General features: G+C 41.9%; 6 protein-coding genes and 1 long non-coding RNA gene across 8 annotated transcripts in view; 3 read left to right on the forward strand and 4 right to left on the reverse strand.

Moving 5' to 3' along the window:
* Positions 1–581: 581 nt before the first annotated feature.
* LOC148368611 (interleukin-27 subunit beta-like) lies at positions 582–22,865 on the reverse strand. The gene is made up of 7 exons (XM_088330593.1): positions 19,756–22,865; positions 19,419–19,686; positions 13,450–13,564; positions 9,678–9,747; positions 7,076–7,196; positions 4,862–5,025; positions 582–2,592 (listed from the first exon to the last, which is right to left on the reverse strand). Exons 2-7 carry the CDS (start codon positions 19,498–19,500, stop codon positions 2,434–2,436), a joined length of 711 nt encoding a protein of 236 aa, XP_088186719.1. The 5' UTR covers positions 19,501–19,686; positions 19,756–22,865; the 3' UTR covers positions 582–2,433.
* Positions 22,866–23,004: 139 nt separating this feature from the next.
* Positions 23,005–57,226, reverse strand: LOC148368612 (interleukin-1 receptor-associated kinase 1-like). The gene is made up of 14 exons (XM_088330592.1): positions 56,741–57,226; positions 53,213–53,380; positions 53,028–53,141; positions 49,678–49,760; positions 49,427–49,606; positions 48,295–48,359; positions 41,402–41,510; positions 41,212–41,333; positions 37,303–37,516; positions 32,641–32,709; positions 32,474–32,561; positions 32,309–32,403; positions 29,316–29,934; positions 23,005–26,427 (listed from the first exon to the last, which is right to left on the reverse strand). The coding sequence occupies exons 1-14, from the start codon at positions 56,850–56,852 to the stop codon at positions 26,348–26,350; spliced, it is 2,118 nt and encodes a 705-aa protein (XP_088186718.1). The 5' UTR covers positions 56,853–57,226; the 3' UTR covers positions 23,005–26,347.
* A 1,836-nt stretch (positions 57,227–59,062) lies between these two features.
* Positions 59,063–78,442, forward strand: mecp2 (methyl CpG binding protein 2; the record flags this gene model as incomplete). The annotated part of the gene is made up of 7 exons (XM_088329714.1): positions 59,063–59,083; positions 59,276–59,406; positions 67,516–67,657; positions 72,839–73,035; positions 73,113–73,303; positions 73,385–73,521; positions 73,627–78,442. Coding segments are annotated over 7 exons (2,562 nt in total), but the record flags the coding sequence as incomplete, so codon positions are not given.
* Positions 78,443–94,468: 16,026 nt separating this feature from the next.
* On the reverse strand, positions 94,469–103,034 carry dtx3 (deltex E3 ubiquitin ligase 3). 2 transcript variants are annotated; one of them, XM_088330595.1, is made up of 6 exons: positions 102,802–103,034; positions 102,568–102,728; positions 102,386–102,460; positions 101,389–102,179; positions 96,793–97,010; positions 94,469–94,980 (listed from the first exon to the last, which is right to left on the reverse strand). In XM_088330595.1, the coding sequence occupies exons 3-6, from the start codon at positions 102,396–102,398 to the stop codon at positions 94,905–94,907; spliced, it is 1,098 nt and encodes a 365-aa protein (XP_088186721.1). In that variant the 5' UTR covers positions 102,399–102,460; positions 102,568–102,728; positions 102,802–103,034; the 3' UTR covers positions 94,469–94,904. The 2 variants fall into 2 exon arrangements, with proteins under 2 accessions (XP_088186721.1, XP_088186720.1); XM_088330594.1 differs by having other exon boundaries at positions 102,386–102,728; positions 102,802–103,033.
* Positions 103,035–116,461: 13,427 nt separating this feature from the next.
* LOC148368615 (lens fiber major intrinsic protein-like) lies at positions 116,462–126,609 on the forward strand. Its single transcript, XM_088330596.1, has 4 exons — positions 116,462–117,087; positions 122,138–122,302; positions 122,385–122,465; positions 125,852–126,609. The coding sequence occupies exons 1-4, from the start codon at positions 116,728–116,730 to the stop codon at positions 126,032–126,034; spliced, it is 789 nt and encodes a 262-aa protein (XP_088186722.1). The 5' UTR covers positions 116,462–116,727; the 3' UTR covers positions 126,035–126,609.
* Positions 120,871–122,097, forward strand: LOC148368616 (uncharacterized). Its single transcript, XR_015849944.1, has 2 exons — positions 120,871–120,932; positions 121,015–122,097. It is a non-coding gene; the product is annotated as an uncharacterized LOC148368616 (long non-coding RNA).
* Positions 126,610–134,298: 7,689 nt separating the features above from the next.
* The window catches only part of stat6 (signal transducer and activator of transcription 6, interleukin-4 induced), a 57,618-nt gene continuing 47,737 nt past the window's right edge, over positions 134,299–144,179 (reverse strand). Inside the window, exons 19-21 of the mRNA XM_088330597.1 lie at positions 141,670–141,753; positions 139,964–140,074; positions 134,299–134,733 (exon numbers count right to left, since the gene is read on the reverse strand). Coding sequence (XP_088186723.1) covers positions 134,682–134,733; positions 139,964–140,074; positions 141,670–141,753 — 247 coding nt within the window. The 3' untranslated portion in view covers positions 134,299–134,681. The remainder of the gene's footprint in view (positions 134,734–139,963; positions 140,075–141,669; positions 141,754–144,179) is intronic.

A 144,179-nucleotide genomic window follows, 5' to 3' on the forward strand; every position in this document is an offset into this window, starting at 1 on the left:
TATTTAGCTCTCTCTTCCATTTTCCCTTCTCTCTCTTGTCTCTTTCTCTCTCTTGCTTTCCCGTTCTCTTCTTCTCCCATTCTCTCTTTCTCTCCTTCTTTTTTTCTCTCCTTCTTTCTTTTTATTTCTCTTTGGATATCTTTATTTCTCTCTCTTTCTCTCATCATTTGTCTTTATCTCTTGTTTCTCACATTTCACGTTCACTCTCTCTCTTTTTTCTCTCTTTCTCTCTTTCTTTGTCCCACCCTCTTTTTCTCTCCTCAGCTTTGTCTAATTTCTTTCTCTCTTTCTTTCTCTCTAATCTACTAGTCCGGCCCCCGAGAGAATGTTTGTTCTTTTCTGTGGCCCTCGAGGTAAATTGAGTTCGACACCCCTGATCTACATCCATACCATCATCACCTTTTTCCAGTTCCATCTTGGTTTGTGAGTTTTCTTTGTTTTCTAGTTCAGGCAGTTTTATTGTTCTTTTTGACCGTTTGTTTTTTTGTTGAGGAATTTGTGATTAAATACCATCATTTTGGAGCACCTTGCAATGCTTCCTGCGTTTGGGTCCACCACAAATCGCAACCAAAACATTCTTATGTTCTCAAATATCTTTATTATTTATGTGCCATCAATCGAAAGGATTTAAGCTTTAAGCACTGCATCGAATTTGTTGCAGGAAACAAAGGGCAAATAAATAGATAGATAGATAGATACTTTATTAATCCCTGTAGGGAAATTCACACCTCCAGCAGTATCCTTTTGTTGTTTATTAACAGGATAGCCTCGGGGTGCTGTGTTGTAGTTTAGCAACAGCGGAGTGGTTGACATCACACGCTAGGCCAAAAGTTCGACGTCCCTGCGGCAGATGGAAATCTTTGTGCCCAGGGTTACACCACCTCGTGTTCAAGTAGATAGCGAGTCCGCCTCCTCTCCGCTTCCCGCAGGCTTTTGTGTCTCTGTCCTAACAGCGCTGAAGCCGGGTAGCTCCACGTTAGCGTCCGGGATGCTAGACGTGAGCCACGTTTCCGTAAAACACAGCAAACTGCACTCCCTGTACACTTTGATGTTTTTTTCACCAGCACAGCCAGTTTGTCGGTCTTATTTGGTAGAGAGTTCACATTTACCATGTTTACGGACGGTACCAAAGACTTATAACGCCGCTAGCCACTTAGCCTTCACGTTAGCTCCGGCTCTGCATCCACGATAGGGCCCCCTCATCACGCCAGAACGAGAATTCTTCAGGGCAAGGAGTTGATTCCTCGAATAAACGCATTTTTGTGCGTTAAAACCCATAACCATAGGATAGAAAGTAATCCAAAGTGTAGTTGTCAAATGGGACGAAAAACACTGAGGATAGAAGCACACTTAAAACGATAAATCACAAAAAGAGCGAAATAACACGGAGCTGCTGGAAATGATGGTATGTGTAGCAGTATAGTAAATAGCAGCACTCATGGCCTTATATTATAAATACAAGTGCTTTAAATTATGATCATGGCCCCACTAAGAACCAATTACCGTAAATTCCGGACTATAAGCCGCTACTTTTTTCCCAAACGTTCAGCCCTGCGGCTTATTCAGTGAAGCGGCCAATTTAATTCAAATTGTCTGGATGACAAAGGTTCTTTCCGTTAATGAGGGAGACGCCTTTGATAGCGACAGTTACAAGGATGAAGATGAGGACGATTTACAGTGAATTTCACAATTACGGTATGTTCTTTTTTTACAGACACGTTTGATGCGTTGCGAGCGTGTTGCTAGTAGCGTTTTGCTACCCTTCACAGGCACGGTTTGGGATGAAAGCTATATTATTAATATTAAACCTTTGAAAACTCTCTCGGTGTACCGTTTTTCTTTGTAAATATGTGTAACCATGTATAATATGTATTTGCAACTGTATATTTTTGTCATGTATTTGTTTTAGAGACTTATTCTGATATGTTTTCGACGGCGAATCAAAAAGAAGGGGCGGAGCAAACGCAGGCTGACGGGAAGTGGGGTAAAGCTGAGTTAAATCTGTTTGTTGTCGCGGCGGACAATAGTGGATATATATTTTTCCCACCCTTAACTTTGGAAATATACATTTTTTTCCCTTGGATTACTTTCAACGGGACCCGGACTCTACAGGTCTGCATCAAATCTTAAGTACCGATATAATTTTCCGTTATGTTGCCGATTGTTGTGTTGGGATTGTGTACTACATTTTGAGTCACAATCGCGGGACCCAAAGTCAGGCTTGGGTTAAATTTGTGATGGAATTATATGATTTAATGCGGGCACATGCGGCTTATATACAGGTGCGGCTCGTGTGAGTACAAAAGCGGTAATCCCCCTAAAATGTAGTGGGTGCGGCTTATAATCAGGTGCGCTCTATGGTCCGGATTTTACGGTAAACGTGTATCTGAAAGAGCTATTTTTGAAAATAAATAGAGTGAGACAAAATATGACTTATAACATTTTGTTTCTGGGTAAAGTGACAGTGACAGGTTGACTCCAGGGACTCCACTGGCCCAGACCCAGGACGTCCATAGCGCAGACCTGGAACACATACTTCAGTCCCGGGCGTAGACCCTTCAGCTCCATGCTGGTTCTTTCTAATGGACCAAGCTGCAGGAAGCACAAGATCCAAATCAGCAAGGTTCATCAACAAACAGCTCAGTTTTCTGGTCGCATTAGTTTGTTGCGGTGCTTCACGTATGTTTTGTATATTCAACTTGCCGATGGGGCAGCACGGCGGCGCAGTGGTTAGCGCGTGTGCAGGCACAGTTCTAAGGTCTTGGGAACGTCCTGTGTGGGTTCAAATCCAGCTACCGGAATTACTGTGCGGAGTTTGTATGTTCTCCCCGTTTCCTCCCACATTCCAAAGACATGCATTTCAGGTGGATTGCCCGGTCCAAATTGTCCCTAGGTGTGAATGAGCGAGCGTGTTGTCTGTCCCTGTGTGCCCTGCGATTGGCTGGCAACCAGTTCAGGGTGTCCCCTGCCCACTGCCCGATGATTGCTGGGATGGGCTCCAGCACCCCCGCGACCCTACTGAGGATAACCGGTGAGAATGAGAACTTGCCGATGCCATCTTTTGGCTGAAATCATCATTGCAGCCTCTGTCAAGCTTCCTTTGTTGCGCGTGCAAGTAAGTGAAATTATTAGACACACTCCAATAAACTCTTGTTTTTTCATCTTTTTTGGGGTTTGGGTTGGCATTTGGACTGTATTTGAAGGGATGGGCACCACCAGGCTGCATTTGCCCAAGACACACCACAGAAAACGGTGCTACTACGACCTGTGCGGTTGAGGGATCCAACAAACCAACCACTAATTGGTTGAGAAATGTTCATTTATTTGACATAATACGAGCCTCACCATAATAGTCTGCCATCTTGCTGCTACAGGTACACGAAGAAAAAAAACAGGAGAGTTGCAAAAAGCCTGGTAAAAAATTGAGAATCAAAATATAATAGCCCTGCGATTGGCTGGCAACCAGTTCAGGGTGTCCTCTGCCCACTGCCCAGAGATGGCTGGGATGGGCTCCATCCCCCCCGCGACCCTAATGAGGATAAGCGGTATGGCTAATGAGATGAGATGAGAATATAATAAAAGTACCGTTTGGTCACTTTGAGTATCTGTAGTTTGTGTTCTTCCTTGTGGTTTTTGGTTGCACTACAGCGCCATCTAGTGTTCAAATCGAATATATTCTCCACTGTTTGGTTATGCTAAACATGTGTAGACAAACTCTACCGGTGTTTTTTTGCGGTGTTAAGTGACGGGTGTCAATTTGCATTTGCAGGGTATTATTACCATCTTGTGTTGTGAGGTCGAATAGACCCTCAATCATTTACTTGGCATTATTTAGCCTATGCAAAGGCCCACGACCCACTGAAAACTGGTCCAGGACCCAATTTTGGGTCCCAGCCCAACAGTTGACAAACACTGGTTTAGATGATAAAAGGTGATGGTCCTACACTAATGCTCGTGTTTAAAATGTAAGCATGGACTTGGAACACAATGGAAGTTGGACAACGCCAAGTCTACCCTTTGTGACGGATTCTGTTACTTAAAGGACAGAATTCTAGGAGCAGCCTTGGCGGGAATGGGTCTGGTTTGGGGGCCTCAGAACTGCGACTCTGCCTTTTTGCAGATGATGTGGTACTGCTGTCCTCCTCAATCCCTGATCTTCAACTCTATGAATGAACTCGATGAAGATCAGAACCTCCAAGTCTGAGACCTTGGTTCTCAGCTGGAAAGGGGTGGCAATGTCTTTCCGGGTCAGGGATGACATCCTGTCCCAAGTGGAGGAATTCAATTGATCTCTGAGTCTTGCTCAAGGGCGGGGGAAAGATGGAATTGGAGATTGGCAGATAGATCGGCGCAGTGTCTGCCGTCAGGTGACCCTGTTCCGATCCGTTGGGGTGAGGAAGGAACCAGGCCAAAAGGCACAGCTCTCGTCTTACCAGTCGATCTACCATCCTACCCTATGGTCATGAACTGTGGGTCATGATGGAAAGAACAAGATCCCAGATACAAGTGACTGAAATGAGTTTCCTCCGCAGGCTCTCCCTTAGAGATTGGGTGAGAAGCTCAATCATCCAGGAGGGACTCCGTTTTTAGAGCCACTGAGAAACCAGTTGAGGTGGCTCAGCTGTCTGATAAGGATGCCTCCTGGAACCCTCCCTCAGGAGGTGCCACGGTCATGTCTCACAGGTAGAATGCACTGGAGCGACCCAGGACATGTCTCTAAGTTGTCCTGGGAATGCCTCAGGATACTGTCGGATAAGGTGGCTGGGGTTTGAGGTGTCTGGACATTCTTGCCGATGCTACTGCCCCCACAACCTGACCCCGGATAAGCGGAAGATAATGGACGGATAGACTTGGGACATACATTGACGGACTTGGTTCGGCCTCTCTGGTTCCACTTGTATGTGATCTTGTACTTGAGGGGGGCCATACGAAGGTGGCTCCATGTCTGGGGGGCTGACCACTCCATCAATATAGTCCTGTTATGGCGTGGTGACACAGTGACTTCCTCAGGTTGGTCAGGTTTCACTGTAAAACACAGTTATGGAATATCAGTGTTGGTGGGACCTATATTAAGTATTATAAGGTACCGTATTTTCCGCACTACAAGGCGCACCTAAAAGCCTTTATTTTTTCAAAAGCTGACCATGCGCCTTATAATACAGTGCGCCTTATATATGGATCAATATTAAGTTTTCCAACTAACTTGCAGCCGCCGACTAGATTTTCCCCCGAACGCCAAGTAGTACGCGGTGTATGCTGGGATTTATTTACCGGCGTTTCATTGGCTAACCAATGTGTCAATCATCATTTGAATCAATCACTATTGGCTAAAGTTATTCAGAGGTCAAGGGGCGGATCCTTTTTATCATTTACAGGCTGGCATTGGCTTAAACGGTAAAACAAAGCCTGCAATTGGCCGAAAAAGATGAATGCGTATAGCACGTGGCTGATGGCACACAGAAAGCATTTTTTTACTATTCTGTATTCGTAAATATTTTATTCTCCTGGATTTACTGCACTCACAGATATAAGAGGACATTGGCTGAACATTATTATGAACACAACGACTTCGGTGAGCTACTCCGGGTTTTATATTGTCCCTGTATCTTGTTTCAGACTGAACTCGATGTTTCTGTGATAAGCGGTGCAGATAATGGATGGAATGGAGTGTCTATTTTTAAATTCAACTCAATTCCAAGTGTTTATTGTCACATGCACGGTAAAGTTGCGAGCGAAAAAGAAAATAGAAACTAAGGAATGGTTGGCATTTCTTGAATCCCAAGACTTTAACTTTCCGAAGGCTGGAACGATGCATTTGAGTGACATCGAAGGACACCACATCTGCACGTGTTCTCGACACGTATTTGCGTCTTTGCAAGCTTTGGGAATGTTAAGGGGGTAATAAATTGGACTGAACCATCTGACTGTTTTGTCGACGTTCCCATTGTAGCGCCTTATAATCTGGTGCGTCTTATGTATGTCAAAAATAGGACCAAAAACGATTTTTTCGGGGTGCGCCCTATAACCCGGTGCGCCTTATAGCGCGGAAAATACGGTACTAGCATCTACAGTGCCATGATAAAGTATTTGCCCCTTTCTGATTTCTGTGTCTGTGGCATATTTATCACTCACATAGGTTTCAGATTATCAAATCAATTTAAAGATCACACAGAGACAATCCAAGGATACACAAAATGCAGTTTTGAAATATTGAGTTTATTTATTAAGGTATTAAAAAGATCAAAACCTATCTGGCCCCATGCAAAAAAGTAATTGCCCCCTAAACCTAATAGCTACTTGGACCACCTTTGCATCTCTCTCTCTCTCTCTCTCTCTCTGCTCCAACTTCCTCTTTTCCTTTTCTCTTTCTCTCTACCTCCCCTTATCTTTCTCTTCTCTTTTCTTTCCTTCTCTCTTTTTCTATTTCTCTTTGGATTTCTTCCTTCCTCTCCCTTTCTTTCCCCCTCTCTCATGACTTCTCTTTTTATCTCTTTTGTTTCTCTCTCCCTCTTTCTCTCTATCGCTCTCTCTCTCTCTGTCTGTGTGTCTCTTCCTTTGTTGTTCTTTGTCTCTTTCTCTCTCCGTGTCTCTTCCTTTGTTGTTCTTTGTCTCTTTCTCTCTCTGTGTCTTTTTAACTTCGTTTGCTCTAACTTCCTTTTTTCCTTTTCTCTTTCTCTTTTCCTACCCTTTGCCCTTTCTTTTCTCTTTTCTCTCCTTCTGTCTTTCTATTTCTCTTGGGATTTCTTTCTTCCTCTCCCGTCATTTCCCCCTCTCTCATGACTTCTCTTTTTATCTCTTTTGTTTCTCACGCTCTCTCCCTCTCTCTCTCTTTCTCTTTCTTTGTCCCGCCCTCTCTCCTTTTCCCTCCCTCTTTCTCTTATTTCTTTATCTCTCTTTTTCTTTCTCTTGAATCTACTAGTCCGGCCCCCGACCGAATGTGTGTTCTATCGTGTGGCCCCCGAGTTCAAATGAGTTTGACACCCCTGATCTAAGCTGTTGATCTCGAATGCATTATAACCTTGTATATGAGGATCAGTGAATTCCAAAGAATAAATTTTGCAGAGCTAGCACTTACCGATGTCCTCCAGCATGAAGCTGCTGAGACGAGAGCTGCTGATTCCAGTTGGAGACAATGCGGTCACGTTAATGATGTAATCAGTCAGTAGCTTCAGGTCAGTCATCTGGCATTGCCAAAGCTGGAAATAAGGGGGGGAGTACAGTATTTCAACAGTCAGACTATTCCTTTATGCAGCTTCAATTTCACATACCGTAAATTCCGGACTATAGAGCGCACCTGATTATAAGCCGCACCCACCACATTTCGGGAGGAAAACCGATTTTGTACATACACAAGCCGCACCTATATATTAGCCGCATGCGCCCACATTGAATAAACGCAATTCAAACACAAAATTAACCCATACCCGATAAAGTCCATAAAACACAGCCGGCAAATTAAACGGAAAATGATACCGGTACTTAAGATTTAATGCAGACCTGCAGAGTCCAGGTGCTAGTTGAAAGTAATCCAAGGAAAAAAGTGTATATTTACAAAGGTAAGGGTGGGAAAAATATATATCCACTATTGTCGGCCGCGTCCACAAACACGTTTCACCTTTACTCCACTTCCCGTCAGCCCGCCTTTGCCCCGCCCCTTCTTTCTCATTTGCTCGTACAAAACATATCAGAATAAGTTTCTAAAATGAATACATTACAAAAATATACAGTTGCAAATACATATTATACATGGTTACACATATTTACAAAGATGGTTCACCGAGAGAGTTTTCAAAGCTTTAATAATAATATTATAACTTTCATCCCAAACCGTGCCTGTGAAGGGTAGCAAAACGCTACTAGCAACACGCTCGCAACACAGTAATTGGGTCTGTTAAAAAAACATACCGTACATGTAGAAATCACGGTAAACCATCCTCATCTTCCTCCTTTTAACCGACGTCATCAAAGTCGTCTTCCTTCAGTATGGGAAGGAGACTTTGTCACATAGACGTCGTCCCACGCTTCCTTATTCAAAAATACGCTAGCATCACGCTCGCAAAGTAAAGATTGCGTGCGGTAGCTCTGTTTCCTTCTATATCGGACTGCTCGATTGCGTTCAACTTGAAGGTTGCGTCATGTGCCTTTCTTTTTTGCAATTTGCATGATGAGGATATGTCTACGCTAATTTAATTTGTGCACAAGCTAAGAAGTTGCAGTCTTCCTCGGTGCATATATTCCACCGGTCTAAATCTTACCATTTGTACTCAAGCACCGCTGGCGGCTGTTAGAAACATTACATAAATTGGCCGCATCACTGAATAAGCCGCAGGGTTGAACGTTTGGGAAAAAAATAGCGGCTTATAGTCCGGAATTTACGGTAAATGGGAAATTGGTTTACATCATTGCGTCTAGAGTTGTGTTAAAACTGATGATTATTTTCATATTTGATGAGTCGGTCAATTAAATGATGATCCAGAAAATCCTACTCTGTTTTAAATATTACAGTTTTAGACGGATAGAAAAATAGTGCACAAAACAAAAGAATGTTCTATGATATAAAAGTAGAGCAAAAATCCAAGTGTTTGTCAAATAGCTTAACGAAAAAAAACATTCAAATGTATTCCATATACCTGCAAATAAGTAAGATACTCCATACTACATATACAAAAGAAAAAAGAAAGATAAGATTTAATTTCGCCGGTCAGGAGCCTTCGCTCTGAAAATGCTATGGTCTACTAGTGATCCCAAGAGCCAAGAAGAAATCCACAGGTGAGAGGTTTCTTCATTTTCTTCATGTTGATGTTTGAGTTTTTCCTAGCCCTCATGTAGGTTTTAGATCAGGGGATGGTGTCATAATAGTGGTTGCAATAGTCTGTGCAGCCCTTTGAGACTCCTTGTGATAAAGGGCTTTACAAATAAACATTTCTTGACTTGAGGTTTTTGAGTTTTTCCTTGCCCTCATTTGGTTTTAGATCAGGGGATGGTGTAATAATAGTCTGTAGTTTGTAATAGTCTGTAGTTTGTGCAGCCCCTTGAGACTCCTTGTGATTAAGGGCGTCACAAATAAACATGACTTGACTTGACTTGAGGTTTTTGAGTTTTCCCTTGCCCTCGTGTAGGTTTTAGATCAGGGGATGGTGTCATAATAGTCTGTAGTTTGTAATAGTCTGTGGTCTGTGCAGCCCCTTGAGACTCCTTGTGATTAAGGGCGTCACAAATAAACATGACTTGACTTGACTTGAGGTTTTTGAGTTTTCCCTTGCCCTCATGTAGGTTCTAGATCAGGGGATGGTGTAATAATAGTCTTAAAAAATAGTCTGTGTAATAACCTGTGAAGCCCTTTGAGACTCTTTGTGATTAAGGGCTATACACATAAAAATGACTTGACTTGACTTTCTCAACTTAGATTTTGTAACTGAAGACAGGCTTGTCAAGTGTCAAGAGTCCGCCCTGGCGGGGGCGGGGTCAACCCAAACCAGCTCTCTTCCACTCAAGTCCTCACAAATGGTAAAATGTCCCCTCTAAGAGCCAGCTCATAGAGCCGTTTCATTTGCGAATGACGCTTCACTAATTTAAACTAAGTCTGAAGGCCTAGGTGTGAAATGCACGGTACCCCACTGCCCGTTCCAGATAACCTTCCTCCTCTCTTCCCCAAAAATGAAATAAAAGGTTGTTACCCTTTCAGAAATCGAGGTGGCGGAAGCGTTGAGGTGGCAGGGCTTGCTGATTTCCGGGTGGCGTCTCTCACTGAAAGGTACAGATAAGAAAGGATTCACACATGAAAACTTACTAAATGCTTAGAGTAAGGGTCGGAAACCCGAAATGTCGAAAGAGCCATACTGGACTAAGAAAAACAAAAATTAATTTGTTTGGAGCTGCAGAAAAATTAAGGCTTTATATAAGCCTTACAATGAATGCAGCAACTGCTTTATGTATTTATAAAACAGTGGTAGTCAAATAGTGGGGCAAAACCCTTGCACTTGCACCTCCATTACACTAGGGTGCAGTGGCGCGCTCATTAGCAATGTTTTCTTTACATTTAACGTCCACGCTGTCCAGATAGCATAGAGTGGGCAGACCCTCAAGTGACACCATAAAAAAATAATTAAACCAGATGAGGAGACTGACTTCCTGGGGAGTGGGGGACGGGGGATTTCTTCTTTCAAGGGGGGGCGTGATAGAAAATAATTGAGAAGCACTGCGGTAATAGCTATATTAGCCTACTAGCTAATCGACTAATTCTGTGGAGAATGAAGCACCGCATGACTACTCTATTGTAGAATACCTCCCCAAATTTAACTTCATTACAATATTAAATCAATTACATTATTTCATTGCTTTGATCAAAAAAAAGAAATGCAATGAAGAAATCCATTTTTTTTGTTTCGAGGATTTGTGTCGAGTAGGCTTAAACGTATTTGCTCAAAAGTGTGTATTTCTAATCTGTTGGCCCTTTTTGGCATCTCTTAGTTTTCCTGTCTTTGTTTAAAAGTGTACTGTTCCAGGGGGAATGGTAAATTCTCTTTGTCTCAGTACTTTTTCACCCTTGTGACTTCAATAAAACACAGTGCAGAAGGAGGGGGGGGGGGGTCGGAAAGAGTTGGGTTAGCGAGCTGAAAGCAGGTAAAATCCTTGCTCTTCTGATCTTCTTTCTTTCTCCAGCTACAGTTGTTAAGAAAACTCAAAAAGTCTCATGCCTGGTGTACTTTCTAGAGTTAGCCCATTTTTAGCTCTCCCACATGTAAATGGTCGTTTTTAGACCGAACAATTTGAAAAAACAAAAAAAAGGAATGCGCATCATGTCCCGATTGGAATTAGAATTGTTTGAATTATATAGGGTTCCTCCAATTAAGTAAAATGTTTTCCTTGCTTCAAAGAATTTCATCACCTTGTGAACTACTCAACCATTCGCTTGAGAGGAGAAGCTGCTGCATTGTCATATTTTTCTCCGGTCTGTTTGATGTTTCTTGTTTTACGGTGGCGTCCTCAGGCTATGTTAAACTCTTCTCCCCCATCGACCCTGTGACTCAATTGTTTGTAATAAAATAGGGGAGCTGTTGCCATTCTAGTCGGATGTGAATTAGTCTTTGACTGTGAAGCAGCTCCTCATGAGAAAATATTGACGTCACTTGTCTCTTCGTGTGTTTTTTTCAGAGATGTAAGGTACTAAACCTAAGAGATACCGAAGCAAAGCACCCATCCTAGGGCTTGAGCAACAAAACATCAATAATATCCCCAAGTGTCATTCAAAATTTTCCCTTGACAAAAATCAGAAATCACTTTGTTACTAGCGTCTAGCATCCCGGACGCTAACGTGGAGCTACCCGGCTTCAGCGCGGTTAGGACAGACAGAGACACAGAAGCCTGCGGGAAGCGGAGAGGAGGCGGACTCGCTTTCTACGTGAACACGAGGTGGTGTAACCCTGGGCACAAAGATTCCCATCTGCTGCAGGGACGTCGAACTTTTGGCCTAGCATGTGACGTCATCCACTCCGCTATTGCTAAAAATGTGTTTATTCGAGGAATCAACTCCTTGCCCTGAAGAATTCTCGAACCGGCGTGATAAGGGGGCCGTATTGTGGCTGCAGAGCCGGAGCTAAGGCTAAGCGGCTAGCGGCGTTATAAGGCTTCGGTATCGTCCGTAATCATGGTAAATGTGAATTCTCTACCAAATAAGACCGACGAACTGGCTGTTCTGGTGAAAAACATCAAAGCGTACAGGGAGTGCAGTTTGCTGTGTTTTACGGAAACGTGGCTCACGTCTAGCATCCCGGACGCTAACGTGGAGCTACTCGGCTGTAGCACTGTTCGGGCAGACAGAGACACAAAAGCCTGCGGGAAGCGGAGAGGAGGCGGACTCGCTATCTACGTGAACACGAGGTGGTGTAACCCTGGGCACAAAGATTTCCATCTGCTGCAGGGACGTCGAACTTTTGGCCTAGCGTGCGACGTCATTCACTCTGCTGTTGCTAAACTACAACACAGCACCCTGAGGCCATCCTGGTAATCTGTTAATGAACAACAAAAGGATACTGCCGGAAGTGTGAATTTCCCTTCGGGGATGAATAAAGTATCTATCTATCTATCTATCTACAAATTCCCATGACAGGATCAGGTTCTTACTTGTTTAGTGTGACGTAACGAGAGGTGGAGTTATATTGTAACGCTGCCCCTTTAAAAGGGGCGGAGCTTGCGAGTTGAAAGGGAAAAGCAAGCAGAGGAGAGACGCGCCGAAGTTGTTGAAACGTAATACGTATCTTACACGTTTTTATTGCGCTGGAAATTGTTCTTACAGAAACCATTTCGAAAGAAAATTATATTTCCCCTCGACGATCTTTTTCAATGAGCAAAAGATTTATGGAAAAGCGCCAGGGAGCCACTGGGCGGCGCTAAAGAGCCGCAGTTTGTCTATCTCTTGTTCTTTCTTTTTTAATCCCCCTAATTTCTCTCTTTATCTTTGTTTTTTTTTCTTTTGCACTCACTAATTTTTCCACTCATTCTCTTTCTTATCTCTGTTTCGCTGTCACTCTAATTTTTTTTCTTTTTCCTTTCTCTTTTCTCTCTTTTTTCTATTTCTTTCCCTCTCTCTCTTTGACTGTTTCTCTCTGTCTCTCTTTTCTCTCTCTCTTTTTCTGTCTATCTCTTGTTCTTTTTTTGCTCTACATATTTCCTCTTTGTGTTTTTCATATTCTCTTTCTTTATTGCTCTCCCTTTGTTTCTCTGTCACTTTCTCCTCTTTTCTCTGTTTTCTTTCCCTCTCTCTTTGACTGTTCCTCCTTTTTCTTTCTCTCTCCTCCCTTTTTCTGTCTATCTATCTTATTCTTCTTTTCTACTCTCTTTTTTAGTCTGTTTTTCTGTTTGTTTATTTCTCTAACTCCTCTCACTATTTTTTCCCCTTATTCTCTTTATTTATCCCTCTGTTTTTTCTTTTTCCTTTCTCTTTTCTCTCTTTTTTCTATATCTTTCCCTCTCTCTCTTTGACTGTTTATCTCTGTCTCTCTTTTCTCCCTCTTTTTTTCTGTCTATCTCTTGTTCTTTTTTTGCTCTCCATATTTCCTTTTTGTGTTTTTCATATTCTCTTTCTTTACTGCTCTCTCTTTGTTTCTCTGTCACTTTCTCCTCTTTTCTCTGTTTTCTTTCCCTCTCTCTTTAAATGTTCCTCCTTTTTCTTTCTCTCTCCTCCCGTTTTCTGTCTTTCTCTGTTTTTTTCTTTGTTTTTTTCTCTTACTCCTCTCACTATTTTTTCCCTTATTCCCTTTCTTTATCCCCGTTTTTTCTCTGTGACTCTTGCTTTTTTCCTCTTTCCTTCTCCTCTTTTCTCTCTTTTCTTTAACAAAGAGAGAGCAACAGTCAAAGAAGAAGGGTCTTTGACTGATTCTCTCTTTTTTTTCGGCTTAGATACTACCCCGGCACCTCGGAAGGGGACGCTGCCGCGGCTTGAGAATTTACCTGTAGGAAGCGATGTAGCTCAGAGGTTCGGAGTTTGCAGGTTCCACCCAGGAACAGAAGGTGACGTTGGGATAACTGGCACACCGGCAACCGACGCTTGGAATAACGGGCGAATCTGAGGGAGGAATATTAAATCGTCAACTCAAGTTCATGACAAAACGAGTTCAAGACGGGACTGTATCGTCTAAAGTCATTTTTACTCGGGGGCCAAAAAAATACAAATAACATTCTCTTGGGGGCTGGACTAGTCGATTAGAGAGAAAGAGAGAAGGAGAAAACAAGAGAGAGAGAGAGAGAGAGAGCGAGAGAGAGAGAGAGAGAGGAGGGTGGAAAGCGAGAGAGAGGGGAAAGCAAGAAAGCAAAAAGCGAGAGAGAGAGAGAGAGAGAGAGGGAGAGAGAGGAGGGGGGAAAGCGAAAGCGAGAGAGAGGGGAAAGCAAGAAAGCAAAAAGCGAGAGAGAGAGAGAGAGAGAGAGAGGGAGAGAGAGGAGGGGGGAAAGCGAAAGCGAGAGAGAGGGGAAAGCAAGAAAGCAAAAAGCGAGAGAGAGAGAGAGAGAGAGGGAGAGAGAGGAGGGGGGAAAGCGAGAGAGAGGGGAAAGCAAGAAAGCAAAAAGCGAGAGAGAGAGAGTAGAGAAAGAAATAAGCAAGAGAGAGAGAACGAAAAACAAGAGCGAAAGAAAGTGAGAAAGAGTAAATAGGGTGAGAGCGCGAAAAGCAAAAAAGAGCGAAAAGCGGGGGAAAAGAGAGAGGGAGAGAAAAGCGAGTGAAGGAGAGACTGAGAGAGCGAGTGAAAGAGAGAGAGAGAGAGAGAGAGAAAGCAAGAAGCAAGCGAGAGAGAGAGGAAGCAAAAAGCGAGAGACAGAGAGAGGGGGTGGGGGAGGGGAAGCGAGAGCGAGAGAGAGGGGAAAGCAAGAAAGCAAAAAGAGAGAGAGAGAGAGAGTAGAGAAAGAAATAAGCAAGAGAGAGACAGCGAAAAGCGAGAGCAAAAGAAAGTGAAAACCGAAAGTGAGAAAGAGTAAATAGGGTGAGAGAGCGAAAAGCAAAACAGAGCGAAATGCGGGAGAAATAAAGAGAGAGGGAGAGAAAAGCGAGTGAAAGAGAGGGGGGGGGAGAGAGAGAGAGAGAGAGAGAGAGAGAGAGAGAGAGAGAGAGAGAGAAAGCAGAAAGCAAGCGGGAGAGAGAGAAAGCAAAAAGCGAGAGGTACAGAGAGAGAGGGGTGGGGGAGGGAAACCGAGAGAGAGGGGAAAGCAAGAAAGCAAAAAGCGAGAGAGAGAGAGAGGAAGAGAGAGCAGAGAAAGAATTAAGCAAGAGAGAGAGAGCGAAAAGCGAGAGCGAAAGAAAGTGAAAACCGAAAGTGAGAAAGAGTAAATAGGGTGAGAGAGCGAAAAGCAAAAAAGAACGAAAAGCGGGAGAAAAAAAGAGAGAGGGAGAGAAAAGCGAGTGAAGGACAGACTGAGAGAGCGAGTGAAAGAGAGAGGGAGAGAGAGTGAAAGCAGAAAGCAAGCGAGAGAGAGAGAGAAAGCAAAAAGCGAGAGAGACAGAGAGAGAGGGGTGGGGGAGGGAAACCGAGAGCGAGAGAGAGGGGAAAGCAAGAAAGCAAAAAGCGAGAGAGAGAGAGAGAGAGAGAGAGAGAGAGAGAGAGAGAGAGAGAGAGTAGAGAAAGAAATAAGCAAGAGAGAGAGAGCGAGAGAACTTGGTTCTGTGGGGGGAATTTTTTTAGCATGAAACAGTTAGCATTTAGCTGTTAGAATCACTTTTTAGCATGTATCAATTAGCGTAAAACTCATCAACATGAGGCAATTAGCATAATTTGTAGTTATGAAGTCTTTACAATATTGCCTTTACCAAAATGTTTTAGCATGAAGTTAGCATTTAGCCGTTAGCATCACTTTTTAACATGTACCCCTTAGCATAACTCATCAACATGAACCCATTAGCATAATTTGTAAATACGACGTCGTAACAATATTGCCATTACCAAAATTTTTTAGCATGAAAAAGTTAGCATTTAGCCGTTAGCATCACTTTTTAGCATGTACCCATCAGCATAACTCATCAACATGAGGCCATTAGCATAATTTGTAAATATGAAGTCGTTAAAATATAGCCATTACCAATTTTTTTTAGCATGAAACAGTTAGCATTTAGCTGTTAGCATCACTTTTTAGCATGTACCCATTAGCATAACTCATCAACATGAGCCCATTAGCATAATTTGTAGTTATGAAGTCTTTACAATATTGCCTTTACCAAAATGTTTTAGCATGAAGTTAGCCTTTAGCCGTTAGCATCACTTTTTAACATGTACCCCTTAGCATAACTCATCAACATGAGCCCATTAGCATAATTTGTAAATATGAAGTCGTTAAAATATAGCCATTACCAAAAAATTTTAACAAGAAGGCGTTAGCATTTAGCTGATAGCATCACTTTTTAGTATGTATCTATTAGCATAACTCATCAACATGAGGCTGTTCGCATAAATTGTAAATATGAATTCGTTAAAATATAGCCATTACCAAATTTTTTAGCATGAAAACGTTAGCATAGCTGTTAGCATCCTATCGCTAGCATCCACTCTTTGGAATTCACCATTTACCCATGTTCAGAGTAATGTGGGGTCGGGCCCCCTCAAGCCACCCTGGACAGTCCCTGGTTCCTATGACTACCCTTGGGAAAAGCCTTGTTTACCATGGCTCCCCATTATATTAAATGGGCCCATGTATTCCGGATGGGAGACTCTCAAAATACATTAGAGCGGATGGGGACTTTTTTTTTTGTCTCCGGGGCCCCTTGCGGGTCCCCGGTGACTCGTATCGCTGTCAAAAGACAACCCACAAGAGTCCCGGTCGGGCCGGAATTTTTGGTACATGAATCGTTGGGTTACTCCAAAAGCTCTGGGAGGAGATACCCGTTAAATTTGGGCGGAAGAAGATAGATATAATAAGTTGAATAATAAGATCTCGGAGGATTATAATAGTTTTTTACAAGGTGCAAGTAGAAATATGTACACTTGATGTCGCTCACAAAGATGCTGTAGTTGTATTTCTTACTCTCTTTCTCTGTTTTTCTGTCTGTCTCTTGTTCTTCTCTGTTTTATGCTCCCTATTTTTTCAGTTTTTTTTCTCTTTCTTATCTCACTATTTTTACTCATTTTCTTTCTTAATCTCTCTTTTTCTCTTTCTTCTCTCTTTATCAACTTCTTTTTTCTCTCTTTGTGACTATCTCTTGTTCTTCTCTTTTTAATCTTTCTATTTTCTCTCTTTTTCTTTGTTTTTTTTTCTTTTGCTCCGCTCACTAATTTTTCCTGTCATTCTTTTTCTTTATCTTTCTTTGTTTCTCTGTCACTCTATTTTTTTCTCTTTTTCCTTCCTCTTTTCTATCTTTTTTTCTATTTCTTTCACTCTCCCTCTGACTGTTTCTCCCTGTCTCTCTCTTTCTCTCTCTCTTTTTCTTGGTTTTTTTACTATCCCTATTTTATCTCTTTTTCTTTCTGTTTATCACTCTCTGTCTGTCATTTTCTTCTCTTTTCTCTATTTCTTTCCCTCACTCTTTGACTGTTTCTCCTTTTTTGTTCTCTCTTGTCTCTTTTTTTCTGTCTATCTCTTGTTCTTTTTTTACTCTCCCCATTTTCTCTCTTTTTCTTGGTGTTTTTCATATTCTCTTTATCACTCTCTCTTTGTTTCTCTGTCACTTTCTCCTATTTTCTCACTTTGCTCTATTTCTTTCCCTCTCTTTGACTGTCTCTCTTTCTCTTCTATCTCCTGTTCTTCTTTTTTACCCTCCCTGTTTTTCTCCTTTTTTTCTCTTACTACTCTCACTTTTTCCCCCTTATTCTCTTTCTTTATATTTTTTTCTCTGTGACTTTTTTTTTTCTTTTCCTTGTCCTCTTTTCTCTTTTCTTTAACAAAGAGAGAGCAACAGTCAAAGAAGAAGGGTCTTTGACTGATTCTCTCTTTTTCTCTTTCTTTGTTTTTCTTCATTTCCTTTTCTCTCCCTCTTGAATTATTTATCCCTCTTTCATTCTCTCTCGCTTTCAATTAATTCTTTTTTCTTCTTTCTTTCTCTCTAACCTACTAGTCCGGCCCTCGAGATGATGTTTTCTTCTACCGCGGGGCCCCTGAGCCAAAAGGAGTCCGACACCCCTGCCTTAGAGACTCCTACTTGTTGGTTGAATGATGACATCGTTCCCGCACATTTACGGAAGCGAGTTGAGCAATGAGGGTCTTTTCGGAGTGAGTCGCTTTTCGATTTCCTTTTCAAAATAATGAAAACGGTTTCGGACGAGAGAGACACGCGTCGCACTCTCTCCCATTGTCCTTTCAAAAAAGTCTTTTTTGTTAAACGATAGACAAATAGACAGACAGACATACAGACAGATAGATACCATAGATTTATATATATCTATATATATATATATATATATATCTATAGTGGCAGTAGCTCAGGAGGTAGAGCGCTTGTCTTGGGATCAAGGGATCCCGGTTCGAATCCCGGCTCGTCCGTGTTACATGTCGAAGTGTCCTTGGGTAAGACACTGAACCCCTAATACCCCCAATAAGCAGGTTAGCGCCTTACATGGCTGCAAGGCCGCTATTGGGAAATGTGAAGCACACTGTAAAGCGCTTTGGGAAGTCACTGACTTGAAAAGCGCTATAGAAATGCAGATCATTTCATTTCATATACCATAGATAGAGAGAGATAGATAGATATACCATAGATAGATATAGATAGAGATAGATATATATACCATATATAGATAGATAGAGATAGATATACCATAGATAGAGATAGATAGATATACCCTAGATAGATAGAGATAGATATACTATAGATGGAGATAGATATATATATACCATATATAGATAGATAGAGATAGATATACCATAGATAGAGATAGATAGATATACCATAGATAGATAGAGATAGATATACTATAGATGGAGATAGATATATATACTATGGATAGAGATAGATAGATATACCATAGATAAATAGAGATAGAGATATACATACCATAGATAGAGATACATAGATATACCATAGATAGATAGAGATAGATATACCATAGAGATAGATATATATACTATAGAGATAGATAGATATACCATAGATATACTATAGAGATAGATATACCATAGATAGAGAGAGATAAATAGATATTCTATAGAGATATATATATATATATATATATATATATATATATATATATATACTATAGAGATAGATAGATATATACCATAGATAGAGATAGATAGATATATATACCATAGATAGATAGATAGATATACCATAGATAGATATATAGAGATAGATAGACGGATATATATATCATAGATACATAGATAGAGATAGGTAGATATATAAATATCATGGATAGAGATAGGAAGATATATATACCATAGATAGAGATAGGAAGATATATATACCATAGATAGAGATAGAGATATATATATATATATATATATATATATATATATATATATATATATACACCATAGATAAATAGATGGAAAGATAGATATATACCATAGATAGATAGATAGATACTTTATTCATCCCCATAGGGAAATTCACACTTCCAGCATATTAAATGTAATAAGAAAAAAACTTCATTCGTGGAGTGAAATTGAGCTGCAACTTTGCCCTCATGTAGGTTTTAGATCAGGGGATGGTGGAGTAATAGTCCGTAGTTTGCAATAGTCTGTGGTCTTTGAGACTCCTTGTGATTAAGGGCGTCACAAATAAACTTCTCCAGCTACTGGTTTCCATGTGGGGTCCCAACCCCCCCAAAACAGCTTGGCTGTACTTGTCTTAGACACACCAAACGGTAGCCCTACCACTGACGTGGTTGAGGGATCCGATCTCATCCTTTTAGAAGCAACATTCTCCGTTTTAACTGCGATTAATGTGAAGTTAACTGCGCATTTAAAAAAAAAAAACAGAAAGCAGACTTCAAAGTTGGACTCACCGGCACCGCTTGGCATCAGGTCCGTGGCCTGGATGTTGATGGCCAACGCGAAGAACATCCAGTAACGTGTGGTTGCCATCATGCGAGAAGGATAAAATCTGCCTGCACAGTGAAAACCCGAATGGGCTTTTAAGCGGTCTTGAGCAGAAGCAGAAGAGGAACCGGCAAACTCCCCCAGAAACCACTCGTGGAGAAATCAGCGCAGTTCTCGAGACGTCATCGGAGGCGAGAGAAGAGTCATGTGGGTATGGATGAAAGTATTTCACTGCTAAAAGAAATGGCGCGTGAAAGAAGGTTGCTTCATCTTTTATCTTCTCAGGATATCAGAATAAACTACCTTTTTAATCCGTAGTAGGTCGTCCGGGTATGCAAGGCCTTCTCTGCTGGCCTAAAAATATCTGAATCATGTGATTATGAAAGTACCGTATTTTCCGCACTATAAGGCGCACCTAAAAGCCTTTATTTTTTTCAAAAGCTGACCATGCGCCTTATAATACAGTGCGCCTTGTATATGGATCAATATTAAGTCTCAAGGTCTCGCAACAAAGGCAAGCAGCCGCCGACTAGATTTTTCCTCGTAGGCGATGTGGTCCGCGGTGTATGCTGGGATACATATGCCGGCGTTTCATTTCCCAGCCAATGTGTCAATCATCATTTGAATCGATCACTATTGGCTAAAGTTATTCGGAGGTAAAGGGGGCGGATCCCTTTTATCATTTCCAGGCTCGCATAGGCTAAAGGGGCAAAACAAAGCCTGCAATTGGCCCAAAAAGATGAATTTGAATAGCAAGTTTGGTTGTCTACGGCATAGAGCAAACATGTTTTACCATTCTGTATTTGTAAATATTTTACTCTCCTGGATTTACTACACTCACGGATATAAGAGGACCATGGTTGCACATTATTTTTGAACGACAACGACTTCGGTGAGCTACTCCGGCTATATATTTTCCCAGTATCTTGTTTCAGACTCATCTCGATGTTTCTGTGATGAGTCTATTTTCAAATTAAACTCAATTCCAAGTGTTTATTGTCATATGCACAGTAAAGCTGCGAGCGAAAAAGAAAATAGAAACTAAGGAATGGTTGGCATTTCTTGAATCCCAAGACTTTAACCTTCCGAATGATATTTGGAACGATGCATTTGAGTGACATCGTACGGACACCGCATCCGCACGTGTCTATGACACGTATTTGCTTCTTTGCAAGCTTTGGGAATGTTATCAGTTGGACTGAACTATCTGACTGTTTTGTCGACGTTCCCATTGTAGCGCCTTATAATCCGGTGGGCCTTATGTATGGAAGATATAGGACCAAAAACTATTTTTTGGAGGTGCGCCCTATAACCCGGTGCGCCCTATAGTGCGGAAAATACGGTAACCAATGATCTTCTACTAGCAATGGACTCCGGCACTTCATCACTCTTGCTGCTGCTGGACCTTAGTGCTGCCTTTGACACTGTGGGCCATAATATCTTACTGGAACGGTTGGAAAAATGGATTGGTCTCTCAGGAACCGTCCTCTTATGGTTCAAATCCTACCTCTCAGATAGTACGCACTGTGTTAAATAGGGTGAAATGACATCTGAGCCCTTTAGTGTTACCTGGGGTGTTCCGCAGGGTTCAGTGCTTGGCCCCCTTCTTTTCAGCATTTACATGCTTCAATTAGGTGATATTATTCGCAAGTATATCAGTTTTCATTGCTACGCAGATGACACTCAACTATATCTTCTGATGGAAGTGACTTGACTTGAATTGTATTTTGTTTCTCAATACTAATTAAAAAAAATCCAAATTGTCTGTCAGTTATCTTTCATTGCTTCTCTCTTGTTGTGTTGCTTCCAGATGTGTGCTTTCGTATTTAAGAATTCAACCCATTAACCTTCCTGTAAAATTCGTCAAAAATCCTAAACCAAGACCTACCCAAAGTAAACTAAATGCTGTTCCTGAACCATTTAGAGAATATGGATGGTTTTAGTCTCTTCTGACAGGTAAGACTCTGAAATTTTGTCCCAAACTGAAATAATCACTGCAAGTGTTATTAACATTCAGCAATCAGAGGTGGAAGAACACAGAAATAGAACCCTAACATTGTTTAAAACCCTAATTTAAAGTCCAATCTCTAGCTCCTAAACCTAACCCTAAGCCCTAATCCTGATTCAAACCGTAACACTTGCTTTAAACCCATTTTGGAACCCTAATATGGAGCTTAAACCCTTGCTGCCAATCCTAAACCTACATCTAAGTCCAACTGTAACCCTAATCTAAATATAATACACTAATAAGGATCTTAAACCTGTCTAATCCTAGCCCCAATCGTGTATTGAACCATAAACTAAGTTTAAAACGCTTTTATGAACATGTAATTTCTAAAGTGGTGTCCAAAACTTCAAAACATTCTACTTGCTGACGCCATCCTCTGGATGAAATCATCATTGCAGCCTCTGTCAAGCTTTTGTATGTGAAATTCTTAGATGTGCTCCAATAAACCCTTTCCCTTAAGAGGTTTGGGTTGGCATTCGGACTGTATTTGACACTGTCTCTTACTTTCACCATTTTCATCCTACAATAAAAGAAAAACCACAAGCATGTGCGTGAAATCACTCTCATACCCTCGTCTTTAAAGACACCTCAGACTAAACACCCCGCCCTTGTGAATAATGGCAACAATTTTAAGCATTTACAAGTGCTTCACTTAAAATTCAAGCACTTTTCAAACCTTAAAAAAATAACATTAAAAATAGACAATTTGAGGATTTCAAGCACCCATACGAACGCTCAGAATCAGGGCTATGAATGGCAGACACTGAGGAAAGGGGGTGATTGTGGCTAGCATAAGGAAATCAACACATTGTGAATTTCCTACATATTTCTTTGCCCAGAGGTCGGGAACCTTTTTGAACTAAACAGCCATAAAAGCACAAATATTTTGATTTTTTAAAGACAAAATTAAACAAAACCGTCTAAACTCTTTTCCAGACAAAAGCTGATTTTCCGGCACATTTTATTTCACTGTGTGACGTTAAATGATTTGATAGAATCTGTGAAATAAATATCCCAGAACACTTTTCCCACATAAAAATAACACTTAAAATTTTAGCCAACTGGTTTCAAAACAAGGTGCAAGCAAAGTTCTTTTGTAAGAATGTCTAGAAATACTGCAAACAAGGATACAGACATTTTTACGCTGGGCAGAGTGCATGCACCCTGTGTATAACTCCGCCCATTTTCACACTCACCCAATCGAATTGCTCAAGGTGCTTTGCTAGAGCTTCTAGGTTAAACTCTTTTTCCGGGTTAGGGTTTGTTCTGTGGCTTGTCATCATTAACTGTATCAACAATGAACACATATTGTTTAATGACTTTCCAATGAAAAGAATATTTAGCGATTTAAAGGCACAACAATGTCTGTGATGTGACAGCTTGAACTGTAAACTGTAGTTAAAATTTGTTGCACACGTTCCAGTTTATCTACAAGAAATATGTCCTCATAAAAAGAGCCATATATGGGTCGTGGGCCATAGGTTCCCAACCCCTGGCTTAGCCTCTTCTCCAATCGTTGTTATTCCGTTGTGGAAGACATTAGATAACATACAAAACACGCATTTATTCCAAGTCCGTACACCATTTTCATGGACAAATTCAAGCATTTTTTAAAGACTTAAGACAATTTTCCAATTTCTCCAGTACCATTAAAAGAAGAAATCATGTATTTTGCAGATTTATGAATATATCAGCGGTTCACCTGTGCAATTGTAAATTTTGCGTTGGCATTTATTTTAAAAATCTTAAATATATTTTTGTGGAGGATCTGAACATGTGAAACAAATCTCTCCCCCCTATAGATGTTCCTTAAAATGGCTTACATTTTCAGTTGCAGGAAGTTCTTGCAATTATTATTTACCACGGGGAAACGCATATGTAATCCTTGCACTAATTCCCATTTCATGGTGCCCCGTTTAGGCGTAGCATGCAGCTCGGGCGCAATGACGCTTCATAGGACAATGCCATACAAACTCATGCCAGATGGCGTTAATCACGAGGGAAGAAGAAATGCAATGGCGAAGCAAAGCCACGAGAGAGCAGTGACCCCGTCGTTTTTAAGCAGATTTGTTGAGCAACGATTTCAAGCATTGACAAGCACTTCACCCCAAATTCGGGAACTTTTAAAATCCTTGAAAACACATTCAAATTCAAGCATTTTCAAGGATTTGAAGTACCCTTATGAAAACAATTGAAATGCTGGCTAAGTACAATCAACTACCAAAGCAGTGTATTAAAAAGTTTGACTACACTCTTAATCTCTGGAAAAATAGATATGAATAAATTCAATATTTCAAAGCTTGAGGGTCGAATTAAGTTTGGCTTCACGCAGTTTTTTCGGCCATTGTAAGAAACTCAAGTACAAGGGTCTTCAACGTGTTGCCTGCGGGCACCAGGGGGCCCCCAAAGGCCAGCTGAGGTACCGGCAGAATTGTTATGAAAATAGCTCATCAGTGCTAGGTTATTGTGGATTTTCTAGTGAAATGATTTTTTTTTTAGTGGTTGACTGAGTTCATTTAAAGCCTTCTTCCAAGAATTAACCCGGTAATGACATATTAATAACGTGAAAAGCTGTCATTTTAGAAATGCATATCAAACTGGTTGCACTTTGTGTTGATTAGTAACAAAAAAGTAGCTCTCGTCTTGAAAAAGGTTGCAGTACCCTGCTCATGTAGTTGACAATGCTAGGGTCTTTTAAGGTATACCCATACTCTAAAAGATGCAAAATGTGAGAAAATAGTACATTGTTATCGCATAAAATGTGAGAAAATACACATTTTTTGCATACAATCCAAGTTTCATTAGTATATATTTCTTACTAGAACAATCAAAAAACAACCAACCAAAAACCTGTCGTTTTTAGCAAGGTTTCCTGTCAAGGCACCCAGAATAAACCAACAAAATCAATAAACTTCCGCTTTCGTGTACAAGCGACTCTGGAGCTGCATGCACTCACACTGCTCTTCGGCATTCCCTAGTTGCTCCCTGGAGCATTTTCAACAAACTGCAGCCCCGACAACCTCGCTCAAGTAGAATGCCCAGCAACCCAACAGGCAACGCTGGGCCATTATGCTTGTTTACAATAAGTGTGCTGCATTTGGGTCCTTTTATTTGTACAATTACTTTTGCAATAGACCATGACCTGTTAAACTTCCTTAAGTGGTTTGAAGCCCAGAAACGAAATAGATATGAAGTGTTAGTTTGCAAGCTCTCAAGTTTGCACAAGTTAATAAATATGAAGTTTTTGTATGTTTATTTACCGTAAATTCCGGAATATAAGCCGCTACTTTTTTCCCAAACGTTCAACCCTGCGGCTTATTCAGTGATGCGGCCAATTTATGTAACTTTTCTAACGGCCGCCAGCGGCGCTCGAGTACAAAAGGTAAGATTTAGACCGCTGGAATATATGCGCCGAGGAAGACTGTAACTTCTTAGCTTGTGCACAAATTAATTTAGCGTAAACTTACCCTCATCATGCAAATTGCAAAAACAAAGGCAAATTACGCAGCTTTCAAGCTAAAAGCAATCAAGCAATCCGATAAAGAAGGAAACAGAGCTATTGCACGTAATCTTTACTTAGTGAGCGTGTTGCTAGCGTGTTTTGGAATAAGGGAACGTGGGATGACGTCCATATGACAAAGTTTCTTTCCGATACTGAGGAAGGCGACTTTGATGGCGTCAGTTATAAGGAGGAAAATGAGGTTGGTTTACCGTGATTTTATCAAGTACGGTACATTTTCTTAACAGACCTGTTTACTGAGTTGCGAGCGTGTTCCTAGTAGCGTGTTGCTACCTGTCACAGTCACGGTTTGGGATGAAAGTTATATTATTATTATCAAAGCTTTGAAAACTCTCTCGGTGTACCGTCTCTTTGTAAATATGTGTAACCATGTATAATATGTATTTGCAACTGTATATTTTTGTAATGTATTTATTTAAGAAACTTATTCTGATATGTTTTGCACGAGCAAATGAAAAAGAAGGGGCGGGGCAAACGCGGGCTGACGGGAAGTGGAGTAAAGGTGAGACGTGTTTTTGGACGCAGCAGACAATAGTGGATGTATATTTTTCCCACCCTTACCTTTGGAAATATAGACTTTTTTTCCTTGGATTACTTTCAACGGGAGCTGGACTCTGCAGGTCTGCATCAAACCTTAACTACCGGTATCATTTTCTGTTCATTTTGCCGCCTGTAAATTTTGGACTGTGTACTTTATATTCAGTTACAATAGCGGGACCTAACACCGGATTTGGGTTACTTTTGTGATTGTGTTGCATGTATTAATGTGGGCGCATGCGGCTTATATACAGGTGCGGCTTGTGTAAGTACAAAAGCGGTTATCCTCTTAAAACGTGGTGGGTGCGGCTTATAATCAGGTGCGGTCTATAGTCCGGAATTTACGGTAATTATGAAGTTGTTTTAAAGTACTATTAAAGGGTCGGCTTCTGTGCGATTATTTTCGGTAATTAGTAGATTTCAGAGTAACGCGATCCATTTTAGGTGTCAGTAATCCGGGAGGCGCGGTAGTAACTGAATTACTTTTCAAATTAAGTAACTAGTAACTGTAATTACTGTTTTCAGTAACAACCCCGGATATAGGTATGTCAGCTGTCTAAATACTGGAAGATATCCACGATTTTACCATCCTTTGACAATGGGACAAGACTAAAGACATTCGGGTAACTGTTTCTGTTTGGCATCATCCCTCAAAACCTGGAAAACAGTAAAATCCAACTCCCTTTTTGAGCTTTCCGCGATCATTTTTGGGCGATTTTAGAAATCCAGGCATGTAGTGATGAGTGGTTCAAGAGTGTAACATGGAGTAATCACGGTTACAGCAAGATGCTCCACTGGCACACCAGTTTTTCCAACATTTCCTTGCACGGTCAAGTTTTTGAGGCTGCAAGATATTCCAGCTCATCGCTCTCCTCTGGACCACTGAACTCCTGGCGAGGCCACGTGCCATCTGAAGAGTAGAGAGCAAAACATGGCAGGGTATATTGTGAGGCAAGTACTGATGGATATTAGGGCTGCAACTAACGATAATTGAATCATCGATGACTCTTTCTTTTGATTCATCAATGGAAAAATTCCTTTTCTATTCAAATGTTAACGTTTTGGACAGATAAAAAATAAGGCATATTCTAGAATATAAAACAAGAAAAAAACAGTTTCTCAAATAGGCTAACAATATACAAAAATACATACAAATGTATTCGACACACCTGCAAATATATATATTTTTTAGCGCAAAATAAGAGGGAACAACGAAAGAGAGTACAGACGCTGCCCTACTTAAGAACCGGACGATCGTTCGTATGTTGAATTTGTTGGTAAGTTGCTTTAGTGCAATATTTTGTATGTTTAAGGCTTGTATAAGTGACCTGTATAAAATAATATGCGCTATACAGATAAAGTTGAGTTTAACTTACTTTTAGAAGATGAGCTTAACGAGTTAGGCGACATCCTCCTCAGTGGTAGAAAGTGGCCGAAAAAAACCGTTCCGACCATTTTCTCAACCGCATCAAGCTTTCTTATTACTAGTGTCTGAAATAACGTCTGCCCGGACACCCGGAGCAAGCATCTTTTAAGTTGGGCGTACCACGTACAAAACGTCTCCGGTCAGGTGCCAGACAACTTTTTCCAAGAAAAAAAGAAGAAAAAAACGAAAATTTTTTTTTTCAAATCAAACGTTTGCTTTATTCCAATTTCGAAATATTCGTTCGGTTTGAAAATTTCGGTTCGTTTGTATACTCGGCAGCCAATCAGAATTCTGCATCAAATAGCTTCCGGACTTTCCTGAGCGCTAAATGTTATTGCACAAAACTGTGAAAATATATACCTTGTGATTTATTTAGGGATTTTTACTGCTTCTTAAAATTATTTCACTTCTTTTCATTGCACTATTGTTATAACCAGGGTTGGGTAGGGTTACTTTAACTGGATTACTTTCAATGACTTTTGGATTACTCCAATACCAAATATGCTAATAAAAGACAAAAGAAACTAAATATGAATCAAATTACTAAATTTTGTGCAGGCTTGGTGAATAACGGAATACATGGAATGGCAAAAATGATGTTGGCACGCTGTTTGGATTTATTTTCATTTTGTTTCTGTCGCATTTGATGTTAGTTTTGCCGGAGATCAAAGAGATCAAAGGCAGGAGATAAAGCTTACCACGTGTTGTGAGTCATCATTTGATTCATATTTAGTTTCTTTTGTCTTTTATTAGCGTATTTGGTATTAGAGTAATCCAAAAGTCATTGAAAGTAATCCAGTTAAAGTAACCCTACCCAACCCTGGTTATAACTTAGGCTAGTCTCTGAGCACTTGGTTGTAAATAGTTTTGCCTATTTATCCTGACAGTCTTTTCTCTTTTTTCTCTTTAGTCCTTGTCAAAGGTTTAACCTGGAGTGCCATGTCTAATCTTGTTGCATACCAAGTTTCACAACATTGATATCAATGATAAATAATAACAAAGACAATTCCATTCAAACCTGAAGTACAACATTTAGATTTGGATCAAGAGAGCCTCGTCCACCAAAATCCCCAGGTTGCCCTTCGTCGGACCAAGTGTTACTAGAAGTTCATTGCCGGATCAAGAGCTCTTAATTGCATAGGATTAATGTGCGGAGTGCTGTATGAATCGCGGGACCAATGTTCCCTATAAATTTTCCTTACGGGTCTGAGCGTTCACACAAAGTCGGTGAGCAACCATAATCCCAAGTGTGGCAAGATAATTAATGATCAAACATGTCCAAATCTTGACATCAAGTTACATTTTGCTGAGTTTCCGGCAATGCAAAATTATTTTTCTCTTTTGAATGAATTGACTCATGTACTATTGCAAAGGTTGTACGGCCTACAAACGTCGTTTGTTCTTACAATTCTTTCACAAGATATCCATTTCTTTTTATTTCCTGATATATTTTGTCGCATAATATTAACATTTTTGCGGGCTTATTGAGTCGGTTGTAAGATACAGAACTGTACTTAATCACATTTTTTAGTGGAAGTACAATTTTGGCAACAAGATTCACTTGATATCATTGGAAATTATTTGAATTTTTTTGCAACTTTTTCTTCTTTTTTCCGTGTTTTTTTTTTTCTATTTTTTTAAAAGTTCCTTTAAAAAAAATCTCATTGTGTTTATTTTTTCCGAGATGTTACTTTTTTCTTTTTGTTCTCTATTTACTTTTTTTTCCTACATTTCTTTCTTTTCTTTTTTTCTGGCTTTTTTCTAAATTTTTCCTTCTTTTTTCTCTTCCTTTGGTTTCTTTTTTCTCAGCTTTTCACTACTTTTTCATTTTGGTATTTTTTTCTTTTTTGTCCTATTCCCCATTCCTTTAAGTCATTTTGTGCATAATTTTACTTAATATTTGGTCATGTTGGGATTAAAGAAGCAAAAACAACCCGAAGAGCCTTTTAGGACCCGGAAAAGCCAGTTCCTTTTAGTGAGCCGAGCCGAAGAAGCCGGTTCTCGACAAACTCTACTAACTTTACTCAACTTGGTTCTACTTCGACTTGACTTCAAAATACCGCATTTAGGACACAGCGTCAGGGGAACCCGTGTATTTTTACCTTCATGCACTGTAACTTTGACTTAAGTCGCTTCTTAATTAGTAATTTTGAGCCCTCATTTTTGTGGGCCGGCTAGATTTTCTTGAGCGCTGAGAATGTGCGAGCAGTGCGCAATTGCGCACGCGCGCAGCTTAGAGGGAACACTGCGCGGGACACAACAAATCGATGCTGAAATTCATTGACGCTTTTAATAATTGACTTAAAACAATTGTATCGATTCGTTGTTGCAGCCCTAATGCATATCATTTCAGAGAATCTTTGTAATCTTACCTAAGCGCTGGGTATATAGTGACTGGAGAAGACCAACAGGAGAGGAAAATTCTGCTTCTGCTCCAATGTGAGGGTCACCACAGGGCAGGTGAGAGGAATCAGATCCCCTCCTGTCACAAAAGTTGTACTGATCCTCAGAAGGCTCGCTGGACTGTGACTTTGTGGGCCCACTTTGATTTAGAAATTGGTCTCTGGATTGTGTGGAGAACAATTTAGAGTTGAACTGACTTTTGGCGGAAAGATCGTATTGGGAGAATCCCCGACTCTCATCTGTTTCGCACGGATCCTCAAACGAGGAGGACGCATGGAGAGGGGGATTGAGAGAAGGGAAGGAAGGAGTAGGATGGAGTGAAGAGGGGTGAGGTGGTAGAGACGAGTAGTAAACGGGGACGTTGGGAGTATGCATTGCAGAATGACCAGTAGAGGAAGTAAAATGGGGGAGGGAGCATGTGGATAACTGATAAGTGTCCTCTAGGGGTCCCAGTTTGCACAATTGCCCAGTTAAAACTCCCACACTTGAGTCTAAAGAGTGATGAGATCCGAGGGAAACACAATGAGGAGAGGGTGGGATGTCGCTCTTCTTCGCCAAGTCATTGATATCCTGAAGTTTGCTAACCACCTGGAAGTAGGTAAAAAAATATGTCAGGATTATATTTCCAGCATTTATCAAAGTTGGTGCACCCTTTTTATGGCCAAATTAATTTTAAGGACTTTCTAAGCCGATTTTCCAGTACCATTAAAAGAAAGTCTGGAGAGAATCATGCATTTTGCAACTATATCTGCGTTTTACATATGAGGTTTTTAATCTTGCGTTTGCATTTATCAAGACATATATTTATGGATCTGAACACTACGTGTGCAAATATTTTAAAACAACTCTCTTTGGTAGAAATAATGGTAATATATAGTTTACATTTTCAGGTGCAGGAAGTTCTTCCCATTACTATTTACTACAGGGAAACGGTACCTTCATTTTTTGCATGGCCCGTAATAAATATCCACAATTGATATACAATCCTTGCACGAATACACATTTCATGGGACAATGCCATACAAACTAATGCCGGCTGCCGTTAATCACGAGGGTAGAAATGCAATGGCAGAGCAGAGCCACAAGAGGCTCTGCCCTCCGGAATAAGATCTGCAACCTCAGTGGAAGTGTTTAAATCTAGACTTAAGACTCACTTCTATTCTACAGCTTATGAGTGATGATAAGAAGCCTATCGTTGCGGTCAACTTTTTGCATGATTTCTGTTTAAACTTATATTTAGTGTAGATGTTAAATGTGAATTGTTTTTAGATGCCCTGCAACATAGAGCGGACGACATGACGAAGGTCTGCACCCTGCTGCTGCACTCGGATTATCTTACTACTGTACAGAAATCGCTCACTAGTTTACGCTTCAGTTATCGCTGATTCTTCCCTTTGTGAATTTTTTTTTTAAATTAAGAAAAACATTGAATTAATAAATCAACAAATGCTTCCTGCACCCCGGAGTAACGTTTTGGACAGCCGAGATTCACGGTAATTGGCTAGCACTTCTTGACATAAAATCTGCGATGCCGATTGGCCGATTCATATGTGACCGTACACCTGCTCTGTGTTCTTCTGCATCTCGCTGAGAAGATTTTTGTCATGCTGCAGAAACAATTCATCCTTTTCTCTCTCAAATTTAGTAAATATAGGATAAAGTACTGCTAAAACTACTGTTTTGATCTGGTATTATATGAATAATGTTGGCAAAAACGGACTAATTTCACTCGAAAGGGTTTATAAATGTTTCCAGACGTCACAACGGTGTTCTGTGATTAAAGCGCACCATGTTTAAAGCCGCAGTGTTCAATATGTAGCAAAAAAGCTTGTAGTCCGGGTAATCTCCTATGTAGAGCTATCCCCTGGTCTGTCTGCTTGCAGCTGGTGTTCTTATTAGTAATCACCACACATAAAACATATACCGTAAATTCCGGACTATAAGCCGCTACTTTTTTCCCAAACGTTCAACCCTGCGGCTTATTCAGTGATGCGGCTAATTTATGCAATTTCTCTAACAGCCGCCAGCGGCGCTCGAGTTCAAGGCACATGACGCAGCTTACAAGCTAAACGTAATAGAGCAGTCCGATAAAGAAGGAAACTGAGCTACTGCACGAAAACTTTAACTTACGAGCGTGTTGCTAGCGTGTTTTTAAATAAGGGAGCGTGGGACAAAGTCTATATGGCAAAGTCTCTTTCCCATACTTAAGGAGGTCAACTTTGATGACGTCAGTTATAGGGAGGAAGATGAGAACGGTTTACCGTGATTTCTACATGCACGGTATGTTTATTTTAACAGGCCCGATAACTGTATTGCGAGCGTGTTGTTAGTAGCGTTTTGCTACCCTTCACGGTTTGGGATGAAAGTTATAATATTATTATTAAAGCTTTGAAAACTATTTGTAAATATGTGTAACCATGTATAATATGTATTTGCAACTGTATATTTTTGTAATGTATTTATTTTGGACACTTATTCTGATAAGTCTTGCACTGACCAATTAAAAGGAAGGGGCGTAACAGACGCGGGGGATGACGGGAAGTGGGGACCGGTAAAGGTGAGTGTTTGTGGACACGGCAGACAATAGTGGATATATATTTTTCCCACCCTTACTTTTGGAAATATACACTTTTTTTCCTTGGATTACTTTTAACGGGACCCGGACATCTGCAGGTCTGCACCAATTTTAACTACCGGTATCATTTTCCGTTCATTTTGCCGGCTGTGGTTTTTAAACTGTGTACTTTATGTTCAGTTAAAATCGCGGGACCCAAAGTAGGGTCTGGGTTAATTTTGTGATTGTGTTACATATTTTAATGTGGGCGCATGCGGCTTATATACGGGTGCGGCTTGTGTAAGTACAAAAGCGGTTATCCTCTTAAAATGTGGTGGGTGTGGCTTATAATCAGGTGCGCTCTATAGTCCGGAATTTACGGTAATACACATAATACAATAAAAAAACCTCAGTCATGTTGGGCCTCTTCTTCGAACTTCTGCTTAGACATCTGTAGGCCAGAGAAACCATCTCCATGCTCCCGTCAAGCTCTTTCGTGCCCACTGCAGATGCCACAAGCAACGTGAGAAAAGACTCAAAGTCTAGAAGACAGCCGAATGGGAAAACACTGACCTGTGAGCAGCTTCCGGTCAAGCTGTTTGCTCCAGGCCATTAAAAAAGAAGCTTTCGGGTCCTCCTGAATCTCTTTCACTGAATCCTTCTGCAGATCCACAAGAACGTTTATGAAATGAGTGTGTGTAGGTGCCCACGCAAGCTCATGTGGCAGTAAGAGTTCAAACCAGGTATATATCTCCAGACTTTTTGTCTTTCTCCACAGCTCTTCGACCAGTCAGCACCTCCAACAACACCTGCAATTCATGCATTCACTCAAAACAAAAACTAACAATACAGGAAGTAAAATTAGGCTCAGGAGCTACTCCTATGAAGATACATAAAAACTTAGCTTCCCGATTTTTTTTTCACCATTAAAAAATAAAAATGTAAATTCAACCTACATGACTGAAATGAACTTAAACCAAAAAGTGCATCGAAATATCAACGGAGCTTGCAAATTGAAAAGTGTGGGCACTAATGTTATGGTAACAGCTAATCACTCAGCCTTCAACTTTTCATGCTCTCTCTCAATCACAAACACACACACTTGATTGACGAAATCATGTTATAATAGGAGCTAATTTATCAGTCTCCACTTGAACGTGCTTCCCTAAAACAAGTTACCTACACTTTTTACACTATCGCACACATGCTTCTCTACTATGGACTTATTAAAACCTCAATATTATCAGCAGTCTTGATTCATAGGCATGTTGGGACACAGAAGTTAGCAGAGCTGCTTCTGATTACTCCGCTCTAATATTATTCTTCCTGGTTCAGTGGTTCTGCACCCAGTCGCTTCTCCAATAAGAAGGCGCGGGGTGGGTAGCAATAGAAACAGAAGGAGGGAGAGAGAGGCTCGGCTGCATCTGAGCCAATATAACTTACTTCTAAATATATTTAATCTGCATTTATTAATCAGTCTCTAAATTATACAGGGATGTGATTTGACCAAAGTGAAATTATCTGAAAATTAGCGGGGGGGGGGGGGGGGGGTGATTGCTAGCTGGGGGGGGGGGGGGGGGGGGGAAACCAGGTAGGACCAGGGCAGTGCCCTGGTGGGGGGAAAAGTGGGGCGAAGCCCCCCCCCGGAGCTCATGGGTTTTTTTAAGTACTTTCAATGCACTCAGATGACAAAGAAATAGACAAGACAACAGCATAAATTTTCAATGTATATTGAACTATCCCATATAAAATTACAGTTTAAGTCAACTCAAAATCAGTCACATTAAAAAACATTTCCCCAACGCCACTATCTTAATTGTAAAGAAGATGGTTCCAGTGGCAAGGGAGACCCTAGACGACCGGCATCTTTCTACAACTGCAGGCGGCTAACGGGATCCAGGTCTGTAGGAAACCGCCTCAAAGCGTGCCGCCACCAGCTTTTGGGATCACTCTTAGTCTGGACTCTACCCTTCGACCTGTTCGGCTTGGGTAACCCTACCAGGAGTACGAGACTCCCGCTGACATAGCTCTGGGGGTCATGGAGACGCGCAAAGTGCCCCACCACGATAAGGGAGCATCTTTGCGTTCGATCACGGACATCTTTCTTTAAACACCCGGCAAAAACGTGTGAGAAATGAACAATGGCACACTCCTATAACAAGCGCGTTTATTGGTCAACACGAGACTTCAACCAATCGCAAGTACGTTTCATTTCAGTTACGGAAACACTCAAATGGCATGCTGTCGAGACGAAATCGTTTTTTTTTACCAATTAAAACACCGGAAATTTTAAAATTTTATTTTTGGAGATAAAAAAAGCGGAATTCCGCGAATTAGCGGAAAAATCACATCCCTGATTATATCATTGACCACAATTGCACAGCAATAGTGGCAAATGGATTGTACTAGATGGCAATGGTAACAGCACCAATTAGGGCAGACCTGGGCATAATAGACCTCGAGGGCCGAATGTCCTGCAATATTTTGGCGGTTTTTCTTCTTCAACTCAGGTGATACAGATTATCTGCTTGTTAGCAAGCTCACAGGAGCTGGGGATCACCTGTACTGGAGCAGAGAAACATCAAAAACCGGGGAGGAGATGTGTCCTTCAAGGACAGGAGTGCCCAGGTAATGCACTAGGGAGATGGGCGATTGTTCACAATTGCAAAACAAGAATCAAACCCAGATGGCAGTGTTGAATGCGCCGGTTACCATCCACTACTGTGTTTCTCAACTGGTGGGTTGGGACCCAAAATTGTTGTTTTAAACAGGTTTTTATATTTTATCAGAACAAAATAAACAAGGGTAAATTAGACTCCTTAACTGTAGATGGCTATAATGCCCTGCTTGATCTCTTCTTCCTGTTCAGTCAATCAGCGCTTTGAAAGGGACAACATCTCATTTTATTGTGATTTTGTTTTATTCCCGATTTCTACCCATAATAATCAGTCCAAATAAAAACAGTAATATAAAATTGACAACAACGAACAAATCAAAGAAGGAAATGATTGCAAAATATACGAATATTGTATGAGTGTCAGCCATTGAAACACTGCTTGATGGTACAGTAAATGGTTTAAAAATGTTATATTTCAAGCTTGTTTACAGGTATATTGGTCTTTATTATCTTCACAAGTAATTATTGTTGTTTAAATACATATTTTAATATTTTGAGTACAGACTTATTTAAGTATGTGGCTATTTCAAAGCAGTTTTAGAGGGTCGCTTATATGCAATGTAGGCTTATATTTAAGTACTGTATGTCACAAAAATGAGTACACCACTCAAATTACTGCAAATATTTTGTGATAATTTTTAATATAACACAAGAAGTATGTCAACAAAGACCATGGCTTACTGTAAAAATATCCTCTGGTCTAATGAGACAACGATTCATTTATTTGGAACCAGGTGAAGAGTACAATCATGTTTGTGTCGTGTCTAAAGTCAAGCATGGTGTTGGGAATGTCATGGTTTGGGGCCGCATGAGGGCAACTGGAGTTGGGGAGTTGCTTTTCATTGAGGAAACCGTGAACTTAAGCATGTACTGTGAAATACTGGAGCAAGGAATGATCCCCTCCCTCCAGAAACTGGGTCGCAGGGGCAATGTTCTGGGCTGACAATGACCCCAAATACACATTTAAGGCTTTTCTAAGGGGCTAAGGGTAAAGGGGATGGACTGGCAAGCATGTCCCTAGATCTAAATCCAATAGAACATCTTTGGGGCATCCTCAAGCAGAAGTTGGAGAAGCACAAGACCTCAAATATCCCCCAGCTCTTTCAAGTTGTCATAGAAGAGTGTGAGAGCACTCCAGTGGCAATTTGTGAGGCTCTGGTGAAATCCATGGCCAGGAGAATTGAAGTGGTTCTCATGGTAACCACACAAAATATTTAACTTCAGGAACTTTAATTTTAGGTTGTATTCACTTTTATTACCAGGGGTTTAGCTACTAATTGCTATATTTTGGGTTTTTGGAAGGGGAAAATAAATGTACACCGCTATATAAGCTTTACACAGAAAGCCTTTCATTGTGTCAAAGCGATGTTTCTTCAGTGTTGTTTCATTAACATCATAATGAAATCTCAGCAGAAATGTGAGGGCTGTATTCACATTTGTGACATACTGTATGTATGAACAAATGTGATTGTATTATACTATAACTGCTTTAAACTGCACAATTCTTATAATTGGTAAATTTGAGAAGTGGACAATTCTTCTCAATTTGGGTCGCAGCTTGTCATTACAGTGGAATTGTGGGTCCTCAAGTCCGGCCAGTTGAAAACTACTGCACTAGACCTCTAACGAAACATATGACACATAAAAAGGCATTAGCTCTCATCTCATTATCACTCTATTTTTGGTCAGGTCACCAAATATGTTAGAAAGAATGTTGTTTCACTTTTTCTCAGGTCTAACCAAGCATTGTAAGTGTCAGACGTTTTGATTGAAAGCAGCCATGTGTTTGATATATTTCAGGACGACCAAATTACTTCCCACAATGCTGTTCACTTCATTCAGTTCTGGACAACTGAATGACTTCCCACAAGACCCTTATAGTGCAGAATCTAGGCGGAACAGCGGACAAGTTTAATTTCTGACAATGATCTTACGGCCCGGTTTAATAATAACACCAACAATTTGGCACTGTGACTAAAAACAGTGAGATGATGAGATAATACCTAATGCCTTTACATGTGTTGTCTGCATCCCTAGGGTCTAGTGCAGGGGTGGCGAACAGGCGGCTCTAGAGCCGCATGCAACTCTTGGCCAAAAAGAATTCGGCTCTTTGCCTCATGATATTTTCGATATACTGTTGCTCTTTGCCTCGTTTCATGTTTAGTTTTTTTCCCCCTCTTAAAACACACTTGAATCCATCAGAGTTAATAACAAGTAATAAATAATATTTTGAAATTAATTTAACAGATTTGTTGATTTTAGGCTGCTCCGGACACATAACTGACTGCCAATCATGTGTGTAGGTTACGTCTAATGCCGGTCAGTGCGTGGTGTGGCTCTTTGACTCTCACGGTTGAAAATTTCGGCTCTTTGTGTCAAACTTGTTCGCCACCTCTGGTCTAGTGGATGAGATCTGGTGCACCAGGGGCCATGATCTGGGTTCAAATGCCGTTGCATTCAAAGTTAATGAGTAAATGCGGCACTTCTTGGTTTTTTTTGCAACCTTAGCACATAAAGTAGGTTCAATTTCATGCGCCTTATAGACTTGTGCCGAAAAAATAATAATACAAAAGACTATTTTATGATCTAGTGCGCCTTACAGTGCGGGAAATACGGAATTATTAATTGCTGTCCTCATCTTTTTTGCAACTGGAGCAATAAAAAAAGCAATAACATTATGATTGCATTTTAGTTCCTCATGCCAGATATTAATTTAGAAACTCACCACACCAAAGCTGTACACGTCCACCGGCGTCCCCAGCTGTCCATTCCTCAAGTACTCTTCTGGCAGGTATGCGAGCGTTCCGCTCATTTTGGATTTTCTACCCAACGTGGTTGTTTTTGATGCCAAACTACTCGATGCGGGTGGAGAAAAAATGCCAGCCAAGCCCAAATCGGAAAGCTTCGCCACCATGTGACTATCCAAAAGAATGTTTGAACTGCAAGAGTCACAAATTTCGATCGTCACAATTCTTATAATTATCATGTCAAGTCATATTTATTTGTATAACCCTTAAACGCAAAATGTCAACGGTGTCAGTAAGCAGAAAATGTTGATAACGATTAAGGCTTATTTTCAAAGGCTGATTGCAATTTAAATCAAACAATTTTTATCAACACAATTTACATGTCCCTATGTAAAATGATGTCAGGGGTGAGGGGTGTGTGTGCAAGGCCTTTTAGTCCCATTTTTGTTGAGTGAAAATGACAAAATAGTTAAGGAAGAATGACCAAACCGATGCATTTTGCACCTTAGTTAATCTTCCATAAGCACAATACAGGGTTTGTACCAGTATCTGAAATGATGTCTGCCCGGACGCCCGGGGCGAACATCTTTTACGTCGGGCGTAAAACTTACACAATGTCTCTGCCTGGGTGGCCGACAACTTTTTTTAAGAAAGAAAAAAAAAAATCTTTCGTTTTTATTGTTTATTTTTTAATATTGTTTTCGAATCAAACGTTTGCTTTATTCCGATTTCGAAATCTTTGTTTGGTTTGGAAATTTCTGAATTTTGGTTCGTTTGGCAATTTGCATACTCGGCAGTCGATCAGAAGCCTGCATCGAATAACTTCGAGCTTCCGGACTTTCCCGAGCGTTATAAGGTCGTGCATTTACATATCATTATCTAAAGTAGACGCACAGAGAACACAAGAAAAATGGAGACGTGGTTAGGAATGAAGCCAAAACTTCAGCCCCAGAAGAAAGATTCAAAAGAAGATAACAAAATTGATGACGCTACAAAATGTAAACGTACATTAAAAGCACCGTGGAAAGGCTTGTAGCAGACGACGCAAATATTGCATGAATGAAGATGAGTAAATACAGGTACATACTGATGGCAGATGGAAAACAGCGATGTCTTGACGTCATATACATGCAATGAATGTTATAAGTAGATTTATAATAAACTTAATTTTAAAGTGTTGTTCTCTAATATATTCTTATTATCTATCCTTAATACTTTGCAACAACGTTTTTTTTTTGCGATTAGTCGTCTTATTGTGTTTCAAGTTGTGATAAATGGGGCAGGCAACTTTATGGCTGGGCAGGCAACTTTTCAGGTGTCCGCTGACTTTATGTCATGAGTTTCAGACACTGAAAATGTTTCAGATAAACTTATATTTTGCAGATCCACATATATCTTTGAGATTGATATATGCAATTTTTAATCTTGCGTGACATGATTTTTAAATCTTGAGTGAATAATCAAAATAATAAAAATATTTTCAGGACAAATCTGACCCCGTATAGGTGATGGATAAAATGACGAGTGATATATAGCTTATTTTTTTGGATGAACTTCATACTGACACTGTTCTTTCTTAAATAGTTTATTAAATATGTTAATAATATTGAGGGAAGATGGGCCGATGGATGGATGGAGAAGTGGTTGTCACAACAGCCTATACAGCCTTTTTTCCGTCTTCTAATAAGCCATTTTCTGGAAAAAAGTATATATATTATATATAAAGGGGGGAATTTTGAAATTTAGTATTTCTAGAAAAAAAAGAGAATACCTCGGATTTAAAATTTTCAGTTGGAAAATCCAATCAAATTCATACCCAAAAAGAACTGGGCCAGTGTCCCCGATGAGAAGGGATTGTAACCTTAAGGCTAACACATAGCCATACTTCTTGGCTATGTTGTTTCCAGGGATCAGAATGGAGATTTTCATTTTCAGCTGAAAAAGCCAGGGTCCAGGAATAAAGCAGGGCGGAGATAAGTTCAAATGCAGTTCAGTCCCTGCAGCTTGAGCAACAATGCGGCCAATTTTTCTAACGGCCGCCAGGGTGCGCCAGAGCAATAAAGGAAAGAGTGAGACAGTCGGATTTTGAATTTGTTTGCTACGCAAGAGAAAAAGTGAAAAAGTCGGAATGCCTTTGGGGTTCAAAAACAGCGGAAATCCGCGGATCCGCGGAAAATTCTGATCCCTGTGTTTCATTTTAAGTTGTTTTTTTTTTACATGCAGGCTGTCGAAATGTATGTAAAGCCATGTAAACGCGCACAGAATTCTGATTAAATTCTTAGTCCGACTGTAAGGAGTCTGATTCGCGCCTCGGCCGAGTCATACCTAAGACTTATAACATTGGTAAAATGGCGGCGCCCTCTGTTGGCTGCGGCTGCATCGGCTCGCTACAACGGGTCAGGTGTATCGACATTTCGTTCTTACAAAGAATGACAATACAAAGGAAATTATTATTATTATTATTATTATTATTATTGAAACGGTTTGGTTAGTCCTTTCACGTTCCGATTACTGAAGCATGTACAGAGATCCCTTGGTTTTCGTTAATGGGGACCAGAACTACCAGTGAAAAGTGAAAATCTGCAAAGTAGTGTTGAACCTTTTTTTGGGCGGCCTCCAGTAGAGCAGAGTTAGTTTGTTGTTTAATCTTTTTTTTCCTTTTTAAATTGAATGGCACATCGGTTTGAATCTTTCCTGCCCTAAACATTTCTCGATGGTGCACAGAGAATCCGTCGTTTTTTTACTTTTTTTATTTATTTGTTCTTTTTATCTTAATTTGACTTTTTTTTTTCCCCGCAAAGGAGTGAACCAGCAATAAGTAGCTAGGGGTCTCTTGATAACTATTTGAGTATTCTGAATAACCTATATTTTATGTTGACAATATCTGTTTATTATTTGTTATTGCAACATTTATTGCAGCCTGGTCCCTTCTCAATGTTTCTTCATTTACCTCATGTTGAGGTTTTTGAGTTTTTCCTTGCCCTCATATATGTTTTAGATCAGGGGATGGTGGAATAATAGTCTATAGTTTGCAATAATCTGTGGTCTGTGCAGCCCTTTGAGACTTTTTGTGATTAAGGGCTGTATAAAAAAACATGACTTGACAGGCATTCACCTTATCTCAGATACTTTGATGCTGCAAAGGACTGTAGACCTGTAGTATAGAAATGAATATACAAATTCCGGCTAGTAGCTAAAAAAACCTCATGTATTTTGTTGATTTCCCTGGGAAAATACAATTTCCATGTCTGCCCCCACAGCAAAGATGTCAGTTGTATCCATCCATATATAATGGATTCCACAGTTGTATACATCTATATATAGTGTAAGTCGCTACTGGCAAGTTACGTACAAGCACAAATTTCATACGAACGGGACGAAGCAATTGTGCGTACTTTTGAAGCAAAGAAAAACGCCTAATTCTTTGATTTTTGTGAGTGAAAAGAATGAAATCACTTCTTGTTTAATGTCGAAAGTTAAATGCGGAAACAACGTCTATTTGCATAATATCGTCACTTCCAGTTGTCCACTTTATAATCTGATTACTGTAATCCCTCGCAACTTTGTGGCCTCAGTGAACTGCACTCATGTGCCGCGATCCATTATCCCTGATTGCATATTGCTAAGAGAAGGGACCAGCTGAGAGCACTTGCTTTTATTTCCGCCTAAAATGAACTGCTTTTGCAGGTGTTGGCAGATATTTGAGGGTTCTGGTACTTATTAACCGCGATAGACTAGGGATCATTGATCTTGCAAACGTCATATGTCAAAGGATGTTTTTTTGTCACTAGGGATGTAATTGATTTGTTTGGATTGGTCCCAAAATCCAAAGACTAATCCCAGTCAGACTATTCTCTGCATGTACGTATTACAGTCAGTTGTGTTACCTTTTCACATTTCCATGGAAGACAGATTTCAGATCATTTGCAGGAAAATGTAGGTACTGCAATCCTAGTGATGCTTCCCAAACAATGCGGACCCTCACATGCCAACTAAGGGTAGAAGACACCTAAACATACAGAAGAATACCTTTTTATCAGTGTTTGGATGCGTTTAGTATATATGTGTGTAAATTACGTTGTGCAGCTGATCTTCCAGCGATCGGTTTTCCATGTAGCTATAGATGAGACAAAAACTTGGTCCTTGACAGAATCCAAGCAGTTCCACAATATTTGCATGTCTGTACCTAGTCAGCAACAGAACAGAAAGAAAAAATATTGACATGTCGCAATTCAAATTTTGTACACCTTTTTTATGGACAAATGCAAGCAATTTTTTCGGACTTTTGAAGCCTAATTTATTATAATTCATTTAATTCATTAAAATAAGAAATCCAGTGCCGATTAAAGCGACAGGGTTTTTCTTTTTGTTGACTTTGATTACTCAAAAAATCCGCTATCTTGCTGCTAGCACATACTTTGTACTTATTTGAGATGTTATCATTTATGACTTACAATCTTTTTGTATTGCTATGAAGTGACATGATGTTCTGCCTCAGTTTAAAAACGTCAGACTTGTTTACGAACACAGAAAGAACGTACTGTACGTATAAAAAGCAGAATAACAAGGCAAATTTGGACTAAATTTAATGACATTAATGTCACCAAAGCACAGTGCAATCTTCTGTGGAGACTGCTGATCCTTTGCTTTTGTTTCATTTTGGGAATAGTGGAAATGAGGCTTGAACCAGTGTTAAAAAGTTTTCTTCAGGTACCTTCGCCCAGCCAACTTTTTTTTTTTTCAATTAAGCATTATCAAACTAGTTTTAGAACTTTATATATATATCAATATATATATATATATATATATATATATATATGTGTGTAGTTAAAAGTCCCTCTCTTTTTTTAAATGTAGAATAGAATAGAATATACCTTTATTGTCATTGTTACAAAATGGGTTAACATATTGTGACAACGAAATTGGGCATGACACTCCAGTTTTACACATTCAGGTGAGGTATGAGCCAAGAAGATAAAGGAACAGAGAAGATAAGGTTATAAAACAGTGGGGATAAGGCTATAGTTATAATTTACATGGTATTTACACAAGAAATGTCGGCATGTGGGATGTTAAATACAGTGTTATCGTGATACCGTTGGTATCGTAAGGGTTGTGCAATATTGCATTTGGTGCAAAGTCATCATAGTGCAAAAAAATAGTCAGCATATGCATTGGTGCAAACATAGACATCATAGTGCAGAAAAAGGAAATGGTCAGATATTGTGCAAGGTGAGCAGTAAACGTAGTGCAGTCGACATGTGCAAGAACATACAGTAGACATGAGTACCATTATATTCGTATGAGGTAGTGTTGGCACGAGTTTTCAGTTTTTTTGTGCGGTGTCATGTTGAATTGTGAATCCATCCATCCATTGTCTTCACCGCTTATCCACAGTAGGGTGGCGGGGGTGTTAGAGCCCATACCAGCTATCTTCGGGCAGTGGGCAGGGGACATCCTGAACTGAATTCACTCGCTCATTCACACCTAGGGACATTTGGACCAGCCAATTAACCTAACATGCATGTTTTTGGAATGTGGGAGGAAACTGGAGTGCCTGGAGGACACCCATGCAAGCACGGGGAGAACATGCAAACTCCACAAAGGAAGGTTCAATCTCATGACCTCAGAATTGTCCCGCACATGCGCTAACCACTGCGCCGCCGTGCTGCCCTGAATTGTAAATGAATTTGACTATTAATTGTAATGTTGACTGTGTCTTACATATAGAAATTGTATCATTATTTTTTAATTGACATACTCTTTATAAAAATTGCACAATGAAGAAATTGATTTAAAACTAAACTATTATTAATACATGAGGTAATAATTACATTTTGTATTTTTCAGGATTTAATGGTTTCCTATTTTATTTATTTATTATAAAGTCATCACCTTAGTACAGTTCACACTGCCACTGCTAAGGTGATCGTGTGTAATGTAGTTGTGTTTTTTTAATAAAATAATTTGGATTGCAAGATAGGTCTTAATGGTATTTTTATCCTCCCAAATATTTTAGTTTTAAAATGAAATGAAATGATCTGCATTTATATAGCGCTTTTCAAGTCAATGACTTCCCAAAGCGCTCCACATTTCCCAATAGCGGCCTTGTATTGCAGCCATGTAAGGCGCTAACCTGCTTTTTGGGGGTATTAGGGGTTCAGTGTCTTACCCAAGGACACTTCGACATGTAACACGGACGAGCGAGCGCTCTACCTCCTGAGCTACTGCCGCCCCAAATAAAGGTACAGTATTTTAAGTACAAGTCTTTGATTAGAAGTTGTTTCATAATCCACATTTGTAAATTATAAATCTTCTCTTATGGCATATTGATGTTAGAAAACCTGTAAAAAAATTGTTAAAACACCTTTTATTTTACCTTATGTAAAGCAAATATTTAAGTTAGAACACGTGAAGAAATTGAGTTGAACACTGGTAAAATGTAGTCAATGAATTCTCTCCTTTAAATTGTATGTTGTACTTTGAAAGCACGAGTATTACTTCCACACATAAGTACCGTATTTTCCGCACTATAAGGCGCACCTAAAAGCCTTTTTTTTTCAAAAGCTGACCATGCGCCTTATAATACAGTGCGCCTTATTTATGGATCAATATTAAGTCGCAAAGTCTTCCAACTAACTTGCAGCCGCCGACGAGATTTTCCCGAAGTAGTCCGCGGTGTATGCTGGGATTTATTTACCGGCGTTTCATTGGCTAACCAATGTGTCAATCATCATTTTAATCGATCACTATTGGCTAAAGTCCCAAAAGCCAGTTTCTGTAGCCGGGGATCGTCGCGCCAAGGACCCCTCCCTTGGCTGCTACCCAGCTCTCTGCGCACCCGACCCCTTTGGCCCCTCCTACAGGTGGTGAGCCCATGGGAAGAGGGTCCCACGTCGTCCCTTCGGGCTGTGCCCGGCCGGCCCCCGTGGGTAAGGGTCCGGCCACCAGGCGCTCGCCAGCGGACCCCACCTCCAGGCCTGGCTCCAGAAGGGGGCCCCGGTAACCCGCGTCCGGGCGAGGGAAATCGAGGACCAAAGTTTTCTCTCATCATTAGGGGTCTTCTGATCTGCGTTTTGTCTGGCCACTCACCTAGGACCTGTTTGCCATGGGTGACCCTACCAGGGGCTTAAAGCCCCCGACAACATAGCTCCTAGGATCATTGGGACACACAAACTCCTCCACCACGATAAGGTAGCAGATCAAGGAGGAACTCTCTTCCACTCTGGAGTTGCCCGTGGTGAGAGGCGCAGAGCCGGTGTGGGCATATTAATTGCTCCACGGCTCGGCGCCTGTACGTTGGGGTTCACCCCGGTAGACGAGAGGGTAGCCTCCCTCCGCCTTCGGGTGGGGGGACGGGTCCTGACTGTTATTTGTGCTTATGCACCAAATAGCAGTTCGGAGTACCCACCCTTCTTGGGGTCCTTAGAGGGTGTGCTTGAGAGCGCTCCCCCTGGGGACTCCCTCGTACTGCTGGGAGACTTCAACGCTCACGTGGGCAATGACAGTGAGACCTGGAGGGGCGTGATTGGGAAGAACGGCCCCCCTGACCTGAACCCGAGTGGTGTTTCGTTATTGGACTTCTGTGCTCGTCATGGTCTGTCCATAATGAACACCATTTTCAGACATAAGGGTGTCCATATGTGCACTTGGCACCAGGACACCCTAGGCCGTAGTTCGATGATCGACTTTGTCATCGTTTCGTCGGACCTGCGGCCGCATGTTCTGGACACTCGGGTGAAGAGAGGGGCGGAGCTGTCAACTGATCACCACCTGGTGGTGAGTTGGCTTCGATGGTGGGGGAAGATGCCGGCCCGACCCGGCAGACCCAAGCGTGTTGTGAGGGTCTGTTGGGAACGGCTGGCAGAATCTCCTGTCAGAAGAAGTTTCAATTCACACCTCCGGCAGAACTTCGCCCATGTCCCGAGGGAGGCGGGGGACATTGAGTCCGAGTGGACCATGTTCCGCGCCTCCATTGTCGAGGCGGCTGATCGGAGCTGTGGTCGCAAGGTCGTCGGTGCCTGCCGCGGTGGCAACCCTCAGACCCGTTGGTGGTCACCGGCGGTGAGGGATGCCGTCAAGCTGAAGAAGGAGTCTTATCGGGCCTTCCTGGCCTGTGGGACTCTGGAAGCAGCTGGCAGGTATCGGCTGGCCAAGCGGAATGCGGCTTTGGCGGTTGCCGAGGCAAAAACTCGGGCATGGGAGGAGTTTGGCGAGGCCATGGAAGCCGACTTCCGAACGGCTTCGAGGAAATTCTGGTCCACCATCCGACGTCTTAGGGGGAGGAAGCGGTGTGCCATCGACACTGTGTATAGTGCCGATGGGGCGCTGCTGACCTCGACCCGGGACGTTGTGAATCGGTGGGCGGAGTACTTCGAAGACCTCCTCAATTCCACCGGCACGTCTTCCTCTGGGGAAGCAGAGCCTGAGGACTCTGGGTTGGGCTCTCGTATCACTGGGGTTGAAGTCACCGAGGTTGTCAAAAAACTCCTCGGTGGCAGGGCCCCGGGGGTCGATGAGATCCGCCCAGACTTCATTAAGGCTCTGGATGTTGTGGGCGTGTCATGGTTGACGCGCCTCTGCAACATCGCGTGGACATCGGGGACAGTGCCTCTGGACTGGCAGACTGGGGTGGTGGTTCCCGTCTTTAAGAAGGGGGACCGGAGAGTGTGTTCCAACTACAGGGGAATCACACTTCTCAGCCTCCCTGGTAAGGTCTATTCAGGGGTACTGGAGAGGAGGGTCCGCCAGGAAGTCGAATCTCGGATTCAGGAGGAACAGTGTGGTTTTCGTCCTGGCCGTGGAACACTGGACCAGCTCTATACACTCTTCAGGGTCTTTGAGGGTGCATGGGAGTTTGCCTGTCCGGTCTACATGTGTTTTGTGGACTTGGAGAAGGCATTCGACCGTGTTCCTCGGGAGGCCCTGTGGGGGGTGCTTCGGGAGTATGGGGTACCGCACAGTCTTATCCGGGCTGTGCGGTCCCTGTATGCCCGGTGCCAGAGTCTGGTCCGCATTGCCGGCAATAAGTCGGATTCGTTTCCGGTGAGGGTTGGGCTCCGCCAGGGCTGCCCTTTGTCACCGATTCTGTTCATAACTTTTATGGACAGAATTTCTAGGCGCAGCCTTGGCGGGGATGGAGTCCGGTTTGGGGGCCTCAGCATTGCGTCACTGCTATTTGCAGATGACGTGGTGCTGTTGGCTTCCTCAGCCCGTGATCTTCAGCTCTCGCTGGAGCGATTCGCAACCGAGTGTGAAGCGGCCGGGATGGGGATCAGCACCTCCAAGTCCGAGGCCATGGTTCTCAGTCGGAAAAGGGTGGTATGCTCCCTCCGTGTCGGGGAGGAGGTCTTGCCCCAAGTGGAGGAGTTCAAGTATCTTGGGGTCTTGTTCACGAGTGAGGGTAGGATGGAACGGGAGATCGACAGACGGGTCGGTGCAGCGTCTGCCGTCATTCGGACCCTGTACCGGTCTGTCGTGGTGAAGAGGGAGCTGAGCCGAAAGGCAAAGCTCTCGATCTACCGGTCGATCTACGTTCCTACCCTCACCTATGGTCATGAACTTTGGGTCATGACCGAAAGAACTCGATCCCGGATACAAGCGGCCGAAATGAGTTTCCTCCGCAGGGTGGCTGGGTTCTCCCTTAGAGATAGGGTGAGAAGCTCAGTCATCCGGGAGGGACTCGGAGTAGAGCCACTGCTCCTCCGCGTTGAGAGGAGCCAGTTGAGGTGGCTCGGGCATCTAATAAGGATGCCTCCTGGACGCCTCCCTCGGGAGGTGTTCCGGGCATGTCCCACCGGCAGGAGGCCCCGGGGGCGGCCCAGGACACGTTGGAGAGACTATGTCTCTCGGCTGGCTTGGGAACGCCTCGGGGTCCCGTTGGATGAGCTGGAGGAAGTGGCTGGGGATAGGGACGTCTGGGCTTCCCTTTTAACGCTGCTGCCCCCGCGACCCGACCTCGGATAAGCGGAAGACAATGGATGGATGGATGGATATTGGCTAAAGTTATTCGGAGGTCAAGGGCCGGATCCTTTTTATCGTTTACAGGCTGGCATAGGCTTAAGCTGCAAAACAAAGTCTGCAATTGGCCGAGAAAGATGTGTCAATCATCAGTTGAATTGATCACTATTGGCTAAAGTTATTCGGAGGTCAAGGGGCGGAATCTTTTTTATCATTTACAGGCTGGCATAGGCTGAAGCGGCAAAACAAAGCCTGCAATTGGCCGAAAAAGATGAATGTGTATAGCACGTGGTTGACGGCATACAGAAAGCATTTTTTACTATTCTGTATTTGTAAATATTTTATTCTCCTGGATTTACTAAACTCACGGATATAAGAGGACCATGGCTGCACATTATTATTGAACACAACGACTTCGGTGAGCTACTCCGGCTATATATATTATCCCTGTATCTTGTTTCAGACTGAACTCGATGTTTCTGTGATAAGCGGTGCAGATAATGGATGGAATGGAGTGTCTATTTTTAAATTAAACTCAATTCCAAGTGTTTATTGTCATATGCACAGTAAAGTTGCGAGCGAAAAAGAAAATAGAAACTAAGGAATGGTTGGCATTTCTTGAATTCCAAGACTTTAACCTTCCGAATGATAGAACGATGCATTTGAGTGACATCGTACGGACACCGCATCCGCACGTGTCTACAACACGTATTTGCTTCTTTGCAAGCTTTCGGAATGTTAAGGGGGTAATAAGTTTGACTGAACTATCTGACTGTTTTGTCGACGTTCCCATTGTAGCGCCCTATAATCCGGTGCGTCTTATGTATGTCAAATATAGGACCAAAAACTATTTTTTCGGGGTGCGCCCTATAACCCGGTGCGCCTTATAGTGCGGAAAATACGGTAGGTTCTTTAGATAGTCTCAGATAACTATTTAGACATTCTGACTTCAAATAAAACATTGCCTGCATATATGCATTGTGTGTATATGAATGCTTGAGGACACCCACTTTAAAAGTTTTTCCACTTCAGTGTTGAAGCTCTCCTTCGGTATGTCCAAGTCCTGAATGCGGTCCTGTAAACAGAGTGGTAGCAGAATGCATATCACTTTATGTTACACTTTTGAAGGTGATTCCTTCTTATTTGATGTTTTAGTCTGCCATGTTAAACAAAAAATACAGTGGTACCTCTTTATACAAGCACCTCTACACATGAGAATTTTGATACACAAGTTGAACAGTTCTAGGGTCATGAGATGGAACCTTCCTGTGTAGAATTTGCATGTTCTCCCCGTGCTTGCGTGGGTTTCCTCCAGGCACTCTGGTTTCCTCCCACATTCCCAAAACATGCATTTCAAGTTAATTGGACGGTCCAAATTGTCCCTAGGTGTGAATGAGCGAGTGAGTTGTCTGTCTCTGTGTGCACTGCGACTGGCTGGCAACCAGCACCCCCGCGACCCTACTGAGGATAAGCGTTGCAGATAATGGATGGATGAATCTACTTATAACATTTATTGCATGCATATGACATTGCTGTTTTCCATATGCCATCAGTATGTACCTGTATTTACTCATCTTTATTCATGCAATGTTTGCGTTGCGTCGTCTGCTACAAGCCACGTGAACTCCTCTTTCCACGATGCTTTTAATGTCCTTTTACGTTTTGTAGCGTCATCAATTTTGTTAGCTTCTTTTGAATCTTTCTTCTGAGGTTTTGGCTTGATTCCTAACCACTTATCCATTTTTCTTGTGTTCTCTGTGTGTCTAACTTTGGGAAATGATATGCAAATACAAGACCTTATAACGCTCGGGAAGCACGAAGTTATTTGATGCATTGGCTGCCGAGTATGCAAATTGCCAAACGAAATTCCGAAAATTCCAAAGCGAATGAATATTTCGAAATCGCAATAAAGCAAACATTTGATTTTGGAAAAAAAAAAGTAAAAAAAAGATATTTTTAGTTTTGTCTTGAAAAAGTTGTCGGCCACCCAGGCAGAGACGTTTGGTAAGTTGTACGCCCGACATAAAAGATGCACGCCCCGGGCATCCGATATTTCAGACACTGTTATAAGACCCAGCAGGAACCCTGTTGAAAAAAAAAAAAGTTATCAGGCATCCCTTGTTTTGTGTGCGGTTTACTGACTTGTTTGAGTTTCTTGACTGCACAATCACGGTCCTTTAGGTACGCCCTGTACATGACTCCAAAGCCCCCCTCGCCAATCTGCAGGGTTGGTGAAAACTCCTCAGTCCCAGCATGCACCTCTTCATAGGAATAGCACATGACCCCATTTCCAGTATCACCAGACACCATTATGGGGGGCCCCTAGTGGAATGAGTGATTTGTGTCATGAGCCACGTGTAACGGTGATTAATTATTGGTTTACGGTCATTAACCTGGAGTGTTCTAGGTTGACTAGAATGCAAACTTGAAGGGGGTGGGGCAGGTCGAGGTAGTGCCGTCGATCTGCCTCTGTTGCCTGCAAAACATGAACACGATTCATTTCAACCGTTCAAACTAAGGCTCCAATTTACAACAGTCTTCTGTCCCTTCAGCATTAAGGGTTGCTTGATTTGATGTTTTAAAAATTGTCGACTTGAAAAGTCCCAAATTAAATGAACCGAATGTAAACGTTTAATTTCATTGACTCAAACCTGGAGCTCATTATTTACAGTAAATCAGTTTTTCTCAAATGGCTGATGCCTACATTTGGTCTTTAAAGTAAAATGTCTGGAACATACTTGATTTTTCAAGCAAATTCTACGGATATCCTATGGGCTCTGGGCATTGAACGAATGAATGAATGGAATGGCCTTTACTGTCATGATACATTTGTACATCAAAATTGGAGGGATTCTCCTTTCAGTGCAAAGTAAAGAATATTAAAAATATATAAAATGTGTAAAAAGTTAAACAGAAAATGTAAAAACAATATATTAATAATCACAGTGACAGTTGTACGTTGCATAGTTCTCAAGAACACTGTGGATCAGGGATGTCAAACTCAGTTTGGCTCTTGGGCCGGATCCAGACTTTCTGTTCTTAGGATCAGTAAAATAATGTCAACTCACAATTTTTAGCTTTGTTTTTAAGTATTATGCTTTATCACTCAGCCTACCTTAGTAACTTACCCAGATCACAGATGACAAGAGAACAAATTATTTTATACATTTTATAAACCCGGGGCGAAAAAATGATTTCTAATGTTTGCCATTGAATGTGTTAACTGGTTTATTTTAACAGTTGAGTAAACTTCTTTTACACCAGTACCAACTCATCATGCAATCCAAACTCAACACTGCTCTTTTGCAACAAGAAAGACCACATAGTTTGCATTTATTTGGAAATCCATCGCTTTTGATAGAAACAAACTAGGGCAGGGGTTGGAAACCAATGGCTCGCGAGTCATATGTAGCTCTTTTCATGAGTACACATGACGTGGAGATAAAATAGAACTTGATATATTGTTTCATGTAGAGCCGAAAGTCCTGATGCACAATACTGAAGCACAAAGGGTTTAGTCCAGTATGTATGCATATTATATATACATAACTAAATAAATAAACAAATATATATATATATATATATATATATATATATATATACATATATATGTGACACAATTTTAACTACAGTTTTGGCAGTGGTAGGACTAGGCAGCATACGCTTTCTCCCTGCCCAGCGTGGTCAGCACTGAAGCTTAATACGTTAGTACAGTATTCTTGTTTACAGTATTTTGTGACATTTTTCCAAAAGAACTTTGCTTGCACCTTGTTTAGAAACCATTATTTAGGACAAAAATGGCAGTCAAAATAAGCCTCAACACTCTTTTGTAACTGTGGGAGACAAATTTTAAGTGGTATATTTATATTGATATGGGACACAGGCTGTGGTATTATTTTATAGATGTTATCAAATTGTCAAACATCACACAGTAAAATAAACTATGCTGAAGAATTAGCTTTTGTCTAAATAGTGGGTTTGCCGGTTTTGTTGAATTATGTCTTAAAATACACGGTGTGGCTCTCTCAAGAAAAAAAATCACAATGTTTTTGCTTTTATGGCTCTTTGGGTCAAAACGGTGACCGACCCCTGACCTAAGACTCGCCTATTTTTTGACACCCTCAGAAATTTATGGCTGCTTGTTCGTTTTTTTAGAGAAACTACTCTGTGCTCCTGGCAAGATTGCATAGTTTTGTCGGTTTCAGACTTGAGAGTACAGAAACTTCGGTTATTGCTATTTCAGTGCTTCAGAAGTCAAAGAATATTCAATTAAAATTAAAAAAGTATTTAAAAATATGAATAACAAAAATCGAATGGAAGCTTCCTGCACCACCGAGGAACGTTTCAGATAGCCAAGATCCAAGCTGATTGGCCGGCACACCTTTAGATCGCTGATGCTGATAAGCCAATTTATATCGCCAAAGCATTTTTCAAATCCCTGCGTTCCTCTCTGTGTATAGATCGCGGTGAGGAGAGTTTGTGTCTCGCGTGTGTTCTCTTGGTCTTTTAAATTCAAAAACTTGTGAAACCATTCGCCTAAACCAGGGGTGTCGAACTCATTTTAACTCGGGGGCCACACGATAGAACAAACATTATGTCGGGGGCCGGACTAGCAGATTCAAGAGAAAGAAAAAGAGATCAAGATACGGAAGATTACGATAACGCGAATGTACGATTAGCCTGGGTTAGCTTTAGTAGATCAAAGCGGCGCTGCCACGAGCGGCTGCCTTTTCCAGCAGCTGCCCTATTGTTTTATTGTCTGCTCCTATCTTCGGTGTTTTTTCTTCCCGTTTTGACATCTACACTATGGATTACTTCTATCCTATGGACATGGGTTTTAGCGCACAAAAATACGTGTATTCAAGGAATCAACTCCTTGCCCTGAAGAATTCTCGTGCCGGCGTGATGAAGGGGCCTATTGTGGAAGAAGAGCCGGAGCCAGCGAAGCGGCTAGCGGCGTTTTAAGTCTTCGGTACCATCCGTAATCATGGTAAATGCGAAATCACGACCAAATAAGATCATCGAGTGCTGGTGGAAAACATCGAAGCGCACAGGGAGCGCAGTTGCTGTGTTTTGCGGAAACGTGGCTCACGTTTAGCATTCCGGACGCTAACGTGTAGCCACCCGGCTTCAACGCCGCTATACAGAGTCACGAAAGCCGGGGGGAATCGGAGAGGAGGCGGACTTGCTAACACGAGGTGATGTATCCCTGGATTTTCACAAAGAAAAGATTTCCATCTGCCGCAGGGATGTCGAACTTTTGGACTAGCGCGACGTCATCCACTCCGCTACAAGCACCCCTAGGGCATCATGTTCATCTGTTAATAAACAACGGGGTAGACTGCTGGAAGTGTGAATTTCCCTACGAGGATGAATAAAGTATCTATCTATCTCTATCTATGTTTACGTTAAACATTCAAGGTAAACATTCAGGGTGTTGGAACGGATTAAAACGATTCACATTATTTTTAATGGGAAAAATGATTTCGGTGATCGAACAAATCGGTTTTCGAACAGGGTTCTGGAACGGATTATGGTCAAGAACCGAGGTTCCCATGTACAAATAAACATGACTTGACCTAGCAAGGTATTCAATTAGTAAATGGAAAAAGACTTATCCACTAAAACGTTTTGGAACGAGCGTCCGGAGTAGAACGAACCTCTTGGAAACAACTCGAATACCGCGAACAGCCGATGAGTGAAGAGTAGTTCATGTGAATGAAATGGTTGCAACTTATACTACCTTGACAGCTGATTACGTGGGTTTCTGCTGGTGGAAGAATCCCTTCTGATTCTCTAGGGGGATCAAAACGAGATCCGCCTGAAGGAAGAGGAACAGGTGTCGAAGACGTAGCCCCTTTGTGGACAAAATGGCAAGATGAAATGATCATAGCAGTATGCCCTACAGCAGAGGGTAGAAATACGCACAGCGAAGGATTACGTCTCTGGCACGGAGAAGTTGGTGATGCTCCAGCAGGTCGAGCAGCTCACCGACGAGTCCGTTTCGGTTGCCCCATTGTATCATGATATGGTTGGTTCGCCTCTCCATCCTCTCAGCTAATCGCACACTGACCTGATCTTCAAGGACTTCTGAAGCTGATACAGAAATTGTATTCCAAAATGGGTAAAAATGTAACGTAAATTCCGGACTATAGAGAGCACCTGATTATAAGCCACACCCACCACATTTTAAGAGGATAACCGCTTATGTACTTATACAAGGCGCACCTGAGTATAAGCCGCATGCGCCCACATTAAAACATGTAACACAATCACAAATTAAACCTAAACCCGACTTTGAGTCCCACGATTGTAACTGAATATAAAGTACACAGTCCAAAAACCACAGCTGACAAAATGAACAGATAATGATACCGGTACTTAAGGTTTGACGCAGACCTGCAGAGTCCGGGTCCCGTTGAAAATAATCCAAGGAAAAAAAAAAGTATATTTCCAAAGGTAAGGGTGGGAAAAATATATATCCACTATTGTCCGCTGAGTCCACAAACACGTCTCACCTTTACTCCACTTCCCATCAGCCCCCGTTGCTTCTTTTTGATTCGCCCGTGGAAAACATATCAGAATAAGTCTCTAAAATAAATACATTACAAAAATGTACAGTTGCAAATACATATTATACATGGTTACACATATTTACAAAGAAAGACGGTACACCGAGAGAGTTTTCAAAGCTGTAATAAAAATAATATAACTTTCATCCCAAACCGTGCCTGTGAAGGGTAGCAAAACGCTACTAGGAACACGCTCGCGACACAATAAACGGCTCTGTTAAATAAACTTACCGTACTTGTAGTAATCACGGTAAACCGTCCTCATCTCCCTCCTTATAACTGACGTCATCAAAGTCGTCTTCCCCAGTATGGGAAAGAGAATATGTCATATAGACGTCGTCCCACGCTCCCTTATTCAAAAACACCCTAGCAACACGCTCGCAAAGTAAAGTTTACGTGCAGTAGTAGTTTCCGTCTTTATCGGACTGCTCGATTGCATTTAGCTTGAAAGCTGCGTCATGTGCCTTTCTTTTTGCAATTTGCATGGTGAGGATATTTCTACGCTAATTTAATTTGTGCACAAGCTAAGAAGTTGCGGTCTTCCTCGGCGCATACATTCCACCGGTCTATATCTGACCTTTTGTACTCGAGCGCCGCTATCGGCCGTTAGAAAAATTACATACATTCGCCGCATCACTGAATAAGCCGCAGGGTTGAACCTTTGGGAAAAAAGTAGCGGCTTGTAGTCCGGAATTTACGGTAGTTATGTAGCAGGCCATTGCAAATACAGTACAGCAGGGGTCTCCAACGAACCTGGGTGCCACCTTAGGAGAGCTGAAGTGTTGCGGACCTGTTCTGAAAATAACTCCCCAGTGCTGGGTCATTGTGATTTTCTAGTAAAATTATTTTTAGTGGTTGATCGAGTCTATTTAAACCTACTTCCAATAATTAACCTGGTTTTATGAGCAAAATATATTCATTTGTCAGTCTTTTGTATTTGTTTCGGGTTGTGATAGACCTGGGGAAGAACGTTTTTTGTCTAGTTCTTCTTTAAGGGACCTTCTGATACATTAAAATCGTTTTTTGCAGTATAGGATCTAGTATCAGTACTGTGATGTTAATGCCAAGATCCGATAACGCTTTAAACCAAAAATCAACACCGACCGGATGATGAAGGTGCTGTATCAGAGTCAGACGCGTTTCCTGCTAACCATGGAAACCCGTACTATCAATTTCATGTGGGGGAGCAAACCACTACACAATAAATGGCCTTTGAGAAGGATGGGCATAAGAGGAGCGGGGAGGGGGGACTGAACCATCTCAAGGCATTGGAGTATTTCCGATGCTGCATTTTTTTTTTTTTTCTTGTGTTTTCCATCACATTTACAGTGTTCATTTTACCTCTGAAAAGTAATGAGTCCCGGGGACTTGCATGCTCAAAAATCTCCGGGTCCCAACAGAGATGTATGGGTCCCCAAAATTTTGTGTTATCCAGGTTGAAATTGTAAATCGGTGACAAATGTATAATAAAAATCTATATATTCATTCAGTTTTAATCATCAAATTATTAATTCATTTTCTGCATTAAATTATTGTTGGTAATACACCGATTAAAGGGATAACCACAAACCTGTCTTTTTTACATTTTCTCCTTTTATACTTCTTTTTTTTTTCTTAACTTCTTTATACAACATAATAATTAGTAATATAATGCATCAAAGCAAGTGAGCCGTTTGAGAGACGGCTCTCTTGAATGAGTTGAGCCGAAAAAGCCGGTTCTCTAAAAAGAGACGGACTTTCACTACACAACTCGAACTCGAGATCGGCGTGCAGACGAAAACTCGAACCGCGAGACCAAAACAACAATGGCGGATCTGCCTGACGAAAAGTTTGGAGTGCGGTAAATCTTTGTTTAAAAAAAAAATGTAATATGGTAATAATGACAATTTTGTGTCAAAAAAGTTGCGTCCCGGGGCCGCACGTTGATTTGAGACTATGCGTCCCCAGCAGGGTTGGGTAGGGTTACTTTAACTTGATTACTTTCAATGACTTTTGGATTACTCCAATACCAAATATGCTCATAAAAGACAAAAGAAACTAAATATGAATACAATTACTAAATTTTGTGCAGGCTTGGGGAATAACGGAATACATGGAACGGCAAAAATGATGTTGGCAAGCAGTTTGGATTTATTTTCATTTCGTTTCTGTCGCATTTTATGTTAGTTTTGCCGGAGATTAAAGCCAGGAGAGAAAGCTTACCACGTGTTGCGAGTCATCATTTTATTCATATTTACTTTCTTTTGTCTTTTATTAGCATATTTGGTATTGGAGTCATCCAAAAGTCATTGAAAGTAATCAAGTTAAAGTAACCCTACCCAACCCTGGTCCCCAGCAAAAATGATGCGTCCAGGACACAGGGACGCAGGCAAACGAGAACACTGCATTTAAAACTATTTTATCATTTATTTAAAAAAAAAAAGAGTGTTTTAACATTACTGTTATGGGGCGACAGTAGCTCAGAAGGTAGAGCGCTCGTCTTGGAATCAAGGGATCCCAGTTCGAATCCCGGCTCGTCCGTGTTACATGTTGAAGTGTCCTTGGGTAAGACACTGAACCCCCAATACCCCCAATAAGCAAGTTAGCACCTTACATGGCTGCAAGGCCGCTATTGGGAAATGTGGAGCACACTGTAAAGCGCTTTGGGAAGTCATTGACTTGAAAAGCACTACATAAATGAAGATCATTTCATTTCATTATGTTAGGGGGTGCTTGGGTTGAATGTGGGGGTGACCCCTTCAACTAGGCTGGTTACGCCCATGGTTCTGACCATATATTCAACCTATACTCCAGGAATGCTTTGAAATTGTTCTGTACATACTCAATTCCCCTTGTTTATGACACCACTGCCCCACATCTGTTTTTATATCGTAACCGTTCTCACCAAAGCGTGTCCAGTCCAGATCAGACAGTCCATCCATGATACGGCAGAACGACCAGAGGACTTGGGCTGGTATGCTGTGCAAGAAGTAGCTTCTTATGTTCCCTTTGGACATTTTCTCAACTCGACATTAAAAACTTTACAGACTGGCAAACGAGGGAGAGCTAGTCCGCTAACTCGTTAAATAACCGACATGCGGCGGGTGGCCGCATCAACTGAGCCCCTAACATCCAGACCGGAAGCGCTCTGACTCTTTAATTCTGAATGGTCCCGAAACGCCCAACAGAACCAAAAGTTAGCAAGGAAAAGTTTTTCCGGTTTGTTTCCGCTAACGGCACGTAACGGAACCACCTCAAGAGCAACTTCCGGTTGAAGGTTGTCAAAATAAAGGGTAAGGAACCATTGGTTTTGCTAAACCTGAAAAGTCACGACTAATAGGAAGAATCCGACTAACATAGTTGTGTATGGATAAGATATCGAAAGTATAACTTATTTATTATAATTTCCCATCTCATCTCATTAGATACACCGCTTATCCTCAGTAGGGTCGCGGGGGTGCTGGAGCCCATCCCAGCAATCATCGGGCAGTGGGCAGGGGACACCCTGAACTGGTTGCCAGCCAGTCGCAGGGCACACAGGGACAGACAACTCGCTCGCTCATTCACACCTAGGGACAATTTGGACCGGCCAATTCACCTGAAATGCATGTTTTTGGGATGTGGGAGGAAACCGGAGTGCCCGGAGGAAACCCACGCAAGCACGGGGAGAACATACAAACTCCGCACAGGAAGTCTGGAGCTGGATTTGAACCCACGCAGGAGGTCCCAAGACATGAACTGTGCCAATCCCAAGTGTGGCAACTAAGTCATTATCAAACATGTCCAAAACTTGACATCACGTTACATTTTGCTGAGTTTCCGGCAATGCAAAAACATTTTTCACATTTGAATGAATTGATTAATGTATTATTGCAAAGGTTGTACGGCCTACAAACGTCATTTGTTTCAACAACAATTTTTTCACAAGATTTCCATTTGTTTTTTTTCCTGGTATCTTTTGTCGCATAAAACTAACATTTTGGGGGGCTTATTTAGTCGGTTGCACGATACACAACTGTATTTAATCACATTTTTTTTAGTGGAAGTACAATGTTGGCAACAAGATTGACTTGCATTGATTGGAAATCATTTGAATGCAACACAAACTTTTTCTTCTTTTTCCCTTTTTTTAAATTTTTTTTTAAAATTCCTTTAAAAAATCTCATTGTGTTTATTTTTCCGGGTTGTTACTTTTTGTTCTCTATTTACTTTTTTCTTTTCTTTTCTTTTCTTTTTTCTGGCTTTTTTTCTGAATTTTTCCTTCTTTTTTCTCTTCCTTTTGTTTCTTTTTTTCTCAGCTTTTCACTACTTGTTCATTTTGGTACTTTTTTTCCTTTTTTGTTCTATTCCCCATTCCTTTAAGTCGGCGCCGTCACGAATGGCAGCCACTCCAGCAGCTCCCGTGTTATTTTCGATTGTTCTCGATTGTTCTCAGCTCAGGGATGCTGCTGGAAATGTGAATTTCCCTTCGGGGATGAACAAAGTATCTATCTATCTATCTATCTATCTATCTATCTATCTATCTTATAGGGATGAAAGAAGCAAAAACAACCTGAAGAGCCGTTTAGGACCCAAAAGAGTCAGTTCCTTTTAGTGAGCCGAGTAATGAAGTAACTAGTAACAGTAACTGATTACTTTTTTCAGTAGGGCGCCCAACACTGGTTATGATTTTTTTTCCCAATGTCACTTTTCTCAACAAATGAATAAAATGATGACTCATAACACGTGGTAAGCTTTCTCTCCTGGCTTTGATCTCTTTGATCTCCGGCAAAATTAACATCAAATGCGACAGAAACAAAATGAAAATAAATCCAAACAGCTTGCCAACATCATTTTTGACGTTCCGTGTATTCCGTTACTCCCCAAGCCTGCACAAAATTTTGTATTTTAATCATATTTAGTTTCGTTTGTCTTTTATTAGCATATTTGGTATTGACGTCATCCAAAAGTAATTGAAAGTAATCCAGTTAAAGTAACCCTACCCAACCCTGCCAGTACAGTACTCGTCCTCTCATCGCCGTCCCAGATTGACGCTGGACTCAAACCTCGCGAGATATCAGCACGTTTTTTTTTAATGTTTTACATTATTACCAGAATACACGTGCAAATCTCGCGATGTTTTGCAAGGGAGGGTGGTTGGAAAAGGAGTTGGAGGGGGCGGGGTGCGTCATATATACAGCCTTTTTTCATCTATAACATTATTTATTTCAATAAAAATGGCTGACGCGGAGAACGAGGAGGGGAGAATGTACGTAAGATATTTTTTTCTATGTTATAATCCGGTAAAGCGTTGCTGTGTTGACTGCCTCCGCCATATTTTTGTCGTCTTTTTTATTCCTTTTGAAAGTGCGTTTATTATCCATCGGCCTATTTGGCAGAGCGAGCTTAAGTAGAAGACGTCATCAACTTCCAACATGGTGTCTTCTTTATCTGCCTTTAGCTCGTCTGTTTACTCTACCTGCTGACTGCGTCACCTCGTTCGCGGACGCCTGTGGGTTGGTACGCGGGAAGGCAACGCTATGCCCGGCTTTCCTCTTCCAGCCTCCGGCTCTCTGTGTTGTTAGCACGCAGGTGTCCATCAGGCTGCTAGCTAAACAATTTCCCTGACATCTCGGGTCTCCATTGTATTTTCCTATTGTTCACGAATCTCTTCTTTCCGTTACCTGACATGAACGCCTGAGCAGCATCCTTCGCCAACAGACATACAGTGCCGTGAAAACATATTTGCCCCTTCCTGATTTCTTTGTTTTTTTGCATATTCATCACTCACAAAGGTGTCAGATCCCAAAACCAATACTAATATCACATAGAGACAACTCAAGGAAATAGAAAATGCAGTTTTGAATCGAAGATTCCATTTATTAAAGCCCGATGTGAAAAGGTACCGTATTTTCCGCACCATAGGGCGCACCGGGTTATAGGGCGCACCCCCAAAAAATAGTTTTTGGTCCTATATCTTCCATACATAAGGCGCACCGGATTATAAGGCGCTACAATGGGAACGTCGACAAAACAGTCAGATGATTCAGTCAAACGTATTACCCCCTTAACATTCCCATTTTGCAAAGAAGCAAATACGTGTCGTAGACACGTGCGGATGCGGCGTCCGTACGATGTCACTCAAATGCATCGTTCCATCATTCGGAAGGTTAAAGTCTTGGGATTCAAGAAATGCCAACCATTCCTTAGTTTCTATTTTCTTTTCGCTCGCAACTTTACTGTGCGTATGACAATAAACACTTGGAATTGAGTTTAATTCACTCAACTCATCACAGCGACATCAAGATCGTTCTAAAACAAGACACCGGGAAAATATAAAGCCGCATAGATCACCTAAGTTCTCGCGTTCAATAATGATACGCAACCATGGTCTTCTTACAACCGTGAGTGTAGTAAATCCAGTAGAGTAAAATATTTACGAATACAGACTAATGAAACATGTTTCTTTATGGCGTACTTTAGCAAGCTTGCTATTCACAGTCATCTTTTTCGGGCAATTGCAGGGTTTGTTTTGGCCCTCTAGCCTATCCGAGGCTCCGAATAACTTCAGCCAATAGCGATCGATTTAACTGATGATTGACACATCTTTTTCGGCCAATTGCAGGGTTTGTTTTGGCCCTCTAGCCTATCCGAGGCTCCGAATAACTCCAGCCAATAGCGATCGATTCAAATGATGATTGATACATTGGTTAGCCAATGAAACGCCGGTATATAAATCCCAGCATACACTGCGGACTACTCCACGTTCGGGGGAAAATCGAGTCAGCGGCTGTTGCGTAAGTTGCGAGACCTTGCGACTTAATATTGAGCCATATATAAGGCGCATGGTCAGCTTTTGAAAAAAATCAAGACTTTTAGGTGCGCCTTATAGTGCGGAAAATACGGTAATTGCTCCCTGAACTCATGGCGAGTTTGACACCTTTGGCAGCAATAATAGAAACAAAGGGGATAATATTATTGATTATGAGTATTTCACAATGCTGTGGAGGGATATTAGCCCACTCTTCTTTGCAAAAGTGTTCCAAATCTGGCATGAACTGCCTGTTGAAGGTCACACCACAGGATCGAAATCAGATTTAAATCCGGACTTTGATTTGGCCCCTCCAAAACCATCTTATTCATCCATCCATTCTTTTTCTGCACCGCTTATCCTGAGTAGGGTTGCGGGGGTGCTGGATCCCGTTCCAGCTATCTTCGGGCAGTGGGCAGGGGACACCCTGAACTGGTTGCCAGCCAGTCACAGGGCACACAGAGACGGACAACTCACTCACTCATTCATACCTAGGGACAATTTGGACCAGCCAATGAACCTGACATGCATGTTTTTGGAATGTTGAAAGAAACCGGAGTGCCCTGAGGAAACCCACGCAAGCACAGGGAGAACATGCAAACCCTGCACAGGAAGGGTGGTAGCTGGTTTGATCCCATGACCTCAGAACTGTGCCGCCGTGCTGTCCCCCAGTTTCCTCCCACATTATTAAATGGAATCATCGGTGCAGATAATGGATGGATGGGAGGAAACTGGAGTGCCCGGACAAAACCCACGCAAGCACGAAGAGAACATACAAACTCTGCACAAGAAGGCTGATAGCTAGATTTGAACCCCTGACCTCAGAACTGTGTGCAGTTGGCTAACCACTCCGCTGCCACGCCGCCCTCCACAACTTATTTTTTGGTTGTTTTTAAGCCATTCTGAGGTGGACGTTCTGGTGTGTTTTGCATCATTGTCCTACTGCATGGTCCAAGTGCGCTTGTGTTTTAGAGCATGAACTGATGGCCGGACGCTCTTATTCGGGATCTTCTCGTTAACACCAGAATTCCTTTTTCCGTCAACTACACCAAGTTGTCCTGGTTCTGAGGCAGCAAAGCGGCCCCAGACCACAACACTGCCACCACCATGCTTTACTGGTGGCATCATATACTTTTAGTCCAATGCTGTGCCATTTTCATGCCAGATGTAATGGACTGCACACCTTCCAAAGTTTTTGACTCATCAGTTCACAGAATGTTTCTCCAAAAGTCTTGAGAAAATGCTTTTGGCAAATGTGAGACCACTCTTAGTGTTCTTTTGTGATGCGATTGGATGCAATTATTGGCCAGTGTCTTTCTTAGGGTGGAGTAGAAACAGTAAATGGTTGTTTGAGGCTTTTTAAGCTGTACTACAAGACCACAGTTCTTTGGGGAAGGAAACGAAAAAAAAAAAAAATCATAAAATGTACAGCGCAGCACGGCGGTGCGGTGGTTAGCGCGTGTGCTGGACAGTTCTGATGTCATGGGTTCAAATCCAGCTACCAACCTTCCTGTGCGGAGTTTGCATGTTCTCCCCGTGCTTGCGTGGGTTTCCTCCGGGCACTCCGGTTTCCTCCCACATTCCAAAAACATGCATGTCAGGTTAAATTGGTCCAAATTGTCCCTAGGTGTGAATGAGCGAGCAAATTATCTGTCCCTGTGTGCCCTGCGACTGTCTGGCAACCAGTTCAGGGTGTCCCCTGCCCACTGCCCGAAGATGGCTGGGATGGGCTGCAGCACCCCCGCGACCCTACTGAGGATAAGCGGTGCAGGTAATGGATGGAAAATGTACAGCTGAGATAGGCTCCAGCACCCCCGCGGTCCTAGTGAGGATAAGGGAAAATGGATGATAAAACGATTAGTCCAATAATTATTGTTTTTTTCTCAATTTTTAGCAAGAAGTTAATTTGATTACGTGGAAAGTTAAAATGATCACACGAAAAAATGGGTACAATAATAAATATTTTTTTTATTGAAAATTCAAATTCGGCAGTAGCTCAGGAGGTAGAGCGCTCGTCTTGGGATCAAGGGATGCCAGTTCGAATCCCGGCTCGTCCGTGTCACATGTCGAAGTGTCCTTGGGTAAGACACTGAACCCCCTAATACCCCCAATAAGCAGGTTAGCGCCTTACATGGCTGCAAGGCCGCTATTGGGAAATGTGGAGCACATTGTAAAGCGCTTTGGGAAGTCATTGACTTAAGGAGCGCTATATAAATGCACATCATTTCATTTCATAAAATAAAAATGCATAAATCCATTTATAAACCTCTGTCAGTTTTTTTAAGAACAGGCAAATAAATAATAAACTAAAACCAAGTAAAAATGTTTATCCCTGGAAAAGAAACTCATAAGCAGCAGTAGAACAGTAAATAAAAAAAATGTGCATTTTGTGAGTTACATTCAATGGTCAACTGCAAAGTCTGTGACAAAAGAACTTAACGATTTTCAACAGTTATTAAACGGTTTTAACAACTAACGTTTGTTGTCTTCGGACTCCGTGCATTTATTTCAAGTATGTTTGTCAGGCACGGTCAGGCAAGAACGCTCAAGCTCTCTTTAAAAGCAAAATATACATGTATAAAATGTACAATGCATGTCTTCATAACCGTATTGAATGTTAGCCTTTAGGAGGCGATTCTGACTCTGTTTCATTCAAGAGTTCAACTGTTTTCTTTAAATGTTCATGCATCCCGAGATACTGCCATCTTACGCAAGGTCTGCTTTGCAAACTTAGCAAACTTTGCAAGTACCGTAAATTCCGGACTATAGAGCGCACCTGACTATAAGCCGCACCCACCACTTTTTGAGTGGTTTGGCACTTTTGTACTTATACAAGCCGCACCCATGGATAAGCCGCGGGCGCCCGCAGTAAAACTTGCGACACTGTCACAAGTTTAACCCGGGGTCACACTGTAAGTTGTAACAGGGGGGGATTTTGTAAGGTTAATTGTTCTATATTCTTTATCAATTATCCATTATCGGTCAGATCACAATATGCTACAAAGCCAAGGGGCCAAGATACTTGCTCTCAGCCAAGAGGCTGACTCAATTGCAACTTCATAGACAGTATACAATTTCAGAACCACAGTTGACATCACATGTCGCAAATGATACCCGTAATTAAGATATGATGCAGACTTGTAAAGTCGGGGTGCCGTTGAAAGTAATCCAAGGAAACAAAATGTATATTTCCAAAGTTAAGGGTGGGAAAAATATATATTCACTATTGTCCGCTGCGACAACAGACAGATCTACCGGTAACTCAGCTTTACCACATTTCCCATCCGGCCGCGTTTTCTCCGCCCCTTCTTTTTGATTCGTCCGTAGAACAGAATAAATCTCTAAAATAAATACATTACAAAAATATACTGTTGCAAATACATATTATACATGGTGACACATATTTACGAAGAAAGACGGTACACCGAGAGAGTTTTCAAAGCTCTAATAATAATAATATAACTTTCATCCCAAACCGTGCCTTTGAAAGGTACCAACACGCTAGTAGGATCACGCTTGCAATGTATCAAACACACCTGTAAAAAAAAGGCACCCCAAAAACATTAAATTCACATTCCTTCTTACAACTATCGCCATCAAGGTCATCTTCCTCAGTATCGGAACGTACCTTGACTTTACAAAAAATATGTACTCAAACTTAGAGATTGCGGTCTTTCTTGGCGCACATATTCAACTGGTCTTAATCTTACCTTTTAAATTCCTGCGCCGCTGGTGGCCGTTAGAAACATTACATAAATTGGCCGCTTCACTGAATAAGCCGCAGGGCTGAACATTTGGGAAAAAAGTAGCGGCTTATAGTCCGGAATTTACGGTAGTCTTTTTATTTGCTGTATCTAACTTAAAATGCTTCAAAACAAGATCTGGACAAGTTCTAGTCTAAACAAGTTCTGTACTTGTTGACGCCGTCATTTCTCGAAACAGGGACACTATTGCATGAGCGACGCTCAGCAGAGATTATATTCATGTGGGATGCCTCACTCTGTTAGAAAAACTTGTCTGCTGACAGTCAACGTTGATTATTTTTATACATCGATTTTTCTCAACAACATCGACTCATTGTTGCAGCAAGTCGGGCCGGATATTTTTGGCCTGAACTTGCCTCTATCATGTATTAAAAACAATCTGACATTTCTTTTTTTGATAACACCTTTAGTTCCACATTTTCCAACAGTACAACTTTGGCATATTAGCGTGTTGTGAGATTTTTTGTGGAAATTAAAATCAGTACCATTAGGGCTGTACGATTAACAGAAATCAAATTGATATTTTGAAGTACAGTGCAACCTCGGTTCTCGACCATAATCCGTTCCAGAACCCTGTTCGAAAACCGATTTGTTCGAACACCGAAATCATTTTTCCCATTAAAAATAATGTAAATCGTTTTAATCCGTTCCAACACCCTGAATGTTTACCTTGAATGTTTAACGTTAACATAAAGCTAACCCAGGCTAATCGTACGTTCGCGTTATCGTAATCTTCCGTACGAAAGATTCCCCTAACATGAATGTGTGAAAATAATAAGGGGCGGCAGTAGCTCAGGAGGTAGAGCGCTCGTCTTGGGATCAAGGGATCCCAGTTCGAATCCCGGCTCGCCCGTGTTACATGTTGAAGTGTCCTTGGGTAAGACACTGAACCCCTAATACCCCCAATAAGCAGGTTAGCGCCTTAGATGGCTGCAAGGCCGCTATTGGGAAATGTGGAGCACATTGTAAAGCGCTTTGGGAAGTCATTGACTTGAAAAGCGCTATATAAATGCAGATCATTTCATTTCATTTTCATTTCATTTCATTTCATTTCATTTAAAACACCCGCACGCCGCTCAGCATGGCACCCTAGCGTACGCACTCACGCATTACCGGCGTTCGAACTCCGATTTTTTGACTGAACAGCGAAGCAAGAATTTCTCGACATTTTTGGTCGGACACCGATTTGTTCGAACTGAGAGGCGTTCGAAAACCCAGGTTCCACTGTAAATGACTTTTTAAGGATTTATAGTTCCATGTTTCTAAATGATTGAGTTTTTTTGCCAATCAGAATTGTCACAGTTAGGGTTTTAACGATGCCGGCCAATCAGGGGCAAGTTTTAACGACACTAGCCAATACAGGTTAGGCAAAGTTTTCAAGCAGTGTGTGCTCTACTGTGATAGGCTGGTGTATGCTGTCAGTCCAACAGCCGGGATGGGATCCGCACAACTGGCCACCCAAGTAAACGCAAAAGCTAGTTTCCTATAGAGGCTTGTTACATTGAAAAGAAATTCATCGATGAAATCGGACACTGAGGAAAGTCAAAAGTCCGCAAAGAAATCCTGATTATTATCGACTGAGGCGGTATCAGGAGAGAAAGCATTAGTGAGGCTGCAGGTTCAGCCTAGTCTACGGCAAGACTAACAACTCTCTTAAGACACGCCTGCGAAGGATGTATTTCACTAATGCCAGATTTATTACCCATAAAATGGATAACCTAGAGCTGTTAAAACATGTTCTTTGTTCCTTTATCTCTTTGTTTCATTATCCTCACTGTAAAATGTGCAACTGGAGTCGTCCAATTTCGTTGTTACAATATATCCCATGTTGTAACAATGACAATAAAGGCATATTCTATTCTATTCTATTCTATTCTATACTTCGTGGGATTAAACCAACATGCAGGTTGTATTTTAATCATCACGGAGACCTCGCTGAAGTTGCGGTTACCCGATGCCAGCGTGCAGCTATCCAGCCGCTTTCTAAATCGCTTTCATAATCTGAAAAGAGAAGCCACCCAAATTCGTTGCACTTTTATACAATGACAATAAAGACCATTTATTCAACTGCAATTCTGTTTTCATTCGTACATCTATAGTTGTTTTTTATTACAGTCGTATACTATCAGTCGGTAATGACGTCATCTTCAGGTGTGTTTGTATGTCACTATGATTACGTTCGCACAAAAAAACAAAAGTTGCAATTACCGTAAATTTCGGACTATAAGCCGCTACTTTTTTCCCTAACTTTCAACCCTGCGGCTTATTCAGTGATGCGGCCAGTTTATGTAATTTTTCTAACGGCCGCTAGGGCGCTCGAGTGTTGCTACCATTAACTGACCTGTCAAAGCTATATTATTATTATTAAAGCTTTGAAAACTCTCTCAGTGTACCGTCTTTCTTTGTAAATATGTGTAACCCATGTATAATATGTATTTGCAACTGTATATTTTTGTAATGTATTTATTTGTATTTATTCTAGACACTTATTCTGATACGGGTGAACGAAAAATGAGGGGCGGAACAAACGCGGGGTGCCGAGTTTAAGTGGGGACCGCTAAAGGTGAGGGACAGACAAGGAAAGAAGAGGGCGTAAAAAGTTGGTTAAAGAAAAAGGACTTGCGTGAGTAAATGTGTTCATCTGATATACTTTTCCCACCCTTACCTCTGGAAATATACACTTTTTTCCTTAGATTACTTTCAACGGGACCTGGACTCTGCAGGTCTGCATCAAACCTTAAGTACCGGTATCATTTTCTGTTCATTTTGCCGGCTGTGATTTTTAGACTGTGGACTTTAATGAAGGACATTTAGTTTCAATCGCGGGACTTGAAGTCGGGTTTGGGTTAATCTTGTGTTTGTGTTACATGATTAAATGCAGGCGCATGCGGCTTATATACAGGTGCGGCTTGTGTATGTATAAAATCGGTTTTCCTCCTAAAATGTGGTGGGTGTGGCTTATAATCAGGTGCGATCTATAGTCCGGAATTTACGGAAGATTAAATCGTGCAGCCCTAAGTATCATAGATGAATACCATTTGAGAAACTGATGTTAAAAAGAATTACTACCTTAGCTATTTGAGGCACCTTCAATAATGTAAATAATGATGTCATTGTTTCCCACAGAGAAGAGGCACCGGAAACCATAGAGGAGACCGAACAGCCCCACAGTAAGCCTAAAAAGACTTGCAAGGAACGACACCTTGTTAAAAAGGCGGCTGTTGCTCAGGAATCCTTATCCCGATCAGAGGAGGAGGCTCAAACTTCGGTGAGTGAAACCAACAATGCAGTTAACAAGCATGAAAGTGAGATAATTTTTAGGAGGGAGATCTCGCCTGAATCAGGCGTTTGAGGTGGTGCGTTTGAATTAAAATTAGTGTACCGTAAATTCCATACTATAGAGTGCACCTGATTATAAGCCGCACCCACCACATTTTAAGAGGATAACCGCTTTTGTACTTACACAAGACGCACCTGTATATGAGCCGCATACGCCCACATTAAAACATGTAACACAATCACAAAAGTAACCCAAACCCGACTTTAAGTCCCGCTATTGTAACTGAATACAAAGTACACAGTCTAAAAACCACAGCCGGCAAAATGAACGGAAAATGATACCGGTACTTAAGGTTTGATGCAGACCTGCAGAGTCCGGGTCCCATTGAAAGTAATCCAAGGAAAAAAGTCCATATTTCCAAAGGTAAGGGTGGGAAAAATATATATCCACTATTGTCCGCTGCGTCCAAAAACACGTTTCACCTTTACGCCACTTCCCGTCAGCCCCTGTTGTTTTCGCCCCTTCTTTTTGATTCGCCCGTGCAAAACATATCAGAATAAGTCTCTAAAATAAATACATTACAAAAATATACAGTTGCAAATACATATTATACATGGTTACACATATTTACAAAGAAAGACGGTACACAGAGAGAGTTTTCAAAGCTTTAATAATAATAATAAAACTTTCATCCCAAACCGTGACTGTGACAGGTAGCAACACGCTACTAGCAACATGCTCGCAAAACAGTAAACGGGTCTGTTAAAAAAATATACCGTACTTGTAAAAATCACGGTAAACCATCCTCATCTTCCTCCTTAGAACTGACGCCATCAAAGTCGTCTTCCTCAGTATTGGAAAGAAACTTTGTCATATGGACGTCATCCCACGCTCCGTTATTCCAAAACACGCTAGCAACACGCTCGCAAAGTAAAGTTTACGTGCAATAGCTCTGTTTCCTTCTTTATCGGATTGCTCGATTGCTTTTAGCTGGAAAGCTGCGTCATGTACCTTTCTTTTTGCAATTTGCATGATGAGGGTAAGTTTACGCTAATTTAATTTGTGCACAAGTTAAGAAGTTGCAGTCTTCCTCGGCGCATATTTTCCAGCGGTCTAAATCTTACCTTTTGTACTCGAGCGCCGCTGGCGGCCGTTAGAAAAATTACATACATTGGCCGCATCACTGAATAAGCCGCAGGGTTGAACGTTTGGGGAAAAAAGTAGCGGCTTATAGTCCGGAATTTACGGTAGTCTGATGAGGATCCCTACCTGTAGAAAATACAGTGAAGAGGAAATCAAATCAAACCTCCGTGATGGGAGACAAACAAAATGGTGGAAAGATTGATCATTGCAGTTCATAGAACCCCTACATTGAGATCAACAACACACCTTATTGATATATTTGGAGAGCTTGTATGTTTAATCACTTTGTATGCGGATCGATAAGACGACTTTACAATGGCGACGAGAGTGTTTTGCATTTGCCCATGTCATGTGATTTTGGAACGATGTTACGAGGACACCAAATATTGCACACAAAGCAGATTTGTGCCCCTTATTTTTATTGTTGTTATTTTAGTAAAAGTACAAACGTGTTACTTAACCCAGCTTGGTGGCCTTGGGGTTATGGCGCCCGCCCCGAGACTGGGAGGTTGTGGTTTAAGCCTCGGCCGAGTCATACCTAAGACTTAAACATTGGTACCCGTTGCCTCCCTGCTTGGCGTTCAGCATTAGGGGTTGGAATTGGGGGGTTTGGTCACTTAATGACTCCCAACACCTCAGTTGGGTTGAGCGAGGGGGCTGGGAATCCCCTCCTCAAAATCAATCTCCCAAAAAGAGTCAGAAATGACTCTAGCCACCTCCCACTAGGGGGATATGGCCGTGGTATATAATATATATAGATATATATATATATATATATCTATCAAACGTGTTTGACCTGGGCCATGAACATATTGTCAGACATCAAACTGACCTGTGGTATCGAAAAGGTCTGGGATCACTGCAAGTGACGTTTGGACGTTGAGCTAATCCATCTGTTACTGCCGTTTATTGCAACTTGCCTTAAAAAAACTGCCAGATATAGCCAGATCTCCAGTGAAGAAAAGATCCCTTGAAATTACAGTCAAGCTTTTGTGTGTTAAACAGTAATATAAAATAAGACACACGAGCTTCCACCTAATAGCTCTGTAATCGGTGTTTCAGCGACACCGTGGTATCTGAGAGAAGACAACCGGGGAGAGTACGTCATAAAAGGCTTTCCGTGTATTTCGAACAAAAGCTACTAAAGTTAGATTGTTACCTTGCTATTACCTTTAGTCTCTACCGTAGCTTTTGTCACCATTATAAGTCTGTTACATCCAGTCATTACAGCTTCAGTAGTTTCTGGTGTGAACACTGGAAAGAGAGCAAGACAGAAGTACAGTAATCCCTCGGTTTTCGCGGTTAATGGGGACCAAGACCACTCGCGAAAACTGAAAATCCCGAAGTAGCGGCGCCCCTTCAAAAATGCTTTAAAAATGTATACAGGTATACAGTATACCCCCCTGTATACAGTACACCATATAGAATACGGGTAGCGAGAGAGAGAAACTTAAATTCATGTTATAACAAAAAAAAAAAACTGTAAAATATGTTGTATGTACACGGAATAGGACTGCGGCGAAACCACTACGAACCATTCAGTATGATTGTATTAACCGCTCTCAACCACATGCAGCAATCGCAGTTCATTTCGCTTGTTAACACTACATGTTACATATTGAAAATAAAAACAGTGAAAATGTGATATCTGATGAGTGTTTGTGAAGCGTTTTGGGAAACAACAGTTACAAAATGGTCTGTGTTCATTTTAATGAAAGTGAAAGAGCTACCTTCTGACAATAACAACATACTTTAGCTAGCGGGATAGAACGGCTTTTCCAACAAATACACGAAACCACACACAATTAGCCGTGTTTAGGTAGTACAAACAACCGCTTGCTTTTGGTATAATAGAGTCAAACTTGAGAAGAAATGTGACAGAAGAGAATATACTTACGTCGCTTCGCTGAGTCCCTCCTCGATAAACTGAGCGCCACATAAGAAGAGGGTGAGGTGGGAGGAGTTGAAGGAGGGGGGGGTGAGCGAAGCGGTAACTCACCATGACTAAGCATTGTGTCAGGGCCTCCCCCTCCCCTTCAGAAAAAGAGTGTCCACACCTTGTCCTTAGTTGACATAAGCTCGCTCTCAATGGCGTCAAATCAATAAATGCTTTTATTGAGAAGGTAAGGAATATTTTTTAGACCCGTGAAGCTCTGAACCCGTAAAAGTGGAACCGCAAACTAGCGAGGTTCCACTGTATTACTTAACACTGATGTAGTGATGCAGACTGCTGATAAAAAGCTGGATGGAGGAATAACCTTTTGTTTTAAGATAAAACATGGCCAGCACAAGAGGATTATTGCACCTAACTCAAAGACACCCTAACTAAATAAACGCCCAGTGCAACGACATTCTGTTTGTAAAATGTTGATAGTAAAAAAACATATTCAACAAAGCTCCGATGGCAATTCGACACACATCAATTACTTTAAAATGACTGTTGCAATTTTAGAGCTTAATGAATGTTTGAAAACAACTGACGACAGTGAGCTGGACCAATAATCAACATTTTAGTTTTTTCTGGGTTAAGGCGTAAAAAATTAAGTGACATCCATCTTTGAATCTCAGTAAGGCAATCCTCCAGATTTCTAAAACTTAAATGTCCAGTTTTTTCCAGTGGCACATACAGTTGAGTGTCATCTGCATAGCAATGGAAACTAATATTATACTTGCGGATAATGTCACCAAGCGGGATCATATAAATGCTAAAAAGAAGGGGGCCAAGTACAGAGCCTTGAACACCACAGGGGACATAAGATTGTTTAGAGGTCAGATTGCCATAGTTAACACATTGCATCCTGTCTGACAGGTAGGACCTAAACCACGAGAGTACAGTTCCTGAGATACCAATGCGTTCTAGACGAACCAATAATATGTTGTGGTCGACAGTATCAAAAGCAGCGCTGAGATCCAGCAGCAGTAACATTGATGAGGCACCGGAATCTATTGTTAAAAGGAGATCATTGGTTACTTTAGCCAGGGCTGTCTCAGTAGAGTGATTTGCCCTAAATGCTGACTGGACAGTTTCAAAGAGGTTATTTTCTGACATGAAGTCATTTAGCTGCTGTGCAACGACCCTTTCAAATAATTTCGCAAAAAATTGCAGATTTGACACTGGCCTATAATTACCTAGGCTTTCCGGGTCAAGGTTAGGTCGCTTAAGCGTGGGTTTAATGACTGCAGACTTGAAGGCTACAGGAACAATACCCGAGGATAGCGATATATTAATAATATTTAAAACTGATGGTCCTAAGATCCCAAACAGATCCTTCACCAGTGAAGCTGGAAACGGATCAAGCAGGCACGTAGTTTGTTTGGCCCTACTGACCATCTGTGTTAGATTATCAAGGGACAAATCATTGAAACTGGAGAATGTTTCAGAACAACCGCCGACATGGTCCATACCTAACACCTCCACATCTTTGATATAGGAGGAGGATACAGAGCGTTCTTTTAAAATTTCGTTCCTGATAAGTTGAATCTTTTTATTAAAAAATTCCATAATGTCGTTAGCAGAATAAGTGCAACCATTTGGGTTAAGTTCATGAAATAAACATATAGCCTATATGTAAACATTTGAATGCATGATAGTTAAAATAATAGAACATGTCAAATAAGCTCATGGAGCTGTTACAAAACCCCTAAATCTTTCACCCAATTTACAGTAGAAATGCAAGATGTAATCGTTCTGGAGCAGGCTAGCTGTAGAGAATAAATCACCGTAATAACTGAGCCGAGCTAAACCTGCTTTCATGCAATGGACTTTAGGTTAAATTAACCCAAAGTGACAAACATATCTAGTCTTTATCCCTCATACCCCCAAGGTGTATGTCCTTGTGGTGCCTCCTGCAGATCACTGAAACACAGCATGGGTTGAAAGTGCTCAATGTTTTGTTGGGTCGTACAGTGTACCACATCATATTTCCTCCACACCATCGCCTTTTTAACTCCTGGCCTATTATCATGCTTGAGTTAATTTTTAAACATGGTTATGAATCAACCATTTTGCCATTGCCTCTCTGGTAGCCATCAAAGCATGTGGGGATGGCCTCCCAAGCAGCGTCTAGTAGCGAATCGACAGGTTCTCCCAGGCAGCGCCGCTCCATCATCCGAGATCGCGGTCCACTGTACAGTGACCCCTCGCTGCCTCCTGGTTGGACGCGCAAGCTCAAACAGCGGAAGTCTGGACGCTCCGCAGGGAAGTTTGACGTCTACCTAATCAAGTATGACGCATTGTAAATATGAAACTGCCATCCTGTTACTGCGTTTATGGACCATGATCTTATCTTTTGTGGCAAAGCTCGCAGGGAAAGGCCTTCAGGTCCAAGGTGGAGCTCATTGCTTACTTCCAGAAGGTCGGTGACACCTCAACTGACCCTAACGATTTTGACTTTACTGTAACTGGACGTGGAAGCCCCTCCCGTCGTGAGATAAAACCTACGACCCCAAAAGTAGTCAAACCATCTGGTCGAGGCCGCGGACGACCCAAAGGTACATAGTAGTGCTCACATTTAAAGGTACGTATGGAACGTTTACAATCTTGGTAATGCAATTTGTGTGTTCTACACCTAGGGAGTGGGAAGACACGTCAGGCTTCGGAGGGAGTGGCCCTGAAGCAGGTGGTGGAGAAGTCTTCTGGAAAACTGTTGGTTAAGATGCCACACAGCAAGATGGAGTCTACCAGTGAGACCCAAACCAGGACATCAAACGTGAGATAACGTCGCATTATAAGGATTTTTGCTTGCCTTTGAGGGCATTGATGACATCTCAGTATTGGATTTTTTTTAATAGTGCACATGGTTATTCCCTTTTAGCTGACATCTCCTGCCATGGCACCAGCCAAGGGCCGTCCCGGCAGAAAAAGGAAATCAGAACAGAATTTTCCATCTTCCCTGCAGCCAACACCAAAAAAACGTGGCAGGAAACCTGGAACTGCTGCAGCAGCACTAACAGCTGATACAGCATCACCGGTGTCAGCATCAAGCACCAGTATGACACCAACAGAGAGTTATGCTGCCACCATGACAACTGCAGAGGCCAAGTACAGAGTCACCAAGGAATCTTTCAGCAAAGCGGTCGTCCAGGAAACTGCACTGCCAATCAAAAAACGCAAAACAAGAGAGACAATTGAGGAGATGGAGAAAGTTACATCTCCAGGACCTAGTACCACAGAACGTGGAGGGATACCACCCTCTGAGGCAGAAGCCAGAACAAGGGAACCAAAACAAACAGCCCAGGTTCAACTTGCGTCAAATGAGAGTGGCCAGTCCCAAACCCCTAGGCAGGCTTCCGCTTCCCAAGAAGGGCACTCACACGGACATAAATCGCACAAAGGAAGGAAGCACAAGGCAAAGGAGAAGACTGGAACTGCAGACACTCGTGAAGAGGAAATGACTGGCGAGTTTGATGAAAAGGCTGATAAAGGAGGACAGAGTAGCAGCAGTAGCAGCACCGCGAATCCTTTCAAAAGCCACAAAAGGAAAGAGCGCTCACCACACAAACATCACCATCATCACCGTCATCATCGTCGCCACCAACAGAGTTCCCTTTTGGATAATCTCCAACCAGGAGCTGGACTTTCCAGCCAGTCTGTATCTCAAACTGGGCTGGAATCGCAGTCCACTTCGCCCAAACCACCTCCTCAGTCCTTGCCTCAACCCTCATCCATGCAGACGCTGCAAACCTTCGACCCTAGTCATAGTCAAACCTCAGCTCGATTTCCAATTAGTCAATCCACCCACAGGCATTCTTTTCTTCAGCCGAGCCCACAAAAACCTTTACCTTCACTCCAACATAAAACTCAGTTTGCTGTTCAAGATTCTCCCACGCCACCACTCTTGCAGGTACAGCCCTCTCCAAAAAGGAGTCCCAATCCACAAGCCCAGTCCCCACTATCACTACAACCTCAAACACAATCCAGACCCCTTTTTGAAACTCAACCATGTTCTCTACACCAAACTCAGACAAGGACTCACCATGTTGCGGAGCAACAAACACAGTCCAGAACCACGGCCCGACCTTATCTACAACATCCATCGGGGCCACTTGCCCAAACACAGTTGTTTTCTAGCACATCCGCTCTCAGTCAGCCTCAAACACAGATTAGACCCCCTTCTCAACATCAACTTTACATACAAAGCAGACCACAAACCACATACTCTGGCTCAGATTTCAGCCCACTACAGGCTGGAGCACCACAAATTCAGTCCCAGCTCCTAACGCCTCACACTCAACTTCCACCTACGCAAATATCTCCCCAAGCAAGCATCAGACCCAATCAGGTCTCTAGTCAGCAGAGCGAGCAGCCTCAAGACCTTAGCACCACCACCTCTACTCGGAGCATGGGGGCGGGTCCCAGGACCGAAAGGCGAATCGAAGCAGGACTCGTATTAGAAAGCGGAGAGACAACTGGGGATTCAAAGAGCATCACGCGGTCTCCCAGCTCGCCGTGCTTAGATCTTCCGGAAAGGGCGGGGTCAGAAGACGGTGTCGGTCTCGTGGCAGACAGCAGGACTGGTCTACAAGCGAACCAGTCAGCTGATCAGTCGATACTATAAGAAACTGGTTTGCACCCAATGTGGACTGAGTGGCTACCATAAAGGGCGCTTCCTCCTTCTTTATGCACTGTTGTTTTATGGGATGACCCCTTTCACTTTGAGACTTTTTATCAATGAAATGAGCGCAAAGCTAGCACTGACAATGAATGAAGAGAAGGACGGACACTGTTATTTTCTAGGGAAACAAAGGAAAATATATATTTTAAGTGTTTGTGTGTGTGTGTGTGTATGCGCGTGCCTGTACGTCATCGAATGGCAGCTGATGTGTCAATTCCAGTTAACGGCGGGGAGGACGACACAATAGGACATATAATTGTTTCCAACATAATGATACTTCCAAAATTATACCGTTTTGATGATCTGTCATTTTGAATTTATTTTGTCTCTACAGCTTTAAATGTCAATGTTCCTGAACACATCACCATCCCGCTGACTGACTCTCACAGTTTTTCTGAAACTTCCATCTTACTTTCATTTCTTGCCTCAGACGTTCCATGTAAGTAGCAATAGTTCTACTAGTAGTCACAGGAATTCAAACACTCTTTGACAAGTACTGAAATCTTCCAGAGAGACATTAAAATGACTCTCACATTATTCCATCCTATTTTTTAAGGAACCACAAGTTGAGCTTTACTCTTCTTTGTCATGAATATTACTGAAGAACCGCTACAAGATTTTGAAGTAGAGGTACATCTTATTCCACCTCATTTTTATGCCTAAGTTAGCCGAACTCCGGGTAGCACGGTGGCGCAGTGGTTTGCGTGTGTGCGACACGGTTCTGAGATCATAAGATTGAACCTCCTGTGTGGAGTTTGCATGTTCTCCCTGTGCTTGTGTGGGTTTCCTCCGGGCACTCTGGTTTCCTCCCACATTCCAAAAACATGCATGTCAGGTTGATTGGCCTGAAAAATTGTCCCTAGGTGTGAATGAGCGAGCGAATTGTCCGTCCCTGTGTCCCCTGCCCACTGCCCGAAGAGAGCTGGAATGGGCTCCAGCACCCCCGCGACCCTACTGAGGATAAGCGGTGCAGATAATGGATGGAGAGCCGAACTCCTTTTTTGGGGTTAATGGCAGAAGTAGCAGACAACATTCACCTACATATGTACATGGAATTTTTACATCCTTTCATTTTTCAAATCAGGTTTCTCAAATATGTTGATTTTTTTTTTGTTTTCTTTCACAGTTTCTACAACGGACATGCGCAAAATTCTATGTTGGAACCGAGAAAGCTTGGGAGAGTGTTCTGGTTTGTGCAAGGCGCCTGATGACATATATTGAAATTCCCCCAAAATGAAACCGTGCGGGAACTAAATCTACTTGGGTATTCAGATCTACTGCACCTGTTTATGACATTATTGAATTGGAATGTCATTGATAACAATGTAAAACATTGTATTCAATGAGATTAGACATGGCAATCCAAGGTATGCTACTGAAACAACCATTTGAGGAAGAAAATCGCACGTTGTGCTTATTCTCTGACATAAATTTGTATGGACAATTAATGGCGCTGGATCACTGACAGGAGAAATGCCGAAACAGATATGACACGGCGGCCATTTTCCATTGCCAAAACCTTTCCTTTGCATCATTCATTTTTACACTTCGATTTGATATGGAACTACCTTAAATTCCGGACTATAGAGCGCACCTGATTATAAGCCGCACCCACCACATTTCGGGAGGAAAACCGATTTTGTACATACACAAGCCACACCTGTATATTAGCCGCATGCGCCCACATTGAAAAAAGGCAACACAAACACGAAATTAACCTATATCCGATACAGTCCAAAAAACACAGCCGGCAATATAAAGGGAAAATGATACCGGTACTTAAGATTTAATGCAGACCTGCAGAGTCCGGGTGCTAGTTGAAAGTAATCCAAGGAAAAAAATGTATATTTCCAAAGGTAAGGGTGGGAAAAATATATATCCACTATTGTCGGCCGCGTCCACAAACACGTCTCACCTTTACTCCACTTCCCGTCAGCCCGCGTTTGCCCCGCCCCTTCTTTCCCATTTGCTCGTACAAAACATATCAGAATAAGTTTCTAAAATAAATACATTACAAAAATGTACAGTTGCAAATACATTTTATACATGGTTACACATATTTACAAAGAAAGACGGTACACCGAGAGAGTTTTCAAAGCTTTAATATTATAATTTTCATCCCAAACCGTGCCTGTGAAGGGTAGCAAAACGCTACTAGCAACACGCTCGCAACACAGTAGACAGCTCTGATAAAAAAAACATACCGTACTTGTGGTAAGTACGGTAAACCGTCCTCATCTTCCTCCTTATAACTGATGTCATCAAAGTCGTCTTCCTTCAGTATGGGAAAGAGACTTTGTCACGTAGACGTCGTCCCACTCTCCCTTATTCAAAAACACGCTAGCATCACGCTCGCAAAGTAAAGTGCGGTAGCTCTGTTTCCTTCTATATCGGACTGCTCGATTGCGTTTAGCTTGAAAGTTGCGTCATGTGCCTTTCTTTCTGCAATTTGCATGATGAGGATATGTCTACGGTAATTTAATTTGTGCACAAGCTAAGAAATTGCACTCTAAATCTTACCTTTTGTACTCGAGCGCCGCTGGCGGCCGTTAGAAAAATTACACAAATTGGCCGCATCACTGAATAAGCCGCAGGGTTGAAAGTTTGGGGGAAAAAGTAGCGGCTTATAGTCCGGAATTTACGGTATGTAGATTCTACTAGTTTAAACTCTTGTGACGTCATTTGCTGGAGCATAGGTCGGCGGCAAAGGGCCTTGAGCCGTTCTGGTCATGCGAGTATCTCTGGTACACACCCCAACCTGTCGAGGAATTCATCAAATTCTTTATGGACAGTGCTCTCTTGATCTCTGGTGTCTGGTTGTCATTTATCAACCGTCCCTTCTGTGTTTTACCCGGTACGACGCTGGTTATTGCTGTCTTAGGTCAAAATGCCTTTGCATAGTAATAAGGTGGCTCTCGCCATTCGCCAATAGCTGCTGCTGAATGCTGGGAAAATAAGCATATGCTACAGGGTCAACGTCTACTTTGTAATATTGGCGATAAATTCAACTTTGGAACCCAGTTGTATTGTTACAAACTGTGTATCAGTCTTTCAAAATGTCTGTGGATATCTGCTTTCATTCTGTTGTGCATGAAATAGGGAAGGAAAAAACATATTTTTCTTCTTTTTTTGGGCTTTTCAGATCGGAAATTTTGCTAGCTTTGACGCATTTTTTTTAAAATTGTGAGATTTGCAGAACAATTGGGTAATCGGGAACCGTGGGGGAGACTCAAAGCTAAAATTTGATTGAGTTGGCGCAGCAACACTCTGAAACTAGTCAAGTCAATTCATAGTTATTTGTATAGCCCTGAATCACAAACGGTCTCAAAGGGCTGCACAGACTACAGATTATTGCAAACCACAGACTATTATTACACCATGCCCTGATCTAAAACCTACATGAGGGTAAGGAAAAACTCAAAAACCTCAACATGAGGAAAATGAAGAAACCTTGAGAAGGGACTGGACATGAGGTCATCCCCCTTCTAGGATGACCAGGCAATAACAAATAATAAACAGATATTGTCAACATAAAATATAGGTTATTCATAAGCTATAGAATAGAAGTGTGTTTTAAGCCTAGATTTAAACAGTTCCACTGAGGTTGCATATCGAATCTCAGGGGGAAGAGCATTCCATAGCACAGGGGCCCGAATGGAGAACAACACTCTCGAACCTGTGGATTTCTTCTTGGCTCTTGGGATCACGAGTAGACCAGCATTTTCAGAGCGAAGGCTCCGGACCGGAACATAGGGGGAAATTAAATCTGAAAGATATTAGGGAGCAAGACCAGGTATGATTTGGTATACTACCAACAGAACCTTAAAATCACATTGTAAGCTAACAGGGAGCCAATGCAGGTTAGCTAAAATAAGGGTCATGTGATCAAACTTCCTTGTCTTAGTTAACAGCCTCGCTGCAGCATTTTTTACTAGCTGAAGGCTCTTGATTTTGGACTTCGGGAGACCAGAGAGTAGTGCATTACGGTCATCGAGACGGGAGGTAACAAACGCATGAATTATAATCTCCGCATCCGACGGAGACAGCATAGGGCGAATTTTAGCAATGTTGCGAAGATGGAAAAAAGCTGTTCTAGTAATATTCTTAACGTGTGTTAGAAAGGACAGATCAGGGTCAAATATGACACCTAAATTTTTCTCTGGTTGATATTACATTTGTCAATGTTCAGAGCAGTTTTTGAGAACAAGTCCCGGCATTTAGATGGATCAATAACGAACATTTCGGTCCTTTCAGAGTTAAGGCACAAGAAGTTGAGTGACATCCATTCTTTTATCTTAGTGAAGCAGGCCTCCAAATATCCACAGTTGAGTATGGCAGACTCCTCCATTGGAAGATATAGTTTGTTGTCATCTGCGTAGCAATGGAAACTGATATTATACTTGCAAATAATATCACCTGATGGAAGCATGTCAATGCTGAAAAGAAGGGGGCCAAGTACTGAACCCAGCGGAACACCACAGGTAACACTAAAGGGCTCAGATGTCATTTCACCATATTTAACACAAATATTTGAAGCAACACTTGTCACAGCCATGTTTTTCTGGATTTACAAACTGTTAAGATAGAATACAAAAACATATATATGTGTATAAAGAGAGGACAGATAAAAACAAAGAGAAAGACAGAAAGGTAGAAAGAAAGCGGCCTTTCAAAGAAAGAAAGAAAGAAAGAAAGCGTGAGAGAAGGAGAAATAAAGAGAATAGAAAGACAAGAGAAAGAAAAAAAGTGAGCGAATGAAAGAAAGAGAATGAAATGCACCAGTTTTGGGAGTGCTGACTGTCTTTAGTGACATCAACAGGACATATTTAAAACTGCAGGCTGTTTTGCTCTTTTTTTCCTCTTGGGCTGCACTCATCGCCAGTTAAAATCTGTTTTCATCCTGCCCTACTCGTTAACAAGACCCCTACCTGTCAACCTGAGCCAATAGAATAGAATAGAATAGAATATGCCTTTATTGTCATTGTTACAACATGGGATATGCTGTGACAACGAAATTGGACGACTCCAGTTCCACATTTTCAGTGAGGATAAGGAAACAATTGCTCCCCTTATTAATGATTGCAATTTCCCTTATCAAGCGATTAATGTGCGTTGAAAAAGTATTTGCCCCTTCCCGATTTCAGTGTTTTTTGCATATTTACCTCTCACAACCAGTGTTCCCTCTAAACTGCGCGCGTGCGCAATCGCCCACTGCCTGCACATTCTCAGCGCACAAGAAAATCTATCCAGCGCAATGTTCCCTCTAAGCTGCGTGTGTGAGTTTTTAAGAGTTTTTCGAGAACCGGCTTCTTCGGCTCGGCTCACTGAAAGGAACCGACTCTTTCGGGTCCTAAACGGCTCTTCGGGTTGTTTTTGCTTCTTTGATCCCAACATGACCAAATATGATGTCAAATTATGCACAAAATGACTTAAAGGAAGGGGGAATAGAACAATAAAGAAAAAAAATACCAAAATGAAAAAGTAGTGAAAAGCTGAGAAAAAAGAAACAAAAGGAAGAGAAAAAAGAAGGAAAAAAAATCAGAAAGAAAGAAAGGAAAAAATGTTAATAGAGAACAAAAAGTAACAGCTAGGAAAAAATAAACACAATGACATTTTTTAAAGGGATTAAAAAAAATATTTAAAAAAATATAAAAACATTATAAGTCGACAGCACGGCGGCGCCGTGGTTAGCGCTTGTGCGGCACAGTTCATGTCATGGGAACCTGTCGTGGGTTCAAATCCAGCTCCAGACTTCCTGTGCGGAGTTTGTATGTTCTCCCTGTGCTTGCGTGGGTTTCCTCCCACATTCCAAAAACATGCATTTCAGGTGAATTGGCCGGTCCAAATTGTCCCTAGGTGTGACTGAGCAAGTGAGTTGTCTGTCCACGTGTGCCCGGCGATTGGCTGGCAACCAGTTCAGGGTGTCCCCTGCCCACTGCCCAGAGATGGCTGGGATGGGCTCCAGCCCCCCGCGACCCTAATGAGGATAAGCGGTACGGCTAATGAGATTATACTAAGTCTATCTTGCCAAAATTGTACTTCCACTAAAAAATGTGATTAAATACAGTTCTGTATCGTGCAACCGACTAAATAAGCCCCCAAAATGTTAGTGTTATGCGACAAAAGATACCAGGAAAAAAAAGAAATGGAAATCTAGTGAAAAAATTGTTGTAAAAACAAATGACGTTTGTAATACATGAGTCAATTCATTCAAAAGTGAAAAAAATGTTTGCATTACCGTAAACTCAGCAAAATGTAACTTGATATCAAGTTTTGGACATGTTTGATAATGATTTAGTTGCCACATTTGGGATTGCCGTTGCTCACTGTTGTTTCAAGCGTTGCTCACCGACTTTGTGTGAACGCTCAGACCCGTAAGGAAAATTACAGGGAACATTGCTCACAACGGTTTTACATCATAAAAGCCTATTTAATATTAAACAGGGACAACTCAAGGAAATACAAAATAAAGTTTTGAAATGATGATTCCATTTATTAAGGCACAAAAACATAAATCAAAACCTATCTGGCCCTATGTGAAAAATTAATTACCCCCTGAACCTGGTAGCAAACTGGGCCACCTTTGGCACCGATAACAGTAATGGAAGGTTTCTCATAATCGGTAATGAGTCTTTCACAGGGTTGGGTAGGGTTACTTTAACTTGATTACTTTTAATCACTTTTGGATTACTCCAATACCAAATATGCTAATAAAAGACAAAAGAAACTAAAACGATGTTGGCAAGCTGTTTGGATTTATTTTCATTTTGTTTCTGTGGCATTTTATGTTCGTTTTGCCGGAGATCAAAGCCAGGAGAGAAAGCTTACCACGTGTTGTGAGTCATCATTTGATTCATATTTAGTTTCTTTTGTCTTTTATGAGCATATTTGGTATTGGAGTCATCCAAAAGTCATTGAAAGTAATCCAGTTAAAGTAACCCTACCCAACCCTGGTCTTTCACAACGCTGTGGAGTGATTTTAGCCCATTCTTCTTTGCAAAATGGCTTTAAATCTGCTATATTGGAGGGTTTTCTAGCATCTTCGAGGTCACACCACAGCATCAAAATTGGGTTTCCTGTAAATCTGGACATTGACTTGGCCACTCCAGAACCTTCATTTTGTTTAGTTTTTTGAGGAATTCAGAGGTGGACTTACTGATGTTGTCCGGCTTCATGATCTAAGAGTGCTTGACTTTAAGGACACCAACTGATGGCCGGACGTTCTCTTTCAGGATTTTCTAGTAAACCCCAGAATTCATTCTTCACTCAACCACAGCAAGTTGTCCTTTTCCTGCAAAGCTGACCCAGTTAAGGTCAGTGTTCAGGACTCCACTATAAGAAAGACACTGGCCAAAGATGGCATCCATGGGAGAGTTCCCTGGCAAAAAAAACCCCACTGCTGTACAAAAATACACAAGAGTCGTCTCCCATTTGCCAAAAAGCATCTTGATTATCCTCAAGATCTGGCGTAATAATGGAACAGCGTTTGACAACAAGAACATGATGGCAACTGTAAAGCATGGTGATGGCAGTATGGTGATCCAGAGTTGTCAAAATTGGTTTGCTTATCTAAAATCTTTGCGAGTGATAAATATTCAAAATACACTGAAATCAAGAGGGGGCAAATTATTTTTCACTGCACTGCAAAAACAAAGATAATTTGTGTAAACACGTTTAACCCATATGCTGCGACTACATTAGCTATCCAGATGACAATCCAGATTGGAGCCGAAATGGGCTAGTTCCTTGAGACCAGGGTTGGGTAGGGTTACTTTAACTGGATTACTTTCAATGACTTTTGGATGACTCCAATAGCAAATATGCTAATAAAAGAGAAAATAAACTAAATATGAATAAAATGACTCAATTTTGTGCAGGCTTGTGGAGTAACGGAACACATGGAACGGCAAAAATGATGTCGGCAAGCTGTTTGGATTGATTTTCATATTGTTTCTGTCGCATTTGATGTTCGTTTTGCCGGAGATCAAAGAGATTAAAGCCAGGAGAGAAAGCTTACCACGTGTTGTGAGTCATCATTTTATTCATATTTGGTTTCTTTTGTCTTTTATTAGCATATTTGGTATTGGAGTAATCCAAAAGTCATTGAAAGTAATCAAGTTAAAGTAACCCTACCCAACCCCGCTCGAGACACACAGATGCAATGTGATAAAAAAAGAAACTTTAATGAAAATGGAGTACATTTTGACAGGTTTTAAATGAAATACATTTTTTTTAATCAAATCCCATTTATTTGTGACGCCCTTAAACACAAAATGTCCCAAAGTACTGCACAGGTTACAATGACGCCATCCCCTGGTGGTAAAGAGAATATACTGCATATAACAGCTTTACGCAGAAGAAAAAAAAGGATTCCATTAGATAATAACCTAGTAATTACATTACTTTTATTTTAGTCCAGAAGAAAATATCGTGGTCAAGTATTTCAACTTCTACTGGTACTTTCTAAATTTGATTTTGACAAAAACACAACTTAGGTCCCTTAAGTTGAGTGTTGGTCCAGAGGTGGTCCCCAGGGTTCTTCATGATTTATTTTCATTTTTATAACATACAGTAAGTATGGTTAAAGCGTGTATAGGTAACCTATATTGTTTTGAAAAAAAAAAAAAAAAACATTTTATAAAATAATATGCTCTAAAGATAAATCAAGGTAAGTTTAACTTACTTTTGGAAGATGGGCTTCAAGAGTCGGGCGACTTTGTCCTCCGCGGTAAAAAGTGGCTGAAAAAAAGTGAGCCGAACATTTTCTCAACCGCATTAAGCTTCCTTATTCCGCTTCCATTTTTAATTAAACGGCTCAGCTCTTCTTTACACCAACTGTTCCTACTTTACACATACTGTAGTTAGAACTATTTTATCACTTTTTATTTTCAGAGTAAAACAGAGTGCTTGTGTTTAAACTTAACTCAACATTTAAAATAAGGTGAGAAGACCTCAATGGATTTTGGACATGTAAGGAGGGCCGGGAGAGGGGCTTTCAGTTAAGAGAATTCCCTAAATTTCAAAAGGCCTCCCATGAGCCCCCTCGTTTGAAGTGTCTTTAAAAAGTTGAATATTTTCTCTATTAAGTATGTGTTAACAATGCCCAACTGAGTTCAAAAAGCCTTTATCGTTTTTTTCCCATTGTGCCTATCTAATTTTATCTGACTTTTAGCACCCCTGTTCTGGGAGTGGTAACACAATAGAGCCAGGAAAGGGGAGTAAGCGGTTTTACTGTTAGTGTAGCCTGAAAATGGTAAAAGTAAGAAAAGGACTATTTCAAATATAGTTCAAACGCCAACCCAAACCCCAAAAAGAGTTTATTAGTTCTTGAGGAATGAGCTGACTGAGAATGTGACCTCAACTTTAAGCCAGGAGATGGCAGTAGAGAGTAGCAACATTTCAAGTTGCGGACGCCAGCTTTAAATCTTCTTTGAGTAATTACAGGTACCGTATTTTCCGCACTATAGGGCGCACCGGGTTATAGGGCGCACCCCCAAAAAAGAGTTTTTGGTCCTATATTTGACATACATAAGGCGCACCGGATTATAAGGCGCTACAATGGGAACGTCGACAAAACAGTCAGATGATTCAGTCAAACGTATTACCCCCTTAACATTCCCAAGGCTTGCAAAGAAGCAAATACGTGTTGTAGACACGTGCGGATGCGGTGTCCGTTCGATGTCACTCAAATGCATCGTTCCATCATTCGGAAGGTTAAAGTCTTGGGATTCAAGAAATGCCAACCATTCCTTAGTTTCTATTTTCTTTTTCGCTCGCAACTTTACTGTGCGTATGACGATAAACACTTGGAATTGAGTTGAATTCACTCAACTCATCACAGCAACATCAAGATCTAAAGTTCTAAAACAAATCGAGTCGGCGGCTGTTGCGTAAGTTGCGAATTTAATATTGATCCATATATAAGGCGCACTGTATTATAAGGCGCATGGTCAGCTTTTGAAAAAAATTAAGACTTTTAGGTGCGCCTTAAAATACGGTACTTTCTGAGCACTCAGAGGGTAACTAATTATTCAGAGAGTAACAATCCAGTAACTAGTTACTCAGAGTAACTATAGATACTCAAAGTAACTATTATTACTTTCGGTGTAACACGCTACATTTTGGTGTCAGTAATCTTGGGGGTAAATACTGAGTAAATAAGGTAACTCATTACTATTTTTCAGTAACACGCCCAGATATTAAACTGTTGATCTGAGGCTAATCGTTCGTTTTCACGAATTCCTCTTTTATTGTGAAGGAGTGGAGTTGACAATAACCAGCCAGCGCACTGCCAAATAATCTTTTAATACCAAAATGTAAAGCACATTTTTGAACATAGTACAAAGTAAGAGGAAAGCTAAATTGCAACCTTTATACATCTGTAGCGTGTACAATCCCATTTCCCACTTTTATCTCATGTGATGCATAGAAAACTTTATTTTAAAGCTTTCACCAAACAACGAAAAAATTCTGATGGTCCCTCGAACAGAAAAGGTAAGAAAACCCTTTAAAGCAGGGGTGTCAAACTCATTTAAGCTCGGGGGCCACACGGGGCCGGACTAGTAGATTAGAAAGAAAAAAAAAAAGAGAGAAGGAAATAAGAGAAATATATGGAGAGAAAAGTAGAGAGGGTGGGACAAAAAAGAGAGACAGAGAGAGAGAGAGCATGAGAAACAAGAGATAAAAACAGAAATAGAGAGAGAGGGCGAAAGAGAAATAGAAAGAGAGAAAAAGAGGAGAGAAGAGAGAAGGTGAGAAAGAGAGAAAGGGGAAAGACAGAAGGGGAAATAAAGAGAGAGAGAAATAGAGTAAAGGAAAAAATGAAGAGAGAGCAAAAGAAGATGAAAATACATAGAGAGAAAGGTAGAGAGGGTGGGACAAAAAAGAGAATCAGAGAGAGCATGAGAAACAAGAGATAAAAACAAATAATGAGAGAGGGCGAAAGAGAAATAGAAAGAGAAAAAGAGGAGAGAAGAGAGGAGGTGAGAAAGAGAGAAAGGGGAAGACAGAAGGGGAAATAAAGAGAGAGAGAAATAGAGTAAAGGAAAAAATGAAGAGAGAGCAAAAGAAGATGAAAATACATAGAGAGAAAGAGACAAAAAGGAACAAAGGAAGAGAAAAAGAGAGAGAGAGTGAAAGAGAGAGAGGTAGAGAGAGTGAGAGAAAAATGGAGGAAGAGAGAGAGAGCGAAAGAGAGATTTGAGAGAGAGAAATACAAGTGCAGCGTTTGTGAGAGGCACCTGGCTTTGGCAACACCAAGCGGACCTATTTCAAGCTACAACTCTCTTTCTCTTGCGCTTCTCTAAGCGTTGTCTCGCGGGCCGGATCCGATCCCCTAGCGGGCCTGATCCGGCCCACGGGCCGCCTGTTTGACACCTGTGCTTTAAAGTGAAATATTACCCAATTTATATCAAACGTACCAGTAACCGGGCTAAATTCACCCAGTTCTTCAAGTAAGAATTAGCAAAGGCCCAATTGTCTAATGTCCTCCTAGGTGAGAACCAGTTTATTTTTTTTTACCTGTTTGGCAGTAACTAAAGTAACTAAGTTGTGGATAAGTTCAAAGCAGGAATATTTCTAATGCCATTATTCCTAACACTGTCCAGCAATAATATACAAATGGAAAGAGCATAAAACAACTGCGAACCTAGAAAATCCTGGCAATCCCTCTAAACTTTCTGCCCAAAACTAATCAAGAGAAGCAACCAAGAGGGCCATGATCACATTCGATGGCAGGTAGTAGCTCAGGAGGTAGAGCGCTCGTCTCGGGATCAAGGGATCCCAGTTCCAATCCCGGCTCGTCCGTGTTACATGTCGAAGTGTCCTTGGGTAAGACACTGAACCCCTAATACCCCCAATAAGCAGGTTAGCAGCCTTACATGGCTGCAAGGCCGCTATTGGGAAAAGTGTGAAGCACATTGTAAAGCGCTTTGGGAAGTCACTGACTTGAAAAGCGCTATAGAAATGCACATCATTTCATTTAAATGTAAATGGTCTGCATTTATATAGCGCTTTTCAGGTCAATGAAGACCTCCCAAAGCGCTTTACAATGTGCTTCACACTTTTCCCTTTTACACACTAACTAACCGATAGCAGTGTCAGCCATGCAAGGCAACGAACTACCAGCTATCGGGGGCATTAGGGATTCAGTGTCTTGCCCAAGGACAGTTCGACATATAACTGGGAGGAGCCGGGAATCGAACCTGTGACCTCTTGATCCCAAGACGAGCACTTTACCGCCTGACTCAAAGCCAGCCTGGTGTGATTTACAATGAAGAGCCTAGCAAAAATATTGCCCACCTCCAAAAAGCCTTTCTTCTAAATATAGTGGAAGTTAGAGTTCTTGTTGGTGATAGGAAGGAGTGGAGAGGATATTTGGACACGTTCTATGATACGGCAGGGGTAAACCAATAAAAGCTGTCGGGTCCTGCTGTTGAGGAGAAGAGTGTGTTGTGTCACCCTGACCCGAGTGACACGGCCGCCTTCTTGTGTACCCTTTAATCTAGGGGGCCGAAAGCAGGACCGACTTGGGTGCCGAGGTGCCTAACCTGTTTGGGTGTTTGGGCATTTGGGTTGGCCATGGTCCCCCCAAAAATTTGTGTGTTTTTTGCTACTTTCTTTTTTTAAAATTTTCTTTGTTTTTGTATGTATCTGTCTTGCTGTCGGTCACCCCTCTCGAGGGATATGACCATGGGTAGGTAGATAGATATTTACTGCAAAAAAACTGAGAAGTAGGTGTTGCAAAAATATTGGCGCCCTGAGGGACAAACAGAGTTGGTGGATACAACCGGAATGTTTGATGTTTGATCCTACATTACACATAGTCCAGTGTTTTTCCCGAATTGCTCAGTCCACATATTGAATGGATTTGGGGGTACAGTCCATAAACATGCCCGATTAAGAATGATCCAATGTCGACCTAAATGTATTAAGTCTCATTTTAAATGCACCTGCTCTGAGATGGGCTCAGAGGTCTGTGAAAGCAGACACTGGAGAACAGACAGAATTATGAAAACCAGAGAACACACCAGGCAGGTCCAACATAAAGTTGTGGATAAGTTCAAAGCAGGAATATTTATAATCCCATTATTCCTAACACTGTCCAGCAATAATATACAAATGGAGAGAGCATAAAACAACTGCGAACCTAGAAAATCCTGGCAATCCCTCTAAACTTTCTGCCCAAAACTAATCAAGAGAAGCAACCAAGAGGACCATGATCACATTCGATGGTCGGGAGGCATACACAGCTAATGTGGGACAATATGTGCGTAAGATAACTAATAGTAATACTCCGCATAAATCTGCCCCGTATGTAAGAGTGCCAAAAAGCCCTTTCTGAAAGAATACCATAAAAAGGCTTGTTTGCCGTTTGCAAAAAGCCACATGGGAAGACACAAATTATATATGTAATATGCTGCTCTGATCAGATGAGACCAGAATGGAACATTTTGGGCTGATTGCGTTACATTTAGCGTAAGAGTAACACTGCACATCCCCACTGTTAAACATGGTGGCGGCAGCATCCTGGTCTGGGGTTGTTTTTCTTCAGCAGGGACTGGGAAGATAGTTACACTTGATAGGAAATTGGACGGAGGAAAATACAGGGGGTGTAGGTTCACCTTCCAACAGGACCACAACCCTAAACATAAAGCAAAAACCACAACTGAATGGTTTAAAACAACAAGATAAACGTATGGATTTTGAGCTGTTTTGTAAGGATGAATGGGCCAATATTTGTTTCGAGATGTGCAAAATTTGTATGGACATACCCCAAAGAGACTTGTGGTTGTGATCGTTAAATACATTTGGTTTCTTTTCACGATTGTGTTGTTGATTCTTAGAAAATATTTTCATTTTTTTTGTATTTATCAGTTTGAGGCCTGGGGGGGCAGTACTTTTGCTACACACTATCAAAAGTATCCTTCTTGCTAGGATCTTGAGACACTAATAACTACATTCTGAAGGTGTTCTTGTAGGATGTTGATGTATTTCAGTAACCTGCCAGTTAGAAATGTACAGTGGCTTGCGAAACTATTTGGCCCCCTTGAAACTTTTTTAACAAATTAAAAATGAAAAAGTGGGTGTGCAAAATGATTCAGCGCCATTGAGTTAATACTTTGTAGCGCCACCTTTTGCTGCGATGACAGCTTCAAGTCGCTCGGGGTATGTCTCTATCAGTTTTGCACACTGAGCAACTGATATTTTGGCCCATTCCTCCTTGCAAAACAGCTCGAGTTCAGTGAGGTTGGATGAAAAGTGTTTGTGAACAGCAGTTTTCAGTTCTTTGCTCAGATTCTCAATTGGATTGAGGTCTGGACTTTGAATTGACCATTATAACACCTTGATATGTTTTTTGGGGGACCATTCCATTGTAGCTTTTGCTTTATGTTTTGGGTCATTGTCTTGTTGGAAGACAAATCTCCATCCCAGTCTCAGGTCTTTTGCGGACTCCATCAGGTTTTCTTCCAGAATGGTCCTGTATTTGGCTCCATCCATCTTCCCATCAATTTGAACCATCTTCCCTGTCCCTGCTGAAGAAAAGCAGGCCCAAACCATGATGCTGCCACCACCATGTTTGGCGGTGGGGATGGTGTGTTGAGGGTGATGAGCTGTGCTGCTTTTACGCCAAACGTAACGTCTCGCATTAAGGCCAAAAAGTTACATTTTGGTCTCATCTGACCCCAGCACCTTCTGCCACATGTTTGGTGTGTCTCCTAGGTGGCTTGTGGCAAACTTTAAACGACACTTTTTATGGACATCTTTAAGAAATGGCTTCCTTCTTGCCACTCTTCCCTAAAGGCCAGATTTGTGCAGTATATGACTGATTGTTGTCCGATGAACAGATTCTCCCACCTCAGCTGTAGACCTCTGCAGTTCATCCAGTGATCATGGGCCTCTTGGGTGCATCTCTGATTAGTTTTCTCCTCGTATGAGCTGAAAGTTTAGGGGGACGGCCTGACCTTGGTCGATTTGCAGTGGTCTGATACTCCTTCCGTTTCAATATTATTGCTTGCACAGTGCTCCTTGGGATGTTTCAACCTTGGGACATCTTCTCATCTCATCTCATCAGCTGCACCGCTTATCCTCAGTAGGGTGGCGGGGGTGCTGGAGCCCATCCCAGCAATCATTGGGCAGTGGGCAGGGGACCCCCTGAACTGGTTGCCAGCCAATCGCAGGGCACACAGGGACAGACAACTCGCTCGCTCAGTCACACTTAGGGACAATTTGGACCGGCCAATCCACCTGAAATGCATGTTTTTGGAATGTGGGAGGAAACCGGAGTGCCCGGAGGAAACCCACGCAAGCACGGGGAGAACATACAAACTCCGCACAGGAAGTCCGGTAGCTGGATTTGAACCCACACAGGAGGTTCCCAAGACCTTAGTACCATGCCGCACACGCGCTAACTACTGCGCCGCCGTGCTGCCCCTTGGGACAACTTTTCTTATCCAAATCCAGCTTTAAACTTCTCCACAACAGTATTTTGGACCTGCCTGGTGTGTTCCTTGTTCTTTATGATGCTCTCTGCGCTTTAAACAGACCTCTGAGACTATCACAGTGCAGGTTCATTTATACAGAGACTTGATAACACACAGGTGGATTCCATTTATCATCAATAGTCATTTAGATCAACATTGAATCATTCAGAGATCCTCACTGGACTTCTGGACAAAGTTTGCTGCACTGAAAGCAAAGGGGCTGAATCATTTTGCACAAACACTTTTTCGTTTTTAAAGTGTGTTCCACTTCATGATTGTTTCCCACTTATTGTTGATGCTTCACAAGAAATGACCGTTTTATATCTTGATGTTTGAAGTCTAAGTTCAAGGGGGCCAAACACTTTCGCAAGCCACTGTATGAGCTATTCAATGTCCACCACAAACAGATACGCACAAAAACTGGACATTTTGCATACTTCACTTCCATCATGAAAAATGTCACGCTTGAATTTGTATCGAAAATCCACACTATAATCATGATTTTCTCTTAATTGTTCTCCGATTTTCCCTTTATTTAGTATTACCCTCAAATTAAATACACATATGCAACAGTAAGCGTCATTTTTAAACAATGGTCAGCAGACAAATCTTAGGTCAGGCACTGAATCCAAAACTGTGCATGTTTTAGAGCAGGGGAGGCTAAAACAAGCGGCTCCTTGGCGCTCCCTAGTGGCTCCTGGGCGCTTTTTCAAAAATGTTTGATAATGGAAAATGATATGGTGTCTCAGCGTTTTTTGATTACCGCATTTTCCAGACTATGAGTCGCAGCTTTTTTCAGTGTTTTGCCAGGGGTTACGATGTATACCCTGGTGAGACTTATATTTGGAATTATTAACACATGATGTCATTGAGTTTTAATTTTTTATAACCAATATATCTTTTCACATGTTACTTAAACAGTAGGGCTCTAAGCCTTTATTATTAATGTCACCCTTTCCCTGTTGGCTGTGTGTGTGGTGTCATTATTTGGCTAGATCACAGGTGTCAAACAGGCGGCCCGCGGGCCAGATCAGGCCCGCGAGACAACACTCAGAGAAGCACAAGAGAAAAACAAGCTGCAAGTTGAAATATGTCCACTTGATGTTGCCAAAGCCAGGTGCCTCCAACAAAGAGACTGTACTTGTATTTATTTCTCTCTCTCAGTCTCTCTTACACACCTTTTCTCCCACTCTCTGTCTCTCTCTTTTTGTCTTCCTTTGTTGCTCTTTGTCTCTTTCTCTCTTGTCTTTTTAACTTCTTTTGCTCCAACATCCTTTTTTTCCTTTTCTCTCTTTTCTCTTTCTCTCTTCCTACCCTTCGTGCTCTCTTTTCGCTTTTCTCTCCTTCTGTCTTTCCATTTCTCTTTGGATTTCTTTCTTCCTCTCCCTTTCGTTTCCCACTCCCTCACGACTTTTTATCTTTGGTTTCTCACGCTCTCTCCCTCTTGCTCTCTCTCTTTCTTTGTCCCGCCCTCTCTCCTTTCCCCTCCCTCTTTCTCTTATTTCTTTATCTCTCTTTTTCTTTCTCTTGAATCTACTAGTCCGGCCCTGACAGAATGTTTGTTCTATCGTGTGGCCCCCGAGTTAAAATGAGTTTGACACCCCTGGGCTATAGATAGATAGATAGATAGTTAGATAGAGTGACATAAGAGGCAGAAGGAGGAAGCGGTGCATCGTCTACCTCCCCAGTTGGGGGAGTTGTTTACTGGTAAAAGTGACACCAAGGATGAAGATTTCATTAGATTTCGTGATTGAGTGAAAGTGATGGTTTCGATTTTATTAGAGAAATTCCAGCCCACTTATGTGTTTTTTCCATCTTACTTATGCATCTTTTGGCTGACTTATACTGCAGACCGGCTTATAGTTCGGAAAATACGGCAATATGGATCTATACAGCTGTACAGTGTATATAACAACAATATATGTTGCCTCCCTTACAATGATTGGATAAAGCTTTCAATTTATTGTTGCTGCAAACATGTGTTTTATTGGTCTAATATGGCTCTTTTAACATTTTGGGTTGCCAACCCCTGTTTTAGAGGTTTTCCTTTAGTATCACACCTGATAACTGATTAACAATATCGTTCATTTGATTCACCCATTTACTAAAACAAACCTCTAGAACATCCCCTAGAGGCCCAGATTCTGGTATGTTTCTTAAAGGGGCCGTGTGTAATATTTAGTGCCTTCAAGTGGTGCATAGTTGCTTTCAAAGCAATGCGCTACTTTTTGGTGTTAGTAGTTTGGGGGGGGTAATTGAGTTACTTATGAAATAAAGAAACTAGTAGCAGCGGCACAGCGGAAGAGTGGTTAGCACGTCAGTGGCACATTTCTGAAGTCATGGGATTGAATCGTCCTGTATGGAGTTTGTATGTTCTCCCTCTGCCTGCGTGGGTTTCCTCCAGGCACTCCGGTTTCCTCCCACATTCCAAAAACATGCTGGTCCAAATTGTCCCGAGGTGTGAATGAGCGGATGAGTTGTCTGTCTCTGTGTGCCATGCGACTGGCTGGCAACCAGTTCAGGGTGTCCCTTGACCACTGCCCGAAGATAGCTGGGATGGGCTCCAGCACCCCCGCAACCCTACTGAGGATAAGTGGTGCAAATAATGGATGGATGGATGGATGGAATTGTCCCTAGGTATGAATGAGCGAGTGAGTTCTGTCTCCGTGTAACCTGCAACCGGCTGGCAACCAGTTCAGGGTGTCCCCTGCTCACTGCCCTAAGATAGCTGGGATGGGCTCCAGCACCCCCGCGACCCTACTGAGGATAAGCGGTGCAGATAATGGATGGATGGATGGGATTGTTCCTAGGTGTGAATGAGCGAGTGAGTTCTGTCTCTGTGTAACCTGCAACCGGCTGGCAACCAGTTCAGGGTGTCCCCTGCCCACTGCCCTAAGATAGCTGGGATGGGCTCCAGCACCCCCGCGACCCTACTGAGGATAAGCGGTGCAGATAATGGATGGATAGATGGAATTGTCCCTAGGTGTGAATGAGCGAGTGAGTTCTGTCTCTGTGTAACCTGCAACGGACTGGCAACCAGTTCAGGGTGTCCCCTGCCCACTGAGGATAAGTGGTGCAGATAATGGATGGATGGATGTTAACTAGTTACTGATTACTGTTTTTCAGTCACGTACCAACACTGGGTCTCACTATGCTTGTGAATGTTTTGGACCCCACACATTGGCGGTTCCTTCTTGTTCAATGGCAACTTCCAGAAGACCTTATTAGTGTCTGAACCAAGGACAGACACAATTTTGGACTATGGACACTGTTTGCGACTGTTATTTGACCTACAGATGTTTTATTTCAGGGGTGGCTAACCAAGTCCTCCATGTTTCGGAGGTTTCTCTGCTCCAATACAGGTGATTCCAATCTCAGAGCCTGCTAACAAGCTGAAAATTGGCAGAGAAACCTCCAAAACATGCAGGACGTCCGGATCTCCAGGACCAGGTTAGCTACCCCTTGTCTTATTTCATTGTGGAACAAACCAAGGTATCGATGGTATCAAATTCAAGCAAGCAATGGAAAATTCGTCAATTTCAATCAACCTCTTCATCACATGCAATCACGAGTTCTTTTATTTCAGGATGAGCGTAACGTTGCGTCAGAGTCTTGGTGGTAGCACATACAGCATATTATTGCAGATATATATTTTTTTTTTTATCTAACAAGTGACATCAAGCGAGTAAAGACAGCTGCGGCTGTTGGAAAAAAAAAAGGGTTTCAAATTTGTGCAAAAAAGTGCCAGCGAGTCCTAGTATTTGGAACCCTCCTGTTTTCGTCACCTGGGAAAGAATCCAAAGCGAAATGTGTCTTTAGGACTGAGTGATTCCTAAATGTTTGAAGCACGGGGAGCACGAGAACTTCCTCGTGTGGTTGCACTGGGGAGAGGTTAACTTCCGTGGAGCAGACTGACATGGACTCTTCAGAGCCTGAAACCCATCGAATCGTTACATACCCGACTCGAGTCGCGCAAACTCCTGGTGGTCTTTCCCTTCAGTCTGTGGTAATGCCTTTTTCTTGCAGTTCTTCCGTCACACGCACCAGGTAAGTGGGGTCCGGGTAGCCAAAACTGAGAGGGAAAAAACAACCATTACTTTTGAGGAAGGTCACGTTTGAATCTCAAAGTTTGGGAAAAACCACAGATGCTGCCACTGTAGCTGAGAGACGAGCACTGAAAAAGCTGCGGTCAATCATGGACAATTCATCACATCCACTACACAGCATCATCACCGAACGGAAGAGCAGCTTCAGCGACAGACTGCTGTCACAGCCTTGTTCCATGGACAGACTGAGGAGATCATTTCTTCCTCATGCCATGAGGCTCTTTAAATCCACCCGGGGGAGTAAAAGCCCACATTAAACCCCACCCCCACATTTGCATAATACCCTATTTTTATTACAGTGTGTATTTTACGTAGCAGTATTTAAATACCGTAAATTCTGGACTGTAAGCCGCTACTTTTTTCCCAAACTTTCAACCCTGCGGCTTATGCAGTGATGCAGCCAATTTATGTCATTTTTCTAACGGCCGCCAGCGGCGCTTGAGTACAAAAGGTAAGATTTAGACTGCAACTTCTTAGTTTGTGCACAAATTATTTTTAGCGTAGACATATCCTCATCATGCAAATTGCAAAAAGAAAGGCACATGACGCAGCTTTCAAGCTAAATGCAATCGAGCAATCCGATAAAGAAGGAAACAGGGCTACTGCACGTAAACTTTACTTTGCGAGCGTGTTGCTAGGGTGTTTTTGAATAAGGGCGCGTGGGACGACGTCTATATGACAAAGTCTCTTTCCCATACTGGGGGAAGACGTCTTTGATGATGTCAGTTATAAGGAGGAAGATGAGGACGATTTACCGTGATTTCTGCATGTACGGCATGTTTTTTTTTAACAGACCCGTTTACCGTGTTGCGAGCGTGTTGCTAGTAGCGTTTTGCTACCCTTCACAGGCACGGTTTGGGATGAAAGTTATAATATTATTATTAAAGCTTTGAAAACTCTCTCGGTGTACCGTCTTTCTTTGTAAATATGTGTACCCATGTATAATATGTATTTGCAACTGTATATTTTTGTAACATATTTATTTTAGAAACTTATTCTAATATGTTTTGCACGAGCAAATGAGAAAGAAGGGGCGGGGCAAACGCGGGCTGACGGGAAGTGGAGTAAAGGTGAGACCTGTTTGTGGACGCGGCCGACAATAGTGGATATATATTTTCCCCACCCTTACCTTTGGAAATATACACTTTTTTCCTTGGATTTCAATGGGCACCCGGACTCTGCAGGTCTGCATTAAATCTTAAGTACCGTTATCATTTTCCGTTCATTTTGCTGTGTTTTTTGGACTGTATCGGGTATGGGTTAATTTTGTGTTTGTGTTGCGTTTTTTCAATGTGGGCGCATGCGGCTAATACACAGGTGCGGCTTGTGTATGTACAAAATCGGTTTTCCTCCCGAAATGTGGTGGGTGCGGCTTATAATCAGGTGCGCTCTATAGTCCGGAATTTCTTTTATCTTATCATTTTATTTTTCAACACAAGGATACTGCTGGAAGTGTGAATTTCCCTACGGGGATGAATAAAGTATCTAACTATCGTCAGACCCAGAGGCCTGGGCGCAAGGCAGGGTCAGGGGTGTGCTCAAATCTCCTCGACTCCACCCGAGTCGTTACAAAAGAAACAGGAAATTTCCCTTCCAAAGGGCGACTCTGGAGCTGAGGGATTAGGTGTAAACCGCACGGCCCGCCTGCCACTACATTTTTTGCACAATTTTCTTTTCCAATTGTTAGCAACTTCATCAAAAGGTATCCTTTGAATCACCCTCATGAATACAGAACATCTCACAGAAGGGTTTCTTAAGAAAACCCAAGTTTTACCTACCAGCGGGGGCCACCCCATATTGAGGTCTTGTGATGAATGTCATTCCAGGTGATGACATTTTGCAAGCCTGTCGTCATGGAGGTACCGATGGTGAAGGTCAGGCGCTGCTCAAAAGCCCGGCGGAGCAGGCCTAGTACGCGGTTGCCGTTGGGGCTGTCGGGGAGGTAGGCCAAACGGTCTGTTCCTGGGTACCGCACGCCCGGGTTGGGATGCTCTAGCTGTTGGGTGACAGTTAACAGCATAACAGTATTCCCTTAATAAATAAGTCAAACGACATGAAAAGCATTGTTTATTCGGCACAGTAGTGGGTTTAAGGTTTTGGCATGACTTCAGTTATTTTTCTGTGTAACCGGTCGAGAACGTATGGCTCATGAGCCAGATATGGCTCTTCGAACGAGTACCTCAGTGTCATGATTACCGATGTGATTCACCTGTGCCCGCTCCTTTGGCGCCAACAGCCTCGGACTCTGATTGGCTCCCGATCAGAACTTGTACCCACTCCTGTCTGTCCCCTGTTGTGAGTCCGTCTGCGAACCTCGGTTAACACTAGGCAAGCCTTTTTCGACCCTGACTCCCACCTGTCCCATTTTTTGCTCCTGTCTGTCCCCCAGCTTCGACCGGTTATTGATCCTGACCACGTCTACTCTCCTGTCCTGGCTTTCGACCTCCTTTTGTCCCCGACAACGTCTACTCTCCTTTCCTGGCTTACGACCCTGACCACATTTTTACTCTCCTGTCCAGGCTACTGACCCATTTTTCCGTTCCCGACACTGCCATCGCTCGTCACGGAAGATCCACTTCCCGCCTCCAGCAATCACCTGATCGTGGGCGCATCCCTTTCTCTTTCTTCTGATAAAACTTGTGAGAAACGCAACGCAAGTCGGTCCTGTCTCCGTTCTGGTCCTGACACTCAGGTGTTGAGATACAATTAAGGCCATAGCAATCTTCTCTGTGACTTTCCAGTTTCAATGTATGTGAAGCCGAAGCAACACAGTAGAGAATGGTTCAGTCCGAAACATATTTGGCAACGTTTTAACTAGTTTACACTCATTGTGTTACACCAAAAGGCCCCCGATTTGGCTGTACGTCTCTAAGGAATTCTTTATAAGGAAACTCATTCAACAATCTATGTTCACTGTTGAAACTGTAAACACCTGAAAACACCAGCCAAGCACCCAGCCAAGCAATTTGATTGGGTGAGCGGACCTCTGCAAACATAGCACCCAATACACCGTAACCTTCTCGCTTGCAGTATTTTGTGACATTTTTGCAACAGAACTCGCATCTTGTTTTGAAACCATTATTTCCGATGAAATTATTCCCAAAATGAGCTTCAACGATCCTAAGTAATCTAGAGTAGTCAACACAGACCAGAAGATGATTGGCTGCTCTATGCCCAGTGCAATACTGCGGAAGAGCCATCAACGTTATACCAGCTCAGTAGCCTAGATGGTAAGGCGCCCGCTTTGAGACTGGGAGGTTCGGGTTCGCGCCCCGGCCGAGTCATTCCTAAGACTTAAAAAGTGGTCGGCGGCGCCCTCTGTTGGCTGCGGCTGCATCGGCTCGCTACAACGGGTCAGGTGCAATCGACATTTCGTTCTGTGTACATTGTTACACAGAATGACAATACAAGGAAATTATTATTATTATTATTATTATTATTAGACTCTTCTCACACCGGCCACTACCTCCCAGACCCCTTGCCCTCTGGTAGGTGCAACAGGTCCTTTAAAACAAGGACAGAGACAGCTTCTTCCCCAGGGCTATCACCACCCTAAACAAGCACGCAAAACTATGAAAATATCTTGCAACTTATTTAGGAATATTTTTTGTTGCTGCAAAATTTTATTGCACTAGTTTTATTTGCACAACCGCTACAATGCACTATTCTTTCATTGCACTATTATTATAACTTGGGCCAGTCTCTAAGCACTTGTCCTTAAAACAAGGACAAACAGGCACAGAGACAGCTTCTTCCCCAGGGCCATCACCACCCTAAACAAGCACGCAAAACTATGAAAATATCTTTTAACTTAGGCCAGTCTCTAAGCACTACATTGCAAATTAATTTTTCCTATTTATCCTTGTAGTCTTTTATCTTATTTTTCTCTTTTAACCAGTTATTACATGCTTACTGTGAAGGGCCATGTCTAATCTCATTGCATAGAATGTTTCACAACGGTTCCTGATCCCTGCTATATAATATTGATCCAATCTGCTTCCAGACTTGCCATAAATACAGACAAATTCACTGTACGGACACTGCCCTACTTACAAACTATCGTTCTTAAGTTGAATTTGTTGGTAAGTTGCTTCAGTGCTGTATTTTGCATGTTTATGGTTTACATAAGTATGTTTAATGCCAATAAGTAACCTGTATTGTTTTGTAGTAAAAAGAGAAAAATAAAATAATATGATCTATAAAGATAAAGTTGAGTTTACCTTACTTTTAGAAGTTGTGCTTCAAGGAGGTCCTCTGTGGTAAAAAGTGGCCGATAAAAAGCGTTCCGACCATTTTCTCAACCGCATCAAGCTTTCTTATTCCACTTTCATTTCAAATGAAACGGCTCGCCTCTTCTTTACACTGCACACCAGTGTTTTTCAACCTTTTTTTCAGCCAGGGCATGTTTTTTTTACATTGGAAAAATTTTGCGGCACACCACTAACCAAAAATGTTATGAAAGGACACTAACAGGATGTTTAATTACAATATAATTTATAATACCCCCGCTTTTTAACAGCACATACACTTGACAATGACATAATATTTGCAGAAAATGATTCATAAATGTTTTACAAAATCTTAAATTTTAAAAAGGGACATTGGATAGATTCTCGCGGCACACCTGGAGATTTCTCACGGGACACTAGTGTGTCGCGGCACAGTGGTTGAAAATCACTGTACACAACCATATTGAATGGATGCGTGAGATATTAAACGATAAAAATGTTCTTAGCGCGCTGGAGATACAGTATGTTTACGCAAACTAGGAAGAGGATTTCTTCTTCGGTGTGGATGCTGGGTGACCTCTCACAGCGCCACACGCCGGTAGTGGTGAAAAGATTCAGATTCAGATTCAGATTCAGATCTACTTTATTGTCATTCTAGTACACGTGTATACAGAAGCACTACAGTGATGTCCTGCACTCGGAAAAAGGTGCACACAATATAAAATCTGACTCACAGCAATGTCCGGATATTTTTCGACATCCTGAATCTACTGTTTTTCACAAGTCGAATGGTCTCAAGAAGGGGAGCGTCTGTATAGCTGTTTGGTGAAAAATCGACATTTGAAACCAAAATGATTCATAAACTGGAATCATAGCCCAATAAATCTAAATAACAACTCCGAATGATAAAACTCATCACGACCTGTTGATTAATGTTCGATAAATTTGCAGACATTCGTCATCTCAGGGGAATCCATAACTCCAGGGTTCAATATTCTTGCACAACATTCAAAAACTACTGTGCAACCCATAATGGAACGATTTCTATCCATCTATCTACCCTGGTCATATCCCTCGAGGGGGGTGACCGACAGCAAGACAAACACATACACCAAAACAAAGAAAATAAAAAAAAGGGAAAAGTAGTCAAAAACACACACAAACACTTTTTGGACCAGGGCCAACCGAATTCCCCAAAAACCCAAACAAGTTAAGCACCCTGGCACCCAAGTTGGTAATGCTTTCGTCCCTCCAGATGAAACGGGACACAAGAAAGCGGCCATTTCACTGGGGTCAGGGTGAAACAAGACACTGTTCAACAGCAGGGCCCGACAGCTTTCGCTGGTTTACCCCTGCCGCATCATACGGGTGCCCTGCCCATCCCTTAGAACATATCTAAATATCCCACTATCCTTTTACAACACCTCTCCACTCATTCCTATCACCAACAAGAGCTCTAGCTTCCACTACATCTCGACCTCTTTCCTGCAGTGCACTCATAACACCATCCATCCACGTCAATCGCGGCCTTCTTCTTGGTCTCCTTCCATTTACTTCTGCTCTGTAGATCCTCTTCAACATTCGCTCCTCATCCATCCTCGCCATGTGTCCAAAACAACCGAGAACTCTCTTATCCACACGCTTGCTCAGTTCCACTACTACTCCAGTTCTGTCTCTCACAGTTTCATTTCTCAATCCATCCAATCTTGCCACTCCTAACGATTTATATGATGACTTTTAAAATGTCCCTAATTTATATCAATTAAAAATCTCATATACTATGCGCATTAGATAACTATACAAATGAATATTAACATATTTTGGTTTCTTTGGGCATCACTGTTTGTAGGAGTCACTAGCGGCACTATTATAAGTTTGAAATTTCATTTATTTGTTCTCTATTATCCCTTTTTGTGGGGTAAGTTTTCTTGTTTTGATTTTGAATAGGTCATAGGCACCTAAAAGCTCCAGTTTCAAGCTACTCCCTTTCGTCACATGTTTATTTATAATATAATTGTATTTCACTGCTGCTCTTTGTGTAGTTTATCGTTTCCATTTGTTGGTTAATGATTGATGTATTTTTTGTGGTGTGCCTGAATCAAAAGCCACAAGCAAACAAAAAAAGTTATCAGATTACATACTCACCGACTGTAAGCCTGGAGGGAAGCTGTAGAAAATGCAAATACATCCATAGCCCTCATGACCTGGGAGCTGCAGGCCGGGATCCCGCTCGACAATCATGGTACCGTTGGCAGGCTGATTCCCGATCAGTTGGCCGTAAACGAGACGACAAACGGGACAAGCCCTCTTCACCTTGAAAGCTTGATCCAGGCAGCTTCGGCAAAAAGAATGACCGCACTTTTCCAGGGTGGTTTTTTCCACGACGTCTCCCATGCAGATAGAACAACAACCGTTGTCGTCCGGCTCTCCGTGCGAAGTTGCTCCGCAGTCCTTCCGGTGCGCTGCCTCATGGAGCATGGAAAAGGCCCCTTCCTCAACAGGCTTCCGGAACCTCTGCTGCTGCTGCCTTTGAGAGCGACGGAGTTGTGGTACGAGCGGCATCTGGAGCAGGTTGCCCTCACCGTTGGGCTCAAGGACCCCCACGCAGGGAAGCAGGGCCCTCCTTCTCTTGGGTTCCTGTTTGCTCATCTCTTTGCGGGCACAGTGGCAGAGATCAATGAAAGCTTTACGCGTCTCGCCGGAAACTGGAGCGTCTGGCGCAACGGCGTGCCTGGCGCCCGGCATCGGCTGCAGCCTGACTGAGCAACAGCCTTCCCGTTCACCTCGTCGAACGATTCCGGCATGTATGCCTTGTTTGTGCTGGAAGTCGAGAAGCCAGGGCCTACCAGCAGCGGCAAGGTAGTCCCACACAGCTTGTGACACCAGCACCTCATCGCTACCTTGCCCAGCACGCACGCTCATCTCATCAGATGAAACTGCAGAAGAAAGCAAAGACGTCAAAACGTTCCCCAGACGTTATCATCAAAATTGAGCTTTTGCAGCGATGTGCGTAGTGCCACGTAATAAACACTCTTAAGTCGTGATCAGCTGATCACGATTTGGAGGCTATTAACATCAGACTCAAAAGGCTGTCACAGCACTGGGGGGGCGAAATAAACAAACACATTTGTAGAATCTCTACCTTGTGAGCCCATAAATCCTCTCAATCGCAACAGAGGCTTCCGATGGGCGATAAAAGGCGAGCAGGACGCGATGACTGTGCAGAGAAGCCAACGATATCACAACCCCACGGCGGTCCGCCATTCTCCGGCAAGAGATTTAGTGATTTCGCAACATCGGTTCAGCTGTGGATATTCACTATACCTTCTCGGTTATTACCACCACCATGCTTTACACTCGGTAAACTCGACTGTCAATTGTTGGGGGTAAATCCAAAGCTATCGGGGAGCCTCGTTGGCAGGTTTGGAGAACGTTGTCGTCAACAGCGGTGAAGAGGAAGAGGAAGCGGCGGCTCGGTGGTGTGGCTATAAAAGAAAGTTGTCTTTTTACGAAATGGCGTCCAAAGTCGAATTTGTGTCTCTTTCGGCGAATACTTGCCTAACATTGAAACTCGTCACTATTGGCCAGGTTGTTTTTTGTTCTAATCGTTGACGTCCTCATACCAGACACAGGCTATATAATTCTTTAAAAACGTTTGTAATTATTCTTCTAAACAAATAAAAAAGGAGTGATTGTGTTAAAAAAAATCAGCAAGCCTAGAACATAAACAAAAAAACGAGACCCGGAAGTTGGTTTAGCGGTGAGACGTGATTGGCTAGTGGTTCTTTCCGTCCCAATACTGAACATCCCTTCTTCAAAGTGACGTCATTAGAGTGACATCAACTACGTCGATCGCGAACGAAACGGCTCCATGAGCCAACTCCCCATAAAAGAGCTGGTTCCCTTTGAGACGATTCTTTTCTCTTGTGATTGGCTCCTTCATCATTTTGGGTTGCATTTTTGGGTTTTTTAAATTGTTCAGTTAAAAAAAAAATGCATTTTTAGTGAGTCCTTGTTTTTGAATTTAAATTTATAGTGAATGTAAAAGATTAATCTCAATCTTTTTTTCTTTTTCTTTTTTGTTTCTTTTTTCCCCTTTTTTGCCCCCACCCCATTTTTTAAGTAATTCAGTGCAAAGTTACAAAATAATTTTCAATGGTGGTGTGCTTTGTTTGAGGTGTCCTCAAAAGAAATAAATGAAATATTATTCCTAGCGTGTGACATCATCCACTCTGCTGTTGCTAACTAACACACAGCACCCCGAGGCCATCCTGTTAATTTGTTAATAAACAACAAAAGGATACTGCTGGAAGTGTGAATTTCCCTACGGGGATGAATAAAGTATCTATCTATCTATCTATCTATCTATCTATCTATCTATCTATCTATCTATCTATCTATCTATCTATCTATCTATCTATCTATCTATCTATCTATCTATCTATCTATCTATCTATCTATCTATCTATCTATCTATCTATCTATCTATCTATCTATCTATCTATCTAGGCATCTATCTATCTATCTATCTAGGCATCTATCTATCTCTATCTAGACATCTATCTAGACATCTATCTATCTAGACATCTATCTAGACATCTATCTATCTATCTATCTATCTATCTATCTATCTATCTATCTATCTATCTATCTATCTATCTATCTATCTATCTATCTATCTATCTATCTATCTATCTATCTATCTATCTATCTATCTATCTATCTATCTATCTATCTATCTATCTATCTATCTATCTATCTATCTATCTATCTATCTATCTAGGCATCTAGGCATCTATCTATCTCTATCTAGACATCTATCTAGACATTTATCTAGACATCTATCTAGACATCTATCTATCTAGACATCTATCTAGACATCTATCTATCTATCTATCTATCTATCTATCTATCTATCTATCTATCTATCTATCTATCTATCTATCTATCTATCTATCTATCTATCTATCTATCTGTCTATCTATCTATCTATCTATCTATCTATCTATCTATCTATCTATCTATCTATCTATCTATCTATCTATCTATCTATCTATCTATCTATCTATCTATCTATCTATCTATCTATCTATCTATCTATCTATCTATCTATCTATCTATCTAGACATCTAGACATCTATCTAGACATTATCTATCTATCTATCTATCTATCTATCTATCTATCTATCTATCTATCTATCTATCTATCTATCTATCTATCTATCTATCTATCTATCTAGACATCTAGACATCTAGACATCTAGACATCTAGACATCTATCTATCTATCTATCTATCTATCTATCTATCTATCTATCTATCTATCTATCTAGACATCTATCTATCTATCTATCTATCTATCTAGACATCTATCTAGACATCTATCTATCTATCTATCTATCTATCTATCTATCTATCTATCTATCTATCTATCTATCTATCTATCTATCTATCTAGACATCTAGACATCTATCTATCTATCTATCTAGACATCTAGACATCTATCTATCTATCTATCTATCTATCTATCTATCTATCTATCTATCTATCTATCTATCTATCTATCTATCTATCTATCTATCTATCTATCTATCTATCTATCTATCTATCTATCTATCTATCTATCTATCTATCTATCTATCTATCTATCTATCTATCTAGACATCTAGACATCTATCTATCTATCTATCTATCTATCTATCTATCTATCTATCTATCTATCTATCTATCTATCTATCTATCTATCTATCTATCTATCTATCTATCTATCTATCTATCTATCTATCTATCTAATAATTGTGGGCTAACAAAGCCCCACTGAGTTCAAAGAGCCTTTATACATATTTGTTCCACCGCACCTATCTGTTTTTATCTTACTTTTACCCTCTGTGTTCCGGCCACAGAGGGCATTACGCCGGAACACATGAGGCGGGGGGAATGGGGGGAGGAGAGTGATTGAATGCACGTGCTCACGTCTTTCTTTTATTCTAGGATGAAAATGGTGAAAGTAAGACAAGGACTCTTTCAAATACAATCCAAATGCCAACCCAAACCCGATAAAAGATGAAAACGAAGAGTTTATTTGAGTGCATGTAGGAACTTTGCATACTTGTACGCGCAACAAAAGGAGCTTCACAGAGGCTGCAATGAGGATTTCCTCCAGAGGATGGCGTAAGAAAGGAGAATATTTTGAAGTTACAGACACCATCTTTAATATATGGAATAAAGCAACAAGAAGCTGCACGGAGGCTTAGTGGTTAGCGCTTCTTTGGCACAGTTCTGAGGTCATGGGATCATATCCAGATACCAGCCTTCTTAAGTGGAGTTTGCATGTTCTCCCCGTACTTGCGTGGGTTTCATCCGGGCCGGTCCAAATTGTCCCTCGGTGTGAATGAGCGAGTGTATTGTCTGTCCCTGTGTTCCCTGCGACTGGCTAGCAAGCGGTTCAGGGTGTCCCCTGCCCCCTGCCCGAAGACGGCTGGAATGGGCTCCATTACCTCCGAGACCCTACTGAGGATAAGCGATACAGATAATGGATGGATGAATAAGCAACCAAAAAATTCTGAAGAGCCATTTGGCAGCTGAAAGAGCCGGCTCTTTTTGGTGAGCCGAGCAGAAAGAGCTGGTTCTCTAAAAAGAGCCAGCATTCCCATGACTCATTTTGAAGATTAAATAAAACATTTTAAAACTAATTAATAATTAGTTTTGTGTTCAATGTTTTTGATGTTGATAATTTAATAAGAGCAACAAAAAACTGAAGAGCCGTCTTTTTCTTTAGTGAGTCTAGCTGAAAGAGCCGGTTTGCTAAAAAGAGCTGGAATTCCTGTCAGTACATAAAAATAAAAATTAAAAAAGCCTTTTACTTCATTCAATGTATTTGTATTTTTCATCAAAAAAATAAGTTATTTAATATACTTCCACGAACTACTTCATGAGCAGAAAACAAGTATATATAAAACAATTAGTAAATTGTTGCTATCTATTGATGTAGATCAGGGGTGTCAAACTCATTTGAACTCGGGGGCCACACGATAGAAGAAACATTCTCTCGGGGGCCGGACTAGTAGATTAGAGAGAAAGGAAAAGAGAGAAAGAAATAAGAGAAAGAGAGGGAGAGAAAAGTAGAGTGGGTGGGGCAAAAAAGAGAAAGGGAGAGAGAGAGAGAAAAAGAGAAAAGAGAGAGAAAGAGAGAGAGAGAAAGAGAATATGAGAAGCAAAGGAGATATATAGAGAAAGTGTGAGAGTGGCAGCAAGTAAGAGAGAGTAAGAAAGAAATCCAAAGAAAAATAGAAAGAGTGAAGGAGATCAAAGAGAAGAAGAGAGAGAGAAAAGAGAAAGAGAGGGAGAAACTTGAGAAACAAAAGAGGTAAGAATAAATAGTGAAAGAGGGGGGGAGAAAGAGAAAGAAAGAAAGAAATCCAAAGAGAAATAGAAAGAGAGAAGAAAAAAGAGAAGAAGAGAAAGAGAAGTGGAGAAAGAGCGAAGGGGAAAGCAAGAGAGAGACAGAGAAGGACAGAAAAGAGAGAGAAAAGGTAAAAAGGAAGAGAACAAAAGAAGGTAAAGAGGCACACACACACAGAAAGAGACAAAGAGGAACAAAAAGAAAGAGAGACAGAGTGAAAGAGAAAGATACAGAGCGAGAGAGCGAGAGAGAGAGCAAGAGAAATACAACGACAGCGTCTTTGTGAGACGCACCTGGCTTTGGCAACATCAAGTGGACATATTTCAACCTGCAGCTCATTTTTCTCTCGCGCTTCCCTCATCGTGCTCTCTTTGGCCGGATTCAATCCCTTAGCGGGCCTGATCCGGCCCTCGGGCCACCTGTTTAACACCCCTGATGTCACTGAAAGTTCCAGCTACCCTGAAGAAAACAAATCTACTCAAAAACTGCATGCTTTTTTTTGCAAAACTGGGTCATTTTCTGTGGCACACTGTACAAAGTCTCACGGCACACTACTGTGCCACGGCACACTGGTTGAAAAACACCGGCTTAGGCAGGGTTGGGTAGGGTTCCTTTAACTGGATTACTTTCAATTACTTATGGATTACTCCAATACCAAATATGCTAATAAAAGACAAAAGTAACTAAATATGAATCAAATGACTCAATTTTGTGCAGGCTTGGGGAGTAACGGAATACATGGAACCGCAAAAATGATGTCGGCAAGCTGTTTGGATTTATTTTCATTTTGTTTCTGTGGCATTTGATGTTCGTTTTGCCGGAGATCAAAGAGATCAAAGCCAGGAGAGAAAGCTTACCACGTGTTGTGAGTCATTATTTGATTCATTTTTAGTTTCTTTTGTCTTTTATTAGCATATTTGGTATTGGAGTCATCCAAAAGTACCGTATTTTCCGCACTATAAGGCGCACCGGGTTATAGGGCGCACCCTGAAAAAATAGTTTCTGGTCCTATATTTGACATACATTAGACGCACCGGATTATAACGTCGACAAAACAGTCAGATGGTTCAGTCCAATTTATGACCCCCTTAACATTCCGAAAGCTTGCAAAGACGCAAATACGTGTCGAGAACACGTGCGGATGCGGTGTCCGTAAGATGTCACTCAAATGCATCGTTCCATCATTCGGAAGGTTAAAGTCTTGGGATTCAAGAAATGCCAACCATTCCTTAGTTTCTATTTTCTTTTTCGCTCGCAACTTTACTGTGCATATGACAATAAACACTTGGAATTGAGTTTAATTTAAAAATAGACACTCCATTCCATCCATTATCTGCACGGCTTATCACAGAAATATCGCGTTCAGTCTGAAACAAGATACAGGGATAATATATAGCCGGAGTAGCTCATCGAAGTCGTTGTGTGCAGACATGTTCCTCTTATATTTGTGAGTGTAGTAAATACAGGAGAATAAAATATTTACAAATACAGAATAGTAAAAAATGCTTTCTGTATGCCGTCAACCACGTGCTATACACATTCATCTTTTTCGGCCAATTGCAGGCGTTGTTTTGCCGTTTAAGCCAATGCCAGCCTGTAAATGATAAAAATGATCCGCCCCTTGACCTCCGAATAACTTTAGCCAATAGTGATCGATTCAACTGATGATTGACACATTGGTTAGCCAATGAAACGCCGGTAAATAAATCCCAGCATACACCGCGGACTGCTTAGCATTCGGGGGAAAATCTAGTCGGCGGCTGCAAGTTAGTTGGAAGACTTTGCGACTTAATATTGATCCATATATAAGGCGCACTGTATTATAAGGCGCATGGTCAGCTTTTGAAAAAAATAAAGTCTTTTAGGTGCGCCTTATAGTGCGGAAAGTACGGTAATTGAAAGTAATCCGGTTAAAGTAACCCGACCCAACCCTGGGCTTAGGTGTACGCAGTCGGTGTCAGCAGTTTTTGAGCTGAAAAACTGATGCAAGCGTGTTTTAAGCTCCGGCCCCAGTTTCCAACTCAACTAGGGTTTAAAGCCACAAAAGGAGGCTTAGGACGGTGGCACAAGCGGAGGACACAGCCTGCTATTAGAAAGATTCAGGGTTTGATAGCAATTCATACAAAAAAAACCTAGGAAAATAAGTAATACCGGGAAAAAATGAGGTTACTAACTGACCCGTTTGTTGTATTAGCAAGCAGTCAGTCAAATGACTTATTTCTATTCTATAGAACCTGTCGGTGACATCAGTTTTCATCCATCCATCCATTGTCTGCACCGTTTATCATCAGTAGGGTCACGGGGGTGCTGGAGCCCATCCCAACTCACTCGTTCATTCACACCTAGGGACGATTTGGACCGGCCAATTCACCTGACATGCATGTTTTTGGAGGAAAGCGGAGTGCCCGGAGGAAACCCACACAAGCATGGGGAGAACATGCAAACTCCACGCGGGGTAGGCTTGAATCCTGAACCTCCAAACCTTGCGGCTGTGCGCTAACCAGCTAGACCAGGGGTGTCAAACAGGGCCGTTAAGGGATTGAATCCGACCAGTGAACACTTAGAGAAGCGCAAGAGAAGAACGAGCTGCAGGTTGAACTATGCCCACTTGATGTTGCCAAAGGCAGGTGCCTCTCACAATGACGCCGTAGTTGTACTCCTCTCTCTCTCTCTCTCTCTCTCTCTCTCTCTCTCTCTCTCTCTCTCTCTCTCTCTCTCTCTCTCTCTCTCTCTCTCTCTCTCTCTCTCTCTCTCTCTCTCTCTCTCTCTCTCTCTCTCTTTCACTCTCTCTGTCTGTTTTTCTCTTTCTTTGTTCCTCTTTGTCTTTTACTCTGTGTCTTTTTTCCTTTATTTTGCTCTCTCTTCCTTTTTTCCTTTTCTCTCTTTTCTCTGAAGCAATTTATAAACCAATTTCAACTTACGAACAAATTCAACTTACGAACGATCGTAGCGTCTGTAAACATAGATCCAGTATGTGTTTCCTTCCTTATAAAGCTTATAAAAGGCTTTTAATTTTTGGCGTCTCCAGACATTTTTTTCGTTCTTTTTTTGTTACAATATGGCTCCTTCATCATTTTGGGTTGCAAAGTAAATGCAGTTTTCCGTAATGTCCACATGATGGTGACAAATTACCGTGTGAAGTGGATTGTATCCTTAATACAAGATATTTTTTTAAAAATTGCAGTTAAACAAATGTTTGATCTTGTAAACGGGGTTTGTTCTATGGTTTTAATGTATAATAAAGTTTTTCAAAAATAAATAAATACAAGTTTTTTCTTTGCCGGTTTCCATTATCGCAGGACCTTTTGGGAACGGAATTAAAACATGGGATTACCGTTCATCATTTGCAGTTATTATATAACTATAAAATAAAGTCGAATTAGAAAAATAAAATTGCAGATCACAACCACAGGCAGGGTTGGGTAGGGTTACTTTAACTGGATTACTTTCAATTACTTTTAGATTACTCCAATACCAAATATGCTAAAAAGACAAAAGAAACGAAATATGAATAAAATGATGAGGTGTGAATGAGCGAGCGAGTTGTCCGTCCCTGTGTGCCCTGCGATTGGCTGGCAACCAGTTCAGGGTGTCCCCTGCCCACTGCCCGATGATTACCGGGATGGGCTCCAGCACCCCCGCGACCCTACTGAGGATAAGCGGTGCAGCTAATGAGATGAGATGAGATGGGATGAGATAACTACATAACTACTGGAGTTCTTTGAGTTCTTAAATGAATTACTAATCTCAAGCAGGGTTGGGTAGGGTTACTTTAACTGGATTACTTTCAATTACTTTTGGATGACTCCAATATCAAATATGCTAAAAAGACAAAAGAAACGAAATATGAATAAAATGATGACTCACAACACGTGGTAAGCTTTCTCTCCTGGCTTTGATCTCTTTGATCTCCGGCAAAACGAACATAAAATGCGACAGAAACAAAATGAAAATCAATCCAAACAGCTTGCCAACATCATTTTTGCCGTTCCATGTGTTCCGTTACTTCCCAAACCTGCACAAAATTGAGTCATTTTATTACTATTTAGTTTCTTTTGTCTTTTATTAGCATATTTGCTATTGGAGTAATCCAAAAGTCATTGAAAGTAATCCAGTTAAAGTAACCCTACCCAACCCTGACCACAGGATCAACCTGAAATAAGTCACTCGGTTGACTGCTCGACAGAAAGCCGGCTAACGCAACAAATGGAAGATAAATACGGAGAAAGTAGTAGAAAGTAGTTGCCAGCAAGCAATTTTATAAGCAAGACAAAAGCATCAATGAGCTCAGCACAATTCTTTCAAACACAGCTCCATTATCCCTGGCTTGTCAGCAGCACGCTCAATGCTCACTGAGGCCTTCACCGCTCCCGCATCGTCTGTGCATTTTCCAGTGCTTTATGTGGTCGAACTCTGCTTCACTGTGCAGAAGGTACAATGCAAACATCGCTCTAATCGCTTCTACTGCCATGCGTGCTGTTTATGAGCATCTACATCACCGGATGACCAAATCAGTTCTCCATTCTATCAGATAATAAGTCTTAAAAGCAGGAAACTATGGTCTGTAGGATGTTTTATCCTGCCAACCCAACTTAAACAAGTCAAGTCATGTTCATTTGTATAGCCCTTAATCACAAAGAGTCTCAAAGGGCTGCACAGACCACAGACTATTGCAAACTACAGACTATTATGAGACCATCCCCTTATATTGTCAACATAAAATATAGGTTTTTCATATGCTATAGAATAGAAGTGGGTTTTAAGCCTAGATTTAAACATTTCCACTGAGGTTGCATATCGAATCTCAGGGGGAAGAGCATTCCACAGCACCGGTGCCCGGATGGAGAACGCTCTCGAACCCGCAGATCTCTTCTTGGCTCTTGGGATCACTAGACCAGCGTTAGCAATGAAAACTGATATTATACTTTCGAATAATATCACCTAATGGAAGCATGTAAATACTGAAAAGGGGGCCAAGTACTGAACCCTGCGGAACACCCCAGGTAACACTAAAGGGCTCAGATGTCATTCCACTATATTTAACACAGTGCGTCTTATCTGAGAGGTAGGATCTGAACCATAAGAGGACGGTTCCTGAGAGACCAATCTATTTTTCCAACCGTTCTAGTAAGATATTATGGTCCACAATGTCAAAGGCAGCACTAAGGTCCAGCAGCAGCAAGAGTGATGAAGCGCCGGAGTCCATTGCTAGTAGAAGATCATTAGTTACCTTAATTAGGGCTGTCTCAGTAGAGTGGTGGATTCGAAAAGATTGTTCTCGAACAGCCAAAAAATATTGACAATATACATGTAGATCCAAGAGTCTTGGGCACATTTTGACAATGAACGTCTCGGAAACTCTCAAGGATATAAAAAACACATCTTGTTAATTCAGAATGCTTGTAAACTCCATTTTTACATGGGATGTTCAAAGATGTTCGATTTGAGCACCATTGTTTACCTGACACACATCAAGCCAAGTGTCGAATTCTTGCTAAGCGTCTCAGCATTGCATTGTCAATGGTTACAACTGTCAAAACTACCGTTTCTTTCTAAAGTACTTGAAAAAGTCGTGGCACGGAAGCTGAATGATTTTATATCCGAGAACAATCTTTTTGAATCCATGCAATCAGGATTCAGGGCTAACCACTCTACTGAGACAGCCCTGATTACGGTAACCAATGATCTTCTACTGGCAACGGACTCCGGCACTCCATCACTCTTGCTGCTGCTGCCTTTGACACTGTGGACCATAATAACTTACTAGAAGGGTTGGAAAAATGGATTGGTCTCTCAGGAACAGACCTCTTATGGTTCAGATCCTACCTCTCAGATAGGACGCACTGTGTTAAATATGGTGAAAATTACATCAGAGCCCTTGTCTGACCTGTGGTGTTCCGCAGGGTTCAGTACTTGGCCCCCTTATTTTCAGCATTTACATGTTTCCATGAGGTGATATTATTCGCAAGTAAAATATCAGTTTCTATTGCTGCACAGATGACACTCAACTCTATCTTCCGATGGAGGAATCTGCCACACTAAACTGTGGAAATTTGGAGGCCTGTCTCACTGAGATAAAAGAATAGATGTCACTCAATTTCTTACGCCTCAACTCTGAAAAGACCGAAATGTTATTTATTGGTCCATCTAAATGCGATGGCTTGTTCTCAAAAGCGGCTCTGAACATTGACAAATGTAAGATAACCCAGAGTGACTCAGATAAAAATTTAGGTGTCATATTTGACCCCAATCTGTCCTTTCAAACACACGTGAAGAATATTACTAGAACAGCCTTTTTCCATCTTTGCAACATTGGTGATTAAGGGCTATACAAATAAACATGACTTGACTTGACTTGACTTTTCTTTTCTTGGAACAGAGGGCACATAGACCCCAATTTCCCACAAATAAAACAAATTACATGCTGGATCTGGGTGGCTATGACATGATCATTCTGCCCAGACTGTACAATCAATTTGTCTGTCTGGTTGTGTTCAGAAAGTGTCCAAACCTGTGGTTCTAGTATAATGGCGCCCAAACCTGGTGGAAAATGAAGTTACCAGACTCTTTCTCTCTCAATTTATCCAATAAACAGTTTTCCACCATGTTGAGGTACTTCTCACCAGGGACTATTGCCCTTTCAAAGAAGATTGGTCCATAGAAAGCTTTCTTCGACATCGCACAAAACGCGGTCACCTTTGGGGAATCTTGCTGAGAGTCGCCTGATGGCTTAAAACCAGCCGGTCGTCTAATCTGTCACCTTCCGTCTTCGTTACTTTGCAATGCAAAAGTGAAAATGAGCTGCTTTATCAGTGCCCTCCAACTATTGCCATCGTGGAGCTTGTAAGGCAGTCGTCTTCTCAAGATGCACCAAAGAGTGCTCGTTGGACACCGAAGTTCCCTACTGACTGTTCTGATTGATTTACGGGGGACAATTTGGACCGGCCAATTAGCCTAACATGCATGTTTATGGAATGTGGGAGGAAACTGGAGTGCCCGGAGGAAACCCATGCAAGCACGGGGAGAACATGCAAACTCCACACGAGGTCAGATCTGATGACCTCAGAACTGTGGCGCACACGAGCTAACCACTGCGCCGCCGTGCTGCCCCCATCACATCAATGTTATTAAAAAAAAAATCATAGGTCGAGAAATTTGTATCTCTTTTACATAGTGGAATCCCTACTTTAGGTCGCCACCTGTTGTAGAATAGAAACTTGCATTTGTAGAATAGATTTGCATACATTTGTTCAGGAGCCTTGCTGAAATGTAGAAAGACTTGCTTACAGTTGGGAGAAATGTTGCTTACATTTCGGGAAGGTCTCGGCGGACGAATTAGTATAAACAATCCTCCTTAAGGGAGGACAAGAGATAACGGCAAAGGGCAAGGTCACATAAACTGGCATAAACTTAAAAACACTTCCAAATAAGGACGGAACTCTGTGCATGCCGCGTGAAAGGGACGGGCTACACCGTTTACACATGCTGTGTTGAAACTATAAAGACCCACGCATATCTGAGATTCTCTGAGTTTTCTTGTTGAGGTTGTTGCATCAATAAATAAGAGCTCCCTCTCACGCCATTGATTCCTGCATTCTCTGTGAACGCGTATGAGACGAATTCTCGATCATCATCTTCTTCCATACGCCATGTTTGCTGTCATCTTGCTGCTTGTTCTGGCACTTGTTTACATTCGCATTAGACAAGAGGGCCATCTGGTGGTTAAATATTACACACTGGAGCTTTGAGTGACCGCGGGAGGGAGACCAGTTTAAAGTGGTATATTTGTCAAACAGTGAAGTTAAAATGCGCAGAAAAATAAGCTTTTGTCTGGAAAGGGAGTTTGGCAGTTTTGTTGAATTTTGTCTCAAAATATGTGGTGTGGCTCTCTGAAAGAATAATCAAGAATATTTTGCTATTATGGCTCTTTGGGTTCCTGACCACTCCACTAGGCCATATCTACCATAAATTCAAATTTTCTTTCCACTTCTTTGCAGATGGCACCCAATTCTACCTTTCCTGCTCACCCCACTTGACACTCCCAGCCACCTCCCTCACCTCCTGTCTATCTGAAATAGAATCATGGTTCAACTTCAACTTCTTGAAATAAAAGAACAATAAAACAGAATTTCTTCCCATGGGCACCAAATCTAACCTCTCTATAGATGGCATCTTTTCTCTCTCTCCCTCCATTGACAGTTCCTTAGTTTTTCCCTCCCCTCGGGTCAAGAGTCTAGGTGTCATCCCCGACATTACATTCTCCTTCCATCCATTCATCCATCCATTATCTGCACCGCTTATCCTCAGTAGGGTCGCGGGGGTGCTGGAGCCCATCCCAGCTATCTTTGGTCATGTTGGGATGAAAGAAGCAAAAACAACCTGAAGAGCCGTTTAGGACCCGAAAGAGCCGGTTCCTTTTAGTGAGCCGAGCCGAAGAAACCGGTTCCCCAACAAACTCTACTAACTTTACTCAACTTCGTTCTCCTTCGACTCGACTTCAAAATACCGCATTTAGGACACAACGTCTTAGGAACTCGTGTATTTTTACCTTCATGCACTGTAACTTTGACTTAAGTCGCTTCTTAATTAGTCATTTTGAGCCCTCATTTTTGTGCGCCGGCTAGATTTTCTTGTGCGCAGAGAATCTGCGAGCAGTGCGCAATTGCACACGCGCGCAGCTTAGAGAGAACACTGCCTGACACCCTTCTCAGCTCCGTGGGGAGTAAAGCTTTCGTTCGCTTTCAGCCGCTCTGCCCCCCAGCTCTGGAACTCATTATCACCTGACCTCCGGAATTGCTAAACCCTGTCTATCTTCAAATCCGGACTCAAAACCCACCTCTTCAAACCTGATATTCGTAATATATTGCCTCAACTGCCACACCCATGTTTGTTTTATTCTGTGTACAGCCACCTTGGGTGGAAGGCGTTTTGAAATAAGATGTAGTTAAGTCAAGTCAAGTCAAGTCATTGTTATTTGTATAGCCCTTAATCACAAAGAGTCTCAAAGGGCTGCATAGGTTATTACACAGACTATTTTTTCAGACTATTATTACACCATCCCCTGATCTGGTACCAACATAAGGATGTTGCAATCACAAATAATACAGAGATATTGTCCACGAAAAGTATAGGTTATTCATATGCTATAGAGTAGAAGTGTGTTTTAAGCCTAGATTTAAACATTTCCACTGAGGTTGCAGATGGAATCTCAGGGGGAAGAGCATTCCACAGCACCGGTGCCCGGATGGAGAACGTTCTCGAACCAGCGGAACACTTCTTTGCTCTTGGGATCAACCAGAAGACTGGCACTCTCAGAACGAATGCTTCGGACCGGAACATAGGGGGAAATCAGATCTAAAAAATATGAGGGAGCAAGTCCATGTATGATTTTGTATAATACTAAGAGAACCTTGAAATCACATCTTAGGCTAACAGGGAGCCAATGCAGGTTAGCCAAAATCGGGGTGATGTGATCGGACTTTTTTGTCCTAGTTAAAAGCCTCGCTGCAGCATTTTGTTCCAGCTGAAGACTCTTGATTCTGGACTTCGGGAGGCCGGAGAGTAGTGCATTACAGTCATCGAGACGGGAGGTAACAAACGCGTTAGTTATGTAGAATATTATTGTTATTATTGAGATGGAAGCAACCTGAACAGAGCCTCTCTTCTGCTGAATTCTAGACGGACGCTTTGCTCTCGTCAGCCAAAGAGCAGTGTGTGCGGGTTCAGCCACGGCAAGGGTTAACGACACCGTTTTTAATGACGCCATTGTGTACTGACCACTCCCCCGGGCTCAGCTGGACTCTTATAATAAAGGCCTCCGAGATCCCCCGGACCGGTAAAAGGACCGAGTGTGTGCATAGCGTGCTAGTGTTGTATGTGGCTGCGTGTTTTGTGCACTACGTTAAGGTTGGCCCGTAGATGCTAACAGACTGTTGCGGCGCTCCACTCAGGAGCTTTCTATGACCGGCAAAAGTATCTAAAGTTTGGCTTCAGTCAGACTTTTTGATTGAAAGGCAGATTTGGAGAAAGTCCGGGAGGGGTACTCGCTGTTCAGTTCACCATTTAGTCCTCTTTCGGGTCAAAATGTGGGAGTTCCGGTCCGTGTCTTTCTGGCGGGCGGTGTTCGCCGAGTTCTACGGCACCATGTTCTTCGTTTTCTTTGGGTTGGGGGCCGCCCTCCGCTGGACCACGGGGCCCCACAACGTCCTGCATGTGGCCTTCTGCTTTGGGCTGGCGGCCGCTACCTTTATCCAGTCCATTGGTCACATTAGCGGCGGACATATTAACCCGGCAGTGACGATCGCTTTTCTGATCGGGTCCCAGATGTCGTTATTCCGCGCCCTGTTCTACATTGTCGCTCAATGTCTAGGAGCCCTGGCCGGTGCCGCTGTGCTCTACGGCGTCACGCCTATCAACATGCGTGGCAACTTGGTCCTGAACACGGTAAGACTCTCTTTAACCCTCAGGGTTGGGTAGGGTTACTTTAACTGGATTACTTTCAATGACTTTTGGATGACTCCAATACCAAATATGCTAATAAAAGACCAAAGAAACTTAATATGAATAAAATGATGACTCACAACACGTGGTAAGCTTTCTCTCCTGGCTTTGACCGAAACCGAAAGGTTTCGCAAACCCTAGTTATAGGGTCACTAAATGTGAGAGGATGTGGAAGTAAAGCAACTGAGTGGAAGAAAGAGGAGATCGGAAGGATGATGACTAAAAGGAAGGTTGATGTGTTAGTCTTGAGTGAAACAAAAGAAACTAAATATGAATAAAATGATGACTCACAACACGTGGTAAGCTTTCTCTCCTGGCTTTGATCTCTTTGATCTCCGGCAAAACGAACATAAAATGCGACTGAAACAACACGAAAATAAATCCAAACATCATTTTTGCCGTTCCATGTATTCCGTTACTACCCAAGCCTGCACAAAACGGAGTCATTTTATTCAAATTTAGTTTCTTTTGTCTTTTATTAGCATATTTGGTATTGGAGTAATCCAAGTGTCATTGAAAGTAATCAAGTTAAAGTAACCCTACCCAACCCTGTTAACCCTGCTGTCCCCCCAAAGAACTCTGACATATTACCGTAAATTCCGGACCATAGAGCGCACCTGATTATAAGCCGCACCCACCAAATTTCGGGAGGAAAACCGATTTTGTACATACACAAGCCGCACCTGCATATTAGCCGCATGCGCCCACATTGAAAAAACGCAATTCAAACACGAAATTAACCAATCCCCGATTAAGTCCAAAAAACACACCCGGCAGATTGAACGGAAAATGATACCGGTACTTAAAATGTAATGCAGACCTGCAGAGTCCGGGTGCCCGTTGAAAGTAATCCAAGGAAAAAAGTGTATATTTCCAAAGGTAAGGGTGGGAAAAATATAATCCACTATTGTCGGCCGCGTCCACAAACACGTCTCACCTTTACTCCACTTCCCGTCAGCCCGCGTTTGCCTCGCCTTTTCTTTCTCATTTGCTCGTACATAACATATCAGAATAAGTTTCTAAAATAAATACATTACAAAAATATACAGTTGCAAATACATATTATACATGGTTACATATACACCGAGAGAGTTTTCAAAGCTTTAATAATAATATTATAACTTTCATCCCAAAGCGTGCCTGTGAAGGGTAGCAAAACGCTACTAGCAACACGCTCTCAACACAGTAGACAGCTCTGTTAAAAAAACATACGGTACTCGAAATAAGCACGGTAAACCGTCCTTGTCTTCCTCCTTATAACCGACGCCATCAGAGTCGTCTTCCTTCAGTATGGGAAAGAGACTTTGTCATGCAGACGCCGTCCCACGCTCCTTTATTAAAATGCACGTTAACATCACGCTCTCAAGGTAACGTTTCCTTCTATATCGGACTGCTCGATTGCGTGTAACTTGAAAGTTGCGTCATGTGCCTTTTTTTTTGCAATTTGCATGATGAGGATATGTCTACGCTAATTTAATTTGTGCACAAGCTAAGAAGTTGCAGTCTAAATCTTACCTTTTGTACTCGAGCGCCGCAGGGTTGAAAGTTTGGGGAAAAAGTAGCGGCTTATAGTCCGAAATTTACGGTACTATATTTCTGGCATCAAAGAATGTTTAAGACTCAACAACATGTGAGAAACAATCGTGAGAAGAAACCAAGTTTAGTCAATGTTTTATATTTTTCTAACCAATAAAAACTTAAAAAGTAGGCGCTGCAAATATATTAGCCCCCTTAGAGTTAATACTTCATCCAACCTCTTGTTGCTGCCATCACAGCCGCAAGTCCTCTATAAGTTTGGCACACCTTAAAGCAGAAATATTTCCCATTCTTCCTTACAAACTAGCTTACATTCCTTAATGTTTGATGTTAATGTGTAATGTAAGATCAAACATTCCGGTTGTATCCAGCAACTCTATGGTTTCAAAACAAGGTGTTAGCAGAGCTTTGTTATAAAAATGTCACAAAATACTGCAAACTAGGATACCAGTGTATTTACTTTCCGTGCAGCCTTAGTGATGTACAGCCAAAACGAGGTCTGTTGGTGTGACAACTTGACTGTTAACTGTAGTGGGGAGTATGCTTATTATATACTGGACTGAACCATTTGCACTGCCAGTGCCACGTCAGCAGCTGACTTTGCGCTCATTATATTTGGAACACTGTAGATGAAATTTGCATGTGTGCAATTTTATCTTCAAGCCATATGTACTCATGAAAAGAGCTATATATGGCTCACGAGCAGTCGGGAAGATCCTTGCTCTATAGCAGGGGTGTCAAACTCATTTGAACTCGGGGGCCACACGATAGAACAAACATTCTGTCAGGGGCCGGACTAGTAGATTCAAGAGAAAGAAAAAGAGATAAAGAAATAAGAGAAAGCGGGAGGGAAAATGAGAGAGGGCAATACAAAGAAAGAAAAAGAGAGAGAGTTCATGAAAAACAGAAGAGATAAAAAGAGAAGGCGTGAGAGAGGGGGAAAGAAAGGGAGCGGAAGAAAGAAATCCAACGAGAAATAGAAAGACAGAAGAGAAAAGAAAGCGAGAAGGGTAGGAAGTGAGAAAGAGAAAAGAGAGAAAAGGAAAAAAGGAAATTAAAGCAAAAGAGCTTAAAAGACAAGGAGAGAGAAAGAGACAAAGAGAGAGAAAAGATAAAAGAAGTGTGAAGGGTAGGAAGAGAGAAAGAGAAACGAGAGAAAAGGAAAAAAGGAAGTTAGAGCAATAGAGGTTAAAAGACACACATAGAGAAAGAGACAAAGAGCAACAAAGGAAGAAAAAAAGAGAGACACAGAGAGTGAAAGAGACAGAGACAGAGAGTGAGAGAAAAGGGGTGGAAAACAGAGAAAGAGAGAGAGAGAGAGAAAGAGAAATAAATACAAGTACAATGTCTTTGTTTGAGGCACCTGGCTTTGGCCAAGATCAAGTTGACATATTTCAACCTGCAGCTTGTTTTTCTCTTGCGCTTCTCTGAGTGTTGTCTCGCGGGCCGGATTCAATCCCTTAGCGGGCCTGACATGGCCCGCGGGCCGCCTGTTTGACACCTCTACAGGATTAAGGTCTGGACTTTGGCTTTTTTCTGACAGAATAGCCCTTTATTTGGCCATCTTACTATCAATTTGGACGATATTCCAAGTCCATGCTGAAGAAAAGCAACCCCAGAGCCTGATGCTTCCACCCCCATGTTTGACAGCGTAAGGCTTTTGCACTCAGCCCAAAAAGTTTCAATTTTTGGTCTCATCTGACCAGAGCACCTCTTTCCACATGTTCTTTGTGTCTCCCATGTGGCTTTTTGCAAAATGCCAAACAAGCCTTTTGATGGTTTGGTTTTAGAAAGGGACCAATGGACCATTCACAAGTCATCGTAACTTCTGGTGTCAGTTGGCTGAGCTGAGAGAACAGGGGGGGAATATTCTAGTAACACCTACTTTTCAGTTTTTTTGTTGTAAGGATAGTATAAAATGTTGAAATGATTTATTTCCACTTCATGATTGTGTATTACATGTTGTTGATTCTTGGAAAATATTTTCAGTTTTTTAGCTTTAACTTTGGCAATATGACAAAAAGTTTGTAATGGGGCCTTTCCAGCAGCTCCGCGTTATTTCGCACTTTTTGTGATTTATTGTTTTAATTGTCTGCTTCTATCTTCGGTGTTTTTCGTCATGTTTGACAACTACACTTTGGATTACTTTCTATCCTATCGGTTTTAACGCACAAAAATGCGTTTATTCGAGGAATCAACTCCTTGCCCTGAAGAATTCTCGTGCCTATCGTGGTTGCAGAGCCGGAGCTAAAGTGAAGGCTAAGCGGCTAGCGGCGATATAAGCCTTCGGTACTGTCCATTTTAATGGGAAATGTGAACTCTCTACCAAATAAGACAGACGAACTGGCTGTGCTGGTGAAAAACATCAAAGCTCACAGGGAGTGCAGTTTGCTGTGTTTTACGGAAACCTGGCTCACGTCTAGCATCCCGGACGCTAACGTAGAGCTACCGGGAGCTACCCGGCTTCAGCGCTGTTAGACAGAGACACGAAAGCCTGCGGGAAGCGGAGAAGAGGTGGACTCGCTAACACGAGGTGGTGTATCCCTGGGCACAAAGATTTCCATCTGCTAAAGGGATGTCGAACTTTTGGACTAGGGTGTGTCGTCATCCACTCCGCTGCGGCTAAACTACAACAAAGCACCCAGAGGGCATCCTGTAAATCTGTTAATAAACAACAAAGGACACTGCTGGAAGTGTGAATTTCCCTACGGGGATGAATAAAGTATCTATCTATCTTTCTATCTGTCTATCTACCAACACTTTTGCTAGGCGCTATATGTCTAGGTATTCATGTCTGTCCCCAAAAAAGCCTCAGTGTTTTCTTAATCATCCACAGCCATTGGTTGGTATACACGTTCAACATTTATAGTAACTTCTCAAGCTGTCAAGGACCGGCTTGGGGTGGTGTGGAAGCACACTGCAGAAACATGGATTAGTGCAGCTATGGAGGTCTTCATTGGGACAGGATTCGGTACACAGGGAGTCAGATACCTGGGTAACAATATCAAGATCTCCATAGGCAGCAGTCGTGGTCCAAGAGGCAGGCAAGGGTTCGGTGATCCGGTAAAATCACTTCAGCAAGGGCGACAGTCCAAATTTTCAGCAGGTGGTACTCGTGGTCACGAACGGGGACAAGGGTTCGGTACACTGGACGAAAACAAGGCTGTGACGAGAAGGTTGGAACGTGACAAGAGAAGCAATGAACTAGGATTGAATCTAGGAAATAGAGGGTTTAAGTAATGAAGAGAGAGAGGTGGGATTGGAGGGTCATCAGGACATGAGAAACCTGGTGTCGGTTGGAGCCAGGAAGTGAGTGACCAAATATGGTAAGGACAAAGAGGAAATCAAGGTCTGAATGAGTAAAAACAAGAAGGTTGCTCATAGCAATAAAGGGTTTCAACGTGAGGGTCTCAAATGGAGATGCAATGAAGGTGGTTTCCTTTTGTTACCTGGGCAGGTGCAACCAGGCATCAGTCTGGGCATGGCAACCACCATGGAGGTCTTCCTCACCGTGCAGTTGGTGGTCTGCGTCTTTGCCGTGACGGACGAGCGACGCGACGGACGCTTGGGATCTGCCGCTTTGGCTATCGGTTTCTCCGTGCTGATGGGACATCTGCTCGGGGTGAGACACCATCAACCTGCTTGCTTTTCTAACCTTAATCGCACTTTCCGCATCTTGAATTTTCGTGTTCCTCACCACTTAGATGTACTACACCGGAGCAGGGATGAACCCAGCAAGATCCTTCGCTCCAGCTGTGTTGGTTAGAAATTTTTCCAATCATTGGGTAAGAAAACCTCATTCCTGCTTTCCACAAGATTGTCCAAATATATGTCAATACTCGACAAAATGTCCCAGCAAATTACTATTAAATTATATAACTAGTGGAGTTCTTTGAGTTCTTAAATGAATTACTAATCCCAAGCAGGGTTGGGTAGGGTTACTTTAACTGGATTACTTTCAATGACTTTTGGATTACTCCAATACCAAATATGCTGATAAAAGACAAAGGAAACTAAATATGAATCAAATGATGACTCACAACACGTGGTAAGCTTTCTCTCCTGGCTTTGATCTCTTTGATCTCCGGCAAAACGAACATAAAATGCCACAGAAAGAAAATGAAAATAAATCCAGACAGCTTGCCAACATAGCACGGCGACGCAGTGGTTAGCGCATGTGCGGCACAGTTCAAGTCATGGGAACCTCCTACGTGGGTTCAAATCCAGCTCCAGACTTCCTGTGCGGAGTTTGTATGTTCTCCCCGTGCTTGCGTGGGTTTCCTCCGGGCACTCCGGTTTCCTCCCACGTTCCAAAGACATGCATTTCAGGTGGATTGGCCGGTCCAAATTGTCCCTAGGTGTGAATGAGCGAGCGAGTTGTCTGTCCCTGTGTGCCCTGCGATTGGCTGGCAACCAGTTCAGGGTGTCCCCTGCCCACTGCCCGATGATTGCTGGGATGGGCTCCAGCACCCCCGCGACCCTACTGAGGATAAGCGGTGCAGCTAATGAGATGAGATGAGATGGGATGAGATAACTATATAACTACTGGAGTTCTTTGAGTTCTTAAATGAATTACTAATCCCAAGCAGGTTTGGGTAGGGTTACTTTAATTGGATTACTTTAAATTACTTTTGGATTACTCCAATACCAAATATGCTGATAAAAGACAAAGGAAACTAAATATGAATAAAATGATGACTCACAGCACGTGGTAAGCTTTCTCTCCTGGCTTTGATCTCTTTGATCTCCGGCAAAACTAACATCAAATGCGACAGAAACAAAATGAAAATAAATCCAAACAGCTTGCCAACATCATTTTTGCCGTTCTATGTATTCCGTTACTCCCCAAGCCTGCACATAATTGAGTCATTTTTTTCATATTTAGTTTCTTTTGTCTTTTATTAGCATATTTGCTATTGGAGTAATCCAAAAGTAATTGAAAGTAATCAAGTTAAAGTAACCCTACCCAACCCTGATCCCAAGAAAATGGAATCAACGAACCAGGCCGATTGAAATGGCACACACACAATTTATTAACACAGAGAATCAATGACAGAAAAAATCAGGGGGGGTGGTGCCAGAGATTATGGGAGTTTTCGACCGCTGAAAGTTACTAGCACAAAAAAAAGGTTCCCCGCTATAATCCGAGTCAATTTGGGTAGATTCCCTTGTACAAAAAACAACCAGAAAGCCAAAGAAGTAAGAAATTTGCGTAATGTTCGGTACTTTAGAATGCCTCTCCTACAAACATTATTGTCTAAAGAAGGGGTGGGCAAACTACGGCATGCAGGCCGCTTGCAGCCGATCACGCTTTTTTGTTCGGCCCGTTGAACAAGATTGATTATGACAATGTATATAATTGTAAACAAAGTACTACTGATAATATTTTTTTTTTTTTGCAGTAAGTTTGAAAATAAAATACAAAATAGTAAAAAAAAATACTACTAAGATCATAATATAACACAAAAGTACTACTACAGAAATACTAACATAGAAATACTACGAAATACAATTACAGTAATCCTACAAAAATACAACAGACACTACAAAAATACTACTATATTAATACTACAAAATTACTATAAACTAAATATAAATTTAGCGCTTAAAAACCTGGACCTATTGTATTACTTTGTTTTACTACATAAAACTACTGTGATACTATAATACTATACTATAATACAAAAATACTAATACAGTAATACTACAAAAAAGCTACAACAGTAATACTACTCCAGTAAACTACAAAAACACTACGACAAAAATAGCGCAAAAATATAACACTAGCACTACAAATATACAAAAATAAATTACTACAAATCGAAATATAAATTTAGTGCTTAAAACCAGGTACCTAATATATTACATTGCTTTAATTTGAAAAACAAAACAAAAAAATCTACATAAATAATACTACAGCAATACTACACTACAAAAATACTACTACAGTAATGCTGCAAAAAGCTAAATACTTGGGGCGGCAGTAGCTCAGGAGGTAGAGCGATCGTTTTAGGATTAAGGGATCCCAGTTCGAATCCCGGCTTGTCCGTGTTACATGTCGAAGTGTCCTTGGGTAAGACATTGAACCCCCAATTACCCCCAATAAGCAGGTTAGCGCCTTACATGGCTGCACAGATCACGGCCGCTATTGGGAAATGTGAAGCACAATGTAAAGCGCTTTGGGAAGTCATTGACTTGAAAAGCGCTATATAAATGCAGATCATTTCATTTCATTTCATTTCATTTCACTTCTACAGTAATACATCAAAAATGCTACAAAATACTCCAGAAATACTACGACAGAAATACTTCCAAAATACTACATTTTACTGCAAAACTAAATACATTTCGTGCTTAAAAACAGGGACCTAAGCTGAGTGGTGAGAGCGTCCGTGGCACAGTTCGCAGGTCGTGGGTTCAAATCCAGCTAACAGCCTTCCTGTGCGGAGTTTGCATGTTCTCCCCGTGCTTGCATGGGTGTCTTCCGAGCACTCTGGTTTTCTCCCACATTCCAAAATCATGCGTGTCAGGTTAATTGGCCGGTCCAAATTGTCCCTAGGTATGAATGAGCGAATGAGTTGTTTGTCCCTGTGTACCCTGCGATTGGCTGGCAACCAGTTCAGGGTGTCCCCTGCTCACTGCCCGAAGATAGCTGGGATGGGCTCCAGCACCCCCGCGACCCTACTGAGGATAAGCAGTGCAGCTAATGAGAGATGAGATAATTAAATACACACATGGGCGGCACGGCAGATGAGTGGTTAGAGCGTCCATGGCACAGTTTGGAGGTCATGGGTTCAAATCTAGCTAAAAGCCTTCCTGTGCGGAGTTTGCATGTTCTCCCCGTGCTTGCATGGGTGTCTTCCGAGCACTCTGGTTTTCTCTCACATTCTAAAATCATGCGTGTCAGGTTAATTGGCCGGTCCAAATTGTCCCTAGGTATGAATGAGCGTAGGTGTGATCTGCAACTGGCTGGCAACCAGTTCAGGGTGTCCCCTGCCCACTGCCCGAAGATAGCTGGGATGGGCTCCAGAACCCCCGTGACCCTACTGAGGATAAGCGGTGCAGATAATGGATGGATGGATGAATATATGTACATACTTGGATCCTACTTGGCTTGTAGGTGACACACAGTTTAATAAAGGCCCCAATTGTATTTTTCTCTTCTCTGCAGGTCTACTGGGTGGGCCCTATTATCGGAGGAACTATCGGCGCTTTGCTCTATGACTTCATGCTGTTCCCACGAATGCGAAGCCTCTCGGAGAGGCTGGCCACGCTGAAGGGCTCTCGGCCCCCGAAAACCGAGGGCCCGCAGGACACCAGAGAGCCCGTGGAGCTGAAAACACAAGCTTTATAAACCCGCTGAAGAACCACCTGCTGCCAGACACCATTGAGGTCCTGGTTCTGAGAACCGAACTGGATCTGCTTCCCCACTTAATGGACATCGGGACACAAAAGTGCTAAGAGTGATGCTAAAGTAGACTTCAGGATGTTTTTTTTTTTTGTTCTGTTTCTAGCCGCCATCATTTCGCTCTTGGCTTTGTTCAGCTTTATTTCACTGACCGTGCTCGTCTTTCAAAAGAATGAATGTTTTTGTTTCAAGGTGGAGTCTGCAACTTGAAATTTTGCTACTCTCTGATGCCATCTCCTGGCTTAAAGTCATGATCTCAGTCAGCTCATTCCTCAAGTACTAATAAACTCTCCTTTTTTCATCTTTTTTTTGGGTTCGGGTTGGCGTTTGGACTGTATTATGTAGGGATTTTTCTAGCTTTCATTTTGGAAATCGTTACGATTGAAACAAATGATTCCTTACTGCAATCAGTAAACGAATTTGCCTCTAGGTCTTGCTTGTGCTCCACCATAAATCTTTTTTTTCTCTGAAGGATGCTAGAATTTCCTACACTGATCAAATTAAATTATGTAACTACTGGAGTTCTTTGAGTTCTTAAATGAATTACTAATACCAAGAAAATGGAATCAATGAATCAGGCGGATTGAAATGGCACACACACAATTTATTAACACAGAGAATCGGTGATAGAAGAAGTAGAAGGGGGGGGGGTCGGCAGAGATTATGGGAGTTTTCGACTGCGGAAAGTTACTAGCACAAAAAAAAGTTTGCCTCTATAATGCTAGTTTTTTTGTACAAAAAAAGCTCATTCCCAAGAACCAGCAAACATGGTCTTAAATTTGAAACTATCCTCCTACTTGTTGTTGCGGAGGGATTTGGTCTTGTGCTCCAGGTGGTCGCAACGTACGGCCCACGTGCTAAGCTCAAGGCCGCAGTTTAGGCCTGCACGGCCGCGCCACGCGGCTGCATGCGATGCTGTAAAGAGGGTGAACCATCGATCAGTTCCTCTTTTTATGTGGACCAGGGATCCTTGATCAGATCATGCCTCTATGGCAGACCTGGGCACTCCGGTCCTGGAGGGCCATACGTCCTGCCAGATTTTGAAGTTTGCTCTTCTTTAACTCAGGTGATACAAATTATAACCTCGTTAGCAAGCTAGCAAGTGCTCGTTAACGATACTGGTGATTGGAATCACCTGTATTGGATCAGAGAAACCTCAAAAATCATGCAGAACATACGGCCCTCCAGGACCGGAGTGCCCAGGTCTGCTCTATGGGTATGGTCTGAGATATCTGATACTCGCAGTATCGGGTAATGGTGTTTGAAATTGCTAAACTTGTTAGAAAGCCAAAGAAGTGAGAAATTTGCGTAATGCTCTGTACTTTAAGTTGCCTCTACAATCGACATCATTGCGTACGGTAAGAGCATTATTTTATCATTACATAGCCTTGGATGTTTTAACTACATTCAAAACTTCTTGTTATCAGTTCATTATGGTACATGGTGAATTGGTACATTCGGGAACTGTCCAAAAGTGGACGCAGTGGTTCCATCCATTCTAAAGTTCTGAGTTACTTGGAAGTCAATTTTGTGCTTGGCTTATTTGCTTTACACTTACTTGTACAATTTTCAGGCCACACTAACAAAAATTTTGGGAACGAGCATGAAATCGCTCTCCACCCCTCCTGCCCCTACCCTCTTTCCAGCTTCATAATGTGTCCCGTAACAGCGGTGCTAAAAGTAAGATAAAAGCAGATAGGCGCGGTGAACAAAAAAATATAAAGGTTATTCAGACACAGTTTGGCTTTTTTAGCAAATGCTTCAAAAAAAATTATTCTACTTTCAACCTTTTCAGAAACCTCAAACGTCGCACCCCAATTTACATATGTAACCGCGGTGTATCTGTCCCACCAAAGATCCACATTCACGCTGGACTGGATGATGAGGTTTTTATTATAGTTGCTACAAATGAATGAGTCACAACACAACACGTGGTAAGCTGCTCTGCTGGCTTTGATCTTGTTGGTAGCTCGTTGTAGACTGCCCACAAAACATATCAAAGAGCTTTCTTTTCAGTTTACATCAAATACATTTTAGAATATCATCCATCACAATACATTTTTACATCCATTTTAACAAGAGATCGTATAGTGTTTTTTTTAACGTTTACAATGAATTCAACATATTTTTCTTTAGTCTGAATTTTAACCAACATCATCCTTTTTATATATATGAGAAAATAGAAATAATAACAATAATGAGTAAAAAAACGGGTACAATTTACCTGCAAATGAATGAGTCACAACACAACACGTGATAAGCTTCTCTACTGGCTTTGATCTCTATAAGGGGAATTAGCATTTTAGCACAACATGCAACGTCCGGCAAAACTAACATAAAAGGCGACAGAAACAAAACGAAAATAAATCCAAACAGCTTGACAACATCAATCACATTACTGTGCATGTTTAGAGATTTGTCAGCTGTGGTTTTAAAGTTTAAAATTTACTTTTTGCGGAGCACCAAGAGATCGTGTCTTACCGTTGGCAGCTCGTTGTAGACTGCCAAAAAAAAAAAACACCCTCCTGTCGCAAAGTCTAAAGCCAAACCAAACCTTACCCCATACCAGCAGTTGGCACTGTTAAAACTAATTAGCAATTCACGTCATATATTGTTTACTGGTAAATGACTATTTTAGCATCAAATGTCTGCTTTTGGATGCAAGACATAGGTGCATAGAGTCCCATTTCCAGCAAGCAGCCCCCTAGTGTTCTACCAGTATGTTGTGTTTGCTACTGAAGGCTAATGAACAAATAGGAAACCCTTGAGTGATTATGTTAAAACAGTCTAACAGTTAAACTAGTTGGAGAAGCTATAAAACTGACCTTCTTTTGAACTAGTCGAGTATCCGGGTGTGATTTAACTTTAAGAATGGCCAAAAAAGAGAACTTTCATGTGAAACTCGGCACTCTATTCTTAAAAATAAATACATAAATAAAGAAATAAAGACTATTTCATGCAAGAAAATTGCAAATAAACTGAAGATCTCCTTCAACTGTGTGTACTACTCCCTTCAGAGAACAGCACAGACATGCCCTAACCTAGGCCGATTGCAGCCCACGGGATGATAGTTTGAAGCCCTTGTTCTAATACACAGGCGTCAAACAGGCGGCCCGCTGGCCAGATCAGGCCAACTAAGGGATTGAATCCGGGCCGCAAGACAACACTCAGAGAAGCGCAAGAGAAAAACAAGCTGCTGGTTGAAATATGTCAACTTGATGTTGCCAAAGACAGGTGCCTCTCATAAAGACACTGTACTTGTATTTATTTCTCTCTCTCTCTCTCTCTCTCTCTCTCTCTCTCTCTTTACCACCCCTTTTCTCCCACTCTCTGTCTCTTTCACTCTCTGTCTCTCTTTTTCTCTTCCTTTGTTGCTCTTTCTCTTTCTGTGTCTTTTAACTTCTTTTGCTCTGACTTCCTTTTTTCCTTTTCTCTTTCTCTCTTCCTACCTTTTGCGCTTTCTTTTCTCTTTTCTCTCCTTCTGCCTTTCTATTTCTCTTTGGATTTCCTTCTTCCTCTCCTTTTCTTTTCCCGCTCTCTCACGACTTTTTATCTTTGGTTTCTCACGCTCTCTCCCTCTCTCTTTCTTAGTTCCGCCCTCTCTCCTTTTTCCTCCCTCTTTCTATTATTTCTTTATCTCTCTTTTTCTTTCTCTTTAATCTACTAGTCCGGCCCCAGACAGAATGTTTGTTCTATTGTGTGGCCCCCGAGTTAAAATGAGTTTGACACCCCTGCCCTAATAAGAGAGTTTAAACGGGCAGTGTTTTTTTTTTTAGTCACCTCCTAGTGGTAAAATAATTCATTGAATCGGGAAAAACTCAGTACCTAGGTCAATTTGACACAATTTTCTGGGTCGTTTGACACAAAACGGCTTAATTGTTTTGGTTATTCCAAACCAGGCGTCTCAAACTCATGGCCCGAGGGCCAATTGCAGCCCTCCAAATGAATTTTTGTGGCCCCAGTCCTAATATAAAAGTTAAAAGGGACAGTGTGTGATATTAGGAACCCCCTGGTGGTATGAAACAATCATTTATTCAAATGGGACCAACCCAGTAATTGGGTCAAAAACCAACACAATTTTCTTGGTTGTTTAAAACAAAACCCAACTGTTGCGTGTGTTCTTAACCAGGTATCTAAAATTTGCGGATCGGGGTCTGATTAATAGTGTGTAGTGTTTATTTCTGATCATTTCTTTATGTTTTTATCTTTTGAAGCAAATTAAAAGATATCTATTTTAGAAAAGTGGAACGTTTTTGTCACAGTCTGTCATGTGGAAAACCCCATTTGGCCCAATCTCAACCAGACCCTAGCTCCGGCAGCCCCTGAGTGAGTTGAGTTTAAGATCCCTGCTTTATCCAGTGTAGAAAGAGAATTGGGAGTACAACCAAGCAAAAGGATAAAGTACATTAGTAAAGTCTATAGTTTGAGAAATAAACGCTCTACAGGTCTTCAACAAAAAGCTTTACAGTAAAAAGGGGCCTCCAAAACGCTGCCCCTTAAAGGCATTGGCCAAGGAAAAGCTATATCTAAAACTGGCCTATGAAAGGGAGAGATTAACATGGGCAAAAGAACACAGGCATTGGAGAATTCATTAGATTTAGAAAAAAGTGAGTTTTTCATGGAAAACACAAAATGGTCTGTGTGACTCCAAACCTTTAATACACGGCACCCGTCATCCTCTCTTTAATGCAGTGCACTCGTCCTGTCCCAGGTGCAGAAAAGCAACCCCCCAAACATGATGCTACCACCCCCATGCTTCACAGTAGGGATGGTGTACTTCGGATTGTACTCTTCATTCTCCTTCCTCCAAACACGCATAGTGGAATTATGACCAAGAAGTTCTATCTTGGTCTTATCTGACCACAAAACTTTCTCCCATAACTTTTTTAGGGTTAGGAGTGAAGATACTGCAATGAAATTGCCTACGTAATTGTTGTCTGAGCGAACGTGCCGACCCATGACAATTTTGGACAAATAAAAAAGTTTACACCCCACAGTAAATTGTGCTTAGCAATCTGTCAGCAACAGACGGCCATTTTATTGAAGTAGGCTACAATATCTGAACAAGACAATTATAATGGCACAATCCAAAGAAGTTCTAGAAGAAATGAGAAAAAAAGTGATTGAAATCTAACAGTCTGGAAAAAGGTCAAAAAAAAATTTAGATGGCCGTAGGGCTCCAGCGAACCAGTGTCAGAGCCATTATCCAAAAATGGAGCAAACTGGGAACACTGGCAAACTTTCCCAGGAGTGGTCCAGCGATTAAGATTACACCAAGAGTGTGACAACTGCTCATCCAGTAGGATACCGAAGAACCTTGAGAAATATCCAAGGAACTGCAGACTTTGGTAAGCTCAGTTAGTGTCAGTGTTCATGACTCCACTATAAAAAAGACACTGCCCAAAACTGGCATTCATTGGGGAGTGCCCTGGCAAAAATCACTGCTTTCACAAAAGAGACATCTCACATTTTCCAAAAAGCATCTTGATTATCCTCAAGACTTTTGGAGAAAAATTCTGTGGGCTGATGAGTTCAAAATTGAACTTTTTGGAAGGTACGCTGCCTGTTACATCTGGCTAGTTTGATTACCGTATTTTCCGCACTATAGGGCGCACCCCCCAAAAAATAGTTTTTGGTCCTATATCTTCCATACATAAGGCGCGCCGGATTATAAGGCGCTACAATGGGAACGTGGACAAAACAGTCAGATAGTTCAGTCCAACTTATTACCCCCTTAACATTCCGAAAGCTTGCAAAGAAGCAAATACGTGTTGTAGACACGTGCGGATGCGGTGTCCGTACGATGTCACTCGAATGCATCGTTCCAAATATCATTCGCAAGGTTAAAGTCTTGGGATTCAAGAAATGCCAACCATTCCTTAGTTTCTATTTTCTTTTTCGCTCGCAACTTTACTGTGCATATGACAATAAACACTTGGAATTGAGTTTAATTTTAAAAAAGACCCATCACAGAAACATTGAGTTCAGTCTGAAACAAGATACAGGGAAAATATATAGCCGGAGTATCTCACCAAAGTCGTTGCGTTCAATAATAATGTGCAACCATAGTCCTCTTATATCCGTGAGTGTAGTAAATCCAGGAGAGTAAAATATTTACAAATACAGTACAGAAAAGTAAAATACTGTTTTCTCTATGCCGTCAACCCAAGATGCTATTCACATTCATCTTTTTCGGCCATTTGCAGGCTTTGTTTTGCCCCTTTAGCCTATGCCAGCCTGTAAATGATAAAAAGGATCCGCCCCCTTTACCTCCGAATAACTTTAGCCAATAGTGATCGATTCAAATGCTGATTGACACATTGGTTAGCCAATGAAACGCCGGTATATAAATCCCAGCATAAACCGCGGACTACTTCGCGTGCGGGGGAAAATCTAGTCGGCGGCTGCTTGCTTTAGTTGCAAGACTTTGCGACTTAATATTGATCCATATATAAGGCGCACTGTATTATAAGGCGCATGGTCAGCTTTTGAAAAAAATTAAGACTTTTAGGTGCGCCTTATAGTGTGGAAAATACGGTATTTGAAACCTTTGTGAGTTACCGTATGTATATCAGGAAAGGAGAAAATACCTCATAACGGCACTGTATCTGTATCCTGTAATAGAAGTGAGGAAAATTACAATGGAAAGGTGCTTACAATAACATGATGAACAATTAACATTTGGTCTGAAGACATGCGGCATATGCAACAAATGATGGACCAGAACGTTTCTTTTAAAAAAAAAAAAAAAAAAAAAAGCCGATACTAGTACAGTGGTACCCCTTCATCCGGCTTAATTCCAAGATCCTGTAATGAGCAAATCGTCACTATATAAAATAATTGTAAAATACAGTGGAACCTGGGTTTTCGAATGCCTCTCAGTTCGAACAAATCCGACCAAACGCCGGTAATGCGTGAGTGCGTACGCTAGGGTGCGATGCTGAGCGGCGTACGGGTGTTTTAGCCCCTATTATGCCTCCGAAGAAAGTCAGTGCAAGCAGCAAAGTTGCTGCAGGTGAAAAAAGAAAAGTAGTGCGTACAACTATTGCATTTAAGAAATAAATAAATGCAAAATATGAAGGAGGTGTGCCAGTGTCTGATCTTGCTAGGGAATACCCCACCGTCCACCTGCGCCTTCTGCTGACCACCACAAAGGTAAGAAATCCTATTCAAAATGATCTTTATCCCTTTTTTTTAATTTTTACACGTTCATGTTAGCGTAATCTTTCCTACGAAAGATAACGATAACGCGAACGTACGATTAGCCTGGGTTAGCTTTATGTTGACGTTAAACATTCAAGGTAAACATTCAGGGTGTTGGAACGGAGCCCAACATTCTGGGTGTTGGAACGGAGCCCCCTTTCCAATGAACCGCTCACCACTTGTTGTGGAGACCCGGGTGCTAAATGACTTATAAACGACCTGATTTTTTTATTTTTGAACGTTCATGTTAGCGTAATCTTTCGTACGGAAGATTACAATAACGCGGACGTACGATTAGCCTCGGTTAGCTTCGTGTTTACGTTAAACATTCAGGGTGTTGGAACGGATTAAACTGTATTTAATTACATTTTTTTAATGGAAGTACAATGTTGGCAACAAGATTCACTTGATATCATTGGAAATTATTTGAATGCAACACAAACTTTTTCTTCTTTTTTCCGTGTTTTTTTTCTACTTTTTCAAAAATTCCTTTAAAAAAATTCTCATTGTGTTTATTTTTTCCGAGCTGTTACTTTTTGTTCTCTATTTAATTTTTTCCTACGTTTCTTTCTTCTCTTTTTTTCTAATTTTTTTCCTTCTTTTTTTCTCTTCCTTTTGTTTCTTTTTTTCCTCAGCTTTTCACTACTTTTTCATTTTGGTATCTTTTTCTTTTAAGTCATTTTGTGCATAATTTTACATAATATTTGGTCATGTTGGGATTAAAGAAGCAAAAACAACCCGAAGAGCCGTTTAGGACCCGAAAGAGCCTTTTAGTGAGCCAAGCCAAAGAAGCCGGTTCTTGACAAACTTTACTAACTTTACTCAACTTCGTTCGACTCCGACTCGACTTCAAAATACCGCATTTAGGACACAACGTCAGGGGAACCCGTGTATTTTGACCTTCATGCACTGTAACTTTGACTTAAATCGCTTCTTAATTAGTAGTTTTGAGCCCTCATTTTTGTGCGCTGGCTAGATTTTCTTGTGCGCTGAAAATGTGCGCGCAATTGCGCACGCGCACAGCTTAGAGGGAACACTGCTACCGGAGCAATTGGCTGAGGTTACTGTACACTTAAAATGAAAGTTACTGTAACTTGAAATGAACATTACACACAATTCCTTTTACAGCCAAATTTGGTTTTGCCTTCAGTAGTTTGCACGCGCAAACTGAAACCAGCTGGTGCTGGCGGTGAGCGATCACAAACTGTAAGCGGTCTTTAGTGGTAGCCTCTGAGACTGCTAGTGACTTGTTTTTTTTTGTTACATAGAACTCGTATATCAACATTCTCGTATTAACGCGTGCTTGTAATTCGTTCATTCCGTCATAACCCAAATGTCCGTCGAAGTGAAGACAAGGCAGTTGGAAGCTGGAGAGATAAATCCTGTTTCTTCAGGAATAGCTCAGAAAACTGTTCAAGACGAGGTCCATGTCTCCAGTGGACCTGGTTGGCAGAAAGACAGACAGATAGAAAAATGTGATGTCAAAAGTGTCATTCCATCAGCCGGTATGTCACAAAAGGGAGTATATCCCTCATATTTCTGACAGAGGTTTCATTATCGTGTTTAGTAGAAAAAAACTGAAGAAACATAACCTTGACCGAATGAAAAGAAGTCTGTGTATAGCAGTGTGAAATTATAAAATTACTTAAACCCTCAAAAAAACTCCAAATATAGCAGTCAATAACTACACCCCTGAGCAAAATAAGTGAGTACACCCTAAAGTTACTTTAGTGTTACCTGTGGTGTTCCGCAGGGTTCAGTACTTGGCCCCCTTCTTTTTTGCATTTCCATGCTTCCATGAGGTGATATTATTCGCAAGTATAATATCAGTTTCCATTGCTACGCAGATGACACTCAACTATATCAGACTGCCTTTTCCAGCAGCTGCCCTATTGTTTTATTGTCTGCTCCTATCTTCGGTGTTTTTTCTTCCCGTTTTGACAACTACACTATGGATTACTTCTATCCTATGGACATGGGTTGTAGCGCACAAAAATGCGTCTATTCAAGGAATCAACTCCTTGTCATGAAGAATTCTCGTGCCGGCATGATGAAGGGGCCTATCGTGGAAAAAGAGCCGGAGCTAGCGAAGCGGCTAGCGGCGTTATAAGTCTTCGGTACCATCCGTAATCAGGGTAAATGCGAACTCACGACCAAATAAGATCATCGAGTGCTGGTGGAAAACATCGAAGCGCACAGGGAGCGCAGTTGCTGTGTTTTGCGGAAACGTGGCATTCCGGACGCTAACGTGTAGCCACCCGGAGCTACCCGGAGCTATCCGGCTTCAACGCCGCTAAACAGAGACACGAAAGCCGGGGGGAATCGGAGAGGAGGCGGACTTGCTAACACGAGGTGGTGTATCCCTGGATTTTCACAAAGAAAAGATTTCCATCTGCCGCAAGGATGGCGAACTTTTGGACTAGCGTGACGTCATCGACTCCGCTACAAGCACCCCTAGGGCATCATGTTCATCTGTTAATAAACAACGGGGTAGACTGCTGGAAGTGTGAATTTCCCTACGGGGATGAATAAAGTATCTATCTATCTATATTTTCCGATGGAGGAATCTGCCACACTAAATTGTGGAAATTTGGAGGCCTGCCTCACTGAGATAAAATAATAGATGTCACTCAACTTCTTGCGCCTTAACTCTGAAAAGACCGAAATGCTAGTTATTGGTCCTTCTAAATGCTGTGACTTGTTCTCAAAACTGAACATTGACAAATGTAATATCACCCAGAGTGACTCAGTCAAAAATGTAGGTGTCATATTTGACCCCGATCTGTCCTTTCAAAAACACGTTAAGAATATTACAAGAACAGCTTTTTTCCATCTTAGCAACATTGCTAAAATTCGCCCTATGCTGTCTCAGTCAGATGCGGAGATTATAATTCACGTGTTTGTTACTTCCCGTCTCGATGACTGTAATGCCCTACTCTCCGGTCTCCCGAAATCCAAAATCAAGAGCCTTCAGCTGGTACAAAATGCTGCAGCAAGGCTCTTAACTAAGACAAGAAAGTTTGATCACGTGACCCTGATTTTAGCTAACCTGCATTGGCTCCCTGTTAGCCTAAGATGTGATTTTAAGGTTCTATTGGTAGTATACAAAATCATGCATGGACTTGCTCCCTCATATCTTTCAGATTTAATTTCCCCCTATGTTCCGGTCCAGAGCCTTCGCTCTGAAAACGCTAGTCTACTAGTGATCCCAAGAGCCAAGAAGAAATCTACAGGTTCGAGAGCGTTTTCCATTCGGGCCCCGGTGCTGTGGGATGCTCTTCCTCCTGAGATTCGATCTGCAACCTCAGTGGAAATGCTTAAATCTAAGCTTAAAACACACTTCTAATCTATAGCATATGAATAACGAATATGAATGATGAATTTTATATTGACAATATCAGGGGATGGTGTCATAATAGTCTGAAATAATAGTTTGCAATAGTCTTTGATCTGTGCAGTGCTTTGAGACTCTTTGTGATTACGGGCTATACAAATAAACATGACTTGACTTGACTTAAAGTGAAAGTACCTAAAGCAGGGGTGTCAAACTCATTTGAACTCGGGGGCCACACGATGGAACAAACATTCTGTCGGGGGCCGGACAAGTAGATTAAAGAGAAAGAAAAAGAGAGATAAAGAAATAAGAGAAAGAGGGAGGGAGAAGGAGAGAGGGCGGGACAAAGAAAGAAAAAGACAAGAGGGAAAGAGCGTGAGAAACAAAAGATAAAAAGTTGTGAGAGAGGGGGAAAGAAAGGGAGCGGAAGAAAGAAATCCAAAGAGAAATAGAAAGACAGAAGGAGAGAAAAGAGAAAACAAAGCGCGAAGGGTATTAAGAGAGAAAGAGAGAAAAGGAAAAAAGGAAGTAAGAGCAAAAGAGGTTTAAAAACACAGAGAGACGAGACAGAGGGCAACAAAGGATGAGAAAAAGAGAGACACAGAGAGTGAAAGAGACAGAGACAGAGTGGGAGAAAAGGTGTGGGGGAGAGAGAGAGAGAGAGAGAGAGAGAGAGAGAGAGAAAGAAATTCAAAGAGAAATAGAAAGACGGAAGGAGAGAAAAGAGAAAACAAAGCGCGAAGGGTATGAAGAGAGAAAGAGAAAAGAGAGAAAAGGAAAAAAGGAAGTTAGAGCAAAAGAGGTTAAAAGACACAGAGAGAGAAAGAGACAGAGTGGGAGAAAAGGGGTGGGAGAGAGAGAGAAATAACTAAATTAATAAATAAATAAATACAAGTACAGTGTCTCTGTTCGAGACACCTTTCTTTGGCAACATCAAGTGGACATATTTCAGCCTGCAGCTTGTTTTTCTCTTGCGCTTCTCTGAGTGTTGTCTCGCGGGCCGGATTCAATCCCTTAGCGGGCCCGATCCGGCCCGCGGGCCGCCTCTTTGACACCTGTGACCTAAAGCGTATGGTCTGAGTACTTCAGGGCCAACCCACGTCTTCAATCTCTGCAGCAATGCTGATAGCACTCCTGCCCCTATCTTTCTTAGATAGCATTTGGCCGTGACGCCGTGCGATACCTCCAATATTTAAAACAATGCTTTCGATAAACACAAGGGCACTTTGCTCGCAAAATAACATTTTATCGCAAAAACACTTAACCTATGCGAGAATTTTTCAACGTCCGATGTTTGTAGCGACGTGAGCACACAATTTTGGTCAGCATTGCGATCGTGTTCCTGCGGACGCGTACGAAACGTTATCCCTCTCTCACCTGATATATTTTTAAAGGAATAAGTTCTTTTGAGAAGTGAACTACCTATTACTATTCGTCAGTGCTTCAATACGCCTACTTGTCATATGTAGCCGCCAGGGTTGGGCAGGGTTACTTTAATTTGATTACTTTCAATGACTTTTGGATTACTCCAATACCAAATATGCTAATAACAGACAAAAGAAACTAAATATGAATAAAATGACTACATTTTGTGGAGGCTTGGGGAGTAACGGAACACATGGAACGGCAAAAATGATGTCGGCAAGCTGTTTGGATTTATTTTCATTTTGTTTCTGTCGCATTTGATGCTCGTTTTGCCGGAGATCAAAGAGATCAAAGCCAGGAGAGAAAGCTTACCACGTGTTGTGAGTCATCATTTGATTCATATTTACTTTCTTTAGTCTTTTATTAGCATATTTGGTATTGGAGTAATCCAAAAGTCATTGAAAGTAATCCAGTTAAAGTAACCCTACCCAACCCTGGTTTTGCCGGAGATCAAAGAGATCAAAGCCAGGAGAGAAAGCTTACCACGTGTTGTGAGTCATCATTTGATTTATATTTAGTTTCTTTTGTCTTTTATTAGCATATTTGGTATCGGAGTCATCCAAAAGTCATTGAAAGTAATCCAGTTAAAGTAACCCTACCCAACCCTGGTTTTGCCGGAGATCGAAGAGATCAAAGCCAGCAAAGAAAGCTTACCACGTGTTGTGAGTCATCATTTTATTCATATTTAGTTTCTTTTGTCTTTTATTAGCATATTTGGTATTGGGGTAATCTAAAAGTTAATGAAAGTAATCCAGTTAAAGTAACCCTACCCAACCCTGGTTTTGCCGGAGATCAAAGAGATCAAAGCCAGGAAAGAAAGCTTACCACGTGTTGTGAGTCATCATATGATTCATATTTAGTTTATTTTGTCTTTTATTAGCATATTTGGTATTGGAGCCATCTAAAAGTCAATGAAAGTAATCCAGTTAAAGTAACCCTACCCAACCCTGGTTTTGCCGGAGATCAAATAGATCAAAGCCAGGAGAGAAAGCTTACCACGTGTTGTGAGTCATCATTTGATTTATATTTAGTTTCTTTTGTCTTTTATTAGCATATTTGGTATCGGAGTCATCCAAAAGTAATTGAAAGTAATCCAGTTAAAGTAACCCTACCCAACCCTGGTTTTGCCGGAGGTCAAAGAGATCAAAGCCAGCAAAGAAAGCTTACCACGTGTTGTGAGTCATCATTTTATTCATATTTAGTTTCTTTTGTCTTTTATTAGCATATTTGGTATTGGGGTAATCTAAAAGTTAATGAAAGTAATCCAGTTAAAGTAACCCTACCCAACCCTGGTTTTGCCGGAGATCAAAGAGATCAAAGCCAGGAAAGAAAGCTTACCACGTGTTGTGAGTCATTATATGATTCATATTTAGTTTCTTTTGTCTTTTATTAGCATATTTGGTATTGGAGCCATCTAAAAGTCAATGAAAGTAATCCAGTTAAAGTAACCCTACCCAACCCTGGTTTTGCCGGAGATCAAAGAGATCAAAGCCAGGAGAGAAAGCTTACCACGTGTTGTGAGTCATCATTTGATTCATATTTACTTTCTTTAGTCTTTTATTAGCATATTTGGTATTGGAGTAATCCAAAAGTCATTGAAAGTAATCCAGTTAAAGTAACCCTACACAACCCTGGTAGCCGCCTACAGACACTCATTTGCCGGAAAAAGAAAGCAACACTAGGAAGTTGGGCTTCCTTAATGTGTGGACAAAGGTCTGATCAAAGCCAAACCTGCCATCTAATGTTGATTTATCATACTGAAATCATTCCCAGAGGCTTGATACTTACTGATGAGCAGCACCAAACCATTCATAATAGTTTTTTTTCAAACAAAACAAGACTTTTTATAAAAAATTTGTCACTCAGGGACAATTCTTCTGTATTTTTACATCATTTTAAGGAATGAAACTTACACATCATCGAAGACGGCAGGGTCCGGACTAAATTCGACGCCGGTAGAGTCTGACGTTTCCATGACCGCTTGGTCGATGGCTTCTTGAGGAGGGAACTGCGGGAATTGAGGCCTTAAAACCGGAAGAAAAACCTCATGAAGTATGAATCTTTAGAAGTGTTGTTTTGAAAGTGACACTGAATCCCTGATGCTCCCGATAAGCAATGGCTGACACTGCCATCGGTGTGTGTGTGTGTGAATGGGTAAGTGTGAAGCACAATGTAAAGCGCTTTGGGAGGTCTTCAGTGACTTGAAAAGCGCTATAGAAATGCAGGCCATTTACATTTAAATCCTAATAAATATGGAGTGTTGGCACTAACTGGTAACAAACGCAATGATGTTTTTCTGTCATTAAAGCTTTATAACAGTCCTGTATTTACTACATGGTGCATTGCTGCGTTATTCCACCACTCTGCCCCTCTCTCTCTCTCTTCCCCCTCATGCTCTCTCTCTTTTCTCCCCCCTTCACTCTCTCTCTAACCCCCCACATCTCTCTTTCTCTCTCTCTCTCTGCCCTCTCCTCTCTTTCTCTCACTCTTTTCTCCCCTCTCTCTCTCTGACCCTTCTTGCTCTCTCCTTTCTCCCCCCTCTTTCTGTCTCTCTGTCCCCTCTCATTCTCTCTCTCTCTGCCCCCTTCTCTCTTTCTCTTCTGCTGTCCCTCTCTCTCTTTTCTCCCCCCTGTCTCTCTCTTTTCTCCTCCATCTTTCTGCCCCCCTATCTCTCTCTGTCCCCTCTTTCTCTCTTTATCTCTCTCTACCTCATCTCTCTCTCTCTCTGCCCCCTCCTCTCTTTCTCTCACTCTGCCCCCTTTTGATGTATGTCTTTTCTCCCCTCTCTCTCTCTGACCCTTCTTGCTCTCTCCTTTCTCCCCCCTCTTTCTGTCTCTCTGCCCCCTCTCATTCTCTCTCTCTCTCTCTATCTCTGTCCCCTCTCATTCTCTCTCTCTCTGCCCCCTCCTCTCTTTCTCTTCTGCTGTCCCTCTCTCTCTTTTCTCCCCCCTGTCTCTCTCTTTTCTCCCCCATATTTCTGCCCCCCTATCTCTCTCTGTCCCCTCTTTCTCTCTTTATCTCTCTCTGCCTCATCTCTCTCTCTCTCTGCCCCCTCCTCTCTTTCTCTCACTCTGCCCCCTCTCGCTCGCTCTCTTTTCTCCCCTGTCCCTTTCTTCCCCACAGGGGAGGCCCTGACACAATGCTTAGTCATGGTGAGTTACCGCTTCGCTCACCCCCCCTCCTTCAACTCCTCCCACCTCACCCCCTTCTTATGTGGCGCTCAGTTTATTGAGGAAGAACTATATATAGTATATTCTCTTCTGTCACATTTCATCTGAAGTTTGACTTTATTATACCAAAAGCAAGCGGTTGTTCGTACTACCTAAACATTGTGTGTGGTTTCGGAATGTTAAGGGGGTAATAAGTTGGACTGAACCATCTGATGGTTTTGTCGACGTTCCCATTGTAGCACCTTATAATCCGGTGCGCCTTATGTATGGAAAATATAGGACCAAAAACTATTTTTTTGGGGGTGCGCCCTATAACCCGGTGCGCCTTATAGTGCAGAAAATACGATAGTTATGAAAATGAGAATTATCGGTTGGAAATGGCTGTTTTAGCCCCGACTGGAATAGTTGCCATGTGATGGAAGCAGTGTCAGCAATTGAGGAGGACTTACAGTGGGTATCCATCAGCATTGTAGCAATTTTCAGCATGATGCGTCAAATTAGGGACACAAGATGCAACTGGGACAGCGGTATCCCTGCAAAATACACAAGGGTAGTCATTGCGATTTTCTAGTCATTTTGATTTCTAACTAACATGATGCTTTATGGGCAGCACGGCGGCGCAGTGGTTAGCGCATGTGCAGCACAGTTCATGTCATGGGAACCTCCTGCGTGGGTTCAAATCCAGCTCCAGACTTCCTGTGCGGAGTTTGTATGTTCTCCCCGTGCTTGCGTGGGTTTCCTCCGGGCACTCCGGTTTCCTCCCACATTCCAAAAACATGAGTTTCAGGTGAATTGGCCGGTCCAAATCGTCCCTAGGTGTGAATGAGCGAGTGAGTTGTCTGTCCCTGTGTGCCCTGTGATTGGCTGGCAACCAGTTCAGGGTGTCCCCTGCCCACTGCCTGATGATTGCTGGGATGGGCTCCAGCACCCCCGCGACCCTACTGAGGATAAGCGGTGCAGTTAATGAGATGAGAGATGAGATATATATATATATATATATATATATATATATATATATGTATGGCTACAGCTACATACATTACGCATACAATATATATTTTTTAAAAATTCCTAACCCGCTCACAGGGGTCACCGGGTGGTTGTTTGAGTGACTATTCAAATATAAGTAAAAGAAACGAGGTCTCTGATAAAATAAATGCCCCTTAGTAGAGACAGACTGACGCTCAGTCATTTGGAGGGGATTTAAGTAACGGCTTCAATGAAGCCTAATGCGCAGAGTTCCAATAGTAGAAACACAGTGAGGCTAATTTTGCCAACTTGCTAGCATCGTGCCATTTTTTCCCCCTTCAAGCATGTGTCACATTTGAGGACCCATTGGACAGCTGGGGTCTAAGTTGCCATATAATGTCTTTTACCCCTTATTTAACCCTCGTCAATGAATATGCTTCACACTTTTCCTTTTAACAAACTAGCAGCCATGCAAGGCAACTACCTGCTCATCAGGGGCATTAGGGATTCAGTGTCTTGCCCACGGACACTTCACGTATAACTCTGAGGAGCCGGGAATCGAACCTGTGACCCACTGATCTTTTCATTCAGTCCAAAAAAATAACAATTGATTTGAATAATAGGCAAAAAATACATAAACTATCATATCAATGTTATTTTTCATAAAAAATCAAAGGTTTGAGAAATTATTTTACATAGCGGAATCCATATATTTGTCTGGTATCTTGCTGCTATAATAAAGTGTCATCTAGTGGTCAAATATTAAGCAATGTACCTCTAAAGCACATTTGTCAAACTCCCGGCCCGCGAGCCACGTCCGGCCCGCCGTGTAATCATATCCGGCCCGCAAGACCATTTTACATTATTGTTATTAATGGCCCGCCAATATGAACAACGCCGTCTCATCTCTGGACATCATATTCTGATGTTTTAGTCACTGTTCCTATTCCTTCATATATGACGTATACTATACCATATACCAGGGGTCGGGAACCTATGGCTCGCGAGCCAGATATGGCTCTTTCTATGAGTGGCTATGACCCAGAGACAAAATTAATTGCGTTTCTCTATCTCGTTCAAAACTTGAGCCATTGATCCTGTTCAGATACAAGCAAAGCCAAACCAAAGCTGATTACAATGCAGTACTTTTCAGAATATACAGGGCAGGTTTTCACTACAATTTACAGTCAAGGTGTCACACAAAAAAGTCCTTTAGCTTTCTCCTATTGGCCATCTTCTCCCCGCATAATGGCGTGCCGACTCCTCCCATGGACGCGCCAAGGAAGCCCCCTGGAATCCTTTATATAAAAGCTCACTATATAATCTGTGTTCAGTGTTCGGATACTTTTTGACGAATCCACGGAACAAATTGTAAATACGCCAAAACACCGGAAGAGAACTTAAAGTTATTTGATTGGGTGAGTGGGAGGGATGGGTGGAGCTATGCAAAAAGTGCAAGCACTCCCTTTCCATCTCTCGCCCTACTCCGTCTGCGCCAAAGGTAAGCACATCAGGCTCCCTGTTCTCAGAATGTTGTGACGTTTTTACAAAATCATTTGTGTAGCATTTTCATATTTCTACTTTTGACAGGAGACATATTAAGGAGAGCATATTTAAGTTTTTTTTAAATACATACATTGACATAGCGGCAGCACGGCGGCGCAGTGGTTAGCGCATGTGCGGCACAGTTCATGTCTTGGGAACCTCCTGTGTGGGTTCAAATCCAGCTCCAGACTTCCTGTGCGGAGTTTGTATGTTCTCCCCGTGCTTGCGTGGGTTTCCTCCGGGCACTCCGGTTTCCTCCCACATTCCAAAACCATGCATTTCAGGTGAATTGGCCGGTCCAAATTGTCACTAGGTGTGAATGAGCGAGTTGTCTGTCCCTGTGTGCCCTGCGATTGGCTGGCAACCAGTTCAGAGTGTCCCCTGCCCACTGCCCGATGATTACTGGGATGGGCTCCAGCACCCCCATGACCCTACTGAGGATAAG

Source organism: Urocampus carinirostris, chromosome 3, assembly GCF_059441175.1.
Source record: "Urocampus carinirostris isolate Australia breed hairy pipefish chromosome 3, RoL_Ucar_1.0, whole genome shotgun sequence".
NCBI lineage: Eukaryota > Metazoa > Chordata > Actinopteri > Syngnathiformes > Syngnathidae > Urocampus > Urocampus carinirostris.

Excerpts from the sequence above, each read along its gene's own strand:
- dtx3 (XM_088330595.1), bottom strand. Across the intron at positions 97,011-101,388 it reads TCCCTCCAGGCTTACAGTCG|CTAGAGCATCCCAACCCGGG; the intron begins GTGAGTATGTAA and ends GTCACCCAACAG. Across the intron at positions 94,981-96,792 it reads ATATGGGGTGGCCCCCGCTG|TTTTGGCTACCCGGACCCCA; the intron begins GTAGGTAAAACT and ends TTTCCCTCTCAG.
- LOC148368612 (XM_088330592.1), bottom strand. The coding sequence starts at position 56,852 with ATGTCCAAAGGGAACATAAGAAGCTACTTCTTGCACAGCATACCAGCC. Across the intron at positions 48,360-49,426 it reads CAGTCAAGAAACTCAAACAA|GACCGCATTCAGGACTTGGA; the intron begins GTCAGTAAACCG and ends CTCTGTTTACAG. Across the intron at positions 29,935-32,308 it reads AGAGGCCCAACATGACTGAG|GTGGTTAGCAAACTTCAGGA; the intron begins GTTTTTTTATTG and ends ACCTACTTCCAG.
- LOC148368615 (XM_088330596.1), top strand. The coding sequence starts at position 116,728 with ATGTGGGAGTTCCGGTCCGTGTCTTTCTGGCGGGCGGTGTTCGCCGAG. Across the intron at positions 117,088-122,137 it reads GCAACTTGGTCCTGAACACG|GTGCAACCAGGCATCAGTCT; the intron begins GTAAGACTCTCT and ends TTACCTGGGCAG. Across the intron at positions 122,466-125,851 it reads GAAATTTTTCCAATCATTGG|GTCTACTGGGTGGGCCCTAT; the intron begins GTAAGAAAACCT and ends TCTTCTCTGCAG.
- LOC148368611 (XM_088330593.1), bottom strand. The coding sequence starts at position 19,500 with ATGATGGCAACCACACGTTACTGGATGTTCTTCGCGTTGGCCATCAAC. Across the intron at positions 13,565-19,418 it reads CCTGATGCCAAGCGGTGCCG|ATTCGCCCGTTATTCCAAGC; the intron begins GTGAGTCCAACT and ends TTCCTCCCTCAG. Across the intron at positions 9,748-13,449 it reads AGCTACATCGCTTCCTACAG|TGAGAGACGCCACCCGGAAA; the intron begins GTAAATTCTCAA and ends TGTACCTTTCAG.